The sequence below is a fragment of the Stenella coeruleoalba genome (assembly GCF_951394435.1).
Source record: "Stenella coeruleoalba genome assembly, contig: scaffold_41, whole genome shotgun sequence".
Classification (NCBI taxonomy): domain Eukaryota; kingdom Metazoa; phylum Chordata; class Mammalia; order Artiodactyla; family Delphinidae; genus Stenella; species Stenella coeruleoalba.
Genome location: NW_027646196.1, coordinates 2,872,985 through 3,017,163, shown reverse-complemented (window position 1 = coordinate 3,017,163; position 144,179 = coordinate 2,872,985). Strand labels below are relative to the sequence as shown.

Sequence of the window (144,179 nt, the reverse complement as noted above, 5' to 3'; positions counted from 1 at the left end):
ACCTCTCCAATCCTATCACTGCTGCGTTTATGCCCCTGTTCACATGCTTGATTCTCTTTTGGAGACATAGCAATCCATAGGTTTTAAGATACTTACTAGTCAGGTACATTCTTAGGCGTTTAATATGGGGTGTTGAGTCCATTTCGTTGAGCAAGGAGTAGCTCTTCTCTATTCCATATTTGGCTTAAGGAACTTTATCTGTGCTCATTTCGATCTCTGGTTTTATGCAGCACCCCAACTCACCTTTCCCCTTAAGCAAGCATAAGTTGGTTTTCTAAATTTGAGACCCTGTTCTGTTGTGTAATTCAGTTCCTGTGTAGCCAAGTTAACAGTCCATGTATTACTGATATCTTATGATGTTTCTTTTTCTGTGTGACTTATTTCAGTTAGAATCACCATACCCGAATCCACTCATTGTGCTGCTAAGGGCCTGATGACATAGATTTCATTGCTGAGTGATATTGCTTTGTAAGTAAATACCACAACTTCTTTATCCATTTTTCACTTTCTGCGATGTTGAACTTGTACTGTAAACGAGGTTCTTGTAAACAGAGCTGTACCAAACTTTGGGGTGGCTGTGTCTTTTTGATTTTAATTTCCCTAAGCTATAGGACCATAAGTGGAAGTGCCCTAGGCTCTGTTGCTTTGTTTTTTAGATGTTTCAGGAAACACCATACACTTCTCCCGAGTGTCTGTTGGCAATTTACATCCCGCCCATCAGCATAACAAGGCTCCCAGTTCTCCATGGCCTGTCCTGCCTTTCTGGATTTTACACTTTTTTCAGATGGCCCTTTTGACCGGGGGGAAGTGAGACTTCATTGTAGTGCAGATTTCCTTTGCAAGCTTGCTTGGTTTGCCAAAAAGGGCGTATGCGTTTTTTCCTGAATAATTCAGGAAAAAACGCATACGCCCTTTTTGGCAAAGTGCATCGTTGTGGACGTTCTGCCTCTTTTCCTATGCTTTCAATGCAATTCCAGTCTACCTCCTGAAATCGGATTCCTGCAATTCTTCCCCGCTTTCAAGTCCTCTTGGCAGCCTTACTTCAGTATATTTTTGGACGATAGCTGTCATTTATAACTCTGCAGGTCTGTGAATTACAGTGCCCCTGAGCTCCTTTCTTCAACTCGCTTTCTTTTGAGCTGGCCGCAACACCGCAGGATGGCTTCAGGCCCTAATCTGGTTCCGGCATGGCACGCTGAGCCTTTGGTTAATTCCTCTTCCTGGTGGGAAATGAGAGTTAAATTTGCCCGTCCAGACACCTCCAGCTAGTCTCTCATTGGTTCTCCCTATTCCTGTTCATCTTCCGCAGAAATTGCAAACTGGGCCAAACAGGAGGTTAAAGGGACTGACTCTCCAAGTCGGGAGAGTGTTAGTAAAGCGTCTGGAATGTTGCACCCGAGTACCAGGGTACGAAAACTGAGACATATTTGAACACGTCTCCCGATCACATGGTGGATCATACTCTAGGTTCCACATGCATGTTTTAGCTGAAGGAAGAATACCTTAAACCTGGGTAGTTGAAACCCGTGGAATGGGTACCATGCAATATGACTTCAAAGGGTCTTCATTTGCTCACCGAACCTCTCCAATCCTATCACTGCTGCGTTTATGCCCCTGTACACATGCTTGATTCTCTTTCGGAGACATAGCAATCCATAGGTTTTAAGATACTTACTAGTCAGGTACATTCTTAGGCGTTTAATATGGGGTGTTGAGTCCATTTCGTTGAGCAAGGAGTAGCTCTTGTCTATTCCATATTTGGCTTAAGGAACTTTATCTGTGCTCATTTCAATCTCTGGTTTTATGCAGCACCCCAACTCACCTTTCCCCTTAAGCAAGCATAAGTTGGTTTTCAAAATTTGAGACCCTGTTCTGTTTTGGAATTCAGTTCCTGTGTAGCCAAGTTTACATTCCGTGTATTAGTGATATCTTATGATGTTTCTTTTTCTGTGTGACTTATTTCAGTTAGAATCATCGTACCTGAATCCACTCATTATGCTGCTATGGGCCTGTTGACATAGATTTCATTGCTGAGTGATACTGCATTGTACGTAAGTACCACAAGTTCTTTATCCATTTTTCACTTTCTGTGATATTGAACTTGTACGGTAAACGAGGTTCTTGTAAACAGAGGCGTCCCAAACTTTGGGGTGGCTGTGTCTTTTTGATTTTAATTTCCCTAAGCTATAGGACCATAAGTGGAAGTGCCCTAGGCTCTGTTGCTTTGTTTTTTAGATGTTTCAGGAAACACCATACACTTCTCCGGATTGTCTGTTGGCAATTTACATCCCGCCTATCAGCATAACAAGGCTCCCAGTTCTCCATGGCCTGTCCTGCCTTTCTGGATTTTACACTTTTTTCAGATGGCCCTTTTGACTGGGGGAAAGTGAGACTTCATTGTAGTGCAGATTTCCTTTGCAAGCTTGCTTGGTTGGCCAAAAAGTGCGTATGCGTTTTTTCCTGAATATATTCAGGAAAAAACGCATACGCCCTTTTTCGTCAAGTGCATCATTGTGGACATTCTGCCTCTTTTCCTATGCTTTCAATGCAATTCCAGTCTACCTCCTGAAATCGGTTTCCTGAAATTCTGCCCCGCTTTCAAGTCCTCTTGGCAGCCTTACTTCAGTGTATTTTTGGACGATAGCTGTCATTTATAACTCTGCAGGTTTGTGAGTTACAGTGCCCCTGAGCTCCTTTCTTCAACTCGCTTTCTTGTGACTTGGCCGCAACACCACAGGATGGCTTCAGGCCCTAATCTGGTTCCGGTACGGCACGCAGAGCCTTTGGTTATTTCCTCTTCCTGGTGGGAAATGAGAGTTAAATTTGCCCGTCCTGACACCTCCAGCTAGTCTCTCATTGGTTCTCCCTATTCCTGTTCATCTTCCGCAGAAATTGCAAACTGGGCCAAACAGGAGGTTAAAGGCGCTTACTCTCCAAGTCGGGAGAGTGTTAGTAAAGCGTCTAGAATGTTGCACCCGAGTACCAGGGGAGGAAAACTGAGACATGTTTGAACACGTCTCCCGTTCACACGGTTGATCATACTCTGGGTTCCACATGCAAGTTTTAGCTGAAGGAAGAATACCTTAAACCTGGGTAGTTGAAACCCGTGGAATGGGTACCATGCAATATGACTTCAAAGGGTCTTCATTTGCTCACCGAACTCTCCAGTCCTATCACTGCTGCGTTTATGCCCCTGTACACATGCTTGATTCTCTTTCGGAGACATAGCAATCCATAGGATTTAAGATACTTACTAGTCAGGTACATTCTTAGGCGTTTAATATGCGGTGTTGAGTCCATTTCGTTGAGCAAGGAGTAGCTCTTGTCTATTCCATATTTGGCTTAAGGAACTTTATCTGTGCTCATTTCAATCTCTGGTTTTATGCAGCACCCCAACTCACCTTTCCCCTTAAGCAAGCATAAGTTGGTTTTCTAAATTTGAGACCCTGTTCTGTTTTGGAATTCAGTTCCTGTGTAGCCAAGTTTACATTCCGTGTATTAGTGATATCTTATGATGTTTCTTTTTCTGTGTGACTTATTTCAGTTAGAATCATCGTACCTGAATCCACTCATTATGCTGCTAAGGGCCTGTTGACATAGATTTCATTGCTGAGTGATACTGCATTGTACGTAAGTACCACAAGTTCTTTATCCATTTTTCACTTTCTGTGGTATTGAACTTGTACGGTAAACGAGGTTCTTGTAAACAGAGGCGTCCCAAACTTTGGGGTGGCTGTGTCTTTTTGATTTTAATTTCCCTAAGCTATAGGACCATAAGTGGAAGTGCCCTAGGCTCTGTTGCTTTGTTTTTTAGATGTTTCAGGAAACACCATACACTTCTCCCGAGTGTCTGTTGGCAATTTACATCCCGCCCATCAGCATAACAAGGCTCCCAGTTCTCCATGGCCTGTCCTGCCTTTCTGGATTTTACACTTTTTTCAGATGGCCCTTTTGACCGGGGGAAAGTGAGACTTCATTGTAGTGCAGATTTCCTTTGCAAGCTTGCTTGGTTGGCCAAAAAGTGCGTATGCATTTTTTCCTGAATATATTCAGGAAAAAACACATACGCCCTTTATTTCAAGTGCATCATTGTGGACATTCTGCCTCTTTTCCTATGCTTTCAATGCAATTGCAGTCTACCTCCTGAAATCGGTTTCCTGAAATTCTGCCCCGCTTTCAAGTCCTCTTGGCAGCCTTACTTCAGTGTATTTTTGGACGATAGCTGTCATTTATAACTCTGCAGGTTTGTGAATTACAGTGCCCCTGAGCTCCTTTCTTCAACTCGCTTTCTTGTGACCTGGCCGCAACACCACAGGATGGCTTCAGGCCCTAATCTGGTTCCGGTACGGCACGCAGAGCCTTTTTTTATTTCCTCTTCCTGGTGGGAAATGAGAGTTAAATTTGCCCGTCCAGACACCTCCAGCTAGTCTCTCATTGGTTCTCGCTATTCCTGTTCATCTTCCGCAGAAATTGCAAACTGGGCCAAACAGGAGGTTAAAGGCGCTTACTCTCCAAGTCGGGAGAGTGTTAGTAAAGCGTCTAGAATGTTGCACCCGAGTACCAGGGGAGGAAAACTGAGACATGTTTGAACACGTCTCCCGTTCACACGGTTGATCATACTCTGGGTTCCACATGCAAGTTTTAGCTGAAGGAAGAATACCTTAAACCTGGGTAGTTGAAACCCGTGGAATGGGTACCATGCAATATGACTTCAAAGGGTCTTCATTTGCTCACCGAACTCTCCAATCCTATCACTGCTGCGTTTATGCCCCTGTACACATGCTTGATTCTCTTTCGGAGACATAGCAATCCATAGGATTTAAGATACTTACTAGTCAGATACATTCTTAGGCGTTTAATATGCGGTGTTGAGTCCATTTCGTTGAGCAAGGAGTAGCTCTTGTCTATTCCATATTTGGCTTAAGGAACTTTATCTGTGCTCATTTCAATCTCTGGTTGTATGCAGCACCCCAACTCACCTTTCCCCTTAAGCAAGCATAAGTTGGTTTTCTAAATTTGAGACCCTGTTCTGTTGTGGAATTCAGTTCCTGTGTAGCCAAGTTTACATTCCGTGTATTAGTGATATCTTATGATGTTTCTTTTTCTGTGTGACTTATTTCAGTTAGAATCATCGTACCTGAATCCACTCATTGTGCTGCTAGGGGCCTGATGACATAGATTTCATTGCTGAGTGATATTGCTTTGTAAGTAAATACCACAACTTCTTTATCCATTTTTCACTTTCTGCGATGTTGAACTTGTACTGTAAACGAGGTTCTTGTAAACAGAGGCGTCCCAAACTTTGGGGTGGCTGTGTCTTTTTGATTTTAATTTCCCTAAACTATAGGACCATAAGTGGAAGTGCCCTAGGCTCTGTTGCTTTGTTTTTTAGATGTTTCAGGAAACACCATACACTTCTCCCCAGTGTCTGTTGGTAATTTACATCCCGCCCATCAGCATAACAAGGCTCCCAGTTCTCCATGGCCTGTCCTGCCTTTCTGGATTTTACAATTTTATCAGATGGCCCTTTTGACCAGGGGAAAGTGAGACTTCATTGTAGTGCAGATTTCCTTTGCAAGTTTGCTTGGTTGGCCAAAAAGGGCGTATGCGTTTTTTCCTGAATATATTCAGGAAAAAACGCATACGCCCTTTTTGGCCAAGGGCATCAATGTGGACGTTCTGTCTCTTTTCCTATGCTTTCAATGCAATTCCAGTCTACCTCCTGAAATCGGTTTCCTACAATTCTGCCCCGCTTTCAAGTCCTCTTGGCAGCCTTACTTCAGTATATTTTTGGACGATAGCTGTCATTTATAACTCTGCAGGTTTGTGAATTACAGTGCCCCTGAGCTCCTTTCTTCAACTCGCTTTCTTGTGAGCTGGCCGCAACACCGCAGGATGGCTTCAGGCCCTAATCTGGTTCCGGAACTGCACGCTGAGCCTTTGGTTAATTCCTCTTCCTGGTGGGAAATGAGAGTTAAATTTGCCCGTCCAGACACCTCCAGCTAGTCTCTCTTTGGTTCTCCCTATTCCTGTTCATCTTCCGCAGAAATTGCAAACTGGGCCAAACAGGAGGTTAAAGGGACTGACTCTCCAAGTCGGGAGAGTGTTAGTAAAGCGTCTGGAACGTTGCACCCGAGTACCAGGGTACGAAAACTGAGACATATTTGAACACGTCTCCCGATCACATGGTGGATCATACTCTAGGTTCCACATGCATGTTTTAGCTGAAGGAAGAATACCTTAAACCTGGGTAGGTGAAACCCGTGGAATGGGTATCATGCATTATGACTTCAAAGGGTCTTCATTTGCTCACCGAACCTCTCCAATCCTATCACTGCTGCGTTTATGCCCCTGTACACATGCTTGATTTTCTTTCGGAGACATAGCAATCCATATGTTTTAAGATACTTACTAGTCAGGTACATTCTTAGGCGTTTAATATGGGGTGTTGAGTCCATTTCGTTGAGCAAGGAGTAGCTCTTGTCTATTCCATATTTGGCTTAAGGAACTTTATCTGTGCTCATTTCAATCTCAGGTTTTATGCAACACCCCAACTCTCCTTTCCCCTTAAGCAAGCATAAGTTGGTTTTCTAAATTTGAGACCCTGTTCTGTTTTGGAATTCAGTTCCCGTGTAGCCAAGTTTACATTCCGTGTATTAGTGATATCTTATGATGTTTCCTTTTCTGTGTGACTTATTTCAGTTAGAATCATCGTACCTGAATCCACTCATTATGCTGCTACGGGCCTGATGACATAGATTTCATTGCTGAGTGATATTGATTTGTAAGTAAGTACCACAACTTCTTTATCCATTTTTCACTTTCTGTGATGTTAAACTTGTACTGTAAACGAGGTTCTTGTAAACAGAGCCGTTCCAAACTTTGGGGTGGCTGTGTCTTTTTGATTTTAATTTCCCTAAGTTATAGGACCATAAGTGGAAGTGCCCTAGGCTCTGTTGCTTTGTTTTTTAGATATTTCAGGAAACACCATACACTTCTCCCGAGTGTCTGTTGGCAATTTACATCCCGCCCATCAGCATAACAAGGCTCCCAGTTCTCCATGGCCTGTCCTGCCTTTCTGGATTTTACACTTTTTTCAGATGGCCCTTTTGACCGGGGGGAAGTGAGACTTCATTGTAGTGCAGATTTCCTTTGCAAGCTTGCTTGGTTGGCCAAAAAGGGCGTATGCGTTTTTTCCTGAATATATTCAGGAAAAAACGCATACGCCCTTTTTCGGCAAGTGCATCACTGTGGACGTTCTGCCTCTTTTCCTATGCTTTCGATGCAATTCCAGTCTACCTCCTGAAATCGGTTTCCTGCAATTCTGCCCCGCTTTCAAGTCCTCTTGGCAGCCTTACTTCAGTGTATTTTTGGACGATAGCTGTCATTTATAACTCTGCAGGTTTGTGAATTACAGTGCCCCTGAGCTCCTTTCTTCAACTCGCTTTCTTGTGAGCTGGCCGCAACACCGCAGGATGGCTTCAGGCCCTAATCTGGTTCCGGCACGGCACGCTGAGCCTTTGGTTATTTCCTCTTCCCGGTGGGAAATGAGAGTTAAATTTGCCCGTCCAGACACCTCCAGCTAGTCTCTCATGGGTTCTCCCTATTCCTGTTCATCTTCCGCAGAAATTGCAAACTGGGCCAAACAGGAGGTTAAAGGGACTGACTCTCCAACACGGGAGAGTGTTAGTAAAGCGTCTGGAATGTTGCACCCGAGTACCAGGTACGAAAACTGAGACATATTTGAACATGTCTCCCGATCACATGGTTGATCATACTCTAGGTTCCACATGCATGTTTTAGCTGAAGGAAGAATACTTTAAACCTGGAGAGTTGAGACCCGTGTAATGGGTACCATGCAATATGACTTCAAAGGGTCTTCATTTGCTCACCGAACTCTCCAATCCTATCACTGCGGCGTTTATGCCCCTGTACACATGCTTGATTCTCTTTCGGAGACATAGCAATCTATAGGTTTTAAGATAGTTACTAGTCAGGTACATTCTTAGGCGTTTAATATGGGGTGTTGAGTCCATTTCGTTGAGCAAGGAGTAGCTCTTGTCTATTCCATATTTGGCTTAAGGAACTTTATCTGTGCTCATTTCAATCTCTGGTTTTATGCAGCACCCCAAATCACCTTTCCCCTTAAGCAAGCATAAGTTGGTTTTCTAAATTTGAGACCCTGTTCTGTTTTGGAATTCAGTTCCTGTGTAGCCAAGGTTACATTCCGTGTATTAGTGATATCTTATGATGTTTCTTTTTCTGTGTGACTTATTTCAGTTAGAATCATGGTACCTGAATCCACTCATTGTGCTGCTAGGGGCCTGATGACATAGATTTCATTGCTGAGTGATATTGCTTTGTAAGTAAATACCACAACTTCTTTATCCATTTTTCACTTTCTGCGATGTTGAACTTGTACTGTAAACGAGGTTCTTGTAAACAGAGGCGTTCCAAACTTTGGGGTGGCTGTGTCTTTTTGATTTTAATTTCCCTAAGCTATAGGACCATAAGTGGAAGTGCCCTAGGCTCTGTTGCTTTGTTTTTTAGATGTTTCAGGAAACACCATACACTTCTCCCAAGTGTCTGTTGGCAATTTACATCCCGCCCATCAGCATAACAAGGCTCCCAGTTCTCCATGGCCTTTCCTGCCTTTCTGGATTTTACACTTTTTTCAGATGGCCCTTTTGACCGGCGGGAAGTGAGACTTCATTGTAGTGCACATTTCCTTTGCAAGTTTGCTTGGTTGGCCAAAAAGGGCGTATGCGTTTTTTCCTGAATAAATTCAGGAAAAAACGCATACGCCCTTTTTGGCCAAGTGCATCATTGTGGACATTCTGCCTCTTTTCCTATGCTTTCAATGCAATTCCAGTCTACCTCCTGAAATCGGTTTCCTGCAATTCTGCCCCGCTTTCAAGTCCTCTTGGCAGCCTTACTTCAGTATATTTTTGGACGATAGCTGTCATTTATAACTCTGCAGGTTTGTGCATTACAGTGCCCCTGAGCTCCTTTCTTCAACTCTATTTCATGTGACCTGGCCGCACCACCGCAGGATGGCTTCAGGCCCTAATCTGGTTCCGGTACGGCACGCTGAGCCTTTGGTTATTTCCTCTTCCTGGTGGGAAATGAGAGTTAAATTTGCCCGTCCAGACACCTCCAGCTAGTCTCTCATTGGTTCTCCCTATTCCTGTTCATCTTCCGCAGAAATTGCAAACTGGGCCAAACAGGAGGTTAAAGGCGCTGACTCTCCAAGTGGGGAGAGTGTTAGTAAAGCATCTGGAATGTTGCACCCGAGTACCAGGGGATGAAAACTGAGACATATTTGAACACGTCTCCCTTTCACACGGTTGATCATACTCTGGGTTCCACATGCATGTTTTAGCTGAAGGAAGAATACCTTAAACCTGGAGAGTTGAGACCCGTGGAATGGGTACCATGCAATATGACTTCAAAGGGTCTTCATTTGCTCACCGAACCTCTCCAATCCTATCACTGCTGCGTTTATGCCCCTGTACACACGCTTGATTCTCTTTTGGAGACATAGCAATCCATAGGTTTTAAGATACTTACTAGTCAGGTACATTCTTAGGCGTTTAATATGGGGTGTTGAGTCCATTTCGTTGAGCAAGGAGTAGCTCTTGTCTGTTCCATATTTGGCTTAAGGAACTCTATCTGTGCTCATTTCAATCTCTGGTTTTATGCAGCTCCCCAACTCACCTTTCCCCTTAAGCAAGCATAAGTTGGTTTTCTAAATTTGAGACCCTGTTCTGTTTTGGAATTCAGTTCCTGTGTAGCCAAGTTTACATTCCGTGTATTAGTGATATCTTATGATGTTTCTTTTTCTGTGTGACTTATTTCAGTTAGAAACATCGTACCTGAATCCACTCATTATGCTGCTACGGGCCTGATGACATAGATTTCATTGCTGAGTGATACTGCATTGTACGTAAGTACCACAATTTCTTTATCCATTTTTCACTTTCTGTGATATTGAACTTGTACGGTAAACGATGTTCTTGTAAACAGAGGCGTCCCAAACTTTGGGGTGGCTGTGTCTTTTAGATTTTAGTTTCCCTAAGCTATAGGACCATAAGTGGAAGTGCCCTAGGCTCTGTTGCTTTGTTTTTTAGATGTTTCAGGAAACACCATACACTTTTCCCGAGTGTCTGTTGGCAATTTACATCCCGCCCATCAGCATAACAAGGCTCCCAGTTCTCCATGGCCTGTCCTGCCTTTCTGGATTTTACACTTTTTTCAGATGGCCCTTTTGACCAGGGGGAAGGGAGACTTCATTGTAGTGCAGATTTCCTTTGCAAGCTTGCTTGGTTGGCCAAAAAGGGCGTATGCGTTTTTTCCTGAATATATTCAGGAAAAACCGCATATGCCCTTTTTGGCCAAGTGCATCATTGTGGACGTTCTGCCTCTTTTCCTATGCTTTCAATGCAATTCCAGTCTACCTCCTGAAATCGGTTTCCTGCAATTCTGCCCCACTTTCAAGTCCTCTTGGCAGCCTTACTTCAGTATATTTTTGGACGATAGCTGTCATTTATAACTCTGCAGGTTTGTGAATTACAGTGCAACTGAGCTCCTTTCTTCAACTCGCTTTCCTGTGACCTGGCCGCAACACCGCAGGATGGCTTCAGGCCCTAATCTGGTTCTGGCACGGCATGCTGAGCCTTTGGTTATTTCCTCTTCCCGGTGGGAAATGAGAGTTAAATTTGCCCGTCCAGACACCTCCAGATAGTCTCTCATTGGTTCTCCCTATTCCTGTTCATCATCCGCAGAAATTGCAAACTGGGCCAAACAGGAGGTTAAAGGCGCTGACTCTCCAAGTGGGGAGAGTGTTAGTAAAGCGTCTGGAATGTTGCACCCGAGTACCAGGGGAGGAAAACTGAGACATGTTTGAACACGTCTCCCGATCACATGGTTGATCATACTCTAGGTTCCACATGCATCTTTTAGCTGAAGGAAGAATACCTTAAACCTGGGTAGTTGAAACCCGTGGAATGGGTACCATGCAATATGACTTCAAAGGGTCTTCATTTGCTCACCGAACCTCTCCAATCCTATCACTTCTGCGTTTATGCCCCTGTACACATGCTTGATTTTCCTTCGGAGACATAGCAATTCATAGGTTTTAAGATACTTACTAGTCAGGTACATTCTTAGGCGTTTAATATGCGGTGTTTAGTCCATTTCATTGAGCAAAGAGTAGCTCTTGTCTATTCCATATTTGGCTTAAGGAACTTTATCTGTGCTCATTTCGATCTCTGGTTTTATGCAGCACCCCAACTCACCTTTCCCCTTAAGCAAGCATAAGTTGGTTTTCTAAATTTGAGACCCTGTTCTGTTTTGGAATTCAGTTCCTGTGTAGCCAAGTTTACATTCCGTGTATTAGTGATATCTTATGATGTTTCTTTTTCTGTGTGACTTATTTCAGTTAGAATCATCGTACCTGAATCCACTCATTTTGCTGCTAATGGCCTGATGACATAGATTTCATTGCTGAGTGATATTGCTTTGTATGTAAATACCACAACTTCTTTATCCATTTTTCACTTTCTGCAATGTTGAAGTTGTACTGTAAACGAGGTTCTTGTAAACAGAGGCGTCCCAAAATTTGGGGTGTCTGTGTCTTTTTGATTTTAATTTCCCTAAGCTATAGGACCATAAGTGGAAGTGCCCTAGGCTCTGTTGCTTTGTTTTTTAGATGTTTCAGGAAACACCATACACTTCTCCCGAGTGTCTGTTGGCAATTTACATCCCGCCCATCAGCATAACAAGGCTCCCAGTTCTCCATGGCCTGTCCTGCCTTTCTGGATTTTACACTTTTTTCAGATGGCCCTTTTGACCAGGGGGAAGTGAGACTTCATTGTAGTGCAGATTTCCTTTGCAAGTTTGCTTGGTTGGCCAAAAAGGGCGTATGCGTTTTTTCCTGAATATATTCAGGAAAAAACGCATACGCCCTTTTTGCCAAGGGCATCATTGTGGACGTTCTGCCTCTTTTCCTATGCTTTCGATGCAATTCCAGTCTACCTCCTGAAATCGGTTTCCTGCAATTCTGCCCCGCTTTCAAGTCCTCTTGGCAGCCTTACTTCAGTATATTTTTGGACGATAGCTGTCATTTATAACTCTGTAGGTTTGTGAATTACAGTGCCCCTGAGCTCCTTTCTTCAAGTTGCTTTCTTGTGACCTGGCCGCAACACCGCAGGATGGCTTCAGGCCCTAATCTGGTTCCGGCACGGCACGCTGAGCCTTTGGTTAATTCCTCTTCCTTGTGGGAAATGAGAGTTAAATTTGCCCGTCCAGACACCTCCAGCTAGTCTCTCATTGGTTCTCGCTATTCCTGTTCATCTTCCGCAGAAATTGCAAACTGGGCCAAACAGGAGGTTAAAGGGACTGAGTCTCCAAGTCGGGAGAGTGTTAGTAAAGCGTCTGCAATGTTGCACCCGAGTACCAGGGTACGAAAACTGAGACATATTTGAACACGTCTCCAATCACATGGTTGATCATACTCTAGGTTCCACATGTATGTATTAGCTGAAGGAAGAATACCTTAAACCTGGGTAGTTGAAACCCGTGGAATGGGTACCATGCAATATGACTTCAAAGGGTCTTCATTTGCTCACCGAACCTCTCCAATCCTATCACTGCTGCGTTTATGCCCCTGTACACACGCTTGATTCTCTTTCGGAGACATAGCAATCCATAGGTTTTAAGATACTTACTAGTCAGGTACATTCTTAGGCGTTTAATATGGGGTGTTGAGTCCATTTCGTTGAGCAAGGAGTAGCTCTTGTCTATTCCATATTTGGCTTAAGGAACTTTATCTGTGCTCATTTCAATCTCTGGTTTTATGCAGCACCCCAACTCACCTTTCCCCTTAAGCAAGCATAAGTTGGTTTTCTAAATTTGAGACCCTGTTCTGTTTTGGAATTCAGTTCCTGTGTAGCCAAGTTTACATTCCGTGTATTAGTGATATCTTATGATGTTTCTTTTTCTGTGTGACTTATTTCAGTTAGAATCATCGTACCTGAATCCACTCATTATGCTGCTATGGACCTGTTGACATAGATTTCATTGCTGAGTGATACTGCATTGTACGTAAGTACCACAAGTTCTTTATCCATTTTTCACTTTCTGTGATATTGAACTTGTACGGTAAACGAGGTTCTTGTAAGCAGAGGCTTACCAAACTTTGGGGTGGCTGTGTCTTTTTGATTTTAATTTCCCTAAGCTATAGGACCATAAGTGGAAGTGCCCTAGGCTCTGTTGCTTTGTTTTTTAGATGTTTCAGGAAACACCATACACTTCTCCCGAGTGGCTGTTGGCAATTTACATCCTGCCCATCAGCATAACAAGGCTCCCAGTTCTCCATGGCCTGTCCTGCCTTTCTGGATTTTACACTTTTTTCAGATGGCCCTTTTGACCGGGGGGAAGTGAGACTTCATTGTAGTGCAGATTTCCTTTGCAAGCTTGCTTGGTTGGCCAAAAAGGGCGTATGCGTTTTTTCCTGAATATATTCAGGAAAAAACGCATACGTCCTCTTTGGCCAAGTGCATCATTGTGGATGTTCTGCCTCTTTTCCTATGCTTTCAATGCAATTCCAGTCTACCTCCTGAAATCGGTTTCCTGCAATTCTGCCCCGCTTTCAAGTCCTCTTGGCAGCCTTACTTCAGTATATTTTTGGACGATAGCTGTCATTTATAACTCTGCGGGTTTGTGAATTACAGTGCCCCTGAGCTCCTTTCTTCAACTCGCTTTCTTGTGACCAGGCCGCAACACCGCAGGATGGCTTCAGGCCCTAATCTGGTTCCGGCACGGCACGCTGAGCCTTTGGTTAATTCCTCTTCCTGGTGGGAAATGAGAGTTAAATTTGCCCGTCCAGACACCTCCAGATAGTCTATCATTGGTTCTCCCTATTCCTGTTCACCTTCCGCAGAAATTGCAAACTGGGCCAAACAGGAGGTTAAAGGGACTTACTCTCCAAGTCGGGAAAGTGTTAGTAAAGCGTCTGGAATGTTGCACCCGAGTACCAGGGTACGAAAACTGAGACATATTTGAACACGTCTCCCGATCACATGGTTGATCATACTCTAGGTTCCACATGCATGTTTTAGCTGAAGGAAGAATACCATAAAACTGGTTAGTTGAAACTCGTGGAATGGGTACCATGCAATATGACTTCAAGGGGTCTTCATTTGCTCACCGAACCTCTCCAATCCTATCACTGCTGTGTTTATGCCCCTGTACACATGCTTGATTCTCTTTCAGAGACATAGCAATCCATAGGTTTTAAGATACTTACTCGTCAGGTACATTCTTAGGCGTTTAATATGCGGTGTTGAGTCCATTTCGTTGAGCAAGGAGTAGCTCTTGTCTGTTCCATATTTGGCTTAAGGAACTTTATCTGTGCTCATTTCAATCTCTGGTTTTATGCAGCACCCCACCTCTCCTTTCCCCTTAAGCTGACATAAGTGTGTTTTCTAAATGTGAGACACTGTTCTGTTGTGTAATTCATTTCTTGTGCAGCCATATTTACCCTCCCTCTATAAGTGATATCTTATGATATGTTTCTTTTTCTGTTTGACTTATTTCAAGTAGTATTATCGGACCTAAATCCACTCTTTATCCTTCTACTAGCCTTATTACATTGATTTCATGGTGAAGAGATATTCCATTGTACATAAGTACCACATCTTCTTTATCCATTGTTCTCTTTCCTGGGATATTTAAGGTGTACTGAAGTTGAGGTTCTTGTAAACAGAGTAGCCCTAAACTGTGGTGTGCTTGTGTCTTGTTGATTTTTAGACTTCCCTAGATATACTCCCATGATTGGAAGTGTCCTATGCTCTGTAGCTCTGTTTTTTAGATGATTTAGGAACCACCATACACTTCTCCAGAGTGGCTCTTGGCAGTTCACACACTGCCCATCAGCGTATAAAGGCTCCCTGTTCTCCATGGCCTGTCCTGCATTTCTGGTTTTTACAATTTTTTAGGATGGCCCTTTTGACCGGTGGGAAGTGAGACTTCTTTGTTGTGCACATTTGCATTGCTTGCTTGCTTCGTTGCCCATAAAGTGCGTATGTGTTTTTTCCTGGATATAATCAGGAAAAAACGCATACGCCCTTTTGGGCCAACTGCATCATTGTCGAAATTCTGCCGCTTTTCATGTGCGTTAAAGACGAGTCCAATCTATCTCTTGAAATCTGTTTCTTGCAATTCTGTCTTGCATTCAGATCCTCTTCTTTGCCTTACCTCAACATATTTTTGGACGTTAGTTTTCATTTATAACTCTGCAGGTTTGTGAATTGCAGTGACCCTGAGCTCCATTTTTTAAGTTGTTCTTTTGTGAGCTGGCCTCAAAGCCGCAGGATTGCTTCAGGCCCTATTTTGGCTCTGGTGAGGCAGGCTGAGCCTTTCTTTAATTCTTATTCTTAATGGGAAATTAGAGTGATATGTGCCCGTCCAAACCCCTACAACTATTCTCTCATTGGTTCCCCCTCTTCCCGTTCATCCTCCTCACAATTTGCAAAATGTGTGAAACAGAAGTTGAAATGTGCTGATTCTCCAAGTGGGGAGATTCTAAGTAGCGTGGCTGGAATGGTGAACAGGAGCACCAGGAGAGGATAAATGAGGTGCATTTTAGACACATCTCCCGATCACATGGTGTACAGTCCTCTGGGTTTTCCATGCATGTTTTAGCTATAGGAAGATCCCTTGAACCTGCAGATTTGGGACCCATTGAATGGGTACCAGGTAGTATTACTTTAAAGGGTGTGCATTTCCTCACCCAACCTCACATTTCTCTTAGCGCAAACAGTTTCCAGCCTTATGTCTCATCCTGCTGTGGGTCTAGATGTGTTCAATCCATGTTGCATCACCGTCCCTGAGGAAAAGTTGTAAGAGGTTTTCTCTGTCTCTCTGTCGTTTATTTTTTTCAATTTATTACTATATTGGTTACAGCTGATTTTCAAAGCTCTGTTTCTTGCTGCTGTACATCCACTTGATTCACGTACAGAGAGACATCAATAAATTCTTTTTCAGATTCTTACCAGTCATATATATTCTTTTCCGGTGACTTGAGTGTGCTGAGTGCAGTTCTTTTAGCTACCGTGTAGGCCTTGTTGATTATCAGTTTGGTATTTGGAATGGTATCTTTGCTAATTTCAACCTCCTGGATGATGCCTCACCCCTCCCCACCTTTCCCGTTTAGCAGCCTTATGCGTGTTTTCTACATATTTGACTATGTTTTTGTTTTGTCATTTATTTCATGTGTAGCCATTTTGGATTCCACCTTTAAGTGATATCTTATGATATGTGTCTTTTTCTTTTTGAATTCTGTCACTTAGAATGATCATACGTAACTCCTCCGGAGTTGTTACAACTGGCCATATTTCATTGATTTCCAGGCTGAATAATATTCCACTCTACCTAAGTACCACATCTCTATCCATTTTTTCCCTCCAGAGACATTTAAGTTATATCCTAGTCGAGGATCTTTTAAACAGAGAGGGGGTAAACATTGGGGTGCCTGTGTCCTCTCGATTTTTGTTTTTCCCAAGATATACGCCCATGAGTGCAAGTGCCCTATGCTCTGTAGCTCATTTTTTAGATGCTTTAGTAAACACAATACACTTCTCCAGAATGGCCGTTGGCAATATACATTTCCACTATAAGTCTCACAGGGCTCCCTCTTCTCGTTGCCCTGTCCTGCATTTCTGTTGTTTACGCTTTATGAGGATGGCTCTTCTGACTGATGCGAAGTGATCTCTTTTGTAGTATTGACTTCCAGTGCCCACCTGTTTGGTTGGCTAAAAAAGTGTATGCCCTTTTCTTGAATATATACAGAAAAAAACGCATACACCCTTTTTGGCCAACTGCAGTGTTGGCAATGTTCAGCTCCTTTTCTTGTGCTTAATGGCGAGTCCTTTCTACCTCCTCAAATTCCTTTCCTGCCATTCTCCCTTGCTTACAAGTCCTTTTCTCTGACTTTCCTCAAGACATTTTTCAGTGATGGATATTTTCAACTCTGCAGTTTTGTGAATTTTACTGCCCCTGAGTTCCATTGTTCAACTTGTGTTTATGGGAACTGGCCACAAAGCAGCGGGATTTCCTCAAGCCCTATACTGTTTCCATGGGCAACCCTAGCCTTTGGTCAATTCGTCTTCCTGATTGGAAATTAGAGTGACATGTGCCTGTCTGAACACCTAGGACTTGTCTCTCATTGTTCCTCATCCTTCCGCTTCATCCTCTGGACAAATTCCAAACTGTACGCAACAGGATGTTGACAGTGCTGACATCTCCAAGTGGGGAGACTGTTAGTAAAGACGCTGGAGGGGTGAACCCGAGCACCAGGAGATGAGGAGATGAGATGCCTTTTCCAAACTCTTCCCGATCAGACGGTATACCATCCTCTGGGTGTGACAGACATGTTTTAGCAGTAGGAAGAGTCCCATTCATGTAAGGAGAACACCAGGACTTTTTCAAAATCAGTGTCTCCCCGAAACCCAAACTGGGGAAGTTTTTAAGCTACGGCTACACATATGTTCGTTAAGGGCCTTGGGAAGTAGGCAGAGTCCAAACTTTAGATGATTGAAGTCTTCAGGGTCAGAAGCACTCACCACCAGCTTCCCTTAGGTTACACTTTAACTGTCATTGATAGATGATGTCAATAAAAATATCTATTCTTTTTCAGATTATTTCCCCTTATAGGTTATTCCAAAATGTTGAGTGTAGTTCCCTGTGCTATACAGTAGTTCCTTGTTGATGATCTATTTTATACATAGCAGTGTGTATGTGTTAATCCCAAACTGTTAATTTATCCCTCCTCCCACCTTTCCCCTTTGGTAATAATAAATTATAAGATTTTATACTTCTCAGAAATGGGGGAGCTGAAAGAGAGGTATCATTTTCAATGGAAAAGCATTTAAAACAAGATTGAAGGTTTAACCAAGATTATTAGATGTACATCCTTGGAAAGAAATCACTTCATTTCTCTAATATTGACCTGACAAATAGGACAAACCTTTTCACTGAACTTGCTTATAATAAAGTGATGGAAATATCAAATGGAAGTGTTAGAAACATCTTATTTTACCCGAGCCTTATACACTGTTCTATGTTAACTACAGTTTGGCTCACACATCTGTTCATTGAGGTTACAATAGTCTCAATTTCTGTTACTGATCCTCCAGAGTGGACCCCAACAAGTGTCCCCCTGCCCAGTGTCATTGGGGCCAACAGATCGAGACTGAGTTTGGTTCACAAGCAAAGGAAACTTTATATTTTGATCAGAGAATGGAGAGGTGAGAGCATGCACTACCCCGTGGGCTGTGGGCTGGGCTGCTGTGTAGAGATCCTGTCAGAGTCAGTGGGAGGGAGGGGGCGGAGCTCTCGAGGGCCGGGTTGGCTGTAGCTCAGGCTCTATATCGTGGAGTCTGCACTGGGCCCCAGGAGCTGAGGTGTCGACCCAGCCATTCTGCACTAGGAAATCTGGTCTGAAGTGCCGGGTGTGGAACCTCTGCATGCGGGACCCTAGGAGCACGTGAAATTAGACAAAGCACAAAGGATAAAAAAGGTTAGACTTGACTTTATTGCCCAGATTCTATTTTTATCTCCCAGGGATTTTTAATGGGCTTTGCTGGGGACAAACCCCTCCTCTGCCTTCTGTCCCGTTCCTCATTCTTGGAGTGCTGAGGGTGCAGACCCTTCTTCTGTAACTGCTGAGTGCTGAGTTGGGAGCCCTCATACCCTGGGGCGAGGGTCAGAGCTTCTCCCCAGCAGCCTCCCGGTGACGTTGATTGTCCCCAGGACCCCTGCCTCCCTGCTCGTCCACCTGAGCACCAGCATTGGAAGTGTTATAGATTCTAATGACCTTTAAGGGTCCAGGAAAGAGATGTGCAGAGACGCTGTGGGGGCCGGTTTCACCCCGCCCCACATTTGTTCGGCCACCTTAGGCTGACCGTTTCTGCCAGCCTAGATGCTCTGACCAGTAGTCTGCACTTTCTTCAATTAGGCCCCTGAATTAACGTACAAACAGCACCAGGTGTCAGAGCCCTGCCCGCTCAACTCCCAGACAGTCCAGGGTCAGTGGTGATCAAGGACCATGATGGCCACTGAGTCAACAGCCTTTTGAAGTAAACAGGAGTCCAGCCGGTCTTATTGGCCACCATCATCATGGTGTCTGTAGGCTTTTCTATGGTGACAGTGTGATATACGGTTCCCCCGCCAAGATTATTAGCTCCCCTCTGGGTGCAGTAAGTCCTGCAAGCAGTAGTCTACTCTTTTGGGACACACTCTTGTTGTTTTATGAGAGAAACTCCAGGTCAAGTGATGTTCACACGAGTCGTCATGGTGCCCTGTTGCCCCCGGTTATCTCTCTGGATGTTGGAGTTGGAGGGCCTCCTCACTCGAGGTCGGTGTGCCCACGGAGCGAACCCTGCAACTTCAGGGCATGGTTGGTGGTTAGGATCACCACGTGGGGTCCTTTTCCCTTAAGAGGGAGGTGGCCTTTTGGGCTGCTGATTTCCAGGTTTTTAGATACCGCCAGTATATTGGTCAGATGTGGCAGTGGGCCAAGCCCCTTGGTGACCGTAGTTTATCCTACCTGGATGGCATTCTTGCATTGTTCCATTTCAAGTGGTCCCAGTTTTTGCACTAATTCTCCAATGGCGATTCACCTTTCACCGGGAATGTAAAGGTCAAAGGGTTTAGCTAAATTAGGGAGTTCCAGGGCAAGGGTCTGAATTGACTGCTCTTTCCATTCTTGAAAGGCCACTTCTGGATTCTATTCAAAAGGATCATCATCTTTTCCTTTCAGTGTTTCATATAGAGGCCCAGCTAGTAGACTGTAGTTAGGGATCCAGAAGCAGCAAACCCTGGCCTCCCCAGGAACCCCTAAGCTGTCTTCTAGTTTTAGAAAGGGGTAAGGCTGAAAATGGTTTCTTCCCTTTCCTGGGATGGGCTTCTCTGACCTTCTGTGAGAATGAAGCCCAGGCAGGTCACTGCAGTCTGTGATATTTGAGCTTTTTCTTGGACAACTTCTATCCTTTATTGGCTTGGTAGTTCAGAGGCCTCCTTAGTAGGGCTGGCGATCAGAATGTCGTCTGCATATTGAAGGAGGGTTTCCTTTTCCAGAGGTAGAACTTTTAGGTCTTTAGCTAAGCTTTCCCCAAAGATGGTGTGGGAATTTTTGCACCCTTGGGGCCGAACGGCCCGGAAGTATTGTTTTAGTTGTATGTTGAGTCCTGCCACTCACAAGCCAAAATTTCTTGTGACTCTGGGACTAATGGAATACAAAAGAAGGCATCATTGAAGACTAATACAGAATACCATGTCCTGGTGGTTGGTAGAATGACCAGCAGGGTGTAGGAATTAGGAGCAACTGGAGGTATATCCTCGGTGGCTTCACTGACTGTCCTGACATCCTTTACCAGGTCCCCAGCAGCCCATGGGGCTCTCGTGGTCAGACCAATCCCAGAATATGGAGCTCACCTGGGCAGGTACCCCACCCCCACCCCAGCCCACGGGGCTCTCGTGGTCAGGCCCCTCCCAGGATACAGAGCTACCCTTGCAGGTACCGTGGCAGGGCTGGGCACACAGGAACCGTGCACATAGCCCTCATTGCAGAGCACCCCCAGCTCACCTGTCGCTCAGAGCTGACACAGAGCACCTCAGAGCAGGACTTGAACTAACAAACAGCAGCTGCGACAGGTCTGTGACCCTGGGCATCACTCCGTGAGGCCTCCCTCCACCTGGTCTTCCAGAGACTTCCACTGCACTCGGGGCACCAGGCCTCTGTCTCCAACCACCACCCACCCCTCCTCTCCCTGACTCCTGGGTTCCTCTCATTAGGAGAGGGTTTTCTTGAAGTTGTCTCCCACTCATGGGCCAGATAAAATGATTAGAAAACAAGCCAAAGCTGCAGCCCCTTGTCTATCCTGACTCTCAGGAGCCCACACCTGTTCCTTGGACCTGGCCGGTTCAGCAAGTTCCAATTTCTGCAACTGTGAGCCCCTGAGGGGTGATGATTGGCTGACCTGGGCAGCCTTACCGTGCCGGCCAGCCCTCCCCAGGTGTGCCTGGGTTGAGATCAATATAAATACCACTCCAGGCAGCAAGAGCCCCTGCAGCCGTGCCTGACGCCATTTTCTCTGCCCTGTCAGCAGTCTCGGGGCTGGGCTGGTGGGAGGGAGTGAGAGGCCACGGCTTTGTGGGTGGCCCAGTGTGAGTGGGGCTCTGCTGGACTTTCTGCAGCAGTTGCCAGGCTGCCACCTGCTAAAGAAGAGGATGTGTCACCCATACCTGCTGCTGGAATTTCTCCCTGGGCAGAGGTGAGGAAGGAAAAAAGCAGTGGGGGCAGGGACAGGACGGGTATCTCAGGCAGGGAAATGGAAATCTTCCAGAAGAGCACCCAGGGCCAGGACCATCCTGGCTGGCCTGCAGGCACCAAGTCGGCCGGCATGCTGTCACTCGTGTGGCTCTATGGCCCTTCCTCTAGGCTTTCAAGTCCTTGTATATATTCAGGTGTTTTACCTGGGATGGGTGGGAATAGTTCAGCAGCAACTGGCCTGGGGCTCAGCTCACGTTTACTCACAGATGCCTCGGCACGGTGCCCCAGCTTTGCAATGAGGACGCTTGTTGCGTGGGGGCTGCTGGCTGAATGGGAGACGATTCCCCACCACTGACCAACTTCAGGATTGTTTACAACTGGAGCAAGTGCCCTGATACGGTTTTCCTCTGTGTAACTGGTGGGTTCTGTGTTTTTTTTCTCTTTTTCGTTTTTGGTTCAAGGTAGATTTTATTCCTCTTTTTTGTATTTACAGATATAAGCATGGAAATAATTTATTCATATAAATACATGTATGTGCAGGGAATAATTGTTTTTTCTGTTTTATTTTTTAAATTTTATTTCTTTTTAATTTTGAATTTTATTTTATATTTTTATACAGCAGGTTCTTATTGGTTATCTATTTTATACATATAAATGTATACATGCCAATCCCAGTCTCTCAACTCCTCCCACCACCACCCCCCCAACAGCTTTCCCCCCTTGTTGTCCATACGTTTGTTCTCTACATCTGTTGCTCTATTTATGCCTTGCAAAATGGTTAATCTGTACAGTTTTTCTAGGTTCCACATATATGCATGAATATACAAGATTTGTTTTTCTCTTTCTGACTTACTTCACTCTGTATGACAGTCTCTAGATCCATCGACGTCTCTACAAATGACCCAATTTCATTCCTTTTCATGGCTTAGTAATATTCCATTTTATATATGTACCACAGCTTTATGCATTCGTCTGTCTGTGGGCATTTAGGTTGCTTCCATTACCTCGATATTGTAAATAGTGATGCAATGAACATTGCGGTGAATGACTCTTTTTGATTTATGGTTTTGTCTGGGTATATGTCCAGTACTGGCATTGCTGTATCATATGGTAATTCTATTGTTAGTTTCTTAAGATATTCCATATTGTTCTCCATAATGACTGTATCAATTTATATTCCCAACAATAGTGGAAGAGGGTTCCTTTTCTACACACCCTTTCAAGCATTTTTTGTTTGTAGAATTTCTATGATGCCTATTCTACCAGGTGTGAGGTGATACCTCATTGTTGAATCCATTTCGTTGAGCAAGGGGTAGGTCTTGTCTATTACATATTTGGCTTATGGAACGGTATCTGTGCTAATTTCAAACTCTGGTTTTATGCAGCACCCCAACTCACCTTCCCCCTTAAGCAGGCATAAGTTGGTTTTCTAAACTTGAGACCCCGTTCTGTTTTGTAATTCAGTTCATGTGTAGCCAAGTTCACATTCCGTGTATTAGTGATACCTTATGATGTTTCTTTTTCTGTGTGACTTATTTCACTTAGAATCATCGTGCCTCAATCCACTCATTATGCTGCTACGGGCCTGGTGACATAGATTTCACTGCTGAGTGGTATTCTGTTGTACATAAGTACCGCAACTTCTTTATCCATTATTTGCTCTCTGGGATATTTAACTTGTGCCGTAGAAGAGATTTCTGTAAAAAGAGCCGTCCCAAATTTTGGGGTGGTTGTGTCTTTTTGATTTTAATTTCCCTAAGCTATAGGACCATAAGTGGAAGTGCCCTAGGCTCTGTTGCTTTGTTTTTTAGATGTTTCAGGAAACACCATACACTTCTCCCAAGTGTCTGTTGGAAATTTACATCCCGCCCATCAGCATAACAAGGCTCCCAGTTCTCCATGGCCTGTCCTGCCTTTCTGGATTTTACACTTTTTTCAGATGGCCCTTTTGACCGGGGGTAAGTGAGACTTCATTGTAGTGCAGATTTCCTTTGCAAGTTTGCTTGGTTGTCCAAAAAGGGCGTATGCGTTTTTTCCTGAATATATTCAGGAAAAAACGCATACGCCCTTTTTGGCCAAGTGCATCATTGTGGACGTTCTGCCTCTTTTCCTATGCTTTCAATGCAATTCCAGTCTACCTCCTGAAATCGGTTTCCTGCAATTCTGCCCCGCTTTCAAGTCCTCTTGGCAGCCTTACTTCAGTCTATTTTTGGACGATAGCTGTCATTTATAACTCTGCAGGTTTGTGAATTACAGTGCCCCTGAGCTCCTTTCTTCAACTCGCTTTCTTGTGACCTGGCCGCAACACCGCAGGATGGCTTCAGGCCCTAATCTGGTTCCGGCACGGCACGCTGAGCCTTTGGTTATTTCCTCTTCCTGGTGGGAAATGAGAGTTAAATTTGCCCGTCCAGACACCTCCAGCTAGTCTCTCATTGGTTCTCGCTATTCCTGTTCATCTTCCGCAGAAATTGCAAACTGGGTCAAACAGGAGGTTAAAGGCGCTGACTCTCCAAGTGGGGAGAGTGTTACTAAAGCGTCTGGAATGTTGCACCCGAGTACCAGGGGAGGAAAAGTGAGACATATTTGAACACGTCTCCCGTTCACATGGTTGATCATACTCTGGGTTCCACATGCATGTTTTAGCTGAAGGAAGAATACCTTAAACCAGGAGATTTGAGACCCGTGGAATGGGTACCATGCAATATGACTTCAAAGGGTCTTCATTTGCTCACCGAACCTCTCCAATCCTATCACTGCTGCGTTTATGCCCCTGTACACATGCTTGATTCTCTTTCAGAGACATAGCAATCCCTAGGTTTTAAGATACTTACTAGTCAGGTACATTCTTAGGCGTTTAATATGGGGTGTTGAGTCCATTTCGTTGAGCAAGGAGTAGCTCTGGTCTATTCCATATTTGGCTTAAGGAACTTTATCTGTGCTCATTTCAATCTCTGGTTTTATGCAGCACCCCAACTCACCTTTCCCCTTAAGCAAGCATAAGTTGGTTTTCTAAATTTGAGACCCTGTTCTGTTCTGTAATTCAGTTCCTGTGTAGCCAAGTTTACATTCCGTGTATTAGTGATATCTTATGATGTTTCTTTTTCTGTGTGACTTATTTCAGTTAGAATCATCGTACCTGAATCCACTCATTGTGCTGCTAAGGGCCTGATGATATAGATTTCATTGCTGAGTGATATTGCTTTCTAAGTAAATACCACAACTTCTTTATCCATTTTTCACTTTCTGCAATGTTGAACTTGTACTGTAAACGAGGTTCTTGTAAAGAGAGGAGTCCCAAACTTTGGGGTGACTGTGTCTTTTTGATTTTAATTTCCCTAAGCTATAGGGCCAAAAGTGGAAGTGCCCTACGCTCTGTTGCTTTGTTTTTTAGATGTTTCAGGAAACACCATACACTTCTCCCGAGTGTCTGTTGGCAATTTACAACCCGCCCATCAGCATAACAAGGCTCCCAGTTCTCCATGGCCTGTCCTGCCTTTCTGGATTTTACACTTTTTTCAGATGGCCCTTTTGACCGGGGGGAAGTGAGACTTCATTGTAGTGCAGATTTCCTTTGCAAGCTTGCTTGGTTGGCCAAAAAGGGCGTATGCGTTTTTTCCTGAATATATTCAGGAAAAAACGCATACGCCCTTTTTGGCCAAGTGCATCATTGTGGACGTTCTGCCTCTTTTCCTATGCTTTCAATGCAATTCCAGTCTACCTCCTGAAATCGGTTTCCTGCAATTCTGCCCCGCTTTCAAGTCCTCTTGGCAGCCTTACTTCAGTCTATTTTTGGACGATAGCTGTCATTTATAACTCTGCAGGTTTGTGAATTACAGTGCCCCTGAGCTCCTTTCTTCAACTCGCTTTCTTGTGACCTGGCCGCAACACCGCAGGATGGCTTCAGGCCCTAATCTGGTTCCGGCACGGCACGCTGAGCCTTTGGTTATTTCCTCTTCCTGGTGGGAAATGAGAGTTAAATTTGCCCGTCCAGACACCTCCAGCTAGTCTCTCATTGGTTCTCGCTATTCCTGTTCATCTTCCGCAGAAATTGCAAACTGGGCCAAACAGGAGGTTAAAGGGACTGAGTCTCCAAGTCGGGAGAGTGTTAGTAAAGCGTCTGCAATGTTGCACCCGAGTACCAGGGTACGAAAACTGAGACATATTTGAACACGTCTCCCGATCACACGGTTGATCATACTCTAGGTTCCACATGCATGTTTTAGCTGAAGGAAGAATACCTTAAACCTGGGTAGTTGAAACCCGTGGAATGGGTACCATGCAATATGACTTCAAAGGGTCTTCATTTGCTCACCGAACCTCTCCAATCCTATCACTGCTGCGTTTATGCCCCTGTACACATGCTTGATTCTCTTTCGGAGACATAGCAATCCATAGGTTTTAAGATACTTACTAGTCAGGTAAATACTTAGACGTTTAATATGCGGTGTTGAGTCCATTTCGTTGAGCAAGGAGTAGCTCTTGTCTATTCCATATTTGGTTTAAGGAACTTTATCTGTGCTCATTTCGATCTCTGGTTCTATGCAGAACCCCAACTCACCTTTACCCTTAAGCAAGCATAAGTTGGTTTTCTAAATTTGAGACCCTGTTCTGTTCTGTAATTCAGTTCCTGTGTAGCCAAGATTACATTCCGTGTATTACTGATATCTTATGATGTTTCTTTTTCTGTGTGACTTATTTCAGTTAGAATCATCATACCTGAATCCACTCATTGTTCTCCTAAGGGCCTGATGACATAGATTTCATTGCTGAGTGATACTGCATTGTACGTGAGTACCACAACTTCTTTATCCATTTTTCACTTTCTGCGATATTGAACTTGTACGGTAAACGAGGTTCTTGTAAACAGAGGCGTCCCAAACTTTGGGGTGGCTGTGTCTTTTTGATTTTAATTTCCCTAAGCTATAGGACCATAAGTGGAAGTGCCCTAGGCTCTGTTGCTTTGTTTTTTAGATGTTTCAGGAAACACCATACACTTCTCCCGAGTGTCTGTTGGCAATTTACATCCCGCCCATCAGCATAACAAGGCTCCCAGTTCTCCATGGCCTGTCCTGCCTTTCTGGATTTTACACTTTTTTCAGATGGCCCTTTTGACCGGGGGGAAGTGAGACTTCATTGTAGTGCAGATTTCCTTTGCAAGCTTGCTTGGTTGGCCAAAAAGGGCGTATGCGTTTTTTCCTGAATATATTCAGGAAAAAACGCATACGTCCTCTTTGGCCAAGTGCATCATTGTGGATGTTCTGCCTCTTTTCCTATGCTTTCAATGCAATTCCAGTCTACCTCCTGAAATCGGTTTCCTGCAATTCTGCCCCGCTTTCAAGTCCTCTTGGCAGCCTTACTTCAGTCTATTTTTGGACGATAGCTGTCATTTATAACTCTGCAGGTTTGTGAATTACAGTGCCCCTGAGCTCCTTTCTTCAACTCGCTTTCTTGTGACCTGGCCGCAACACCGCAGGATGGCTTCAGGCCCTAATCTGGTTCCGGCACGGCACGCTGAGCCTTTGGTTATTTCCTCTTCCTGGTGGGAAATGAGAGTTAAATTTGCCCGTCCAGACACCTCCAGCTAGTCTCTCATTGGTTCTCGCTATTCCTGTTCATCTTCCGCAGAAATTGCAAACTGGGCCAAACAGGAGGTTAAAGGCGCTGACTCTCCAAGTGGGGAGAGTGTTACTAAAGCGTCTGGAATGTTGCACCCGAGTACCAGGGGAGGAAAAGTGAGACATATTTGAACACGTCTCCCGTTCACATGGTTGATCATACTCTGGGTTCCACATGCATGTTTTAGCTGAAGGAAGAATACCTTAAACCTGGGTAGTTGAAACCCGTGGAATGGGTACCATGCAATATGACTTCAAAGGGTCTTCATTTGCTCACCGAACCTCTCCAATCCTATCACTGCTGCGTTTATGCCCCTGTACACATGCTTGATTCTCTTTCGGAGACATAGCAATCCATAGGTTTTAAGATACTTACTAGTCAGGTACATTCTTAGGCGTTTAATATGGGGTGTTGAGTCCATTTCGTTGAGCAAGGAGTAGCTCTGGTCTATTCCATATTTGACTTAAGGAACTTTATCTGTGCTCATTTCAATCTCTGGTTTTATGCAGCACCCCAACTCACCTTTCTCCTTAAGCAAGCATAAGTTGGTTTTCTAAATTTGAGACCCTTTCTGTTCTGTAATTCAGTTCCTGTGTAGCCAAGTTTACATTCTGTGTATTACTGATATCTTATGATGTTTCTTTTTCTGTGTGACTTATTTCAGTTAGAATCATCATACCTGAATCCACTCATTGTGCTGCCAAGGGCCTCATGACATAGATTTCATTGCTGAGTGACATTGCTTTGTACGTAAATACCACAACTTCTTCATCCATGTTTCACTTTCTGCGATGTTGAACTTGTACTGTAAACGAGGTTCTTGTAAACAGAGGCGTCCCAAACTTTGGGGTGGCTGTGTCTTTTTGATTTTAATTTCCCTAAGCTATAGGACCATAAGTGGAAGTGCCCTAGGCTCTGTTGCTTTGTTTTTTAGATGTTTCAGGAAACACCATACACTTCTCCTGAGTGTCTGTTGGCAATTTACATACCACCCATCAGTATAACAAGGCTCCCAGTTCTCCATGGCCTGTCCTGCCTTTCTGGATTTTACAATTTTTTCAGATGGCCCTTTTGACCGGAGGGAAGTGAGACTTCATTGTAGTGCAGATTTCCTTTGCAAGCTTGCTTGGTTGGCCAAAAAGGGCGTATGCGTTTTTTCCTGAATATATTCAGGAAAAAACGCATACGCCCTTTTTGGCCAAGTGCATCATTGTGGACGTTCTGCCTCTTTTCCTATGCTTTCAATGCAATTCCAGTCTACCTCCTGAAATCGGTTTCCTGCAATTCTGCCCCGCTTTCAAGTCCTCTTGGCAGCCTTACTTCAGTCTATTTTTGGACGATAGCTGTCATTTATAACTCTGCAGGTTTGTGAATTACAAGGCCCCTGAGCTCCTTTCTTCAACTCGCTTTCTTTTGAGCTGGCCACAGCACCGCAGGATGGCTTCAGGCCCTAATCTGGTTCCGGCACGGCACGCTGAGCCTTTGGTTAATTCCTCTTCCTGGTGGGAAATGAGAGTTAAATTTGCCCGTCCAGACACCTCCAGCTAGTCTCTCATTGGTTCTCGCTATTCCTGTTCATCTTCCGCAGAAATTGCAAACTGGGCCAAACAGGAGGTTAAAGGGACTGACTCTCCAAGTCGGGAGAGTGTTAGTAAAGCATCTGGAATGTTGCACCCAAGTACCAGGGTACGAAAACTGAGACATATTTGAACACGTCTCCCGATCACATGGTTGATCATACTCTAGGTTCCACATGCATGTTTTAGCTGAAGGAAGAATACCTTAAACCTGGGTAGTTGAAACCCGTGGAATGGGTACCATGCAATATGACTTCAAAGGGTCTTCATTTGCTCACCGAACCTCTCCAATCCTATCACTGCTGCGTTTATGCCCCTGTACACATGCTTGATTCTCTTTCGGAGACATAGCAATCCATAGGTTTTAAGATACTTACTAGTCAGGTACATTCTTAGGCGTTTAATATGCGGTGTTGAGTCCATTTCATTGAGCAAGGAGTAGCTCTTGTCTATTCCATATTTGGCTTAAGGAGCTTTATCTGTGCTCATTTCAATCTCTGGCTTTATGCAGCACCCCAACTCACCTTTCCCCTTAAGCAAGCATAAGATGGTTTTCCAAATTTGAGACCCTGTTCTGTTCTGTAATTCAGTTCCTGTGTAGCCAAGTTTACATTCCGTGTATTACTGATATCTTATGATGTTTCTTTTTCTGTGTGACTTATTTCAGTTAGAATCATCGTACCTGAATCCACACATTGTGCTTCTACGGGACTGATGACATAGATTTCATTGCTGAGTGATACTGCATTGTACGTAAGTACCACACGTTCTTTATCCATTTTTCACTTTCTGTGATATTGAACTTGTACGGTAAACGAGATTCTTGTAAACAGAGGCATCCCAAACTTTGGGGTGGCTGTGTCTCTTTGATTTTAATTTCCTTAAGCTATAGGACCATAAGTGGAAGTGCCCTAGGCTCTGTTGCTTTGTTTTTTAGATGTTTCAGGAAACACCATACACTTCTCCCGAGTGTCTGTTGGCAATTTACATCCCGCCCATCAGCATAACAAGGCTCCCAGTTCTCCATGGCCTGTCCTGCCTTTCTGGATTTTACACTTTTCTCAGATGGCCCTTTTGACCGCCGGGAAGTGAGACTTCATTGTACTGCAGATTTCCTTTGCAAGCTTGCTTGGTTGGCCAAAAAGTGCGTATGCGTTTTTTCCTGAATATATTCAGGAAAAAATGCGTACGCACTTTTTGGCCAAGTGCATCATTGTGGACGTTCTGCCTCTTTTCCTATGCTTTCAATGCAATTCCAGTCTACCTCCTGAAATCGGTTTCCTGCAATTCTGCCCCACTTTCAAGTCCTCTTAGCAGCTTTACTTCAGTATATTTTTGGACGATAGCTGTCATTTATAACTCTGCAGGTTTGTGAATTACAGTGCCCCTGAGCTCCTTTCTTCAACTCGCTTTCTTGTGACCTGGCCGCAACACCGCAGGATGGCTTCAGGCCCTAATCTGGTTCCGGCACGGCACGCTGAGCCTTTGGTTATTTCCTCTTCCTGGTGGGAAATGAGAGTTAAATTTGCCCGGCCAGACACCTCCAGCTAGTCTCTCATTGGTTCTCCTTATTGCTGTTCATCTTCCGCAGAAATTGCAAACTGGGCCAAACAGGAGGTTAAAGACGCTGACTCTCCAAGTGGGGAGAGTGTTAGTAAAGCGTCTGGAATGTTGCACCCGAGTACCAGGGGACGAAAACTGAGACATATTTGAACACATCTCCCGTTCACACGGTTGATCATACTCTGGGTTCCACATGCATGTTTTAGCTGAAGGAAGAATACCTTATACCTGGGTAGTTGAAACCCGTGGAATGGGTACCATGCAATATGACTTCAAAGGGTCTTCATTTGCTCACCGAACCTCTCCAATCCTATCACTGCTGCGTTTATGCCCCTGTACACACGCTTGATTCTCTTTTGGAGACATAGCAATCCATAGGTTTTAAGATACTTACTAGTCAGGTACATTGTTAGGCGTTTAATATGGGGTGTTGAGTCCATTTCGTTGAGCAAGGAGTAGCTCTTGTCTATTCCATATTTGGCTTAAGGAACTTTATCTGTGCTCATTTCAATCTCTGGTTTTATGCAGCACCCCAACTCACCTTTCTCCTTAAGCAAGCATAAGTTGGTTTTCTAAATTTGAGACCCTGTTCTGTTTTGGAATTCAGTTCCTGTGTAGCCAAGTTTACATTCCGTGTATTAGTGATATCTTATGATGTTTCTTTTTCTGTGTGACTTATTTCAGTTAGAATCATCGTACCTGAATCCACTCATTATGCTGCTACGGGCCTGATGACATAGATTTCATTGCTGAGTGATACTGCATTGTACGTAAGTACCACAAGTTCTTTATCCATTTTTCACTTTCTGTGATATTGAACTTGTACGGTAAACGAGGTTCTTGTAAACAGAGGCGTCCCAAACTTTGGGGTGGCTGTGTCTTTTTGATTTTAATTTCCCTAAGCTATAGGACCATAAGTGGAAGTGCCCTAGGCTCTGTTGCTTTGTTTTTTAGATGTTTCAGGAAACACCATACACTTCTCCCGAGTGTCTGTTGGCAATTTACATCCCGCCCATCAGCATAACAAGGCTCCCAGTTCTCCATGGCCTGTCCTGCCTTTCTGGATTTTACACTTTGTTCAGATGGCCCTTTTGACAGGGGGGAAGTGAGACTTCATTGTAGTGCAGATTTCCTTTGCAAGCTTGCTTGGTTGGCCAAAAAGGGCGTATGCGTTTTTTCCTGAATATATTCAGGAAAAAACGCATACGCCCTTTTTGGCCAAGTGCATCATTGTGGACGTTCTGCCTCTTTTCCTATGCTTTCAATGCAATTCCAGTCTACCTCCTGAAATCGGTTTCCTGCAATTCTGCCCCGCTTTCAAGTCCTCTTGGCAGCCTTACTTCAGTCTATTTTTGGACGATAGCTGTCATTTATAACTCTGCAGGTTTGTGAATTACAAGGCCCCTGAGCTCCTTTCTTCAACTCGCTTTCTTTTGAGCTGGCCACAACACCGCAGGATGGCTTCAGGCCCTAATCTTGTTCCGGCACGGCACGCTGAGCCTTTGGTTAATTCCTCTTCCTGGTGGGAAATGAGAGTTAAATTTGCCCGTCCAGACACCTCCAGCTAGTCTCTCATTGGTTCTCGCTATTCCTGTTCATCTTCCGCAGAAATTGCAAACTGGGCCAAACAGGAGGTTAAAGGGACTGACTCTCCAAGTCGGGAGAGTGTTAGTAAAGCTTCTGGAATGTTGCACCCAAGTACCAGGGTACGAAAACTGAGACATATTTGAACACGTCTCCCGATCACATGGTTGATCATACTCTAGGTTCCACATGCATGTTTTAGCTGAAGGAAGAATACCTTAAACCTGGGTAGTTGAAACCCGTGGAATGGGTACCATGCAATATGACTTCAAAGGGTCTTCATTTGCTCACCGAACCTCTCCAATCCTATCACTGCTGCGTTTATGCCCCTGTACACATGCTTGATTCTCTTTCGGAAATATAGCAATCCATAGGTTTTAAGATACTTACTAGTCAGGTACATTCTTAGGCGTTTAATATGCGGTGTTGAGTCCATTTCATTGAGCAAGGAGTAGCTCTTGTCTATTCCATATTTGGCTTAAGGAACTTTATCTGTGCTCATTTCAATCTCTGGCTTTATGCAGCACCCCAACTCACCTTTCCCCTTAAGCAAGCATAAGATGGTTTTGCAAATTTGAGACCCTGTTCTGTTCTGTAATTCTGTTCCTTTGTTGCCAAGTTTACATTCCGTGTATTACTGATATCTTATGATGTTTCTTTTTCTGTGTGACTTATTTCAGTTAGAATCATCATACCTGAATCCACTCATTGTGCTGCTAAGGGCCTGATGACATAGATTTCATTGCTGAGTGACATTGCTTTGTACGTAAATACCACAACTTCTTTATCCATGTTTCACTTTCTGCAATGTTGAACTTGTACTGTAAACGAGGTTATGTAAACAGAGGCGTCCCAAACTTTGGGGTGGCTGTGTCTTTTTGATTTTAATTTCCCTAAGCTATAGGACCATAAGTGGAAGTGCCCTAGGCTCTGTTGCTTTGTTTTTTAGATGTTTCAGGAAACACCATACACTTCTCCTGAGTGTCTGTTGGCAATTTACATACCGCCCATCAGTATAACAAGGCTCCCAGTTCTCCATGGCCTGTCCTGCCTTTCTGGATTTTACACTTTTTTCAGATGGCCCTTTTCACCGGGGGGAAGTGAGACTTCATTGTAGTGCAGATTTCCTTTGCAAGCTTGCTTGGTTGGCCAAAAAGTGCGTATGCGTTTTTTCCTGAATATATTCAGGAAAAAACGCATACGCCCTTTTTGGCCAAGTGCATCATTGTGGACGTTCTGCCTCTTTTCCTATGCTTTCAATGCAATTCCAGTATACCTCCTGAAATCGGTTTCCTGCAATTCTGCCCCACTTTCAAGTCCTCTTAGCAGCCTTACTTCAGTATATTTTTGGACGATAGCTGTCATTTATAACTCTGCAGGTTTGTGAATTACAGTGCCCCTGAGCTCCTTTCTTCAACTCGCTCTCTTTTGAGCTGGCCGCAACACAGCAGGATGGCGTCAGTCCCTAATCTGGTTCCGGCACGGCACGCTGAGCCTTTGGTTATTTCCTCTTCCTGGTGGGAAATGAGAGTTAAATTTGCCCGGCCAGACACCTCCAGCTAGTCTCTCATTGGTTCTCCCTATTCCTGTTAATCTTCCACAGAAATTGCAAACTGGGCCAAACAGGAGGTTAAAGACGCTGACTCTCCAAGTGGGGAGAGTGTTAGTAAAGCGTGTGGAATGTTGCACCCGAGTACCAGGGGAGGAAAACTGAGACATATTTGAACACATCTCCCGTTCACACGGTTGATCATACTCTGGGTTCCACATGCATGTTTTAGCTGAAGGAAGAATACCTTATACCTGGGTAGTTGAAACCCGTGGAATGGGTACCATGCAATATGACTTCAAAGGGTCTTCATTTGCTCACCGAACCTCTCCAATCCTATCACTGCTGCGTTTATGCCCCTGTACACACGCTTGATTCTCTTTTGGAGACATAGCAATCCATAGGTTTTAAGATACTTACTAGTCAGGTACATTCTTAGGCGTTTAATATGGGGTGTTGAGTCCATTTCGTTGAGCAAGGAGTAGCTCTTGTCTATTCCATATTTGGCTTAAGGAACTTTATCTGTGCTCATTTCAATCTCTGGTTTTATGCAGCACCCCAACTCACCTTTCTCCTTAAGCAAGCATAAGATGGTTTTCTAAATTTGAGACCCTGTTCTGTTTTGGAATTCAGTTCCTGTGTAGCCAAGTTTACATTCCGTGTATTAGTGATATCTTATGATGTTTCTTTTTCTGTGTGACTTATTTCAGTTAGAATCATCGTACCTGAATCCACTCATTATGCTGCTACGGGCCTGATGACATAGATTTCATTGCTGAGTGATACTGCATTGTACGTAAGTACCACAAGTTCTTTATCCATTTTTCACTTTCTGTGATATTGAACTTGTACGGTAAACGAGGTTCTTGTAAACAGAGGCGTCCCAAACTTTGGGGTGGCTGTGTCTTTTTGATTTTAATTTCCCTAAGCTATAGGACCATAAGTGGAAGTGCCCTAGGCTCTGTTGCTTTGTTTTTTAGATGTTTCAGGAAACACCATACACTTCTCCCGAGTGTCTGTTGGCAATTTACATCCCGCCCATCAGCATAACAAGGCTCCCAGTTCTCCATGTCCTGTCCTGCCTTTCTGGATTTTACACTTTGTTCAGATGGCCCTTTTGACAGGGGGGAAGTGAAACTTCATTGTAGTGCAGATTTCCTTTTCAAGTTTGCTTGGTTGGCCAAAAAGAGCGTATACGTTTTTTACTGAATACAGGAAATATATTCAGGAAAATATATTCAGGAAATATATTCAGGAATATATTCAGGAAATATATTCAGGAAAAAACGAATACGCCCTTTTTGGGCAAGTGCATCATTGTGGACGTTCTGCCTCTTTTCCTATGCTTTCTATGCAATTCCAGTCTACCTCCTGAAATCCGTTTCCTGCAATTCTGCCCCGCTCTCAAGTCCTCTTCGCAGCTTTACTTCAATATATTTTTGGACGATAGCTGTCATTTATAACTCTGCAGGTTTGTGAATTACAGTGCCCCTGAGCTCGTTTCTTCAACTCGCTTTCTTGTGAGCTGGCCGCAACACCGTAGGATTGCTTCAAGCCCTAATTTGGTTCCGGCACGGCACGTTGATCCTTTGGTTAATTCCTCTTCCTGGTGGAAAATGAGAGTTAAATTTGCCCGTCCAGACACCTCCAGCTAGTCTCTCATTGGTTCTCCCTATTCCTGTTCATCTTCCACAGAAATTGCAAACTGGACCAAACAGGAGGTTAAAGGCACTGACTCTCCAAGTGGGGAGAGTGTTATTAAAGCGTCTGCAATGTTGCACCCAAGTACCAGGGGACGAAAACTGACACATTTGAATACGTTTCCCGATCACACGGTGGATCATACTCTGGGTTCCACATGCATGTTTTAGCTGAAGGAAGAATACCTTCAACTTGGAGAGTTGAGACCCATTGAATGGGTACCATGCAGTATGAATTCAAAGGGTCTGCATTTGCTCACCGAACCTCCACAATCCTATCACTTCTGCGTTTATGCCCCTGTTCACACGCTTGATTCTCTTTTGGAGACATAGCAATCCATAGGTTTTAAGATACTTACTAGTCAGGTACATCCTTAGGCGTTTAATATGCGGTGTTGTGTCCATTTCGTTGAGCAAGGAGTAGCTCTTGTCTATTCCATATTGGGCTTAAGGAACTTTATCTGTGCTCATTTCAATCTCTGGTTTTATGAAGAACCCCAACTCACCTTTACCCTTAAGCAAACATAAGTTGGTTTTCTAAATTTGAGACCCTGTTCTGTTCTGTAATTCAGTTCCTGTGTAACCAAGTTTAAATTCCGTGTATTACAGATATTTTATGATGTTTCTTTTTCTGTGTGACTTACTTCAGTTAGAATCATCATACCTGAATCCACTCATTGTGCTGCTAAGGGCCTGATGACATAGATTTCATTGCTGAGTGATATTGCTTTGTAAGTAAATACCACAAGTTCTTTATCCATTTTTTACTTTCTGTGATTTTGAACTTGTACTGTAAACGAGGTTCTTGTAAACAGTGGCATCCCAAACTTTGGGGTGGCTGTGTCTTTTTGATTTTAATTTCCCTAAGCTATAGGACCATAAGAGGAAGTGCCCTAGGCTCTGTTGCTTTGTTTTTTAGATGTTTCAGGAAACACCATACACTTCTCCCAAGTGTCTGTTGGCAATTTACATCCCGCCCATCAGCATAACAAGGCTCCCAGTTCTCCATGGCCTGTCCTGCCTTTCTGGATTTTACACTTTTTTCAGAAGGCCCTTTTGACTGGGGGGAAGTGAGACTTCATTGTAGTGCAGATTTCCTTTGCAAGCTTGCTTGGTTGGCCAAAAAGGGCGTATGCGTTTTTTCCTGAATATATTCAGGAAAAAACGCATACGCCCTTTTTGGCCAAGTGCATCATTGTGGACGTTCTGCCTGTTTTCCTATGCTTTCAATGCAATTCCAGTCTACCTCCTGAAATCGGTTTCCTGCAATTCTGCCCCGCTTTCAAGTCCTCTTGGCAGCCTTACTTCAGTATATTTTTGGACGATAGCTGTCATTTATAACTCTGCAGGTTTGTGAATTACAGTGCCCCTGAGCTCCTTTCTTCAACTCGCTTTCTTGTCACCTGGCCGCAACAGCGCAGGATGGCTTCAGGCCCTAATCTGGTTCCGGCACGGCACGCTGTGCCTTTGGTTAATTCCTCTTCCTGGTGGGAAATGAGAGTTAAATTTGCCCGTCCAGACACCTCCAGCTAGTCTCTCATTGGTTCTCGCTATTCCTGTTCATCTTCCGCAGAAATTGCAAACTGGGCCAAACAGGAGGTTAAAGGGACTGACTCTCCAAGTCGGGAGAGTGTTAGTAAAGCATCTGGAATGTTGCACCCGAGTACCAGGGTACGAAAACTGAGACATATTTGAACACGTCTCCCGATCACATAGTTGATCATACTCTAGGTTCCACATGCATATTTTAGCTGAAGGAAGAATACCTTAAACCTGGGTAGTTGAAACCCTTGGAATGGGTACCATGCAATATGACTTCAAAGGGTCTTCATTTGCTCACCGAACCTCTCCAATCCTATCACTGCTGTGTTCATGCCCCTGTACACATGCTTGATTCTCTTTCGGAGACATAGCAATCCATAGGTTTTAAGATACTTACTAGTCAGGTACATTCTTAGGCGTTTAATATGCGGTGTTGAGTCCATTTCGTTGAGCAAGGAGTAGCTCTTGTCTATTCCATATTTGGCTTAAAGAACTTTATCTGTGCTCATTTCGATCTCTCGTTTTAAGCAGCACCCCAACTCACTTTTCCCCTTAAGCAAGCATAAGTTGGTTTTCTAAATTTGAGACCCTGTTCGGTTCTGTAATTCAGTTCCTGTGTAGCCAAGTTTACATTCCGTGTATTACTGATATCTTATGATGTTTCTTTTTCTGTGTGACTTATTTCAGTTAGAATCATCATACCTGAATCCACTCATTGTGCTGCTAAGGGCCTGATGACATAGATTTCATTGCTGAGTGATATTGCTTTTTAAGTAAATACCACAACTTCTTTACCCATCTTTCACTTTCTGCGATGTTGAACTTGTACTGTAAACGAGGTTCTTGTAAACAGAGGCGTCCCAAACTTTGGGGTGGCTGTGTCTTTTTGATTTTAATTTCCCTAAGCTATAGGACCATAAGGGGAAGTGCCCTAGGCTCTGTTGCTTTGTTTTTTAGATGTTTCAGGAAACACCATACACTTCTCCCAAGTGTCTGTTGGCAATTTACATCCCGCCCATCAGCATAACAAAGCTCCGAGTTCTCCATGGCCTGTCCTGCCTTTCTGGATTTTACACTTTTTTCAGATGGCCCTTTTGACCGGGGGGAAGTGAGACTTCATTGTAGTGCAGATTTCCTTTGCAAGCTTGCTTGGTTGGCCAAAAAGGGCGTATGCATTTTTTCCTGAGTATATTCAGGAAAAAACGCATACGCCCTTTTTGGCCAAGTGCATCATTGTGGACGTTCTGCCTCTTTTCCTATGCTTTCAATGCAATTCCAGTCTACCTCCTGAAATCGGTTTCCTGCAATTCTGCCCCGCTTTCAAGTCCTCTTGGCAGCCTTACTTCAGTATATTTTTGGACGATAGCTGTCATTTATAACTCTGCAGGTTTGTGAATTACAGTGCCCCTGAGCTCCTTTCTTCAACTCGCTTTCTTGTGAGCTGGCCGCAACACCGCAGGATGGCTTCAGGCCCTAATCTGGTTCCGGCACGGCACGCTGAGCCTTGGGTTATTTCCTCTTCCTGGTGGGAAATGAGAGTTATACTTGCCCGTCCAGACACCTCCAGCTAGTCTCTCATTGGTTCTCGCTATTCCTGTTCATCTTCCGCAGAAATTGCAAACTGGGCCAAACAGGAGGTTAAATACGCTGACTCTACAAGTGGGGAGAGTGTTAGTAAAGCATCTGGAATGTTGCACCCAAGTACCAGGGGAGGAAAACTGAGACATATTTGAACACATCTCCCATTCACACGGTTGATCATACTCTGGGTTCCACATGCATGTTTTAGCTGAAGGGAGAATACCTTAAACCTGGAGAGTTGAGACCCGTGTAATGGGTACCATGCAATATGACTTCAAAGGGTCTTCATTTGCTCACCGAACCTCTCCAATCCTATCACTGCTGCGTTTATGCCCCTGTACACATGCTTGATTCTCTTTCGGAGACATAGGAATCCATAGGTTTTAAGATACTTACTAGTCAGGTACATTCTTAGGCGTTTAATATGCGGTGTTGAGTCCATTTCATTCAGCAAGGAGTAGCTCTTGTCTATTCCGTATTTGGCTTAAGGAACTTTATCTGTGCTCATTTCAATCTCTGGTTTTATGCAGCATGCCAACTCACCTTTACCCTTAAGCAAACATAATGTGGTTTTCTAAATTTGAGACCCTGTTCTGTTCTGTAATTCAGTTCCTGTGTAGCCAAGTTTACATTCCGTGTATTACTGATATCTTATGATGTTTCTTTTTCTGTTTGACTTATTTCAGTTAGAATTATCGTACCTGAATGCTCTCATTATGCTGCTACGGGCCTGATGACATAGATTTCATTGCTGAGTGATACTGCATTGTACGTAAGTACCACAAGTTCTTTATCCATTTTTCACTTTCTGCCATATTGAACTTGTACGGTAAACGAGGTTGTTGTAAACAGAGGCGTCCCAAACTTTGGGGTGGCTGTGTCTTTTTGATTTTAATTTCCCTAAGCTACAGGACCATAAGTGGAAGTGCCCTAGGCTCTGTTGCTTTGTTTTTTAGATGTTTCAGGAAACACCATACACTTCTCCCGAGTGTCTGTTGGCAATTTACATCCCGCCCATCAGCATAACAAGGCTCCCAGTTCTCCATGGTCTGTCCTGCCTTTCTGGATTTTTTACTTTTTTCAGATGGCCCTTTTGACCGGGGGGGAAGTGAGACTTCATTGTAGTGCAGATTTCCTTTGCAGGCGTGCTTGGTTGGCCAAAAAGGGCGCATGCGTTTTTTCCTGAATATATTCAGGAAAAAACGCATATGCCCTTTTTGGCCAAGTGCATCATTGTGGACGTTCTGCCTCTTTTCCTATGCTTTCAATGCAATTCCAGTCTACCTCCTGAAATCGGTTTCCTGCAATTCTGCCCCGCTTTCAAGTCCTCTTGGCAGCCTTACTTCAGTATATTTTTGGACGATAGCTGTCATTTATAACTCTGCAGGTTTGTGAATTACAGTGCCCCTGAGCTCCTTTCTTCAACTCGCTTTCTTTTGAGCTGGCCACAACACCGCAGGATGGCTTCAGGCCCTAATCTGGTTCCAGCACGGCACGCTGAGCCTTTGGTTATTTCCTCTTCCTGGTGGGAAATGAGAGTTAAATTTGCCCGTCCAGACACCTCCAGCTAGTCTCTCATTGGTTCTCCCTATTCCTGTTCATCTTCCACAGAAATTGCAAACTGGGCCAAACAGGAGGTTAAAGGCGCTGACTCTCCAAGTGGGGAGAGTGTTAGTAAAGCGTCTGGAATGTTGCACCCGAGTACCAGGTACGAAAACTGAGACATATTTGAACACGTCTCCCGTTCACATGGTTGATCATACTCTGGGTTTCACATGCATGTTTTAGCTGAAGGAAGAATACCTTAAACCTGGAGAGTTGAGACCCGTGGAATGGGTACCATGCAATATGACTTCAAAGGGTCTTCATTTGCTCACCGAACCTCTCCAATCCTATCACTGCTGCGTTTACGACTCTGTACACACGCTTGATTCTCTTTTGGAGACATAGCAATCCATAGGTTTTAAGATACTTACTAGTCAGGTACATTCTTAGGCGTTTAATATGGTGTGTTTATTCCATTTCGTTGAGCAAGGAGTAGCTCTTGTCTATTCCATATTTGGCTTAAGGAACTTTATCTGTGCTCATTTCAATCTCTGGTTTTATGCAGCACCCCAACTCACCTTTCCCCTTAAGCAAGCATAAGTTGGTTTTCTAAATTTGAGACCCTGTTCTGTTTTGGAATTCAGGTCCTGTGTAGCCAAGTTTACATTCCGTGTATTAGTGATATCTTATGATGTTTCTTTTTCTGTGTGACTTATTTCAGTTAGAATCATCGTACCTGAATCCACTCATTATGCTGCTATGGGCCTGATGACATAGATTTCATTGCTGAGTGATACTGCATTGTACGTAAGTACCACAACTTCTTTATCCATTTTTCACTTTCTGTGATATTGAACTTGTACGGTAAACGAGGTTCTTGTAAACAGAGGCGTCCCAAACTTTGGGATGGCTGTGTCTTTTTGATTTTAATTTCCCTAAGCTATAGGACCATAAGTGGAAGTGCCCTAGGCTCTGTTGCTTTGTTTTTTAGATGTTTCAGGAAACACCATACACTTCTCCCGAGTGTCTGTTGGCAATTTACATCCCGCCCATCAGCATAACAAGGCTCCCAGTTCTCCATGGCCTGTCCTGCCTTTCTGGATTTTATACTTTTTTTCAGATGGCCCTTTTGACCGGGGGGAAGTGAGACTTCATTGTAGTGCAGATTTCCTTTGCAAGTTTGCTTGGTTGGCCAAAAAGGGCGTATGCGTTTTTTCCTGAATATATTCGGAAAAAACGCATACGCCCTTTTTGGCCAAGTGCATCATTGTGGACGTTCTGCCTCTTTTCCTATGCTTTCAATGCAATTCCAGTCTACCTCATGAAATCGGTTTCCTGCAATTCTGCCCCGCTTTCAAGTCCTCTTGGCAGCCTTACTTCAGTATATTTTTGGACGATAGCTGTCATTTATAACTCTGCAAGTTTGTGAATTACAGTGCCCCTGAGCTCCTTTCTTCAACTCGCTTTCTTGTGAGCTGGCCGCAACACCGCAGGATGGCTTCAGGCCCTAATCTGGTTCCGGCACGGCACGCTGAGCCTTGGGTTATTTCCTCTTCCTGGTGGGAAATGAGAGTTAAACTTGCCCGTCCAGACACCTCCAGCTAGTCTCTCATTGGTTCTCGCTATTCCTGTTCATCTTCCGCAGAAATTGCAAACTGGGCCAAACAGGAGGTTAAATACGCTGACTCTCCAAGTGGGGAGAGTGTTAGTAAAGCATCTGGAATGTTGCACCCAAGTACCAGGGGAGGAAAACTGAGACATATTTGAACACATCTCCCGTTCACACGGTTGATCATACTCTGGGTTCCACATGCATGTTTTAGCTGAAGGGAGAATACCTTAAACCTGGAGAGTTGAGACCCGTGTAATGGGTACCATGCAATATGACTTCAAAGGGTCTTCATTTGCTCACCGAACCTCTCCAATCCTATCACTGCTGCGTTTATGCCCCTGTACACATGCTTGATTCTCTTTCGGAGACATAGGAATCCATAGGTTTTAAGATACTTACTAGTCAGGTACATTCTTAGACGTTTAATATGCGGTGTTGAGTCCATTTCATTCAGCAAGGAGTAGCTCTTGTCTATTCCATATTTGGTTTAAGGAACTTTATCTGTGCTCATTTCAATCTCTGGTTTTATGCAGCACGCCAACTCACCTTTACCCTTAAGCAAACATAATGTGGTTTTCTAAATTTGAGACCCTGTTCTGTTCTGTAATTCAGTTCCTGTGTAGCCAAGTTTACATTCCGTGTATTACTGATATCTTATGATGTTTCTTTTTCTGTGTGACTTATTTCATTTAGAATCATCATACCTGAATCCACTCATTGTGCTGCTACGGGCCTGATGACATAGATTTCATTGCTGAGTGATATTGCTTTGTAAGTAAATACCACAACTTCTTTATCCATTTTTCACTTTCTGCGATGTTGAACTTGTACTGTAAACGAGGTTCTTGTAAACAGAGCCCTTCCAAACTTTGGGGTGGCTGTGTCTTTTTGATTTTAATTTCCGTAGGCTATAGGACCTTAAGTGGAAGTGCCCTAGGCTCTGTTGCTTTGTTTTTTAGATGTTTCAGGAAACACCATACACTTCTCCTGAGTGTCTGTTGGCAATTTACATCCCGCCCATCAGCATAACAAGGCTCCCAGTTCTCCATGGCCTGTCCTGCCTTTCTGGATTTTTTACTTTTTTCAGATGGCCCTTTTGACCGGGGGGAAGTGAGACTTCATTGTAGTGCAGATTTCCTTTGCAAGTTTGCTTGGTTGGCCAAAAAGGGCGTATGCGTTTTTTCCTGAATATATTCAGGAAAAAACGCATACGCCCTTTTTGGCCAAGTGCATCATTGTGGACGCTCTGCCTCTTTTCCTATGCTTTCAATGCAATTCCAGTCTACCTCCTGAAATCGGTTTCCTGCAATTCTGCCCCACTTTCAAGTCCGCTTGGCAGCCTTACTTCAGTATATTTTTGGACGATAGCTGTCATTTATAACTCTGCAGGTTTGTGAATTACAGTGCCCCTGAGCTCCTTTCTTCAACTCGCTTTCTTGTGACCTGGCCGCAACACCACAGGATGGCTTCAGGCCCAAATCTGGTTCTGGCATGGCACGCTGAGCCTTTGGTTATTTCCTCTTCCTGGTGGGAAATGAGAGTTAAATTTGCCCGTCCAGACACTTCCAGCTAGTCTCTCATTGGTTCTCGCTATTCCTGTTCATCTTCTGCAGAAATTGCAAACTGGGCCAAACAGGAGGTTAAGGGGACAGACTCTCCATGTCGGGAGAGTGTTAGTAAAGCGTCTGGAATGTTGCACCCGAGTACCAGGGTACGAAAACTGAGACATATTTGGACACGTCTCCCGATCACATGGTGATGATACTCTAGGTTCCACATGCATGTTTTAGCTGAAGGACGAATACCTTAAACCTGGGTAGTTGAAAACCGTGGAATGGGTACCATGCAATATGACTTCAAAGGGTCTTCATTTGCTCACCGAACCTCTCCAATCCTATCACTGCTGCGTTTACGCCCCTGTACACATGCTTGATTCTCTTTTGGAGACATAGCAATCCATAGGTTTTAAGATACTTACTAGTCAGGTACATTCTTAGGCATTTAATATGGGGTGTTGAGTCCATTTCATTGAGCAAGGAGTAGCTCTTGTCTGTTACATATTAGGCTTAAGGAACTTTATCTGTGTTCATTTCAATCTCTGGTTTTATGCAGCACCCCAACTCACCTTTACCCTTAAGCAAGCATAAGTTGGTTTTCTAAATTTGACACCCTGTTCTGTTTTGGAATTCAGTTCCTGTGTAGCCAAGTTTACATTCCGTGTATTAGTTATATCTTATGATGTTTCTTTTTCTGTGTGACTTATTTCAGTTAGAATCATCATACCTGAATCCACTCATTATGCTGCTACGGGCCTGATGACATAGATTTCATTGCTGAGTGATACTGCATTGTACGTAAGTACCACAACTTCTTTATCCATTTTTCACTTTCTGTGATATTGAACTTGTACGGTAAACGAGGTTCTTGTAAACAGAGGCGTCCCAAACTTTGGGGTGGCTGTGTCTTTTTGATTTTAATTTCCCTAAGCTATAGGACCATAAGTGGAAGTGCCCTAGGCTCTGTTGCTTTGTTTTTTAGATGTTTCAGGAAACACCATACACTTCTCCGGAGTGTCTGTTGGCAATTTACATCCCGCCCATCAGCATAACAAGGCTCCCAGTTTTCCATGGCCTGTCCTGCCTTTCTGGATTTTATACTTTTTTTCAGATGGCCCTTTTGACCGGGGGGAAGTGAGACTTCATTGTAGTGCAGATTTCCTTTGCAAGTTTGCTTGGTTGGCCAAAAAGGGCGTATGCGTTTTTTCCTGAATATATTCAGGAAAAAACGCATACGCCCTTTTTGGCCAAGTGCATCATTGTGGACGTTCTGCCTCTTTTCCTATGCTTTCAATGCAATTCCAGTCTACCTCCTGAAATCGGTTTCCTGCAATTCTGCCCCGCTTTCAAGTCCTCTTGGCAGCCTTACTTCAGTCTATTTTTGGACGATAGCTGTCATTAATAACTCTGCAGGTTTGTGAATTACAGTGCCCCTGAGCTCCTTTCTTCAACTCGCTTTCTTGTGAGCTGGCCGCAACACCGCAGGATGGCTTCAGGCCCTAATCTGGTTCCGGCACGGCACGCTGAGCCTTTGGTTATTTCCTCTTCCTGGTGGGAAATGAGAGTTAAATTCGCCCGTCTAGACACCTCCAGCTAGTCTCTCATAGGTTCTCGGTATTCCTGTTCATCTTCCGCAGAATTGCAAACTGGGCCAAACAGGAGGTTAAAGGGACTGACTCTCCAAGTGGGGAGACTGTTAGTAAAGTATCTGGAATGTTGCACCCGAGTACCAGGGGAGGAAAACTGAGACATATTTGAACACGTCTCCCATTCACACGGTTGATCATACTCTGGGTTCCACATGCATGTTTTAGCTGAAGGAAGAATACCTTAAACCTGGAGAGTTGAGACCCGTGGAATGGGTACCATGCAATATGACTTCAAAGGGTCTTCATTTGCTCACCAAACCTCTCCAATCCTATCACTGCTGCGTTTATGCCCCTGTACACATGCTTGATTCTCTTTCGGAGACATAGCTATCCATAGGTTTTAAGATACTTACTAGTCAGGTACATTCTTAGGCGTTTAATATGGGGTGTTGAGTCCATTTCGTTGAGCAAGGAGTAGCTCTTGTCTATTCCATATTTGGCTTAAGGAACTTTATCTGTGCTCATTTCAATCTCTGGTTTTATGCAGCACCCCAACTCGCCTTTCCCCTTAAGCAAGCATAAGTTGGTTTTCTAAATTTGAGACCCTGTTCTGTTTTGGAATTCAGTTCCTGTGTAGCCAAGTTTACATTCCGTGTATTAGTGATATCTTATGATGTTTCTTTTTCTGTGTGACTTATTTCAGTTAGAATCATCATACCTGAATCCATTCATTGTGCTGCTAAGGGCCTGATGACATAGATTTCATTGCTGAGTGATACTGCATTGTACGTAAGTACCACAAGTTCTTTATCCATTTTTCACTTTCTGTGATATTGAACTTGTACGGTAAACCAGGTTCTTGTAAACAGAGGCGTCCCAAACTTTGGGGTGGCTGTGTCTTTTTGATTTTAATTTCCCTAAGCTATAGGACCATAAGTGGAAGTGCCCTAGGCTCTGTTGCTTTGTTTTTTAGATGTTTCAGGAAACACCATACACTTCTCCGGAGTGTCTGTTGGCAATTTACATCCCGCCCATCAGCATAACAAGGCTCCCAGTTCTCCATGGCCTGTCCTGCCTTTCTGGATTTTACACTTTTTTCAGATGGCCCTTTTGACCGGGGGGAAGTGAGACTTCATTGTAGTGCAGATTTCCTTTGCAAGCTTGCTTGGTTGGCCGAAAAGGGCGTATGCGTTTTTTCCTGAATATATTCAGGAAAAAACGCATACGCCCTTTTAGGCCAAGTGCATCATTGTGGACGTTCTGCCTCTTTTCCTATGCTTTCAATGCAATTCCAGTCTACCTCCTGAAATCGGTTTCCTGCAATTCTGCCCCGCTTTCAAGTCCTCTTGGCAGCCTTACTTCAGTATATTTTTGGACGATAGCTGTCATTTATAATTCTGCAGGTTTGTGAATTACAGTGCCCCTGAGCTCCTTTCTTCAACTCGCTTTCTTGTGAGCTGGCCGCAACACCGCAGGATGGCTTCAGGCCCTAATCTGGTTCCGGCACGGCACGCTGAGCCTTTGGTTAATTCCTCTTCCTGGTGGGAAATGAGAGTTAAATTTGCCCGTCCAGACACCTCCAGCTAGTCTCTCATTGGTTCTCGCTATTCCTGTTCATCTTCTGCAGAAATTGCAAACTGGGCCAAACAGGAGGTTAAAGGCGCTGACTCTCAAAGTGGGGAGAGTGTTAGTAAAGCGTCTGGAATGTTGCACCCGAGTACCAGGGGAGGAAAACTGAGACATATTTGAACATGTCTCCCGTTCACACAGTTGATCATACTCTGAGTTCCACGTGCATGTTTTAGCTGAAGGAAGAATACCTTAAACCTGGAGAGTTGAGACCCGTGTAATGGGTACCGTGCAATATGACTTCAAAGGGTCTTCATTTGCTCACCGAACCTCTCCAATCCTATCACTGCTGCGTTTATGCCCCTGTACACATGCTTGATTCTCTTTTGGAGACATAGCAATCCATAGGTTTTAAGATACTTACTAGTCAGGTACATTCTTAGGCGTTTAATATGGGGTGTTGAGTCCATTTCGTTGAGCAAGGAGTAGCTCATGCCTATTCCATATTTGGCTTAAGGAACTTTATCTGTGCTCATTTCAATCTCTGGTTTTATGCATCACCCCAACTCACCTTTCCCTTTAAGCAAGCATAAGTTGGTTTTCTAAATTTGAGACCCTGTTCTGTTCTGTAATTCAGTTCCTGTGTAGCCAAGTTTACATTCCGTGTATTACTGATATCTTATGATGTGTCTTTTCCTGTGTGACTTATTTCAGTTAGAATCATCATACCTGAATCCACTCATTGTGCTGCTAAGGGCCTGATGACATAGATTTCATTGCTGAGTGATACTGCATTGTACGTAAGTACCACAAGTTCTTTATCCATTTTATACTTTCTGTGATACTGAACTTGTACGGTAAACGAGGTTCTTGTAAACAGAGGCGTCCCAAACTTTGGGGTGGCTGTGTCTTTTTGATTTTAATTTCCCTAAGCTATAGGACCATAAGTGGAAGTGCCCTAGGCTCTGTTGCTTTGTTTTTTAGATGTTTCAGGAAACACCATACACTTCTCCCGAGTGGTTGTTGGCAATTTACATCCCGCCCATCAGCATAACAAGGCTCCCAGTTCTCCATGGCCTGTCCTGCCTTTCTGGATTCTACACTTTTTTCAGATGGCCCTTTTGACCGGGGGGAAGTGAGACTTCATTGTAGTGCAGATTTCCTTTGCAAGCTTGCTTGGTTGGCCAAAAAGGGCGTATGCGTTTTTTCCTGAATATATTCAGGAAAAAACGCATACGCCCTTTTTGGCCAAGTGCATCATTGTGGACGTTCTGCCTCTTTTCCTATGCTTTCAATGCAATTCCAGTCTACCTCCTGAAATCGGTTTCCTGCAATTCTGCCCTGCTTTCAAGTCCTCTTGGCAGCCTTACTTCAGTATATTTTTGGACGATAGCTGTCATTTATAACTCTGCAGGTTTGTGAATTACAGTGCCCCTGAGCTCATTTCTTCAACTCGCTATCTTTTGAGCTGGCCGCAACACCGCAAGATGGCTTCAGGCCCTAAGCAGGTTCCAGCTCGGCACGCTGAGCCTTTGGTTAATTCCTCTTCCTGGTGGGAAATGAGAGTTAAATTTGCCCGTCCAGACACCTCCAGCTAGTCTCTCATTGGTTCTCGCTAATCCTGTTCATCTTCCGCAGAAATTGCAAACTGGGCCAAACAGGAGGTTAAAGGGACTGACTCTCCAAGTCGGGAGAGTGTTAGTAAAGCATCTGGAATGTTGCACTCGAGTACCAGGGTACGAAAACTGAGACATATTTGAACACGTCTCCCGATCACATGGTTGATCATACTCTAGGTTCCACATGCATGTTTTAGCTGAAGGAAGAATACCTTAAACCTGGGTAGTTGAAACCCGGGAATGGGTACCATGCAATATGACTTCAAAGGGTCTTCATTTGCTCACCGAACCTCTCCAATCCTATCACTGCTGCGTTTATGCCCCTGTACACATGCTTGATTCTCTTTTGGAGACATAGCAATCCATAGGTTTTAAGATACTTACTAGTCAGGTACATTCTTAGGCGTTTAATATGTGGTTTTGAGTCCATTTCGTTCAGCAAGGAGTAGCTCTTGTCTATTCCATATTTGGCTTAAGGAACTTTATCTGTGCTCATTTCAATCTCTGGTTTTATGCAGCACCCCAACTCACCTTTCCCCTTAAGTAAGCATAAGTTGGTTTTCTAAATTTGAGACCCTGTTCTGTTCTGTAATTCAGTTCCTGTGTAGCCAGGTTTACATTCCTTGTATTAGTGATATCTTATGATGTTTCTTTTTCTGTGTGACTTATTTCAGTTAGAATCATCGTACCTGAATCCACTCATTATGCTGCTATGGGCCTGATGACATAGATTTCATTGCTGAGTGATACTGCATTGTACGTAAGTACCAGAAGTTGTTTATCCATTTTTCACTTTCTGTGATATTGAACTTGTACGGTAAACGAGGTTCTTGTAAACAGAGGCATCCCAAACTTTGGGGTGGCTGTGTCTTTTTGATTTTAATTTCCCTAAGCTATAGGACCATAAGTGGAAGTGCCCTAGGCTCTGTTGCTTTGTTTTTTAGATGTTTCAGGAAACACCATACACTTCTTCCGAGTGGCTGTTGGCAATTTACATCCTGCCCATCAGCATAACAAGGCTCCCAGTTCTCCATGGCCTGTCCTGCCTTTCTGGATTTTACACTTTTTTCAGATGGCCCTTTTGACCGGGGGGAAGTGAGACTTCATTGTAGTGCAGATTTCCTTTGTAAGCTTGCTTGGTTGGCCAAAAAGGGCGTATGCGTTTTTTCCTGAATAAATTCAGGAAAAAACGCATACGCCCTTTTTGGCCAAGTGCATCATTGTGGACGTTCTGCCTCTTTTCCTATGCTTTCAATGCAATTCCAGTCTACCTCCTGAAATCGGTTTCCTGCAATTCTGCCCCGCTTTCAAGTCCTCTTGGCAGCCTTACTTCAGTATATTTTTGGACGATAGCTGTCATTTATAACTCTGCAGGTTTGTGAATTACAGTGCCCCTGAGCTCCTTTCTTCAACTCGCTTTCTTGTGAGCTGGCCGCAACACCGCAGTATGGCTTCTGGCCCTAATCTGGTTCCAGCACGGCACGCTGAGCCTTTGGTTATTTCCTCTTCCTGGTGGGAAATGAGAGTTAAATTTGCCGTCCAGACACCTCCAACTAGTCTCTCATTGGTTCTCGCTATTCCTGTTCATCTTCCGCAGAAATTGCAAACTGGGCCAAACAGGAGGTTAAAGGCGCTGACTCTCCAAGTGGGGAGAGTGTTAGTAAAGCGTCTGGAATGTTGCACCCGAGTACCAGGGGAGGAAAACTGAGACATATTTGAACACGTCTCCCATTCACACGGTTGATCATACTCTGGGTTCCACATGCATGTTTTAGCTGAAGGAAGAATACCTTAAACCTGGATAGTTGAGACCCGTGGAATGGGTATCATGCAATATGACTTCAAAGGGTCTTCATTTGCTCACCGAACCTCTCCAATCCTATCACTGCTGCGTTTATGCCCCTGTACACATGCTTGATTCTCTTTCGGAGACATAGCAATCCATAGGTTTTAAGATACTTACTAGTCAGGTACATTCTTAGGCGTTTAATATGGGGTGTTGAGTCCATTTCGTTGAGCAAGGAGTAGCTCATGTCTATTCCATATTTGGCTTAAGGAACTTTATCTGTGCTCATTTCAATCTCTGGTTTTATGCATCACCCCAACTCACCTTTCCCCTTAAGCAAGCATAAGTTGGTTTTCTAAATTTGAGACCCTGTTCTGTTCTGTAATTCAGTTCCTGTGTAGCCAAGTTTACATTCCGTGTATTACTGATATCTTATGATGTGTCTTTTCCTGTGTGACTTATTTCAGTTAGAATCATCATACCTGAATCCACTCATTGTGCTGCTAAGGGCCTGATGACATAGATTTCATTGCTGAGTGATATTGCATTGTACGTAAGTACCACAAGTTCTTTATCCATTTTATACTTTCTGTGATACTGAACTTGTACGGTAAACGAGGTTCTTGTAAACAGAGGCGTCCCAAACTTTGGGGTGGCTGTGTCTTTTTGATTTTAATTTCCCTAAGCTATAGGACCATAAGTGGAAGTGCCCTAGGCTCTGTTGCTTTGTTTTTTAGATGTTTCAGGAAACACCATACACTTCTCCCGAGTGTCTCTTGGCAATTTACATCCCGCCCATCAGCATAACAAGGCTCCCAGTTCTCCATGGCCTGTCCTGCCTTTCTGGATTTTACACTTTTTTCAGATGGCCCTTTTGACTGGGGGGAAGTGAGACTTCATTGTAGTGCAGATTTCCTTTGCAAGCTTGCTTGGTTGGCCAAAAAGGGCGTATGCGTTTTTTCCTGAATATATTCAGGAAAAAACGCATACGCCCTTTTTGGCCAAGTGCATCATTGTGGACGTTCTGCCTCTTTTCCTATGCTTTCAATGCAATTCCAGTCTACCTCCTGAAATCGGTTTCCTGCAATTCTGCCCCGCTTTCAAGTCCTCTTGGCAGCCTTACTTCAGTATATTTTTGGACGATAGCTGTCATTTATAACTCTGCAGGTTTGTGAATTACAGTGCCCCTGAGCTCCTTTCCTCAACTCGCTATCTTTTGAGCTGGCCGCAACACCGCAAGATGGCTTCAGGCCCTAAGCAGGTTCCAGCTCGGCACGCTGAGCCTTTGGTTAATTCCTCTTCCTGGTGGGAAATGAGAGTTAAATTTGCCCGTCCAGACACCTCCAGCTAGTCTCTCATTGGTTCTCGCTAATCCTGTTCATCTTCCGCAGAAATTGCAAACTGGGCCAAACAGGAGGTTAAAGGGACTGACTCTCCAAGTCGGGAGAGTGTTAGTAAAGCGTCTGGAATGTTGCACTCGAGTACCAGGGTACGAAAACTGAGACATATTTGAACACGTCTCCCGATCACATGGTTGATCATACTCTAGGTTCCACATGCATGTTTTAGCTGAAGGAAGAATACCTTAAACCTGGGTAGTTGAAACCCGGGAATGGGTACCATGCAATATGACTTCAAAGGGTCTTCATTTGCTCACCGAACCTCTCCAATCCTATCACTGCTGCGTTTATGCCCCTGTACACATGCTTGATTCTCTTTCGGAGACATAGCAATCCATAGGTTTTAAGATACTTACTAGTCAGGTACATTCTTAGGCGTTTAATATGTGGTTTTGAGTCCATTTCGTTCAGCAAGGAGTAGCTCTTGTCTATTCCATATTTGGCTTAAGGAACTTTATCTGTGCTCATTTCAATCTCTGGTTTTATGCAGCACCCCAACTCACCTTTCCCCTTAAGTAAGCATAAGTTGGTTTTCTAAATTTGAGACCCTGTTCTGTTCTGTAATTCAGTTCCTGTGTAGCCAGGTTTACATTCCTTGTATTAGTGATATCTTATGATGTTTCTTTTTCTGTGTGACTTATTTCAGTTAGAATCATCGTACCTGAATCCACTCATTATGCTGCTATGGGCCTGATGACATAGATTTCATTGCTGAGTGATACTGCATTGTACGTAAGTACCAGAAGTTGTTTATCCATTTTTCACTTTCTGTGATATTGAACTTGTACGGTAAACGAGGTTCTTGTAAACAGAGGCATCCCAAACTTTGGGGTGGCTGTGTCTTTTTGATTTTAATTTCCCTAAGCTATAGGACCATAAGTGGAAGTGCCCTAGGCTCTGTTGCTTTGTTTTTTAGATGTTTCAGGAAACACCATACACTTCTTCCGAGTGGCTGTTGGCAATTTACATCCTGCCCATCAGCATAACAAGGCTCCCAGTTCTCCATGGCCTGTCCTGCCTTTCTGGATTTTACACTTTTTTCAGATGGCCCTTTTGACCGGGGGGAAGTGAGACTTCATTGTAGTGCAGATTTCCTTTGTAAGCTTGCTTGGTTGGCCAAAAAGGGCGTATGCGTTTTTTCCTGAATAAATTCAGGAAAAAACGCATACGCCCTTTTTGGCCAAGTGCATCATTGTGGACGTTCTGCCTCTTTTCCTATGCTTTCAATGCAATTCCAGTCTACCTCCTGAAATCGGTTTCCTGCAATTCTGCCCCGCTTTCAAGTCCTCTTGGCAGCCTTACTTCAGTATATTTTTGGACGATAGCTGTCATTTATAACTCTGCAGGTTTGTGAATTACAGTGCCCCTGAGCTCCTTTCTTCAACTCGCTTTCTTGTGAGCTGGCCGCAACACCGCAGATTGCCTTCAGGCCCTAATCTGGTTCCGGCACGGCACGCTGAGCCTTTGGTTAATTCCTCTTCCTGGTGGGAAATGAGAGTTAAATTTGCCCGTCCAGACACCTCCAGCTAGTCTCTCATTGGTTCTCGCTATTCCTGTTCATCTTCCGCAGAAATTGCAAACTGGGCCAAAGAGGAGGTTAAAGGGACTGACTCTCCAAGTCCGGAGAGTGTTAGTAAAGTGTCTGGAATGTTGCACCCGAGTACCAGGGGAGGAAAACTGAGACATATTTGAACACGTCTACCGATCACATGGTTGATCATACTCTAGGTTCCACATGCATGATTTAGCTGAAGGAAGAATACCTTAAACCTGGGTAGTTGAAAATTGTGGAATGGGTACCATGCAATATTACTTCAAAGGGTCTTCATTTGCTCACCAAACCTCTCCAATCCTATCACTGCTGCGTTTATGCCTCTGTACACATGCTTGACTCTCTTTCGGAGACATAGCAATCCATAGGTTTTAAGATACTTACTAGTCAGGTACATTCTTAGGCGTTTAATATGCGGTGTTGAGTCCATTTCATTGAGCAAGGAGTAGCTCTTGTCTATTCCATATTTGGCTTAAGGATCTTTATCTGTGCTCATTTCAATCTCTTGTTTTATGCAGCACCCAAATTCACCTTTACCCTTAAGCAAGCATAAGTTGGTTTTCTAAATTTGAGACCCTGTTCTGTTCTGTAATTCAGTTCCTGTGTAGCCAAGTTTACATTCCGTGTATTAGTGATATCTTATGATGTTTCTTTTTCTGTGTGACTTATTTCATTTAGAATCATCATACCTGAATCCACTCATTGTGCTGCTAAGGGCCTGATGACATAGATTTCACTGCTGAGTGATATTGCTGTGTAAGTAAATACCACAACTTCTTTATCCATTTTTCACTTTCTGCGATGTTGAACTTGTACTGTAAACGAGGTTCTTGTAAACAGAGACGTTCCAAACTTTGGGGTGGCTGTGTCTTTTTGATTTTAATTTCCCTAAGCTATAGGACCATAAGTGGAAGTGCCCTAGGCTCTGTTGCTTTGTTTTTTAGATGTTTTAGGAAACACCATACACTTCTCCCGAGTTTCTGTTGGCAATTTACATCCCGCCCATCAGCATAACAAGGCTCCCAGTTCTCCATGGCCTTTCCTGCCTTTCTGGATTTTACACTTTTTTCAGATGGCCCTTTTGACCGGGGTGAAGTGAGACTTCATTGTAGGACAGATTTCCTTTGCAAGCTTGCTTGGTTGGCCAAAAAGGGCGTATGCGTTTTTTCCTGAATATATTCAGGAAAAAACGCATACACCCTTTTTGGCCAAGTGCATCATTGTGGACGTTCTGCCTCTTTTCCTATGCTTTCAATGCAATTCCAGTCTACCTCCTGAAATCGGTTTCCTGCAATTCTGCCCCGCTTTCAAGTCCTCTTGGCAGCCTTACTTCAGTATATTTTTGGACGATAGCTGTCATTTATAACTCTGCAGGTTTGTGAATTACAGTGCCCCTGAGTCCCTTTCTTCAACTCGCTTTATTTTGAGCTGGCCGCAACACTGCAGGATGGCTTCAGGCCCTAATCTGGTTCCGGCACGGCACGCTGAGCCTTTGGTTATTTCCTCTTCCTGGTGGGAAATGAGAGTTCAATTTGCCCGTCCAGACACCTCCAGCTAGTCTCTCATTGGTTCTCCCTATTCCTGTTCATCTTCCGCAGAAATTGCAAACTGGCACAAACAGGAGGTTAAAGGCACTGACTCTCCAAGTGGGGAGAGTGTTAGTAAAGCGTCTGGAATGTTGCACCCGAGTACCAGGGGAGGAAAACTGAGACATATTTGAACACGTCTCCCGTTCACATGGTTGATCATACTCTGGGTTCCACATGCATGTTTTAGCTGAAGGAAGAATACCTTAAACCTGGAGAGTTGAGACCCGTGTAATGGGTACCGTGCAATATGACTTCAAAGGGTCTTCATTTGCTCACCGAACCTCTCCAATCCTATCACTGCTGCGTTTATACCCCTGTACACATGCTTGATTCTCTTTCGGAGACATAGCAATCCATAGGTTATAAGATACTTACTAGTCAGGTACATTCTTAGGCGTTTAATATGCGGTGTTGAGTCCATTTCGTTGAGCAAGGAGTAGCTCTTGTCTATTTGGCTTAAGGAAATTTATCTGTGCTCTTTTCAATCTCTGGTTTTATGCAGCACCCCAACTCACCTTTCCCCTTAAGCAAGCATAAGTTGGTTTTCTAAATTTGAGACCCTGTTCTGTTTTGGAATTCAGTTCCTGTGTAGCCAAGTTTACATTCCGTGTATTAGTGATATCTTATGATGTTTCTTTTTCTGTGTGACTTATTTCAGTTAGAATCATCGTACCTGAATCCACTCATTATGCTGCTACGGGCCTGATGACATAGATTTCATTGCTGAGTGATACTGCATTGTACGTAAGTACCGCAAGTTCTTTATCCATTTTTCACTTTCTGTGATATTGAACTTGTACTGTCAACGAGGTTCTTGTAAACAGAGGCGTCCCAAATTTTGGGGTGGCTGTGTCTTTTTGATTTTAATTTCCCTAAGCTATAGGGCCATAAGTGGAAGTGCCCTAGGCCCTGTTGCTTTGTTTTTTAGATGTTTCAGGAAACACCATACACTTCTCCCGAGTGTCTGTTGGCAACTTACATCCCGCCCATCAGCATAACAAGGCTCCCAGTTCTCCATGGCCTGTCCTGCCTTTCTGGATTTTACACTTTTTTCAGATGGCCCTTTTGACCGGGGGGAAGTGAGACTTCATTGTAGTGCAGATTTCCTTTGCAAGCTTGCTTGGTTGGCCAAAAAGGGCGTATGCGTTTTTTCCTGAATATATTCAGGAAAAAACGCATACGCCCTTTTTGGCCAAGTGCATCATTGTGGACGTTCTGCCTCTTTTCCTATGCTTTCAATGCAATTCCAGTCTACCTCCTGAAACCGGTTTCCTGCAATTCTGCCCCGCTTTCAAGTCCTCTTGGCAGCCTTACTTCAGTCTATTTTTGGACGATAGCTGTCATTTATAACTCTGCAGGTTTGTGAATTACAGTGCCCCTGAGCTCCTTTCTTCAACTCGCTTTCTCGTGAGCTGGCCGCAACACTGCATGATGGCTTCAGGCCCTAATCTGGTTCCGGCACGGCACGCTGAGCCTTTGGTTAATTCCTCTTCCTGGTTGGAAATGAGAGTTAAATTTGCCCGTCCAGACACCTCCAGCTAGTCTCTCATTGGTTCTCGCTATTCCTGTTCATCTTCCGCAGAAATTGCAAACTGGGCCAAACAGGAGGTTAAAGGGACTGACTCTCCAAGTCGGGAGAGTGTTAGTAAAGCGTCTGGAATGTTGCACCCAAGTACCAGGGTACGAAAACTGAGACATATTTGAACAAGTCTCCGCATCACATGGTTGATCATACTCTAGGTTCCACATGCATGTTTTAGCTGAAGGAAGAATACCTTAAACCTGGAGAGTTGAGACCCGTGGAATGGGTACCATGCAATATGTCTTCAAAGGGTATTCATTTGCTCACCGAACCTCTCCAAATCTATCACTGCTGCGTTTATGCCCCTGTACACATGCTTGATTCTCTTTTGGAGACATAGCAATCCATAGGTTTTAAGATACTTACTAGTCAGGTACATACTTAGGCGTTTAATATGGGGTGTTGAGTCCATTTCGTTGAGCAAGGAGTAGCTCTTGTCTATTCCATATTTGGCTTAAGGAACTTTATCTGTGCTCATTTCAATCTCTGGTTTTATGCAGCACCCAAACTCACCTTTCCCCTTAAGCAAGCATAAGTTGGTTTTCTAAATTTGAGACCTTGTTCTGTTCTGTAATTCAGTTCCTGTGTAGCCAAGTTTACATTCCGTGTATTGCTGATATCTTATGATGTTTCTTTTTCTGTGTGACTTATTTCAGTTAGAATCATCATACCTGAATCCACTCATTGTGCTGCTAAGGGCCTGATGACATAGATTTCATTGCTGAGTGATACTGCTTGGTAAGTAAATACCACAACTTCTTTATCCATTTTTCACATTCTGCGATGTTGAACTTGTACTGTAAACGAGGTTCTTGTAAACAGAGGCGTCCCAAACTTTGGGGTGGCTGTGTCTTTTTGATTTTCATTTCCCTAAGCTATAGGACCATAAGTGGAAGTGCCCTAGGCTCTGTTGCTTTGTTTTTTGGATGTTTCAGGAAACACCATACACTTCTCCCGAGTGTCTGTTGGCAATTTACATCCCGCCCATCAGCATAACAAGGCTCCCAGTTCTCCATGGCCTGTCCTGCCTTTCTGGATTTTTTACTTTTTTCAGATGTCCCTTTTGACCCGGGGGAAGTTAGACTTCATTGTAGTGCAGATTTCCTTTGCAAGCTTGCTTGGTTGGCCAAAAAGGGCGTATGCGTTTTTTCCTGAATATATTCAGGAAAAAACGCATACGCCCTTTTTGGCCAAGTGCATCATTGTGGACGTTCTGCCTCTTTTCCTATGCTTTCAATGCAATTCCAGTCTACCTCCTGAAATCGGTTTCCTGCAATTCTGCCCCGCTTTCAAGTCCTCTTGGCAGCCTTACTTCAGTCTATTTTTGGACGATAGCTGTCATTTATAACTCTGCACGTTTGTGAATTACAGTGCCCCTGAGCCCCTTTCTTCAACTCGCTTTCTTTTGAGCTGGCCGCAACACCGCAGGATGGCTTCAGGCCCTAATCTGGTTCAGGCACGGCACGCTGAGCCTTTGGTTAATTCCTCTTCCTGGTGGGAAATGAGAGTTAAATTTGCCCGTCCAGACACCTCCAGCTAGTCTCTCATTGGTTCTCGCTATTCCTGTTCATCTTCCGCAGAAATTGCAAACTGGGCCAAACAGGAGGTTAAAGGGACTGACTCTCCAAGTCGGGAGAGTGTTAGTAAAGCGTCTGGAATGTTGCACCCGAGTACCAGGGTACGAAAACTGAGACATATTTGAACAAGTCTCCCGTTCACACGGTTGATCATACTCTAGGTTCCACATGCATGTTTTAGCTGAAGGAAGAGTACCTTAAACCTGGAGAGTTGAGACCCGTGTAATGGGTACCGTGCAATATGACTTCAAAGGGTCTTCATTTGCTCACCGAACCTCTCCAATCCTATCACTCCTGCGTTTATGCCCCTGTACACATGCTTGATTCTCTTTCGGAGACATAGCAATCCATAGGTTTTAAGATACTTACTAGTCAGGTACATTCTTAGGCGTTTAATATGCGGTGTTGAGTCCATTTCGTTGAGCAAGGAGTAGCTCTTGTCTATTCCATATTTGGCTTAAGGAACTTTATCTGTGCTCATTTCAATCTCTGGTTTTATGCAGCACCCCAACTCACCTTTCCCCTTAAGCAAGCATAAGTTGGTTTTCTAAATTTCAGACAGTGTTCTGTTCTGTAATTCAGTTCCTGTGTAGCCAAGTTTACATTCCGTGTATTACTGATATCTTATGATGTTTCTTTTTCTGTGTGACTTATTTCAGTTAGAATCATCATACCTGAATCCACTCATTGTGCTGCTAAGGGCCTGATGACATAGATTTCATTGCTGAGTGATATTGCTTTGTAAGTAAATACCACAACTTCTTTATCCATTTTTCACTTTCTGCGATGTTGAACTTGTACTGTAAACGAGGTTCTTGTAAACAGAGGCGTCCCAAACTTTGGGGTGGCTGTGTCTTTTTGATTTTAATTTCCCTAAGCTATAGGACCATAAGTGGAAGTGCCCTAGGCTCTGTTGCTTTGTTTTTTAGATGTTTCAGGAAACACCATACACTTCTCCTGAGTGTCTGTTGGCAATTTACATCCCGCCCATCAGCATAACAAGGCCCCCTGTTCTCCATGGCCTGTCCTGGCATATTGGATTTTACACTTTTTTCAGATGGCCCTTTTGACCGGGGGGAAGTGAGACTTCATTGTAGTGCAGATTTCCTTTGCAAGCTTGCTTGGTTGGCCAAAAAGGGCGTATGCGTTTTTTCCTGAATATATTCAGGAAAAAACGCATACGCCCTTTTTGGCCAAGTGCATCATTGTGGACGTTCTGCCTCTTTTCCTATGCTTTCAATGCAATTCCAGTCTACCTCCTGAAATCAGTTTCCTGCAATTCTGCCCTGCTTTCAAGTCCTCTTGGCAGCCTTACTTCAGTATATTTTTGGACGATAGCTGTCATTTATAACTCTGCAGGTTTCTGAATTACAGTGCCCCTGAGCTCCTTTCTTCAACTCGCTTTCTTTTGAGCTGGCTGCAACACCGCAGGATGGCTTCAGGCCCTAATCTGGTTCCGGTACGGCACGCTGAGCCTTTGGTTAATTCCTCTTCCTGGTGGGAAATGTGAGTTAAATTTGCCCGTCCAGACACCTCCAGCTAGTCTCTCATTGGTTCTCCCTATTCCTGTTCATCTTCCACAGAAATTGCAAACTGGGCCAAACAGGAGGTTAAAGGGACTGACTCTCCAAGTCGGGAGAGTGTTAGTAAAGCGTCTGGAATTTTGCACCCGAGTAGCAGGGTATGAAAACTGAGACATATTTGAACACATCTCCCGATCACATGGTTGATCATACTCTAGGTTCCACATGCATGTTTTAGCTGAAGGAAGAATACCTTAAACCTGGGTAGTGGAAACCCGTGGAATGGGTACCATGCAATATGACTTCAAAGGGTCTTCATTTGCTCACCGAACCTCTCCAATCCTATCACTGCTGCGTTTATGCCCCTGTACACATGCTTGATTCTCTTTCGGAGTCATAGCAATCCATAGGTTTTAAGATACTTACTAGTCAGGTACATTCTTAGGCGTTTTATATGGGGTGTTGTGTCCATTTCGTTGAGCAAGGAGTAGCTCTTGTCTATTCCATATTTGGCTTAAGGAACTTTATCTGTGCTCATTTCAATCTCTGGTTTTATGCAGCACCCCAACTCACCTTTCCCCTTAAGCAAGCATAAGTTGGTTTTCTAAATTTGAGACCCTGTTCTGTTTTGGAATTCAGTTCCTGTGTAGCCAAGTTTACATTCCGTGTATTAGTGATATCTTATGATGTTTCTTTTTCTGTGTGACTTATTTCAGTTAGAATCATCGTACCTGAATCCACTCATTATGCTGCTACGGGCCTGATGACATAGATTTCATTGCTGAGTGATACTGCATTGTACGTAAGTACCACAAGTTCTTTATCCATTTTTCACTTTCTGTGATATTGAACTTGTACAGTAAACGAGGTTCTTGTAACCAGAGGCGTCCCAAATTTTGGGGCGGCTGTGTCTTTTTGATTTTAATTTCCCTAAGCTATAGGGCCATAAGTGGAAGTGCCCTAGGCTCTGTTGCTTTGTTTTTTAGATGTTTCAGGAAACACCATACACTTCTCCCGAGTGTCTGTTTGCAACTTACATCCCGCCCATCAGCATAACAAGGCTCCCAGTTCTCCATGGCCTGTCCTGCCTTTCTGGATTTTACACTTTTCTCAGATGGCCCTTTTTGACCGGGGGAAAGTGAGACTTCATTGTAGTGCAGATTTCCTTTGCAAGCTTGCTTGGTTGGCCAAAAAGTGCGTTTGCGTTTTTTCCTGAATATATTCAGGAAAAAACGCATACGCCCTTTTTGGCCAAGTGCATCATTGTGGACGTTCTGCCTCTTTTCCTATGCTTTCAATGCAATTCCAGTCTACCTCCTGAAATCGGTTTCCTGCAATTCTGCCCCGATTTCAAGTCCTCTTGGCAGCCTTACTTCAGTATATTTTTGGACGATAGCTGTCATTTATAACTCTGCAGGTTTGTGAATTACAGTGCCCCTGAGCTCCTTTCTTCAACTCGCTTTCTTGTGAGCTGGCCGCAACACTGCAGGATGGCTTCAGGCCCTAATCTGGATCCGGCACGGCACGCTGAGCCTTTGGTTAATAACTCTTCCTGGTGGGAAATGTGAGTTAAATTTGCCCGTCCAGACACCTCCAGCTAGTCTCTCATTGGTTCTCGCTATTCCTGTTCATCTTCCGCAGAAATTGCAAACTGGGCCAAACAGGAGGTTAAAGGGACTGACTCTCCAAGTCGGGAGAGTGTTAGTAAAGCGTCTGGAATGTTGCACCCGAGTACCAGGGTACGAAAACTGAGACATATTTGAACACGTCTTCCGATCACATGGTTGATCATACTCTAGGTTCCACATGCATGTTTTAGCTGAAGGAAGAATACCTTAAACCTGGGTAGTTGAAACCGGTGGAATGGGTACCATGCAATATGACTTCAAAGGGTCTTCATTTGCTCACCGAACCTCTCCAATCCTATCACTGCTGCATTTACGCCCCTGTACACACGCTTGATTCTCTTTCGGAGACATAGCAATCCATAGGTTTTAAGATACTTACTAGTCAGGTACATTCTTAGGCGTTTTATATGGGGTGTTGAGTCCATTTCGTTGAGCAAGGAGTAGCTCTTGTCTATTCCATATTTGGCTTAAGGAACTTTATCTGTGCTCATTTCAATCTCTGGTTTTATGCAGCACCCCAACTCACCTTTCCCCTTAAGCAAGCATAAGTTGGTTTTCTAAATTTGAGACCCTGTTCTGTTTTGGAATTCAGTTCCTGTGTAGCCAAGTTTACATTCCGTGTATTAGTGATATCTTATGATGTTTCTTTTTCTGTGTGACTTATTTCAGTTAGAATCATCGTACCTGAATCCACTCATTATGCTGCTACGGGCCTGATGACATAGATTTCATTGCTGAGTGATACTGCATTGTACGTAAGTACCACAAGTTCTTTATCCATTTTTCACTTTCTGTGATATTGTACTTGTACGGTAAACGAGGTTCTTGTAAACAGAGGCGTCCCAAACTTTGGGGTGGCTGTGTCTTTTTGATTTTAATTTCCCTAAGCTATAGGACCATAAGTGGAAGTGCCCTAGGCTCTGTTGCTTTGTTTTTTAGATGTTTCAGGAAACACCATACACTTCTCCTGAGTGTCTGTTGGCAATTTACATCCCGCCCATCAGCATAACAAGGCTCCCAGTTCTCCATGGCCTGTCCTGCCTTTCTGGATTTTACACTTTTTTCAGATGGCCCTTTTGACCGGGGGAAAGTGAGACTTCATTGTAGTGGAGATTTCCTTTGCAAGCTTGCTTGGTTGGCCAAAAAGGGCGAATGCGTTTTTTCCTGAATATATTCAGGAAAAAACGCATACGCCCTTTTTGGCCAAGTGCATCATTGTGGACGTTCTGCCTCTTTTCCTATGCTTTCAATGCAATTCCAGTCTACCTCCTGAAATCGGTTTCCTGCAATTCTGCCCCGCTTTCAAGTCCTCTTGGCAGCCTTACTTCAGTATATTTTTGGACGATAGCTGTCATTTATAACTCTGCAGGTTTGTTACTTACAGTGCCCCTGGGCTCCTTTCTTCAACTCGCTTTCTTGTGACCTGGCCGCAACACCGCAGGACGGCTTCAGGCCCTAATCGGGTTCCGGCACACCACGCTGAGCCTTTGGTTAATTCCTCTTCCTGGTGGGAAATGAGAGTTAAATTTGCCCGTCCAGACAACTCCAGCTAGTCTCTCGTTGGTTCTTGCTATTCCTGTTCATCTTCTGCAGAAATTGCAAACTGGGCCAAACAGGAGTTTAAAGGGACTGACTCTCCAAGTGGGGAGAGTGTTAGTAAAGCGTCTGGAATGTTGCACCCGATTACCAGGGTACGAAAACTGAGACATATTTGAACACGTCTCCCGGTCACATGGTTGATCATAATCTAGGTTCCACATGCATGTTTTAGCTGAAGGAAGAATACCTTAATCCTGGGTTGTTGAAACCCGTGGAATGGGTACCATGCAATATGACTTCAAAGGGTCTTCATTTGCTCACCGAACCTCTCCAATCCTATCACTGCTGCGTTTATGCCCCTGTACACGTGCTTGATTCTCTTTCGGAGACATAGCAATCCATAGGTTTTAAGATACTTACTAGTCAGGTACATTCTTAGGCGTTTAATATGTGGTGTTGAGTCCATTTCGTTGAGCAAGGAGTAGCTCTTGTCTATTTGGCTTAAGGAAATTTATCTGTGCTCATTTCAATCTCTGGTTTTATGCAGCACCCCAACTCACTTTTACCCTTAAGCAAGCATAAGTTGGTTTTCTAAATTTGAGACCCTGTTCTGTTTGGAATTCAGTTCCTGTGTAGCCAAGTTTACATTCCGTGTATTAGTGATATCTTATGATGTTTCTTTTTCTGTGTGACTTATTTCAGTTAGAATCATCGTACCTGAATTCACTGATTATGCTGCTATGGGCCTGATGACATAGATTTCATTGCTGAGTGATACTGCATTGTACGTAAGTACCACAAGTTCTTTATCCATTTTTCACTTTCTGTGATATTGAACTTGTACGGTAAACGAGGTTCTTGTAAACAGAGGCGTCCCAAACTTTGGGGTGGCTGTGTCTTTTTGATTTTAATTTCCCTAAGCTATAGGACCATAAGTGGAAGTGCCCTAGGCTCTGTTGCTTTGTTTCTTAGATGTTTCAGGAAACAACATACACTTCTCCCGAGTGTCTGTTGGCAATTTACATCCCGCCCATCAGCATAACAAGGCTCCCAGTTCTCCATGGCCTGTCCTGCCTTTCTGGATTTTACACGTTTTTCAGATGGCCCTTTTGACCGGGGGGAAGTGAGACTTCATTGTAGTGCAGATTTCCTTTGCAAGTTTGCTTGGTTGGCCAAAAAGGGCGTATGCGTTTTTTCCTGAATATATTCAGGAAAAAACGCATACGCCCTTTTTGGCCAAGTGCATCATTGTGGACGTTCTGCCTCTTTTCCTATGCTTTCAATGCAATTCCAGTCTACCTCCTGAAATCGGTTTCCTGCAATTCTGCCCCGCTTTCAAGTCCTCTTGGCAGCCTTACTTCAGTATATTTTTGGACGATAGCTGTCATTTATAACTCTGCAGGTTTGTTACTTACAGTGCCCTTGGGCTCCTTTCTTCAACTCGCTTTCTTGTGACCTGGCCGCAACACCGCAGGATGGCTTCAGGCCCTAATCGGGTTCCGGCACACCACGCTGAGCCTTTGGTTAATTCCTCTTCCTGGTGGGAAATGAGAGTTAAATTTGCCCGTCCAGACAACTCCAGCTAGTCTCTCGTTGGTTCTTGCTATTCCTGTTCATCTTCTGCAGAAATTGCAAACTGGGCCAAACAGGAGTTTAAAGGGACTGACTCTCCAAGTGGGGAGAGTGTTAGTAAAGCGTCTGGAATGTTGCACCCGATTACCAGGGTACGAAAACTGAGACATATTTGAACACGTCTCCCGGTCACATGGTTGATCATAATCTAGGTTCCACATGCATGTTTTAGCTGAAGGAAGAATACCTTAATCCTGGGTTGTTGAAACCCGTGGAATGGGTACCATGCAATATGACTTCAAAGGGTCTTCATTTGCTCACCGAACCTCTCCAATCCTATCACTGCTGCGTTTATGCCCCTGTACACGTGCTTGATTCTCTTTCGGAGACATAGCAATCCATAGGTTTTAAGATACTTACTAGTCAGGTACATTCTTAGGCGTTTAATATGTGGTGTTGAGTCCATTTCGTTGAGCAAGGAGTAGCTCTTGTCTATTTGGCTTAAGGAAATTTATCTGTGCTCATTTCAATCTCTGGTTTTATGCAGCACCCCAACTCACTTTTACCCTTAAGCAAGCATAAGTTGGTTTTCTAAATTTGAGACCCTGTTCTGTTTGGAATTCAGTTCCTGTGTAGCCAAGTTTACATTCCGTGTATTAGTGATATCTTATGATGTTTCTTTTTCTGTGTGACTTATTTCAGTTAGAATCATCGTACCTGAATTCACTCATTATGCTGCTATGGGCCTGATGACATAGATTTCATTGCTGAGTGATACTGCATTGTACGTAAGTACCACAAGTTCTTTATCCATTTTTCACTTTCTGTGATATTGAACTTGTACGGTAAACGAGGTTCTTGTAAACAGAGGCGTCCCAAACTTTGGGGTGGCTGTGTCTTTTTGATTTTAATTTCCCTAAGCTATAGGACCATAAGTGGAAGTGCCCTAGGCTCTGTTGCTTTGTTTCTTAGATGTTTCAGGAAACAACATACACTTCTCCCGAGTGTCTGTTGGCAATTTACATCCCGCCCATCAGCATAACAAGGCTCCCAGTTCTCCATGGCCTGTCCTGCCTTTCTGGATTTTACACGTTTTTCAGATGGCCCTTTTGACCGGGGGGAAGTGAGACTTCATTGTAGTGCAGATTTCCTTTGCAAGTTTGCTTGGTTGGCCAAAAAGGGCGTATGCGTTTTTTCCTGAATATATTCAGGAAAAAACGCATACGCCCTTTTTGGCCAAGTGCATCATTGTGGACGTTCTGCCTCTTTTCCTATGCTTTCAATGCAATTCCAGTCTACCTCCTAAAATCGGTTTCCTGCAATTCTGCCCCGCTTTCAAGTCCTCTTGGCAGCCTTACTTCAGTATATTTTTGGACGATAGCTGTCATTTATAACTCTGCAGTTTTGTGAATTACAGTGCCCCTGAGCCCCTTTCTTCAACTCGCTTTCTTTTGAGCTGGCCGCAACACCGCAGGATGGCTTCAGGCCCTAATCTGGTTCCGGCACGGCACACTGAGCCTTTGGTTAATTCCTCTTCCTGGTGGGAAATGAGAGTTAAATTTGCCCGGCCAGACACCTCCAGCTAGTCTCTCATTGGTTCTCGCTATTCCTGTTCATCTTCCGCAGAAATTGCAAACTGGGCCAAACAGGAGGTTAAAGGGACTGACTCTCCAAGTCGGGAGAGTGTTAGTAAAGCGTCTGGAATTTTGCACCCGAGTAGCAGGGTATGAAAACTGAGACATATTTGAACACGTCTCCCGATCACATGGTTGATCATACTCTAGGTTCCACATGCATGTTTTAGCTGAAGGAAGAATACCTTAAAACTGGGTAGTGGAAACCCGTGGAATGGGAACCATGCAATATGACTTCAAAGGGTCTTCATTTGCTCACCGAACCTCTCCAATCCTATCACTGCTGCATTTACGCCCCTGTACACACGCTTGATTCTCTTTCGGAGACATAGCAATCCATAGGTTTTAAGATACTTACTAGTCAGGTACATTCTTAGGCGTTTTATATGGGGTGTTGAGTCCATTTCGTTGAGCAAGGAGTAGCTCTTGTCTATTCCATATTTGGCTTAAGGAACTTTATCTGTGCTCATTTCAATCTCTGGTTTTATGCAGCACCCCAACTCACCTTTCCCCTTAAGCAAGCATAAGTTGGTTTTCTAAATTTCAGACCCTGTTCTGTTTTGGAATTCAGTTCCTGTGTAGCCAAGTTTACATTCCGTGTATTAGTGATATCTTATGATGTTTCTTTTTCTGTGTGACTTATTTCAGTTAGAATCATCGTACCTGAATGCACTCATTATGCTGCCACGGGCCTGATGACATAGATTTCATTGCTGAGTGATACTGCATTGTACGTAAGTACCACAAGTTCTTTATCCATTTTTCACTTTCTGTGATGTTGAACTTGTACGGTAAACGAGGTTCTTGTAAACAGAGGCGTCCCAAACATTGGGGTGGCTGTGTCTTTTTGATTTTAGTTTCCCTAAGCTATAGGGCCATAAGTGGAAGTGCCCTAGGCTCTGTTGCTTTGTTTTTTAGATGTTTCAGGAAACACCATACACTTCTCCCCAGTTTCTGTTGGCAACTTACATCCCGCCCATCAGCATAACAAGGCTCCCAGTTCTCCATGGCCTGTCCTGCCTTTCTGGATTTTACACTTTTTCAGATGGCCCTTTTGATAGGGGGGAAGTGAGACTTCATTGTAGTGCAGATTTCCTTTGCAAGCTTGCTTGGTTTGCCAAAAAGGGCGTATGCGTTTTTTCCTGAATATATTCAGGAAAAAACGCATACGCCCTTTTTGGCCAAGTGCATCATTGTGGACGTTCTGCCTCTTTTCCTATGCTTTCAATGCAATTCCAGTCTACCTCCTGAAATCGGTTTCCTGCAATTCTGCCCCGCTTTCAAGTCCTCTTGGCAGCCTTACTTCAGTATATTTTTGGATGATAGCTGTCATTTATAACTCTGCAGGTTTGTGAATTACAGTGCCCCTGAGCCCCTTTCTTCAACTCGCTTTCTTTTGAGCTGGCCGCAACACCGCAGGATGGCTTCAGGCCCTAATCTGGTTCCGGCACGGCACGCTGAGCCTTTGGTTAATTCCTCTTCCTGGTGGGAAATGAGAGTTAAATTTGCCCGTCCAGACACCTCCAGCTAGTCTCTCATTGGTTCTCGCTATTCCTGTTCATCTTCCGCAGAAATTGCAAACTGGGCCAAACAGGAGGTTAAAGGGACTGACTGTCCAAGTCGGGAGAGTGTTAGTAAAGCGTCTGGAATGTTGCACCCGAGTACCACGGGAGGAAAACTGAGACATATTTGAACACGTCTCCCGTTCACACGGTTGATCATACTCTGGGTTCCACATGCATGTTTTAGCTGAAGGAAGAATACCTTAAACCTGGAGAGTTGAGACCCGTTTAAAGGGTACCGTGCAATATGACTTCAAAGCGTCTTCATTTGCTCACCGAACCTCTCCAATCCTATCACTGCTGCGTTTATGCCCCTGTACACATGCTTGATTCTCTTTCGGAGACATAGCAATCCATAGGTTTTAAGATACTTACTAGTCAGGTACATTCTTAGGCGTTTAATATGTGGTGTTGAGTCCATTTCGTTGAGCAAGGGGTAGCTCTTGTCTATTCCATATTTGGCTTAAGGAACTTTATCTGTGCTCATTTCAATCTCTGGTTTTATGCAGCACCCCAACTCACCTTTACCCTTAAGCAAGCATAAGTTGGTTTTCTATATTTGAGACCCTGTTCTGTTCTGTAATTCAGTTCCTGTGTAGCCAAGTTTACATTCCGTGTATTACTGATATCTTATGATGTTTCTTTTTCTGTGTGACTTATTTCAGTTAGAATCATCATACCTGAATCCACTCATTGTGCTGCTAAGGGCCTGATGACAGAGATTTCATTGCTGAGTGATATTGTTTTTTAAGTAAATACCACAACTTCTTTATCCATTTTTCACTTTCTGCGATGTTGAACTTGTACTGTCAACGAGGTTCTTGTAAACAGAGGCGTCCCAAACTTTGGGGTGGCTGTGTCTTTTTGATTTTAATTTCCCTAAGCTATAGGACCATAAGTGGAAGTGCCCTAGGCTCTGATGCTTTGTTTTTTAGATGTTTCAGGAAACACCATACACTTCTCCTGAGTGTCTGTTGGCAATTTACATCCCGCCCATCAGCATAACAAGGCTCCCAGTTCTCCATGGCCTGTCCTGCCTTTCTGGATTTTACACTTTTTTCAGATGTCCCTTTTGACCGGGGGGAAGTGAGACTTCATTGTAGTGCAGATTTCCTTTGCAAGTTTGCTTGGTTGGCCAAAAAGGGCGTATGCGTTTTTTCCTGAATATATTCAGGAAAAAACGCATACGCCCTTTTTGGCCAAGTGCATCATTGTGGACGTTCTGCCTCTTTTCCTATGCTTTCAATGCAATTCCAGTCTACCTCCTGAAATCGGTTTCCTGCAATTCTGCCCCGCTTTCAAGTCCTCTTGGCAGCCTTACTTCAGTATATTTTTGGACGATAGCTGTCATTTATAACTCTGCAGGTTTGTGAATTACAGTGCCCCTGAGCTCCTTTCTTCAACTCACTTTCTTGTGACTTGGCCGCTACACAGCATGATGCCTTCAGGCCCTAATCTGGTTCCTACACGGCACGCTGAGCCTTTGGTTATTTCCTCTTCCTGGTGGGAAATGAGAGTTAAATTTGCCCGTCCAGACACCTCCAGCTAGTCTCTCATTGGTTCTCCCTATTCCTGTTCATCTTCCGCAGAAATTGCAAACTGGGCCAAACAGGAGGTTAAAGGCGCTGACTCTCCAAGTGGGGAGAGTGTTAGTAAAGCGTCTGGAATGTTGCACCCGAGTACCACGGGAGGAAAACTGAGACATATTTGAACACGTCTCCCGTTCACACGGTTGATCATACTCTGGGTTCCACATGCATGTTTTAGCTGAAGGAAGAATACCTTAAACCTGGAGAGTTGAGACCCGTTTAAAGGGTACCGTGCAATATGAATTCAAAGCGTCTTCATTTGCTCACCGAATCTCTCCAATCCTATCACTGCTGCGTTTATGCCCCTGTACACATGCTTGATTCTCTTTCGGAGACATAGCAATCCATAGGTTTTAAGATACTTACTAGTCAGGTACATTCTTAGGCGTTTAATATGTGGTGTTGAGTCCATTTCGTTGAGCAAGGAGTAGCTCTTGTCTATTCCATATTTGGCTTAAGGAACTTTATCTGTGCTCATTTCAATCTCTGGTTTTATGCAGCACCCCAACTCACCTTTACCCTTAAGCAAGCATAAGTTGGTTTTCTAAATTTGAGACCCTGTTCTGTTCTGTAATTCAGTTCCTGTGTAGCCAAGTTTACATTCCGTGTATTACTGATATCTTATGATGTTTCTTTTTCTGTGTGACTTATTTCAGTTAGAATCATCATACCTGAATCCACTCATTGTGCTGCTAAGGGCCTGATGACATAGATTTCATTGCTGAGTGATATTGCTTTGTAAGTAAATACCACAAGTTCTTTATCCATTTTTCACTTTCTGCGATGTTGAACTTGTACTGTAAACGAGGTTCTTGTAAACAGAGGCTTCCCAAACTTTGGGAGGGCTGTGTCTTTTTGATTTTAATTTCCCTAAGCTATAGGACCATAAGTGGAAGTGCCCTAGGCTCTGTTGCTTTGTTTTTTAGATGTTTCAGGAAACACCATACACTTCTCCCGAGTGTCTGTTGGCAATTTACATCCCGCCCATCAGCATAACAAGGCTCCCAGTTCTCCATGGCCTGTCCTGCCTTTCTGGATTTTACGCTTTTTTCAGATGGCCCTTTGACCGGGGGGAAGTGAGACTTCATTGTAGTGCAGATTTCCTTTGCAAGCTTGCTTGGTTGGCCAAAAAGGGCGTATGCGTTTTTTCCTGAATATATTCAGGAAAAAACGCATATGCCCTTTTTGGCCAAGTGCATCATTGTGGATGTTCTGCCTCTTTTCCTATGCTTTCAATGCAATTCCAGTCTACCTCCTGAAATCGGTTTCCTGCAATTCTGCCCCGCTTTCAAGTCCTCTTGGCAGCCTTACTTCAGTATATTTTTGGACGATAGCTGTCATTTATAACTCTGCAGGTTTGTGAATTACAGTGCCCCTGAGCTTTCTTCAACTCGCTTTCTTGTGACCTGGCCGCAACACCGCAGGATGGCTTCAGGCCCTAATCTGGTTCCGGCACGGCACGCTGAGCCTTTGGTTATTTCCTCTTCCTGGTGGGAAATGAGAGTTAAATTTGCCCGTCCAGACACCTCCAGCTAGTCTCTCATTGGTTCTCCCTATTCCTGTTCATCTTCCGCAGAAATTGCAAACTGCGCCAAACAGGAGGTTAAAGGCACTGACTCTCCAAGTGGGGAGAGTATTAGTAAAGCGTCTGGAATGTTGCACCCGAGTACCATGGGACGAGAACGGAGACATATTTGAAGACGTCTCCCTATCAAACGGTTGATCATACTCTAGGTTCCACATGCATGTTTTAGCTGAAGGAAGAATCCCTTAAACCTGGAGAGTTGAGACCCGTGGAATGGGTACCATGCAATATGACTTCAAACTCTCTTCATTTGCTCACCAAACCTCTCCAATCCTATCACTGCTGTGTTTATGCCCCTGTACACACGCTTGTTTCTCTTTCAGAGACATAGCAATCCATAGGTTTTAAGATACTTACTAGTCAGGTACATTCTTAGGCGTTTAATATGCGGTGTTGAGTCCATTTCGTTGAGCAAGGAGTAGCTCTTGTCTATTCCATATTTGGTTTAAGGAACTTTATCTGTGCTCATTTCAATCTCTGGTTTTATGCAGCACCCCAACTCACCTTTACCCTTAAGCAAGCATAAGTTGGTTTTCTATATTTGAGACCCTGTTCTGTTCTGTAATTCAGTTCCTGTGTAGCCAAGTTTACATTCCGTGTATTACTGATATCTTATGATGTTTCTTTTTCTGTGTGACTTATTTCAGTTAGAATCATCATACCTGAATCCACTCATTGTGCTGCTAAGGGCCTGATGACATAGATTTCATTGCTGAGTGATATTGCTTTGTAAGTAAATACCACAACTTCTTTATCCATTTTTCACTTTCTGCGATGTTGAACTTGTACGGTAAACGAGGTTCTTGTAAACAGAGGCGTCCCAAACTTTGGGGTGGCTGTGTCTTTTTGATTTTAATTTCCCTAATCTATAGGACCATAAGTGGAAGTGCCCTAGGCTCTTTTGCTTTGTTTTTTAGATGTTTCAGGAAACACCATACACTTCTCCCGAGTGTCTGTTGGCAATTTACATCCCGCCCATCAGCATAACAAGGCTCCCAGTTCTCCATGGCCTGTCCTGCCTTTCTGGATTTTACGCTTTTTTCAGATGGCCCTTTGACCGGGGGGAAGTGAGACTTCATTTTAGTGCAGATTTCCTTTGCAAGCTTGCTTGGTTGGCCAAAAAGGGCGTATGCGTTTTTTCCTGAATATATTCAGGAAAAAACGCATACGCCCTTTTTGGCCAAGTGCATCATTGTGGACGTTCTGCCTCTTTTCCTATGCTTTCAATGCAATTCCAGTCTACCTCCTGAAATCGGTTTCCGGCAAATCTGCCCCGCTTTCAAGTCCTCTTGGCAGCCTTACTTCAGTATATTTTTGGACGATAGCTGTCATTTATAACTCTGCAGGTTTGTGAATTACAGTGCCCCTGAGCTCCTTTCTTCAACTCGCTTTCTTTTGAGCTGGCCGCAGCACCGCAGGATGGCTTCAGGCCCTAATCTGGTTCCGGCACGGCACGCTGAGCCTTTGGTTATTTCCTCTTCCTGGTGGGAAATGAGAGTTAAATTTTCCCGTCTAGACACCTCCAGGTACTCTCTCATTGGTTCTCGCTATTCCTGTTCATCTTCCGCAGAAATTGCAAACTGGGCCAAACAGGAGGTTAAAGGGACTGACTCTCCAAGTCGGGAGAGTGTTAGTAAAGCATCTGGAATGTTGCACCCGAGTACCAGGGTACGAAAACTGAGACATATTTGAACACGTCTTCCAATCACACGGTTGATCATACTCTAGGTTCCACATGCATGTTTTAGCTGAAGGAAGAATACCTTAAACCTGGGTAGTTGAAACCTGTGGAATGGGTACCATGCAATATGACTTCAAAGGGTCTTCATTTGCTCACCGAACCTCTCCAACCCTATCACTGCTGCGTTTATGCCCCTGTACACACGCTTGATTCTCTTTCGGAGACATAGCAATCCATAGGTTTTAAGATACTTACTAGTCAGGTACATTCTTAGGCGTTTAATATGGGGTGTTGAGACCATTTCGTTGAGCAAGGAGTAGCTCTTGTCTATTCCATATTTGGCTTAAGGATGTTTATCTGTGCTCATTTCAATCTCTGGTTTTATGCAGCACCCCAACTCACCTTTACCCTTAAGCAAGCATAAGTTGGTTTTCTAAATTTGAGACCCTGTTCTGTTTTGGAATTCAGTTCCTGTGTAGCCAAGATTACATTCCGTGTATTACTGATATCTTATGATGTTTCTTTTTCTGTGTGACTTATTTCAGTTAGAATCATCGTACCTGAATCCACTCATTATGCTGCTACGGGCCTGATGACATAGATTTCATTGCTGAGTGATACTGCATTGTACGTAAGTACCACAAGTTCTTTATCCATTTTTCACTTTCTGTGATATTGAACTTGTACGGTAAACGAGGTTCTTGTAAACAGAGCCGTTCTAAACTTTGGGGTGGCTGTGTCTTTTTGATTTTAATTTCCCTAAGCTAATGGACCATAAGTGGAAGTGCCCTAGGCTCTGTTGCTTTGTTTTTTAGATGTTTCAGGAAACACCATACACTTCTCCCGAGTGTCTGTTGGCAATTTACATCCCGCCCATCAGCATAACAAGGCTCCCAGTTCTCCATGGCCTGTCCTGCCTTTCTGGATTTTACACTTTTTTCAGATGTCCCTTTTGACCGGGGGGAAGTGAGACTTCATTGTAGTGCAGATTTCCTTTGCAATTTTGCTTGGTTGGCCAAAAAGGGCGTATGCGTTTTTTCCTGAATATATTCAGGAAAAAACGCATACGCCCTTTTTGGCCAAGTGCATCATTGTGGACGTTCTGCCTCTTTTCCTATGCTTTCAATGCAATTCCAGTCTACCTCCTGAAATCGGTTTCCTGCAATTCTGCCCCGCTTTCAAGTCCTCTTGGCAGCCTTACTTCAGTATATTTTTGGACGAAAGCTGTCATTTATAACTCTGCAGGTTTGTGAATTACAGTGCCCCTGAGCTCCTTTCTTCAAATCGCTTTCTTGGAAAGTGGTCGCAACACCGCAGGATGGCATCAGGCCCTAATCTGGTTCCGGCACGGCACGCTGAGCCTTTGGTTAATTCCTCTTCCTGGTGGGAAATGAGAGTTAAATTTGCCCGTCCAGACACCTCCAGCTAGTCTCTCATTGGTTCTCGCTATTCCTGTTCATCTTCCGCAGAAATGGCAAACTGGGCCAAACAGGAGGTTAAAGGGACTGACTCTCCAAGTCGGGAGATTGTTAGTAAAGCGTCTGGAATGTTGCACCCAAGTACCAGGGTACGAAAACTGAGACATATTTGAACACGTCTCCGGATCACATGGTTGATCATACTCTGGGTTCCACATGCATGTTTTAGCTGAAGGAAGAATACCTTAAACCTGGAGAGTTGAGACCCGTGGAATGGGTACCATGCAATATGACGTCAAAGGGGTCTTCATTTGCTCACCGAATCTCTCCAATCCTATCACTGCTGCGTTTATTCCCCTTTACACATGCTTGATTCTCTTTCGGAGACATAGCAATCCATAGGTTTTAAGATACTTACTAGTCAGGTACATTCTTAGGCGTTTAATATGGGGTGTTGAGTCCATTTCGTTGAGCAAGGAGTAGCTCTTGTCTATTCCATATTTGGCTTAAGAAACTTTATCTGTGCTCATTTCAATCTCTGGTTTTATGCAGCACCCCAACTCACCTTTCCCCTTAAGCAAGCATAAGTTGGTTTTCTAAATTTGAGACCCTGTTCTCTTTTCGAATTCAGTTCCTGTGTAGCCAAGTTTACATTCCGTGTATTACTGATATCTTATGATGTTTCTTTTTCTGTGTGACTTATTTCAGTTAGAATCATCATACCTGAATCCACTCATTGTGCTGCTAAGGGCCTGATGACATAGATTTCATTGCTGAGTAATATTGCTTTGTAAGTAAATACCACAACTTCTTTATCCATTTTTCACTTTCTGTTATGTTGAACTTGTACTGTAAACGAGGGTCTTGTAAACAGAGCCGTTCCAAACTTTGGGGTGGCTGTGTCTTTTTGATTTTAATTTCCCTAAGCTATAGGACCATAAGTGGAAGTGCCCTAGGCTCTGTTGCTTTGTTTTTTAGATGTTTCAGGAAACACCATACACTTCTCCCGAGTGTCTGTTGGCAATTTACATCCCGCCCATCAGCATAACAAGGCTCCCAGTTCTCCATGGCCTGTCCTGCCTTTCTGGATTTTACACTTTTTTCAGATGGCCCTTTTGACAGGGGGGAAGTGAGACTTCATTGTAGTGCAGATTTCCTTTGCAAGCTTGCTTGGTTGTCCAAAAAGGGCGTATGCGTTTTTTCCTGAATATATTCAGGAAAAAACGCATACGCCCTTTTTGGCAAAGTGCATCATTGTGGACGTTCTGCCTCTTTTCCTATGCTTTCAATGCAATTCCAGTCTACCTCCTGAAATCGGTTTCCTGCAATTCTGCCCCGCTTTCAAGTCCTCTTGGCAGCCTTACTTCAGTATATTTTTGGACGATAGCTGTCATTTATAACTCTGCAGGTTTGTGAATTACAGTGCCCCTCAGCTCCTTTCTTCAACTCGCTTTCTTTTGAGCTGGCCGCAACACCGCAGGATGGCTTCAGGCCCTAATCTGGTTCCCGCACGGCACGCTGAGCCTTTGTTTATTTCCTCTTCCTGGTGGGGAATGAGAGTTAAATTTGCCCGTCCAGACACCTCCAGCTAGTCTCTCATTGGTTCTCGCTATTCCTGTTCATCTTCCGCAGAAATTGCAAACTGGGCCAAACAGGAGGTTAAAGGCGCTGACTCTCCAAGTGGGGAGAGTGTTAGTAAAGCGTCTGGAATGTTGCACCCGAGTACCACGGGAGGAAAACTGAGACATATTTGAACACGTCTCCCGTTCACATGGTTGATCATATTCTGGCTTCCACATGCATGTTTTAGCTGAAGGAAGAATACCTTAAAGCTTGGTAGTTGAAACCCGTGGAATGGGTACCATGTAATATGACTTCAAAGGGTCTTCATTTGCTCACCGAACCTCTCCAATCCTATCACTGCTGCGTTTATGCCCCTGTACACATGCTTGATTCTCTTTCGGAGACATAGCAATCCATAGGTTTTAAGATACTTACTAATCAGGTACATTCTTAGGCGTTTAATATGGGGTGTTGAGTCCATTTCGTTGAGCAAGGAGTAGCTCTTGTCTATTCCATATTTGGCTTAAGGAACTTTATCTGTGCTCATTTCAATCTCTGGTTTTATGCAGCACCCCAACTCACCTTTCCCCTTAAGCAAGCATAAGTTGGTTTTCTAAATTTGAGACCCTGTTCTGTTCTGTAATTCAGTTCCTGTGTAGCCAAGTTTACATTCCGTGTATTAGTGATATCTTATGATGTTTCTTTTTCTGTGTGACTTATTTCAGTTAGAATCATCGTACCTGAATCCACTCATTATGCTGCTATGGGCCTGATGACATAGATTTCATTGCTGAGTGATACTGCATTGTAGGTAAGTACCACAAGTTCTTTATCCATTTTTCACTTTCTGTGATATTGAACTTGTACGGTAAACGAGGTTCTTGTAAACAGAGGCGTCCCAATCTTTGTGGTGGCTGTGTCTTTTGGATTTTAATTTCCCTAAGCTATAGGACCATAAGTGGAAGTGCCCTAGGCTCTGTTGCTTTGTTTTTTAGATGTTTCAGGAAACACCATACACTTCTCCCCAGTGTCTGTTGGCAATTTACATCCCGCCCATCAGCATAACAAGGCTCCCAGTTCTCCATGGCCTGTCCTGCCTTTCTGGATTTTACACTTTTTTCAGATGGCCCTTTTGACCGGGGGGACGTGAGACTTCATTGTAGTGCAGATTTCCTTTGCAAGATTGCTTGGTTGGCCAAGAAGGGCATATGCGTTTTTTCCTGAATATATTCAGGAAAAAACGCATATGCCCTTTTTGGCCAAGTGCATCATTGTGGACGTTCTGCCTCTTTTCCTATGCTTTCAATGCAATTCCAGTCTACCTCCTGAAATCGGTTTCCTGCAATTCTGCCCCGCTTTCATGTCCTCTTGGCAGCCTTACTTCAGTATATTTTTGGACGATAGCTGTCATTTATAACTCTGCAGGTTTGTGAATTACAGTGCCCCTCAGCTCCTTTCTTCAACTCGCTTTCTTGTGAGCTGGCCGCAACACCGCAGGATGGCTTCAGGCCCTAATCTGGTTCCGGCACGGCACGCTGAGCCTTTGGTTATTTCCTCTTCCTGGTGGGAAATGAGAGTTAAATTTGCCCGTCCAGACACCTCCAGCTAGTCTCTCATTGGTTCTCGCTATTCCTGTTCATCTTCCGCAGAAATTGCAACCTGGGCCAAACAGGAGGTTAAAGGGACTGACTCTCCAAGTCGGGAGAGTGTTAGTAAAGCGTCTGGAATGTTGCACCCGAGTACCAGGGTACGAAAACTGAGACATATTTGAACACATCTCCCGATCACATGGTTGATCATACTCTAGGTTCCACATGCATGTTTCAGCTGAAGGAAGAATACCGTAACCTGGGTAGTTGAAACCCGTGGAATGGGTACCATGCAATATGACTTCAAAGGGTCTTCATTTGCTCACCGAACCTCTCCAATCCTATCACTGCTGCGTTTATGCCCCTGTACACATGCTTGATTCTCTTTCGGAGACATAGCAATCCATAGGTTTTAAGATACTTACTAGTCAGGTACATTCTTAGGCGTTTAATATGCGGTGTTGCGTCCATTTTGTTGAGCAAGGAGTAGCTCTTGTCTATTCCATATTTGGCTTAAGGAACTTTATCTGTGCTCATTTCGATCTCTGGTTTTAGCAACACCCAAACTCACCTTTACCCTTAAGCAAGCATAAGTTGGTTTTCTAAATTTGAGACCCTGTTCTGTTCTGTAATTCAGTTCCTGTGTAGCCAAGTTTACATTCCGTGTATTAGTGATATCTTATGATGTTTCTTTTTCTGTGTGACTTATTTTAGTTAGAATCATCATACCTGAATCCACTCATTGTGCTGCTAAGGGCCTGATGACATAGATTTCATTGCTGAGTGATATTGCTTTGTAAGTAAATACCACAACTTCTTTATCCATTTTTCACTTTCTGTGATATTGAACTTGTACTGTAAACGAGGTTCTTGTAGACAGAGGCGTCCCAAACTTTGGGGTGGCTGTGTCTTTTTGATTTTAATTTCCCTAAGCTATAGGACCATAAGTGGAAGTGCCCTAGGCTCTGTTACTTTGTTTTTTAGATGTTGCAGGAAACACCATACACTTCTCCCGAGTGTCTGTTGGCAATTTACATCCCGCCCATCAGCATAACCAGGCTCCCAGTTCTCCATGGCCTGTCCTGCCTTTCTGGATTTTACAATTTTTTCAGATGGCCCTTTTGACCGGGGGGAAGTGAGACTTCATTGTAGTGCAGATTTCCTTTGCAAGCTTGCTTGGTTGGCCAAAAATTGCGTATGCATTTTTTCCTGAATATATTCAGGAAAAAACGCATACGTCTTTTTTCGCCAAGTGCATCATTGTGGACGTTCTGCCTCTTTTCCTATGCTTTCAATGCAATTCCAGTCTACCTCCTGAAATCGGTTTCCTGCAATTCTGCCCCGCTTTCAAGTCCTCTTGGCAGCCTTACTTCAGTATATTTTTGGACGATAGCTGTCATTTATAACTCTGCAGGTTTGTGAATTACAGTGCCGCTGAGCTCCTTTCTTCAACTCGCTTTCTTTTCAGCTGGCCGCAACACCGCAGGATGGCTTCAGGCCCTAATCTGTTTCTGGCACGGCACGCTGAGCCTTTGGTTATTTCCTCTTCCTGGTGGGAAATGAGAGTTAAATTTGCCCGTCCAGACACCTCCAGCTAGTCTCTCATTGGTTCTCCCTATTCCTGTTCATCTTCCGCAGAAATTGCAAACTGCGCCAAACAGGAGGTTAAAGGCACTGACTCTCCAAGTGGGGAGAGTATTAGTAAAGCGTCTGGAATGTTGCACCCGAGTACCATGGGACGAGAACGGAGACATATTTGAAGACGTCTCCCTATCAAACGGTTGATCATACTCTAGGTTCCACATGCATGTTTTAGCTGAAGGAAGAATCCCTTAAACCTGGAGAGTTGAGACCCGTGGAATGGGTACCATGCAATATGACTTCAAACTCTCTTCATTTGCTCACCAAACCTCTCCAATCCTATCACTGCTGTGTTTATGCCCCTGTACACACGCTTGTTTCTCTTTCAGAGACATAGCAATCCATAGGTTTTAAGATACTTACTAGTCAGGTACATTCTTAGGCGTTTAATATGCGGTGTTGAGTCCATTTCGTTGAGCAAGGAGTAGCTCTTGTCTATTCCATATTTGGTTTAAGGAACTTTATCTGTGCTCATTTCAATCTCTGGTTTTATGCAGCACCCCAACTCACCTTTACCCTTAAGCAAGCATAAGTTGGTTTTCTATATTTGAGACCCTGTTCTGTTCTGTAATTCAGTTCCTGTGTAGCCAAGTTTACATTCCGTGTATTACTGATATCTTATGATGTTTCTTTTTCTGTGTGACTTATTTCAGTTAGAATCATCATACCTGAATCCACTCATTGTGCTGCTAAGGGCCTGATGACATAGATTTCATTGCTGAGTGATATTGCTTTGTAAGTAAATACCACAACTTCTTTATCCATTTTTCACTTTCTGCGATGTTGAACTTGTACGGTAAACGAGGTTCTTGTAAACAGAGGCGTCCCAAACTTTGGGGTGGCTGTGTCTTTTTGATTTTAATTTCCCTAATCTATAGGACCATAAGTGGAAGTGCCCTAGGCTCTTTTGCTTTGTTTTTTAGATGTTTCAGGAAACACCATACACTTCTCCCGAGTGTCTGTTGGCAATTTACATCCCGCCCATCAGCATAACAAGGCTCCCAGTTCTCCATGGCCTGTCCTGCCTTTCTGGATTTTACGCTTTTTTCAGATGGCCCTTTGACCGGGGGGAAGTGAGACTTCATTGTAGTGCAGATTTCCTTTGCAAGCTTGCTTGGTTGGCCAAAAAGGGCGTATGCGTTTTTTCCTGAATATATTCAGGAAAAAACGCATACGCCCTTTTTGGCCAAGTGCATCATTGTGGACGTTCTGCCTCTTTTCCTATGCTTTCAATGCAATTCCAGTCTACCTCCTGAAATCGGTTTCCGGCAAATCTGCCCCGCTTTCAAGTCCTCTTGGCAGCCTTACTTCAGTATATTTTTGGACGATAGCTGTCATTTATAACTCTGCAGGTTTGTGAATTACAGTGCCCCTGAGCTCCTTTCTTCAACTCGCTTTCTTGTGACCTGGCCGCAACACCGCAGGATGGCTTCAGGCCCTAATCTGGTTCCGGCACGGCACGCTGAGCCTTTGGTTATTTCCTCTTCCTGGTGGGAAATGAGAGTTAAATTTTCCCGTCCAGACACCTCCAGCTACTCTCTCATTGGTTCTCGCTATTCCTGTTCATCTTCCGCAGAAATTGCAAACTGGGCCAAACAGGAGGTTAAAGGGACTGACTCTCCAAGTCGGGAGAGTGTTAGTAAAGCATCTGGAATGTTGCACCCGAGTACCAGGGTACGAAAACTGAGACATATTTGAACACGTCTTCCAATCACACGGTTGATCATACTCTAGGTTCCACATGCATGTTTTAGCTGAAGGAAGAATACCTTAAACCTGGGTAGTTGAAACCTGTGGAATGGGTACCATGCAATATGACTTCAAAGGGTCTTCATTTGCTCACCGAACCTCTCCAACCCTATCACTGCTGCGTTTATGCCCCTGTACACACGCTTGATTCTCTTTCGGAGACATAGCAATCCATAGGTTTTAAGATACTTACTAGTCAGGTACATTCTTAGGCGTTTAATATGGGGTGTTGAGACCATTTCGTTGAGCAAGGAGTAGCTCTTGTCTATTCCATATTTGGCTTAAGGATGTTTATCTGTGCTCATTTCAATCTCTGGTTTTATGCAGCACCCCAACTCACCTTTACCCTTAAGCAAGCATAAGTTGGTTTTCTAAATTTGAGACCCTGTTCTGTTTTGGAATTCAGTTCCTGTGTAGCCAAGTTTACATTCCGTGTATTACTGATATCTTATGATGTTTCTTTTTCTGTGTGACTTATTTCAGTTAGAATCATCGTACCTGAATCCACTCATTATGCTGCTACGGGCCTGATGACATAGATTTCATTGCTGAGTGATACTGCATTGTACGTAAGTACCACAAGTTCTTTATCCATTTTTCACTTTCTGTGATATTGAACTTGTACGGTAAACGAGGTTCTTGTAAACAGAGCCGTTCCAAACTTTGGGGTGGCTGTGTCTTTTTGATTTTAATTTCCCTAAGCTAATGGACCATAAGTGGAAGTGCCCTAGGCTCTGTTGCTTTGTTTTTTAGATGTTTCAGGAAACACCATACACTTCTCCCGAGTGTCTGTTGGCAATTTACATCCCGCCCATCAGCATAACAAGGCTCCCAGTTCTCCATGGCCTGTCCTGCCTTTCTGGATTTTACACTTTTTTCAGATGTCCCTTTTGACCGGGGGGAAGTGAGACTTCATTGTAGTGCAGATTTCCTTTGCAATTTTGCTTGGTTGGCCAAAAAGGGCGTATGCGTTTTTTCCTGAATATATTCAGGAAAAAACGCATACGCCCTTTTTGGCCAAGTGCATCATTGTGGACGTTCTGCCTCTTTTCCTATGCTTTCAATGCAATTCCAGTCTACCTCCTGAAATCGGTTTCCTGCAATTCTGCCCCGCTTTCAAGTCCTCTTGGCAGCCTTACTTCAGTATATTTTTGGACGAAAGCTGTCATTTATAACTCTGCAGGTTTGTGAATTACAGTGCCCCTGAGCTCCTTTCTTCAAATCGCTTTCTTGGAAAGTGGTCGCAACACCGCAGGATGGCATCAGGCCCTAATCTGGTTCCGGCACGGCACGCTGAGCCTTTGGTTAATTCCTCTTCCTGGTGGGAAATGAGAGTTAAATTTGCCCGTCCAGACACCTCCAGCTAGTCTCTCATTGGTTCTCGCTATTCCTGTTCATCTTCCGCAGAAATGGCAAACTGGGCCAAACAGGAGGTTAAAGGGACTGACTCTCCAAGTCGGGAGATTGTTAGTAAAGCGTCTGGAATGTTGCACCCAAGTACCAGGGTACGAAAACTGAGACATATTTGAACACGTCTCCGGATCACATGGTTGATCATACTCTGGGTTCCACATGCATGTTTTAGCTGAAGGAAGAATACCTTAAACCTGGAGAGTTGAGACCCGTGGAATGGGTACCATGCAATATGACGTCAAAGGGGTCTTCATTTGCTCACCGAATCTCTCCAATCCTATCACTGCTGCGTTTATTCCCCTTTACACATGCTTGATTCTCTTTCGGAGACATAGCAATCCATAGGTTTTAAGATACTTACTAGTCAGGTACATTCTTAGGCGTTTAATATGGGGTGTTGAGTCCATTTCGTTGAGCAAGGAGTAGCTCTTGTCTATTCCATATTTGGCTTAAGAAACTTTATCTGTGCTCATTTCAATCTCTGGTTTTATGCAGCACCCCAACTCACCTTTCCCCTTAAGCAAGCATAAGTTGGTTTTCTAAATTTGAGACCCTGTTCTCTTTTCGAATTCAGTTCCTGTGTAGCCAAGTTTACATTCCGTGTATTACTGATATCTTATGATGTTTCTTTTTCTGTGTGACTTATTTCAGTTAGAATCATCATACCTGAATCCACTCATTGTGCTGCTAAGGGCCTGATGACATAGATTTCATTGCTGAGTAATATTGCTTTGTAAGTAAATACCACAACTTCTTTATCCATTTTTCACTTTCTGTTATGTTGAACTTGTACTGTAAACGAGGGTCTTGTAAACAGAGCCGTTCCAAACTTTGGGGTTGCTGTGTCTTTTTGATTTTAATTTCCCTAAGCTATAGGACCATAAGTGGAAGTGCCCTAGGCTCTGTTGCTTTGTTTTTTAGATGTTTCAGGAAACACCATACACTTCTCCCGAGTGTCTGTTGGCAATTTACATCCCGCCCATCAGCATAACAAGGCTCCCAGTTCTCCATGGCCTGTCCTGCCTTTCTGGATTTTACACTTTTTTCAGATGGCCCTTTTGACAGGGGGGAAGTGAGACTTCATTGTAGTGCAGATTTCCTTTGCAAGCTTGCTTGGTTGGCCAAAAAGGGCGTATGCGTTTTTTCCTGAATATATTCAGGAAAAAACGCATACGCCCTTTTTGGCAAAGTGCATCATTGTGGACGTTCTGCCTCTTTTCCTATGCTTTCAATGCAATTCCAGTCTACCTCCTGAAATCGGTTTCCTGCAATTCTGCCCCGCTTTCAAGTCCTCTTGGCAGCCTTACTTCAGTATATTTTTGGACGATAGCTGTCATTTATAACTCTGCAGGTTTGTGAATTACAGTGCCCCTCAGCTCCTTTCTTCAACTCGCTTTCTTTTGAGCTGGCCGCAACACCGCAGGATGGCTTCAGGCCCTAATCTGGTTCCCGCACGGCACGCTGAGCCTTTGGTTATTTCCTCTTCCTGGTGGGGAATGAGAGTTAAATTTGCCCGTCCAGACACCTCCAGCTAGTCTCTCATTGGTTCTCGCTATTCCTGTTCATCTTCCGCAGAAATTGCAAACTGGGCCAAACAGGAGGTTAAAGGCGCTGACTCTCCAAGTGGGGAGAGTGTTAGTAAAGCGTCTGGAATGTTGCACCCGAGTACCACGGGAGGAAAACTGAGACATATTTGAACACGTCTCCCGTTCACATGGTTGATCATATTCTGGCTTCCACATGCATGTTTTAGCTGAAGGAAGAATACCTTAAAGCTGGGTAGTTGAAACCCGTGGAATGGGTACCATGTAATATGACTTCAAAGGGTCTTCATTTGCTCACCGAACCTCTCCAATCCTATCACTGCTGCGTTTATGCCCCTGTACACATGCTTGATTCTCTTTCGGAGACATAGCAATCCATAGGTTTTAAGATACTTACTAATCAGGTACATTCTTAGGCGTTTAATATGGGGTGTTGAGTCCATTTCGTTGAGCAAGGAGTAGCTCTTGTCTATTCCATATTTGGCTTAAGGAACTTTATCTGTGCTCATTTCAATCTCTGGTTTTATGCAGCACCCCAACTCACCTTTCCCCTTAAGCAAGCATAAGTTGGTTTTCTAAATTTGAGACCCTGTTCTGTTCTGTAATTCAGTTCCTGTGTAGCCAAGTTTACATTCCGTGTATTAGTGATATCTTATGATGTTTCTTTTTCTGTGTGACTTATTTCAGTTAGAATCATCGTACCTGAATCCACTCATTATGCTGCTATGGGCCTGATGACATAGATTTCATTGCTGAGTGATACTGCATTGTAGGTAAGTACCACAAGTTCTTTATCCATTTTTCACTTTCTGTGATATTGAACTTGTACGGTAAACGAGGTTCTTGTAAACAGAGGCGTCCCAATCTTTGTGGTGGCTGTGTCTTTTGGATTTTAATTTCCCTAAGCTATAGGACCATAAGTGGAAGTGCCCTAGGCTCTGTTGCTTTGTTTTTTAGATGTTTCAGGAAACACCATACACTTCTCCCCAGTGTCTGTTGGCAATTTACATCCCGCCCATCAGCATAACAAGGCTCCCAGTTCTCCATGGCCTGTCCTGCCTTTCTGGATTTTACACTTTTTTCAGATGGCCCTTTTGACCGGGGGGACGTGAGACTTCATTGTAGTGCAGATTTCCTTTGCAAGATTGCTTGGTTGGCCAAGAAGGGCATATGCGTTTTTTCCTGAATATATTCAGGAAAAAACGCATATGCCCTTTTTGGCCAAGTGCATCATTGTGGACGTTCTGCCTCTTTTCCTATGCTTTCAATGCAATTCCAGTCTACCTCCTGAAATCGGTTTCCTGCAATTCTGCCCCGCTTTCATGTCCTCTTGGCAGCCTTACTTCAGTATATTTTTGGACGATAGCTGTCATTTATAACTCTGCAGGTTTGTGAATTACAGTGCCCCTGAGCTCCTTTCTTCAACTCGCTTTCTTGTGACCTGGCCGCAACACCGCAGGATGGCTTCAGGCCCTAATCTGGTTCCGGCACGGCACGCTGAGCCTTTGGTTATTTCCTCTTCCTGGTGGGAAATGAGAGTTAAATTTGCCCGTCCAGACACCTCCAGCTAGTCTCTCATTGGTTCTCGCTATTCCTGTTCATCTTCCGCAGAAATTGCAACCTGGGCCAAACAGGAGGTTAAAGGGACTGACTCTCCAAGTCGGGAGAGTGTTAGTAAAGCGTCTGGAATGTTGCACCCGAGTACCAGGGGAGGAAAACTGAGACATATTTGAACACATCTCCCGATCACATGGTTGATCATACTCTAGGTTCCACATGCATGTTTCAGCTGAAGGAAGAATACCGTAACCTGGGTAGTTGAAACCCGTGGAATGGGTACCATGCAATATGACTTCAAAGGGTCTTCATTTGCTCACCGAACCTCTCCAATCCTATCACTGCTGCGTTTATGCCCCTGTACACATGCTTGATTCTCTTTCGGAGACATAGCAATCCATAGGTTTTAAGATACTTACTAGTCAGGTACATTCTTAGGCGTTTAATATGCGGTGTTGCGTCCATTTTGTTGAGCAAGGAGTAGCTCTTGTCTATTCCATATTTGGCTTAAGGAACTTTATCTGTGCTCATTTTGATCTCTGGTTTTAGCAACACCCAAACTCACCTTTACCCTTAAGCAAGCATAAGTTGGTTTTCTAAATTTGAGACCCTGTTCTGTTCTGTAATTCAGTTCCTGTGTAGCCAAGTTTACATTCCGTGTATTAGTGATATCTTATGATGTTTCTTTTTCTGTGTGACTTATTTTAGTTAGAATCATCATACCTGAATCCACTCATTGTGCTGCTAAGGGCCTGATGACATAGATTTCATTGCTGAGTGATATTGCTTTGTAAGTAAATACCACAACTTCTTTATCCATTTTTCACTTTCTGTGATATTGAACTTGTACTGTAAACGAGGTTCTTGTAGACAGAGGCGTCCCAAACTTTGGGGTGGCTGTGTCTTTTTGATTTTAATTTCCCTAAGCTATAGGACCATAAGTGGAAGTGCCCTAGGCTCTGTTACTTTGTTTTTTAGATGTTGCAGGAAACACCATACACTTCTCCCGAGTGTCTGTTGGCAATTTACATCCCGCCCATCAGCATAACCAGGCTCCCAGTTCTCCATGGCCTGTCCTGCCTTTCTGGATTTTACAATTTTTTCAGATGGCCCTTTTGACCGGGGGGAAGTGAGACTTCATTGTAGTGCAGATTTCCTTTGCAAGCTTGCTTGGTTGGCCAAAAATTGCGTATGCATTTTTTCCTGAATATATTCAGGAAAAAACGCATACGTCTTTTTTCGCCAAGTGCATCATTGTGGACGTTCTGCCTCTTTTCCTATGCTTTCAATGCAATTCCAGTCTACCTCCTGAAATCGGTTTCCTGCAATTCTGCCCCGCTTTCAAGTCCTCTTGGCAGCCTTACTTCAGTATATTTTTGGACGATAGCTGTCATTTATAACTCTGCAGGTTTGTGAATTACAGTGCCGCTGAGCTCCTTTCTTCAACTCGCTTTCTTTTCAGCTGGCCGCAACACCGCAGGATGGCTTCAGGCCCTAATCTGTTTCTGGCACGGCACGCTGAGCCTTTGGTTATTTCCTCTTCCTGGTGGGAAATGAGAGTTAAATTTGCCCGTCCAGACACCTCCAGCTAGTCTCTCATTGGTTCTCCCTATTCCTGTTCATCTTCCGCAGAATTTGCAAACTGGGCCAAACAGGAGGTTAAAGGCGCTGACTCTCCACATGGGGAGAGTATTAGTAAAGCGTCTGGAATGTTGCACCCGAGTACCAGGGGAGGAAAACTGAGACATATTTGAACACGTCTCCCGGTCACATGGTTGATCATACTCTAGGTTCCACATGCATGTTTTAGCTGAAGGAAGAATACCTTAAACCTGGGTAGTTGAAACCGGTGGAATGGGTACAATGCAATATGACTTCAAAGGGTCTTCATTTGCTCACCGAACCTCTCCAATCCTATCACTGCTGCGTTTATGCCCCTGTACACATGCTTGATTCTCTTTCAGAGACATAGCAATCCATAGGTTTTAAGATACTTACTAGTCAGGTACATTCTTAGGCGTTTAATATGCGGTGTTGAGTCCATTTCATTGAGCAAGGAGTAGCTCTTGTCTATTCCATATTTGGCTTAAGGAACTTTATCTGTGCTCATTTCAATCTCTGGTTTTATGCAGCACCCCAACTCACCTTTACGCTTAAGCAAGCATAAGTTGGTTTTCTAAATTTGAGACCCTGTTCTGTTCTGCAAATCAGTTCCTGTGTAGCCAAGTTTACATTCCGTGTATTACTGATATCTTATGATGTTTCTTTTTCTGTGTGACTTATTTCAGTTAGAATCATCATACCTGAATCCACTCATTGTGCTGCTAAGGGCCTGATGACATAGATTTCATTGCTGAGTGATATTGCTTTGTAAGTAAATACCACAACTTCTTTATCCATTTTTCCCTTTCTGCGATGTTGAACTTGTACTGTAAACGAGGTTCTTGTAAACAGAGACGTCTCAAACATTGGGGTGGCTGTGTCTTTTTCATTTTAATTTCCCTAAGCTATAGGACCATAAGTGGAAGTGCCCTAGGCTCTGTTGCTTTGTTTTTTAGATGTTTCAGGAAACACCATACACTTCTCCCGAGTGTCTGTTGGAAATTTACATCCCGCCCATCAGCATAACAAGGCTCCCAGTTCTCCATGGCCTGTCCTGCCTTTCTGGATTTTACACTTTTTTCAGATGGCCATTTTGACCGGGGGGAAGTGAGACTTCATTGTAGTGCAGATTTCCTTTGCATGCTTGCTTGGTTGGCCAAAAAGTGCGTATGCGTTTTTTCCTGAATATATTCAGGAAAAAACGCATACGCCCTTTTTGGCCAAGTGCATCATTGTGGACGTTCTGCCTCTTCCTATGCTTTCAATGCAATTCCAGTCTACCTCCGGAAATCGGTTTCCTGCAATTCTGCCCCGCTTTCAAGTCCTCTTGGCAGCCTTACTTCAGTATATTTTTGGACGATAGCTGTCATTTATAACTCTGCAGGTTTCTGAATTACAGTGCCCCTGAGCTCCTTTCTTCAACTCGCTTTCTTGTGACCTGGCCGCAACACCGCAGGATGGCTTCAGGCCCTAATCTGGTTCCGGCACGGCACGCTGAGCCTTTGGTTATTTCCTCTTCCTGGTGGGAAATGAGAGTTAAATTTGCCCGTCCAGACACCTCCAGCTAGTCTCTCATTGGTTCTCGCTATTCCTGTTCATCTTCCGCAGAAATTGCAAACTGGGTCAAACAGGAGGTTAAAGGCGCTGACTCTCCAAGTGGGGAGAGTGTTACTAAAGCGTCTGGAATGTTGCACCCGAGTACCAGGGTACGAAAACTGAGACATATTTGAACACGTCTCCCGATCACATGGTTGATCATACTCTAGGTTCCACATGCATGTTTTAGCTGAAGGAAGAATACCTTAAACCTGGAGAGTTGAGACCCGTGGAATGGGTACCATGCAATATGACTTCAAAGGGTCTTCATTTGCTCACCGAACCTCTCCAATCCTATCACTGCTGCGTTTATGCCCGTGTACACACGCTTGATTCTCTTTTCGAGGCATAGCAATCCATAGGTTTTAAGATACTTACTAGTCAGGTACATTCTTAGGCTTTTAATATGGGGTGTTGAGTCCATTTCGTTGAGCAAGGAGTAGCTCTTGTCTATTCCATATTTGGCTTAAGGAATTTTATCTGTGCTCATTTCAATCTCTGGTTTCATGCAGCACCCCAACTCACCTTTCCCCTTAAGCAAGCATAAGTTGGTTTTCTAAATTTGAGACCCTGATCTGTTTTGGAATTCAGTTCCTGTGTAGCCAAGTTTACATTCCGTGTATTAGTGATATCTTATGATGTTTCTTTTTCTGTGTGACTTATTTCAGTTAGAATCATCGTACCTGAATCCACTCATTATGCTGCTACGGGTCCGATGACATAGATTGCATTGCTGAGTGATACTGCATTGTACGTAAGTACCACAAGTTCTTTATCCATTTTTCACTTTCTGTGATATTGAACTTGTACGGTAAACGAGGTTCTTGTAAACAGAGGCGTCCCAAACATTGGGGTGGCTGTGTCTTTTTTATTTTAATTTCCCTAAGCTATAGGACCATAAGTGGAATTGCCCTAGGCTCTGTTGCTTTGTTTTTTAGATGTTTCAGGAAACACCATACACTTCTCCGGAGTGGCTGTTGGCAATTTACATCCCGCCCATCAGCATAACAAGGCTCCCAGTTCTCCATGGCCTGTCCTGCCTTTCTGGATTTTACACTTTTTTCAGATGGCCCTTTTGACCGGGGGGACGTGAGACTTCATTGTAGTGCAGATTTCCTTTGCAAGCTTGCTTGGTTGGCCAAAAATAGCGTATGCGTTTTTTCCTGAATATATTCAGGAAAAAACGCATACGCCCTTTTTGGCCAACTGCATCATTGTGGACGTTCTGCCTCTTTTCCTATGCTTTCAATGCAATTCCAGTCTACCTCCTGAAATTGGTTTCCTGCAATTCTGCCCCGCTTTCAAGTCCTCTTGGCAGCCTTACTTCAGTATATTTTTGGACGATAGCTGTCATTTATAACTCTGCAGGTTTGTGAATTACAGTGCCCCTGAGCTCCCTTCTTCAACTCGCTATCTTTTGAGCTGGCCGCAACACCGCAGGATGGCTTCAGGCCCTAATCTGGTTCCGGCATGGCACGCTGAGCCTTTGGTTATTTCCTCTTCCTGGTGGGAAATGAGAGTTAAATTTGCCCGTCCAGACATCTCTAGCTAGTCTCTCATTGGTTCTCGCTATTCCTGTTCATCTTCCGCAGAAATTGCAAACTGGGCCAAACAGGAGGTTAAAGGCGCTGACTCTCCAAGTCGGGAGAGTGTTAGTAAAGCGTCTGGAATGTTCCACCCGAGTACCAGGGTACGAAAACTGAGACATATTTGAACACGTCTCCCGATCACATGGTTGATCATACTCTAGGTTCCACATGCATGTTTTAGCTGAAGGAAGAATACCTTAAACCTGGGTAGTGGAAACCCGTGGAATGGGTACCATGCAATATGACTTCAAAGGGTCTTCATTTGCTCACCGAACCTCTCCAATCCTATCACTGCTGCGTTTATGCCCCTGTACACATGCTTGATTCTCTTTCGGAGACATAGCAATGCATAGGTTTTAAGATGCTTACTTGTCAGGTACATTCTTAGGCGTTTAATATGGGGTGTTGAGTCCATTTCGTTGAGCAAGGAGTAGCTCTTGTCTATTCCATATTTGGCTTAAGGAACTTTATCTGTGCTCATTTCAATCTCTGGTTTTATGCAGCACCCCAACTCACCTTTCCCCTTAAGCAAGCATAAGTTGGTTTTCTAAATTTCAGACACTGTTCTGTTTTGGAATTCTGTTCCTCTGTAACCAAGTTTACATTCCGGGTATTTGTGATATCTTATGATGTTTCTTTTTCTGTGTGACTTATTTCAGTTAGAATCATCGTACCTGAATCCACTCATTATGCTGCTACGGGCCTGATGACATAGATTTCATTGCTGAGTGATACTGCATTGTATGTAAGTACCACAAGTTCTTTATCCATTTTTCACTTTCTGTGATATTGAACTTGTACGGGAAACGAGGTTCTTGTAAACAGAGGCGTCCCAAACTTTGGGGTGGCTGTGTCTTTTTGATTTTAATTTCCCTAAGCTATAGGACCATAAGTGGAAGTGCCCTAGGCTCTGTTGCTTTGTTTTTTAGATGTTTCAGGAAACACCATACACTTCTCCTGAGTGTCTGTTGGCAATTTACATCCTGCCCATCAGCATAACAAGGCTCCCAGTTCCTCATGGCTTGTCCTGCCTTTCTGGATTTTACACTTTTTTCAGATGGCCCTTTTGACCGGGGGGAAGTGAGACTTCATTGTAGTGCAGATTTCCTTTGCAAGTTTGCTTAGTTGGCCAAGTGAATCATTCTGGACGTTCTGCCTCTTTTCCTATGCTTTCAATGCAATTCCAGTCTACCTCCTGAAATCGGTTTCCTGCAATTCTGCCCCGCTTTCAAGTCCTCTTGACAGCCTTACTTCACTATATTTTTGGACGATAGCTGTCATTTATAACTCTGCAGGTTTGTGAATTACAGTGCCCCTGAGCTCCTTTCTTCAACTCGCTTTCTCGTGACCTGGCAGCAACACAGCAGGATGGCTTCAGGCCCTAATCTGGTTCCGGCACGGCACGCTGAGCCTTTGGTTAATTCCTCTTCCTGGTGGGAAATGAGAGTTAAATTTGCCCGTCCAGACACCTCCAGCTAGTCTCTCATGGTTCTCGCTATTCCTGTTCATCTTGCGCAGAAATTGCAAACTGGGGCAAACAGGAGGTTAAAGGGACTGACTCTCCAAGTCAGGAGAGTGTTAGTAAAGCGTCTGGAATGTCGCACCCGAGTACCAGGGTATGAAAACTGAGACATATTTGAACACGTCTCCCGATCACATGGTTGATCATACTCTAGGTTCCACATGCATGTTTTAGCTGAAGGAAGAATACCTTAAACCTGGGTAGTTGAAACCCGTGGAACGGGTACCATGCAATATGACTTCAAAGGGTCTTCATTTGCTCACCGAACCTCTCCAATCCTATCACTGCTGCGTTTATGCCCCTGTACACATGCTTGATTCTCTTTCGGAGACATAGCAATGCATAGGTTTTAAGATACTTACTAGTCAGGTACATTCTTAGGCGTTTAATATGGGGTGTTGAGTCCATTTCGTTGAGCAAGGAGTAGCTCTTGTCTATTCCATATTTGGCTTAAGGAACTTTATCTGTGCTCATTTCAATCTCTGGCTTTATGCAGCACCCCAACTCACCTTTCCCCTTAAGCAAGCATAAGTTGGTTTTCTAAATTTGAGACCCTGTTCTGTTTTGGAATTCAGTTACTGTGTAGCCAAGTTTACATTCCGTGTATTAGTGATATCTTATGATGTTTCATTTTCTGTGTGACTTACTTCAGTTAGAATCATCATACCTGAATCCACTCATTATGCTGCTTCGGGCCTGATGACATAGATTTCATTGCTGAGTGATACTGCATTGTACGTAAGTACCACAAGTTCTTTATCCATTTTTCACTTTCTGTGATATTGAACTTGTACGGTAAACGAGGTTCTTGTAAACAGAGGCGTCCCAAACTTTGGGGTGGCTGTGTCTTTTTGATTTTAATTTCCCTAAGCTATAGGACCATAAGTGGAAGTGCCCTAGGCTCTGTTGCTTTGTTTTTTAGATGTTTCAGGAAACACCATACACTTCTCCCAAGTGTCTGTTGGCAATTTACGTCCCGCCCATCAGCATAACAAGGCTCCCAGTTCTCCATGGCCTGTCCTGCCTTTCTGGATTTTACACTTTTTTCAGATGGCCCTTTTGACCAGGGGGAAGTGAGACTTCATTGTAGTGCAGATTTCCTTTGCAAGCTTGCTTGGTTGGCCAAAAGTGGCGTATACGTTTTTTCCTGAATATATTCAGGAAAAAACGCATACGCCCTTTTTGGCCAAGTGCATCATTGTGGACGTTCTGCCTCTTTTCCTATGCTTTCAATGCAATTCCAGTCTACCTCCTGAAATCGGTTTCCTGCAATTCTGCCCCGCTTTCAAGTCCTCTTGGCAGCCTTACTTCAGTATATTTTTGGACGATAGCTGTCATTTATAACTCTGCAGGTTTGTAAATTACAGTGCCCCTGAGCTCCTTTCTTCAACTCGCTTTCTTTTGAGCTGGCCGCAACACCGCAGGATGGCTTCAGGCCCTAATCTGGTTCCGGCACGGCACGCTGAGCCTTTGGTTATTTCCTCTTCCTGGTGGGAAATGAGAGTTAAATTTGCCCGTCCAGACACCTCCAGCTAGTCTCTCATTGGTTCTCCCTATTCGTGTTCATCTTCCACAGAAATTGCAAACTGGGCCAAACAGGAGGTTAAAGGCGCTGACTCTCCAAGTGGGGAGAGTGTTAGTAAAGCGTCTGGAATGTTGCACCCGAGTACCAGGGTACGAAAACTGAGACATATCTGAACACGTCTCCCGTTCACATGGTTGATCATACTCTGCGTTCCACATGCATGTTTTAGCTGAAGGAAGAATACCTTAAACCTGGAGAGTTGAGACCCGTGGAATGGGTACCATGCAATATGACTTCAAAGGGTCTTCATTTGCTCACCAAACCTCTCCAATCCTATCACTGCTGCGTTTATGCCCCTGTACACACACTTGATTCTCTTTTGGAGACATAGCAATCCATAGGTTTTAAGATACTTACTAGTCAGGTACATACTTAGGCATTTAATATGGGGTGTTGAGTCCATTTCGTTGAGCAAGGAGTAGCTCTTGTCTATTCCATATTTGGCTTAAGGAACTTTATCTGTGCTCATTTCAATCTCTGGTTTTATGCAGCACCCCAACTCACCTTTCCCCTTAAGCAAGCAGAAGTTGGTTTTCTAAATTTGAGACCCTGTTCTGTTTTGGAATTCAGTTCCTGTGTAGCCAAGTTTACATTCCATGTATTAGTGATATCTTATGATGTTTCTTTTTCTGTGTGACTTATTTCAGTTAGAATCCTCATACTTGAATCCACTCATTATGCTGCTACGGGCCTGATGACATAGATTTCATTGCTGAGTGATACTGCATTGTACGTAAGTACCACAAGTTCTTTATCCATTTTTCACTTTCTGTGATATTGAACTTGTACGGTAAACGAGGTTCTTGTATACAGAGGCGTCCCAAACTTTGGGGTGGCTGTGTCTTTTTGATTTTAATTTCCCTAAGCTATAGGACCATAAGTGGAAGTGCCCTAGGCTCTGTTGCTTTGTTTTTTAGATGTTTCAGGAAACACCATACACTTCTCCCGAGTGTCTGTTGGCAATTTACATCCCGCCCATCAGCATAGCAAGGCTCCCAGTTCTCCATGGCCTGTCCTGCCTTTCTGGATTTTACACTTTTTTCACATGGCCCTTTTGACCGGGGGGAAGTGAGACTTCATTGTAGTGCAGATTTCCTTTGCAAGCTTGCTTGGTTGGCCAAAAAGGGCGTATGCGTTTTTTCCTGAATATATTCAGGAAAAAACGCATAAGCCCTTTTTGGCCAAGTGCATCATTGTGGATGTTCTGCCTCTTTTCCTATGCTTTCAATGCAATTCCAGTCTACCTCCTGAAATCGGTTTCCTGCAATTCTGCCCCACTTTGAAGTCCTCTTGGCAGCCTTACTTTAGTATATTTTTGGACGATAGCTGTCATTTATAACTCTGCAGGATTGTGAATTACAGTGCCCCTGAGCTCCTTTCTTCAACTCGCTTTCTTTTGAGCTGGACGCAACACCGCAGGATAGCTTCAGGCCCTAATCTGGTTCCGGCACGGCACGCTGAGCCTTTGGTTAATTCCTCTTCCTGGTGGGAAATGAGAGTTAAATTTGCCCGTCCAGACACCTCCAGCTAGTCTCTCATTGGTCCTCGCTATTCCTGTTCATTTTCCGCAGAAATTGCAAACTGGGCCAAACAGGAGGTTAAAGGGACTGACTCTCCAAGTCGGGAGAGTGTTAGTAAAGCGTCTGGAATGTTGCACCCGAGTACCAGGGTACGAAAACTGAGACATATTTGAACACGTCTCCCGATCACATGGTTGATCATACTCTAGGTTCCACATGCATGTTTTAGCTGAAGGAAGAATACTTTAAACCTGGGTAGTTGAAACCCGTGGAATGGGTACCATGCAATATGACTTCAAAGGGTCTTCATTTGCTCACCGAACCTCTCCAATCCTATCACTGCTGCGTTTATGCCCCTGTACACACACTTGATTCTCTTTCGGAGACATAGCAATCCATAGGTTTTAAGATACTTACTAGTCAGGTACATTCTTAGGCGTTTAATATGCGGTGTTGAGTCCATTTCGTTGAGCAAGGAGTAGCTCTTGTCTATTCCATATTTGGCTTAAGGAACTTTATCTGTGCTCATTTCAATCTCTGGTTTTATGCAGCACCCCAACTCACCTTTACCCTTAAGCAAGCATAAGTTGCTTTTCGAAATTTGAGACCCTGTTCTGTTCTGTAATTCAGTTCCTGTGTAGCCAAGTTTACATTCCATGTATTACTGTTATCTTATGATGTTTCTTTTTCTGTGTGACTTATTTCAGTTAGAATCATCATACCTGAATCCACTCATTGTGCTGCTAAGGGCCTGATGACATAGATTTCATTGCTGAGTGATATTGCTTTGTAAGTAAATACCACAACTTCTTTATCTTTTTTTCACTTTCTGCGATGTTGAACTTGTACTGTAAACGAGGTTCTTGTAAACAGAGGCGTCCCAAACTTTGGGGTGGCTGTGTCTTTTTGATTTTAATTTCCCTAAGCTATAGGACCATAAGTGGAAGTGCCCTAGGCTCTGTTGCTTTGTTTTTTAGATGTTTCAGGAAACACCATACACTTCTCCCGAGTGTCTGTTGGCAATTTACATCCCGCCCATCAGCATAACAAGGCTCCCAGTTCTCCATGGCCTGTCCTGCCTTTCTGGATTTTACACTTTTTTCAGATGGCCCTTTTGACCGGGGGGAAGTGAGACTTCATTGTACTGCAGATTTCCTTTGCAAGCTTGCTTGGTTGGCCAAAAAGGGCGTATGCGTTTTTTCCTGAATATATTCAGGGAAAAACGCATACGCCCTTTTTGGCCAAGTGCATCATTGTGGACGTTCTGCCTCTTTTCCTATGCTTTCAATGCAATTCCAGTCTACCTCCTGAAATCGGTTTCCTGCAATTCTGCCCCGCTTTCAAGTCCTCTTGGCAGCCTTACTTCAGTATATTTTTGGACGATAGCTGTCATTTATAACTCTGCAGGTTTGTGAATTACAGTGCCCCTGAGCTCCTTTCTTCAACTCGCTTTCTTGTGAGCTGGCCGCAACACCGCAGGATGGCTTCAGACCCTAATCTGGTTCCGGCACGGCACGCTGAGCCTTTGGTTATTTCCTCTTCCTGGTGGGAAATGAGAGTTAAATTTGCCCGTCCAGACACCTCCAGCTAGTCTCTCATTGGTTCTCGCTATTCCTGTTCATCTTCCGCAGAAATTGCAAACTGGGCCAAACAGGAGGTTAAAGGGACTGACTCTCCAAGTCGGGAGAGTGTTAGTAAAGCGTCTGGAATGTTGCACCCGAGTACCAGGGTACGAAAACTGAGACATATCTGAACACGTCTCCCGATCACATGGTTGATCATACTCTAGGTTCCACATGCATGTTTTAGCTGAAGGAAGAATACCTTAAACCTGGGTAGTTGAAACCCGTGGAATGGGTACCATGCAATATGACTTCAAAGGGTCTTCATTTGCTCACCGAAACTCTCCAATCCTATCACTGCTGCGTTTATGCCCCTGTACACACGCTTGATTCGCTCTCTGAGACAGCAATCCATAGGTTTTCAGATACTTACTAGTCAGGTACATTCTTAAGCGTTTAATATGGGGTGTTGAGTCCATTTCGTTGAGCAAGGAGTAGCTCTTGTCTGTTACATATTAGGCTTAAGGATATTTATCTGTGCTCATTTCAATCTCTGGTTTTATGCAGCACCCCAAGTCACATTTCCCCTTAAGCAAGCATAAGTTGGTTTTCTAAATTTGAGACCCTGTTCTGTTTTGGAATTCAGTTACTGTGTAGCCAAGTTTACATTCCGTGTATTAGTGATATCTTATGATGTTTCTTTTTCTGTGTGACTTACTTCAGTTAGAATCATCATACCTGAATCCACTCATTATGCTGCTACGGGTCTGATGACATAGATTTCATTGCTGAGTGATACTGCATTGTACGTAAGTACCACAAGTTCTTTATCCATTTTTCACTTTCTGTGATATTGAACTTGTACGGGAAACGAGGTTCTTGTAAACAGAGGCGTCCCAAACTTTGGGGTGGCTGTGTCTTTTTGATTTTAATTTCCCTAAGCTATAGGACCATAAGTGGAAGTGCCCTAGGCTCTGTTGCTTTGTTTTTTAGATGTTTCAGGAAACACCATACACTTCTCCCGAGTGTCTGTTGGCTATTTACATCCCACCCATCAGCATAGCAAGGCTCCCAGTTCTCCATGGCCTGTCCTGCCTTTCTGGATTTTACACTTTTTTCAGATGGCCCTTTTGACCAGGGGCAAGTGAGACTTCATTGTAGTGCAGATTTCCTTTGCAAGCTTGCTTGGTTGGCCAAAAAGGGCGTATACGTTTTTTCCTGAATATATTCTGGAAAAAACGCATACGCCCTTTTTGGCCAAGTGCATCATTGTGGACGTTCTGCCTCTTTTCCTATGCTTTCAATGCAATTCCAGTCTACCTCCTGAAATCGGTTTCCTGCAATTCTGCCCCGCTTTCAAGTCCTCTTGGCAATCTTACTTCAGTATATTTTTGGACGATAGCTGTCATTTATAACTCTGCAGGTTTGTGAATTACAGTGCCCCTGAGCTCCTTTCTTCAACTCGTTTTCTTTTGAGCTGGCTGCAACACCGCAGGATGGCTTCAGGCCCTAATCTGGTTCCGGCACGGCACACTGAGCGTTTGGTTATTTCCTCTTCCTGGTGGGAAATGAGAGTTAAATTTGCCCGTCCAGACACCTCCAGCTAGTCTCTCATTGGTCCTCGCAATTCTTGTTCATCTTCCGCAGAAATTGCAAACTGGGCCAAGCAGGAGGTTAAAGGGACTGACTCTCCAAGTGGGGAGAGTGTTAGTAAAGCGTCTGGAATGTTCCACCCGAGTACCAGGGTACGAAAACTGAGACATATTTGAACACGTCTCCCGATCACATGGTTGATCATACTCTAGGTTCCACATGCATGTTTTAGCTGAAGGAAGAATACCTTAAACCTGGGTAGTGGAAACCCGTGGAATGGGTACCATGCAATATGACTTCAAAGGGTCTTCATTTGCTCACCGAACCTCTCCAATCCTATCACTGCTGCGTTTATGCCCCTGTACACATGCTTGATTCTCTTTCGGAGACATAGCAATGCATAGGTTTTAAGATACTTACTTGTCAGGTACATTCTTAGGCGTTTAATATGGGGTGTTGAGTCCATTTCGTTGAGCAAGGAGTAGCTCTTGTCTATTCCATATTTGGCTTAAGGAACTTTATCTGTGCTCATTTCAATCTCTGGTTTTATGCAGCACCCCAACTCACCTTTCCCCTTAAGCAAGCATAAGTTGGTTTTCTAAATTTCAGACACTGTTCTGTTTTGGAATTCAGTTCCTCTGTAACCAAGTTTACATTCCGGGTATTTGTGATATCTTATGATGTTTCTTTTTCTGTGTGACTTATTTCAGTTAGAATCATCGTACCTGAATCCACTCATTATGCTGCTACGGGCCTGATGACATAGATTTCATTGCTGAGTGATACTGCATTGTATGTAAGTACCACAAGTTCTTTATCCATTTTTCACTTTCTGTGATATTGAACTTGTACGGGAAACGAGGTTCTTGTAAACAGAGGCGTCCCAAACTTTGGGGTGGCTGTGTCTTTTTGATTTTAATTTCCCTAAGCTATAGGACCATAAGTGGAAGTGCCCTAGGCTCTGTTGCTTTGTTTTTTAGATGTTTCAGGAAACACCATACACTTCTCCTGAGTGTCTGTTGGCAATTTACATCCTGCCCATCAGCATAACAAGGCTCCCAGTTCCTCATGGCTTGTCCTGCCTTTCTGGATTTTACACTTTTTTCAGATGGCCCTTTTGACCGGGGGGAAGTGAGACTTCATTGTAGTGCAGATTTCCTTTGCAAGTTTGCTTAGTTGGCCAAGTGCATCATTCTGGACGTTCTGCCTCTTTTCCTATGCTTTCAATGCAATTCCAGTCTACCTCCTGAAATCGGTTTCCTGCAATTCTGCCCCGCTTTCAAGTCCTCTTGACAGCCTTACTTCACTATATTTTTGGACGATAGCTGTCATTTATAACTCTGCAGGTTTGTGAATTACAGTGCCCCTGAGCTCCTTTCTTCAACTCGCTTTCTCGTGACCTGGCAGCAACACAGCAGGATGGCTTCAGGCCCTAATCTGGTTCCGGCACGGCACGCTGAGCCTTTGGTTAATTCCTCTTCCTGGTGGGAAATGAGAGTTAAATTTGCCCGTCCAGACACCTCCAGCTAGTCTCTCATGGTTCTCGCTATTCCGGTTCATCTTGCGCAGAAATTGCAAACTGGGGCAAACAGGAGGTTAAAGGGACTGACTCTCCAAGTCAGGAGAGTGTTAGTAAAGCGTCTGGAATGTCGCACCCGAGTACCAGGGTATGAAAACTGAGACATATTTGAACACGTCTCCCGATCACATGGTTGATCATACTCTAGGTTCCACATGCATGTTTTAGCTGAAGGAAGAATACCTTAAACCTGGGTAGTTGAAACCCGTGGAATGGGTACCATGCAATATGACTTCAAAGGGTCTTCATTTGCTCACCGAACCTCTCCAATCCTATCACTGCTGCGTTTATGCCCCTGTACACATGCTTGATTCTCTTTCGGAGACATAGCAATGCATAGGTTTTAACATACTTACTAGTCAGGTACATTCTTAGGCGTTTAATATGGGGTGTTGAGTCCATTTCGTTGAGCAAGGAGTAGCTCTTGTCTATTCCATATTTGGCTTAAGGAACTTTATCTGTGCTCATTTCAATCTCTGGCTTTATGCAGCACCCCAACTCACCTTTCCCCTTAAGCAAGCATAAGTTGGTTTTCTAAATTTGAGACCCTGTTCTGTTTTGGAATTCAGTTACTGTGTAGCCAAGTTTACATTCCGTGTATTAGTGATATCTTATGATGTTTCATTTTCTGTGTGACTTACTTCAGTTAGAATCATCATACCTGAATCCACTCATTATGCTGCTTCGGGCCTGATGACATAGATTTCATTGCTGAGTGATACTGCATTGTACGTAAGTACCACAAGTTCTTTATCCATTTTTCACTTTCTGTGATATTGAACTTGTACGGTAAACGAGGTTCTTGTAAACAGAGGCGTCCCAAACTTTGGGGTGGCTGTGTCTTTTTGATTTTAATTTCCCTAAGCTATAGGACCATAAGTGGAAGTGCCCTAGGCTCTGTTGCTTTGTTTTTTAGATGTTTCAGGAAACACCATACACTTCTCCCAAGTGTCTGTTGGCAATTTACGTCCCGCCCATCAGCATAACAAGGCTCCCAGTTCTCCATGGCCTGTCCTGCCTTTCTGGATTTTACACTTTTTTCAGATGGCCCTTTTGACAAGGGGGAAGTGAGACTTCATTGTAGTGCAGATTTCCTTTGCAAGCTTGCTTGGTTGGCCAAAAGTGGCGTATACGTTTTTTCCTGAATATATTCAGGAAAAAACGCATACGCCCTTTTTGGCCAAGTGCATCATTGTGGACGTTCTGCCTCTTTTCCTATGCTTTCAATGCAATTCCAGTCTACCTCCTGAAATCGGTTTCCTGCAATTCTGCCCCGCTTTCAAGTCCTCTTGGCAGCCTTACTTCAGTATATTTTTGGACGATAGCTGTCATTTATAACTCTGCAGGTTTGTGCATTACAGTGCGCCTGAGCTCCTTACTTCAACTCGCTTTCTTTTGAGCTGGCCGCAACACCGCAGGATGGCTTCAGGCCCTAATCTGGTTCCGGCACGGCACGCTGAGCCTTTGGTTATTTCCTCTTCCTGGTGGGAAATGAGAGTTAAATTTGCCCGTCCAGACACCTCCAGCTAGTCTCTCATTGGTTCTCCCTATTCGTGTTCATCTTCCACAGAAATTGCAAACTGAGCCAAACAGGAGGTTAAAGGCGCTGACTCTCCAAGTGGGGAGAGTGTTAGTAAAGCGTCTGGAATGTTGCACCCGAGTACCAGGGTACGAAAACTGAGACATATCTGAACACGTCTCCCGTTCACATGGTTGATCATACTCTGCGTTCCACATGCATGTTTTAGCTGAAGGAAGAATACCTTAAACCTGGAGAGTTGAGACCCGTGGAATGGGTACCATGCAATATGACTTCAAAGGGTCTTCATTTGCTCACCAAACCTCTCCAATCCTATCACTGCTGCGTTTATGCCCCTGTACACACACTTGATTCTCTTTTGGAGACATAGCAATCCATAGGTTTTAAGATACTTACTAGTCAGGTACATACTTAGGCATTTAATATGGGGTGTTGAGTCCATTTCGTTGAGCAAGGAGTAGCTCTTGTCTATTCCATATTTGGCTTAAGGAACTTTATCTGTGCTCATTTCAATCTCTGGTTTTATGCAGCACCCCAACTCACCTTTCCCCTTAAGCAAGCAGAAGTTGGTTTTCTAAATTTGAGACCCTGTTCTGTTCTGTAATTCAGTTCCTGTGTAGCCAAGTTTACATTCCGTGTATTACTGATATCTTATGATATGACTTTTTCTGTGTGACTTATTTCAGTTAGAATCATCATACCTGAATCCACTCATTGTGCTGCTAAGGGCCTGATGACATAGATTTCATTGCTGAGTGATACTGCATTGTACGTAAGTACCACAAGTTCTTTATCCATTTTTCACTTTCTGCGATGTTGAACTTGTACTGTAAACGAGGTTCTTGTATACAGAGGCGTCCCAAACTTTGGGGTGGCTGTGTCTTTTTGATTTTAATTTCCCTAAGCTATAGGACCATAAGTGGAAGTGCCCTAGGCTCTGTTGCTTTGTTTTTTAGATGTTTCAGGAAACACCATACACTTCTCCCGAGTGTCTGTTGGCAATTTACATCCCGCCCATCAGCATAGCAAGGCTCCCAGTTCTCCATGGCCTGTCCTGCCTTTCTGGATTTTACACTTTTTTCACATGGCCCTTTTGACCGGGGGGAAGTGAGACTTCATTGTAGTGCAGATTTCCTTTGCAAGCTTGCTTGGTTGGCCAAAAAGGGCGTATGCGTTTTTTCCTGAATATATTCAGGAAAAAACGCATACGCCCTTTTTGGCCAAGTGCATCATTGTGGACGTTCTGCCTCTTTTCCTATGCTTTCAATGCAATTCCAGTCTACCTCCTGAAATCGGTTTCCTGCAATTCTGCCCCGCTTTCAAGTCCTCTTGGCAGCCTTACTTCAGTATATTTTTGGACGATAGCTGTCATTTATAACTCTGCAGGTTTGTGAATTACAGTGCCCCTGAGCTCCTTTCTTCAACTCGCTTTCTTGTGAGCTGGCCGCAACACCGCAGGATGGCTTCAGGCCCTAATCTGGTTCCGGCACGGCACGCTGAGCCTTTGGTTATTTCCTCTTCCTAGTGGGAAATGAGAGTTAAATTTGCCCGTCCAGACACCTCCAGCTAGTCTCTCATTGGTTCTCCCTATTCCTGTTCCTCTTCCGCAGAAATTGCAAACTGGGCCAAACAGGAGGTTAAAGGCGCTGACTCTCCAAGTGGGGAGAGTGTTAGGAAAGCGTCTGGAATGTTGCACCCGAGTACCAGGGTACGAAAACTGAGACATATTTGAACACGTCATCCGTTCACACGGTTGATCATACTCTGGGTTCCACGTGCATGTTTTAGCTGAAGGAAGAATACCTTAAACCTGGAGAGTTGAGACCCGTGGAATGGGTACCATGCAATATGACTTCAAAGGGTCTTCATTTGCTCACCGAACCTCTCCAATCCTATCACTGCTGCGTTTATGCCCCTGTACACACGCTTGATTCTCTTTTGGAGACATAGCAATCCATAGGTTTTAAGATACTTACTAGTCAGGTACATTCTTAGGCGTTTAATATGGGGTGTTGAGTCCATTTCGTTGAGCAAGGAGTAGCTCTTGTCTATTCCATATTTGGCTTAAGGAACTTTATCTGTGCTCATTTCAATCTCTGGTTTTATGCAGCACCCCAACTCACCTTTCCCCTTAAGCAAGCATAAGTTGGTTTTCTAAATTTGAGACCCTGTTCTGTTCTGTAATTCAGTTCCTGTGTAGCCAAGTTTACATTCCGTGTATTACTGATATCTTATGATATGACTTTTTCTGTGTGACTTATTTCAGTTAGAATCATCATACCTGAATCCACTCATTGTGCTGCTAAGGGCCTGATGACATAGATTTCATTGCTGAGTGATACTGCATTGTACGTAAGTACCACAAGTTCTTTATCCATTTTTTACTTTCTGTGATACTGAACTTGTACGGTAAATGAGGTTCTTGTAAACAGAGGCGTCCCAAACTTTGGGGTGGCTGTGTCTTTTTGATTTTAATTTCCCTAAGCTATAGGACCATAAGTGGAAGTGCCCTAGGCTTTGTTGCTTTGTTTTTTAGATGTTTCAGGAAACACCATACACTTCTACCCAGTGTCTGTTGGCAATTTACATCCCGCCCATCAGCATAACAAGGCTCCCAGTTCTCCATGGCCTGTCCTGCCTTTCTGGATTTTACACTTTTTTCAGATGGCCCGTTTGACCAGGGGGAAGTGCGACTTCATTGTAGTGCAGATTTCCTTTGCAAGCTTGCTTGGTTGGCCAAAAAGGGCTTTGCGTTTTTTCCTGAATACATTCAGGAAAAAAACGCATACGCCCTTTTTAGCCAAGTGCATCATTGTGGACGTTCTGCCTCTTTTCCTATACTTTCAATGCAATTCCAGTCTACCTCCTGAAATCGGTTTCCTGCAATTCTGCCCCACTTTCAAGTCCTCTTGGCAGCCTTACTTCAGTATATTTTTGGACGATAGCTGTCATTTATAACTCCGCAGGTTTGTGAATTACAGTGCCCCTGAGCTCCTTTCTTCAACTCGCTTTCTTGTGAGCTGGCCGCAACACCGCCGGATGGCTTCAAGCCCTAATCTTGTTCCGGCACGGCACGCTGTGCCTTTGGTTAATTCCTCTTCCTGGTGGGAAATGAGAGTTAAATTTGCCCGTCCAGACACCTCCAGCTAGTATCTCATTGGTTCTCGCTATTCCTGTTCATCTTCCGCAGAAATTGCAAACTGGGCCAAACAGGAGGTTAAAGGCGCTGACTCTCCAAGTGGGGAGAGTGTTAGTAAAGCGTCTGGAATGTTGCACCCGAGTACCAGGGGACGAAAACTGAGACATATTTGAACACGTCTCCCGTTCACACGGTTGATCATACTCTAGGTTCCACATGCATGTTTTAGCTGAAGGAAGAATACCTTAAACCTGGGTAGTTGAAACCCGTGGAATGTGTACCATGCAATATGACTTCAAAGGGTCTTCATTTGCTCACCGAACCTCTCCAATCCTATCACTGCTGCGTTTATGCCCCTGTACACACACTTGATTCTCTTTCGGAGACATAGCAATCCATAGGTTTTAAGATACTTACTAGTCAGGTACATTCTTAGGCGTTTAATATGGGGTGTTGAGTCCATTTCGTTGAGCAAGGAGTAGCTCTTGTCTATTCCATATTTGGCTTAAGGAACTTTATCTGTGCTCATTTCAATCTCTGGTTTTATGCAGCACCCCAACTCACCTTTCCCCTTAAGCAAGCATAAGTTGGTTTTCTAAATTTGAGACCCTTTTCTATTTTGGAATTCAGTTCCTGTGTAGCCAAGTTTACATTCCGTGTATTAGTGATATCTTATGATGTTTCTTTTCTGTGTGACTTATTTCAGTTAGAATCATCGTACCTGAATCCACTCATTATGCTGCTACGGGCCTGATGACATAGATTTCATTGCTGATTGATACTGCATTGTACGTAAGTACCACAAGTTCTTTATCCATTTTTCACTTTCTGTGATATTGAACTTGTACGGTAAACGAGGTTCTTGTAAACAGAGGTGTCCCAAACTTTGGGGTGGCTGTGTCTTTTTGATTTTAATTTCCCTAAGCTATAGGACCATAAGTGGAAGTGCCCTAGGCTCCATTGCTTTGTTTTTTAGATGTTTCAGGAAACACCATACACTTCTCCCGAGTGTCTGTTGGCAATTTACATCCCGCCCATCAGCAAAACAAGGCTCCCAGTTCTCCATGGCCTGTCCTGCCTTTCTGGATTTTACACTTTTTTCACATGGCCCTTTTGACCGGGGGGAAGTGAGACTTCATTGTAGTGCAGATTTCCTTTGCAAGCTTGCTTGGTTGGCCAAAAAGGACGTATGCGTTTTTTCCTGAATATATTCAGGAAAAAATGCATACGCCCTTTTTGGCCAAGTGCATCATTGAGGACGTTCTGCCTCTTTTCCTATGCTTTCAATGCAATTCCAGTCTACCTCCTGAAATCGGTTTCCTGCAATTCTGCCCCGCTTTCAAGTCCTCTTGGCAGCCTTACTTCAGTATATTTTTGGACGATAGCTGTCATTTATAACTCTGCAGGTTTGTGAATTACAGTGCCCCTGAGCTCCTTTCTTCAACTCGCTTTCTTGTGAGCTGGCCGCAACACCGCAGGATGGCTTCAGACCCTAATCTGGTTCTGGCACGGCACGCTGAGCCTTTGGTTATTTCCTCTTCCTGGTGGGAAATGAGAGTTAAATTTGCCCGTCCAGACACCTCCAGCTAGTCTCTCATTGGTTCTCGCTATTCCTGTTCATCTTCCGCAGAAATTGCAAACTGGGCCAAACAGGAGGTTAAAGGGACTGACTCTCCAAGTCGGGAGAGTGTTAGTAAAGCGTCTGCAATGTTGCACCCGAGTACCAGGGTACGAAAACTGAGACATATCTGAACACGTCTCCCGATCACATGGTTGATCATACTCTAGGTTCCACATGCATGTTTTAGCTGAAGGAAGAATACCTTAAACCTGGGTAGTTGAAACCCGTGGAATGGGTACCATGCAATATGACTTCAAAGGGTCTTCATTTGCTCACCGAAACTCTCCAATCCTATCACTGCTGCGTTTATGCCCCTGTACACACGCTTGATTCGCTCTCTGAGACAGCAATCCATAGGTTTTCAGATACTTACTAGTCAGGTACATTCTTAAGCGTTTAATATGGGGTGTTGAGTCCATTTCGTTGAGCAAGGAGTAGCTCTTGTCTGTTACATATTAGGCTTAAGGAAATTTATCTGTGCTCATTTCAATCTCTGGTTTTATGCAGCACCCCAAGTCACATTTCCCCTTAAGCAAGCATAAGTTGGTTTTCTAAATTTGAGACCCTGTTCTGTTTTGGAATTCAGTTACTGTGTAGCCAAGTTTACATTCCGTGTATTAGTGATATCTTATGATGTTTCTTTTTCTGTGTGACTTACTTCAGTTAGAATCATCATACCTGAATCCACTCATTATGCTGCTACGGGTCTGATGACATAGATTTCATTGCTGAGTGATACTGCATTGTACGTAAGTACCACAAGTTCTTTATCCATTTTTCACTTTCTGTGATATTGAACTTGTACGGGAAACGAGGTTCTTGTAAACAGAGGCGTCCCAAACTTTGGGGTGGCTGTGTCTTTTTGATTTTAATTTCCCTAAGCTATAGGACCATAAGTGGAAGTGCCCTAGGCTCTGTTGCTTTGTTTTTTAGATGTTTCAGGAAACACCATACACTTCTCCCGAGTGTCTGTTGGCTATTTACATCCCACCCATCAGCATAGCAAGGCTCCCAGTTCTCCATGGCCTGTCCTGCCTTTCTGGATTTTACACTTTTTTCAGATGGCCCTTTTGACCAGGGGCAAGTGAGACTTCATTGTAGTGCAGATTTCCTTTGCAAGCTTGCTTGGTTGGCCAAAAAGGGCGTATACGTTTTTTCCTGAATATATTCTGGAAAAAACGCATACGCCCTTTTTGGCCAAGTGCATCATTGTGGACGTTCTGCCTCTTTTCCTATGCTTTCAATGCAATTCCAGTCTACCTCCTGAAATCGGTTTCCTGCAATTCTGCCCCGCTTTCAAGTCCTCTTGGCAATCTTACTTCAGTATATTTTTGGACGATAGCTGTCATTTATAACTCTGCAGGTTTGTGAATTACAGTGCCCCTGAGCTCCTTTCTTCAACTCGTTTTCTTTTGAGCTGGCTGCAACACCGCAGGATGGCTTCAGGCCCTAATCTGGTTCCGGCACGGCACACTGAGCGTTTGGTTATTTCCTCTTCCTGGTGGGAAATGAGAGTTAAATTTGCCCGTCCAGACACCTCCAGCTAGTCTCTCATTGGTCCTCGCAATTCTTGTTCATCTTCCGCAGAAATTGCAAACTGGGCCAAGCAGGAGGTTAAAGGGACTGACTCTCCAAGTGGGGAGAGTGTTAGTAAAGCGTCTGGAATGTTCCACCCGAGTACCAGGGTAGGAAAACTGAGACATATTTGAACACGTCTCCCGATCACATGGTTGATCATACTCTAGGTTCCACATGCATGTTTTAGCTGAAGGAAGAATACCTTAAACCTGGGTAGTGGAAACCCGTGGAATGTGTACCATGCAATATGACTTCAAAGGGTCTTCATTTGCTCACCGAACCTCTCCAATCCTATCACTGCTGCGTTTATGCCCCTGTACACATGCTTGATTCTCTTTCGGAGACATAGCAATGCATAGGTTTTAAGATACTTACTTGTCAGGTACATTCTTAGGCGTTTAATATGGGGTGTTGAGTCCATTTCGTTGAGCAAGGAGTAGCTCTTGTCTATTCCATATTTGGCTTAAGGAACTTTATCTGTGCTCATTTCAATCTCTGGTTTTATGCAGCACCCCAACTCACCTTTCCCCTTAAGCAAGCATAAGTTGGTTTTCTAAATTTCAGACACTGTTCTGTTTTGGAATTCAGTTCCTCTGTAACCAAGTTTACATTCCGGGTATTTGTGATATCTTATGATGTTTCTTTTTCTGTGTGACTTATTTCAGTTAGAATCATCGTACCTGAATCCACTCATTATGCTGCTACGGGCCTGATGACATAGATTTCATTGCTGAGTGATACTGCATTGTATGTAAGTACCACAAGTTCTTTATCCATTTTTCACTTTCTGTGATATTGAACTTGTACGGGAAACGAGGTTCTTGTAAACAGAGGCGTCCCAAACTTTGGGGTGGCTGTGTCTTTTTGATTTTAATTTCCCTAAGCTATAGGACCATAAGTGGAAGTGCCCTAGGCTCTGTTGCTTTGTTTTTTAGATGTTTCAGGAAACACCATACACTTCTCCTGAGTGTCTGTTGGCAATTTACATCCTGCCCATCAGCATAACAAGGCTCCCAGTTCCTCATGGCTTGTCCTGCCTTTCTGGATTTTACACTTTTTTCAGATGGCCCTTTTGACCGGGGGGAAGTGAGACTTCATTGTAGTGCAGATTTCCTTTGCAAGTTTGCTTAGTTGGCCAAGTGCATCATTCTGGACGTTCTGCCTCTTTTCCTATGCTTTCAATGCAATTCCAGTCTACCTCCTGAAATCGGTTTCCTGCAATTCTGCCCCGCTTTCAAGTCCTCTTGACAGCCTTACTTCACTATATTTTTGGACGATAGCTGTCATTTATAACTCTGCAGGTTTGTGAATTACAGTGCCCCTGAGCTCCTTTCTTCAACTCGCTTTCTCGTGACCTGGCAGCAACACAGCAGGATGGCTTCAGGCCCTAATCTGGTTCTGGCACGGCACGCTGAGCCTTTGGTTAATTCCTCTTCCTGGTGGGAAATGAGAGTTAAATTTGCCCGTCCAGACACCTCCAGCTAGTCTCTCATGGTTCTCGCTATTCCTGTTCATCTTGCGCAGAAATTGCAAACTGGGGCAAACAGGAGGTTAAAGGGACTGACTCTCCAAGTCAGGAGAGTGTTAGTAAAGCGTCTGGAATGTCGCACCCGAGTACCAGGGTATGAAAACTGAGACATATTTGAACACGTCTCCCGATCACATGGTTGATCATACTCTAGGTTCCACATGCATGTTTTAGCTGAAGGAAGAATACCTTAAACCTGGGTAGTTGAAACCCGTGGAATGGGTACCATGCAATATGACTTCAAAGGGTCTTCATTTGCTCACCGAAACTCTCCAATCCTATCACTGCTGCGTTTATGCCCCTGTACACATGCTTGATTCTCTTTCGGAGACATAGCAATGCATAGGTTTTAAGATACTTACTAGTCAGGTACATTCTTAGGCGTTTAATATGGGGTGTTGAGTCCATTTCGTTGAGCAAGGAGTAGCTCTTGTCTATTCCATATTTGGCTTAAGGAACTTTATCTGTGCTCATTTCAATCTCTGGCTTTATGCAGCACCCCAACTCACCTTTCCCCTTAAGCAAGCATAAGTTGGTTTTCTAAATTTGAGACCCTGTTCTGTTTTGGAATTCAGTTACTGTGTAGCCAAGTTTACATTCCGTGTATTAGTGATATCTTATGATATTTCATTTTCTGTGTGACTTACTTCAGTTAGAATCATCATACCTGAATCCACTCATTATGCTGCTTCGGGCCTGATGACATAGATTTCATTGCTGAGTGATACTGCATTGTACGTAAGTACCACAAGTTCTTTATCCATTTTTCACTTTCTGTGATATTGAACTTGTACGGTAAACGAGGTTCTTGTAAACAGAGGCGTCCCAAACTTTGGGGTGGCTGTGTCTTTTTGATTTTAATTTCCCTAAGCTATAGGACCATAAGTGGAAGTGCCCTAGGCTCTGTTGCTTTGTTTTTTAGATGTTTCAGGAAACACCATACACTTCTCCCAAGTGTCTGTTGGCAATTTACGTCCCGCCCATCAGCATAACAAGGCTCCCAGTTCTCCATGGCCTGTCCTGCCTTTCTGGATTTTACACTTTTTTCAGATGGCCCTTTTGACCAGGGGGAAGTGAGACTTCATTGTAGTGCAGATTTCCTTTGCAAGCTTGCTTGGTTGGCCAAAAGTGGCGTATACGTTTTTTCCTGAATATATTCAGGAAAAAACGCATACGCCCTTTTTGGCCAAGTGCATCATTGTGGACGTTCTGCCTCTTTTCCTATGCTTTCAATGCAATTCCAGTCTACCTCCTGAAATCGGTTTCCTGCAATTCTGCCCCGCTTTCAAGTCCTCTTGGCAGCCTTACTTCAGTATATTTTTGGACGATAGCTGTCATTTATAACTCTGCAGGTTTGTGCATTACAGTGCGCCTGAGCTCCTTTCTTCAACTCGCTTTCTTTTGAGCTGGCCGCAACACCGCAGGATGGCTTCAGGCCCTAATCTGGTTCCGGCACGGCACGCTGAGCGTTTGGTTATTTCCTCTTCCTGGTGGGAAATGAGAGTTAAATTTGCCCGTCCAGACACCTCCAGCTAGTCTCTCATTGGTTCTCCCTATTCGTGTTCATCTTCCACAGAAATTGCAAACTGAGCCAAACAGGAGGTTAAAGGCGCTGACTCTCCAAGTGGGGAGAGTGTTAGTAAAGCGTCTGGAATGTTGCACCCGAGTACCAGGGTACGAAAACTGAGACATATCTGAACACGTCTCCCGTTCACATGGTTGATCATACTCTGCGTTCCACATGCATGTTTTAGCTGAAGGAAGAATACCTTAAACCTGGAGAGTTGAGACCCGTGGAATGGGTACCATGCAATATGACTTCAAAGGGTCTTCATTTGCTCACCAAACCTCTCCAATCCTATCACTGCTGCGTTTATGCCCCTGTACACACACTTGATTCTCTTTTGGAGACATAGCAATCCATAGGTTTTAAGATACTTACTAGTCAGGTACATACTTAGGCATTTAATATGGGGTGTTGAGTCCATTTCGTTGAGCAAGGAGTAGCTCTTGTCTATTCCATATTTGGCTTAAGGAACTTTATCTGTGCTCATTTCAATCTCTGGTTTTATGCAGCACCCCAACTCACCTTTCCCCTTAAGCAAGCAGAAGTTGGTTTTCTAAATTTGAGACCCTGTTCTGTTCTGTAATTCAGTTCCTGTGTAGCCAAGTTTACATTCCGTGTATTACTGATATCTTATGATATGACTTTTTCTGTGTGACTTATTTCAGTTAGAATCATCATACCTGAATCCACTCATTGTGCTGCTAAGGGCCTGATGACATAGATTTCATTGCTGAGTGATACTGCATTGTACGTAAGTACCACAAGTTCTTTATCCATTTTTCACTTTCTGCGATGTTGAACTTGTACTGTAAACGAGGTTCTTGTATACAGAGGCGTCCCAAACTTTGGGGTGGCTGTGTCTTTTTGATTTTAATTTCCCTAAGCTATAGGACCATAAGTGGAAGTGCCCTAGGCTCTGTTGCTTTGTTTTTTAGATGTTTCAGGAAACACCATACACTTCTCCCGAGTGTCTGTTGGCAATTTACATCCCGCCCATCAGCATAGCAAGGCTCCCAGTTCTCCATGGCCTGTCCTGCCTTTCTGGATTTTACACTTTTTTCACATGGCCCTTTTGACCGGGGGGAAGTGAGACTTCATTGTAGTGCAGATTTCCTTTCCAAGCTTGCTTGGTTGGCCAAAAAGGGCGTATGCGTTTTTTCCTGAATATATTCAGGAAAAAACGCATACGCCCTTTTTGGCCAAGTGCATCATTGTGGACGTTCTGCCTCTTTTCCTATGCTTTCAATGCAATTCCAGTCTACCTCCTGAAATCGGTTTCCTGCAATTCTGCCCCGCTTTCAAGTCCTCTTGGCAGCCTTACTTCAGTCTATTTTTGGACGATAGCTGTCATTTATAACTCCGCAGGTTTGTGAATTACAGTGCCCCTGAGCTCCTTTCTTCAACTCGCTTTCTTGTGAGCTGGCCGCAACACCGCCGGATGGCTTCAAGCCCTAATCTTGTTCCGGCACGGCACGCTGTGCCTTTGGTTAATTCCTCTTCCTGGTGGGAAATGAGAGTTAAATTTGCCCGTCCAGACACCTCCAGCTAGTATCTCATTGGTTCTCGCTATTCCTGTTCATCTTCCGCAGAAATTGCAAACTGGGCCAAACAGGAGGTTAAAGGCGCTGACTCTCCAAGTGGGGAGAGTGTTACTAAAGCGTCTGGAATGTTGCACCCGAGTACCAGGGGACGAAAACTGAGACATATTTGAACACGTCTCCCGTTCACACGGTTGATCATACTCTAGGTTCCACATGCATGTTTTAGCTGAAGGAAGAATACCTTAAACCTGGGTAGTTGAAACCCGTGGAATGTGTACCATGCAATATGACTTCAAAGGGTCTTCATTTGCTCACCGAACCTCTCCAATCCTATCACTGCTGCGTTTATGCCCCTGTACACATGCTTGATTCTCTTTCGGAGACATAGCAATGCATAGGTTTTAACATACTTACTAGTCAGGTACATTCTTAGGCGTTTAATATGGGGTGTTGAGTCCATTTCGTTGAGCAAGGAGTAGCTCTTGTCTATTCCATATTTGGCTTAAGGAACTTTATCTGTGCTCATTTCAATCTCTGGCTTTATGCAGCACCCCAACTCACCTTTCCCCTTAAGCAAGCATAAGTTGGTTTTCTAAATTTGAGACCCTGTTCTGTTTTGGAATTCAGTTACTGTGTAGCCAAGTTTACATTCCGTGTATTAGTGATATCTTATGATGTTTCATTTTCTGTGTGACTTACTTCAGTTAGAATCATCATACCTGAATCCACTCATTATGCTGCTTCGGGCCTGATGACATAGATTTCATTGCTGAGTGATACTGCATTGTACGTAAGTACCACAAGTTCTTTATCCATTTTTCACTTTCTGTGATATTGAACTTGTACGGTAAACGAGGTTCTTGTAAACAGAGGCGTCCCAAACTTTGGGGTGGCTGTGTCTTTTTGATTTTAATTTCCCTAAGCTATAGGACCATAAGTGGAAGTGCCCTAGGCTCTGTTGCTTTGTTTTTTAGATGTTTCAGGAAACACCATACACTTCTCCCAAGTGTCTGTTGGCAATTTACGTCCCGCCCATCAGCATAACAAGGCTCCCAGTTCTCCATGGCCTGTCCTGCCTTTCTGGATTTTACACTTTTTTCAGATGGCCCTTTTGACCAGGGGGAAGTGAGACTTCATTGTAGTGCAGATTTCCTTTGCAATCTTGCTTGGTTGGCCAAAAGTGGCGTATACGTTTTTTCCTGAATATATTCAGGAAAAAACGCATACGCCCTTTTTGGCCAAGTGCATCATTGTGGACGTTCTGCCTCTTTTCCTATGCTTTCAATGCAATTCCAGTCTACCTCCTGAAATCGGTTTCCTGCAATTCTGCCCCGCTTTCAAGTCCTCTTGGCAGCCTTACTTCAGTATATTTTTGGACGATAGCTGTCATTTATAACTCTGCAGGTTTGTGCATTACAGTGCGCCTGAGCTCCTTTCTTCAACTCGCTTTCTTTTGAGCTGGCCGCAACACCGCAGGATGGCTTCAGGCCCTAATCTGGTTCCGGCACGGCACGCTGAGCGTTTGGTTATTTCCTCTTCCTGGTGGGAAATGAGAGTTAAATTTGCCCGTCCAGACACCTCCAGCTAGTCTCTCATTGGTTCTCCCTATTCGTGTTCATCTTCCACAGAAATTGCAAACTGAGCCAAACAGGAGGTTAAAGGCGCTGACTCTCCAAGTGGGGAGAGTGTTAGTAAAGCGTCTGGAATGTTGCACCCGAGTACCAGGGTACGAAAACTGAGACATATCTGAACACGTCTCCCGTTCACATGGTTGATCATACTCTGCGTTCCACATGCATGTTTTAGCTGAAGGAAGAATACCTTAAACCTGGAGAGTTGAGACCCGTGGAATGGGTACCATGCAATATGACTTCAAAGGGTCTTCATTTGCTCACCAAACCTCTCCAATCCTATCACTGCTGCGTTTATGCCCCTGTACACACACTTGATTCTCTTTTGGAGACATAGCAATCCATAGGTTTTAAGATACTTACTAGTCAGGTACATACTTAGGCATTTAATATGGGGTGTTGAGTCCATTTCGTTGAGCAAGGAGTAGCTCTTGTCTATTCCATATTTGGCTTAAGGAACTTTATCTGTGCTCATTTCAATCTCTGGTTTTATGCAGCACCCCAACTCACCTTTCCCCTTAAGCAAGCAGAAGTTGGTTTTCTAAATTTGAGACCCTGTTCTGTTCTGTAATTCAGTTCCTGTGTAGCCAAGTTTACATTCCGTGTATTACTGATATCTTATGATATGACTTTTTCTGTGTGACTTATTTCAGTTAGAATCATCATACCTGAATCCACTCATTGTGCTGCTAAGGGCCTGATGACATAGATTTCATTGCTGAGTGATACTGCATTGTACGTAAGTACCACAAGTTCTTTATCCATTTTTCACTTTCTGCGATGTTGAACTTGTACTGTAAACGAGGTTCTTGTATACAGAGGCGTCCCAAACTTTGGGGTGGCTGTGTCTTTTTGATTTTAATTTCCCTAAGCTATAGGACCATAAGTGGAAGTGCCCTAGGCTCTGTTGCTTTGTTTTTTAGATGTTTCAGGAAACACCATACACTTCTCCCGAGTGTCTGTTGGCAATTTACATCCCGCCCATCAGCATAGCAAGGCTCCCAGTTCTCCATGGCCTGTCCTGCCTTTCTGGATTTTACACTTTTTTCACATGGCCCTTTTGACCGGGGGGAAGTGAGACTTCATTGTAGTGCAGATTTCCTTTGCAAGCTTGCTTGGTTGGCCAAAAAGGACGTATGCGTTTTTTCCTGAATATATTCAGGAAAAAACGCATACGCCCTTTTTGGCCAAGTGCATCATTGAGGACGTTCTGCCTCTTTTCCTATGCTTTCAATGCAATTCCAGTCTACCTCCTGAAATCGGTTTCCTGCAATTCTGCCCCGCTTTCAAGTCCTCTTGGCAGCTTTACTTCAGTATATTTTTGGACGATAGCTGTCATGTATAACTCTGCAGGTTTGTGAATTACAGTGCCCCTGAGTTCCTTTCTTCAACTCTCTTTCTTGTGAGCTGGCCGCAACACCGCAGGATGGCTTCAGGCCTTAATTGGTTCCGGCACGGCACGCTGAGCCTTTGTTTAATTCCTCTTCCTGGTGGGAAATGAGAGTTAAATTTGCCCGTCCAGACACCTCCAGCTAGTCTCTCATTGGTTCTCGAATTCCTGTTCATCTTCCGCAGAAATTGCAAACTGGGCCAAACAGGAGGTTAAAGGGACTGACTCTCCAAGTCGGGAGAGTGTTAGTAAAGCGTCTGGAATGTTACACCCGAGTACCAGGGTACGAAAACTGAGACATATTTGAACACGTCTCCCGATCACATGGTTGATCATACTCTAGGTTCCACATGCATGTTTTAGCTGAAGGAAGAATACCTTAAACCTGGGTAGTTGAAACCCGTGGAATGTGTACCATGCAATATGACTTCAAAGGGTCTTCATTTGCTCACCGAACCTCTCCAATCCTATCACTGCTGCGTTTATGCCCCTGTACACACACTTGATTCTCTTTCGGAGACATAGCAATCCATAGGTTTTAAGATACTTACTAGTCAGGTACATTCTTAGGCGTTTAATATGGGGTGTTGAGTCCATTTCGTTGAGCAAGGAGTAGCTCTGTCTATTCCATATTTGGCTTAAGGAACTTTATCTGTGCTCATTTCAATCTCTGGTTTTATGCAGCACCCCAACTCACCTTTCCCCTTAAGCAAGCATAAGTTGGTTTTCTAAATTTGAGACCCTGTTCTGTTTTGGAATTCAGTTCCTGTGTAGCCAAGTTTACATTCCGTGTATTAGTGATATCTTATGATGTTTCTTTTCTGTGTGACTTATTTCAGTTAGAATCATCGTACCTGAATCCACTCATTATGCTGCTACGGGCCTGATGACATAGATTTCATTGCTGATTGATACTGCATTGTACGTAAGTACCACAAGTTCTTTATCCATTTTTCACTTTCTGTGATATTGAACTTGTACGGTAAACGAGGTTCTTGTAAACAGAGGTGTCCCAAACTTTGGGGTGGCTGTGTCTTTTTGATTTTAATTTCCCTAAGCTATAGGACCATAAGTGGAAGTGCCCTAGGCTCTGTTGCTTTGTTTTTTAGATGTTTCAGGAAACACCATACACTTCTCCCGAGTGTCTGTTGGCAATTTACATCCCGCCCATCAGCATAACAAGGCTCCCAGTTCTCCATGGCCTGTCCTGCCTTTCTGGAGTTTACACTTTTTTCACATGGCCTTTTTGACCGGGGGGAAGTGAGACTTCATTGTAGTGCAGATTTCCTTTGCAAGCTTGCTTGGTTGGCCAAAAAGGACGTATGCGTTTTTTCCTGAATATATTCAGGAAAAAACGCATACGCCCTTTTTGGCCAAGTGCATCATTGAGGACGTTCTGCCTCTTTTCCTATGCTTTCAATGCAATTCCAGTCTACCTCCTGAAATCGGTTTCCTGCAATTCTGCCCCGCTTTCAAGTCCTCTTGGCAGCTTTACTTCAGTATATTTTTGGACGATAGCTGTCATTTATAACTCTGCAGGTTTGTGAATTAAGTGCCCCAGAGCTCCTTTCTTCAACTCGCTTTCTTGTGACCTGGCCGCAACACTGCAGGATGGCTTCAGGCCATAATCTGGTTCCGGCACGGCACGCTGAGCCTTTGGTTAATTCCTCTTCCTGGTGGGAAATGAGAGTTAAATTTGCCCGTCCAGACACCTCCAGCTAGTCTCTCATTGGTTCTCGAATTCCTGTTCATCTTCCGCAGAAATTGCAAACTGGGACAAACAGGAGGTTAAAGGGACTGACTCTCCAAGTCGGGAGAGTGTTAGTAAAGCGTCTGGAATGTTCCACCCGAGTACCAGGGTACGAAAACTGAGACATATTTGAACACGTCTCCCGATCACATGGTTGATCATACTCTAGGTTCCACATGCATGTTTTAGCTGAAGGAAGAATACCTTAAACCTGGGTAGTTGAAACCCGTGGAATGGGTACCATGCAATATGACTACACAGGGTCTTCATTTGCTCACCGAACCTCTCCAATCCTATCACTGCTGCGTTTATGCCCCTGTACACATGCTTGATTCTCTTTCAGAGACATAGCAATCCATAGGTTTTAAGATACTTACTAGTCAGGTACATTCTTAGGCGTTTAATATGTGGTGTTGAGTCCATTTCGTTGAGCAAGGAGTAGCTCTTGACTATTCCATATTTGGCTTAAGGAACTTTATCTGTGCTCATTTCAATCTCTGGTTTTATGCAGCACCCCAACTCACCTTTCCCCTTAAGCAAGCGTAGTTGGTTTTCTAAATTTGAGACACTGTTCTGTTCTGTAATTCAGTTCCTGTGTAGCCAAGTTTACATTCCGTGTATTAGTGATATCTTATGATGTTTCTTTTTCTGTGTGACTTATTTCAGTTAGAATCATCATACCTGAATCCACTCATTGTGCTGCTAAGGGCCTGATGACATAGATTTCATTGCTGAGTGATATTGCTTTGTAAGTAAATACCACAACTTCTTTATCCATTTTTCACTTTCTGCGATGTTGAACTTGTACTGTAAACGAGGTTCTTGTAAACAGAGGCGTCCCAAACTTTGGGGTGGCTGTGTCTTTTTGATTTTAATTTCCCTAAGCTATAGGACCATAAGTGGAAGTGCCCTAGGCTCTGTTGCTTTGTTTTTTAGATGTTTCAGAAACACCATACACTTCTCCCGAGTGTCTGTTGGCAATTTACATCCCGCCCATCAGCATAACAAGGCTCCCAGTTCTCCATGGCCTGTCCTGCCTTTCTGGATTTTACACTTTTTTCAGATGGCCCTTTTGACCGGGGGAAGTGAGACTTCATTGTAGTGCAGATTTCCTTTGCAAGCTTGCTTGGTTGGCCAAAAAGGGCGTATGCGTTTTTTCCTGAATATATTCAGGAAAAAACGCATACGCCCTTTTTGGCCAAGTGCATCATTGTGGACATTCTGCCTCTTTTCCTATGCTTTCAATGCAATTCCAGTCTACCTCCTGAAATCGGTTTCCTGCAATTCTGCCCCGCTTTCAAGTCCTCTTGGCAGCCTTACTTCAGTGTATTTTTGGACGATAGCTGTCATTTATAACTCTGCAGGTTTGTGAATTACAGTGCCCCTGAGCTCCTTTCTTCAACTCTCTTTCTTGTGAGCTGGCCGCAACACCGCAGGATGGCTTCAGGCCGTAATTGGTTCCGGCACGGCACGCTGAGCCTTTGTTTAATTCCTCTTCCTGGTGGGAAATGAGAGTTAAATTTGCCCGTCCAGACACCTCCAGCTAGTCTCTCATTGGTTCTCAAATTCCTGTTCATCTTCCGCAGAAATTGCAAACTGGGCCAAACAGGAGGTTAAAGGGACTGACTCTCCAAGTGGGGAGAGTGTTAGTAAAGCGTCTGGAATGTTGCACCCGAGTACCAGGGGACGAAAACTGAGACATATTTGAACACGTCTCCCGTTCACACGGTTGATCATACTCTAGGTTCCACATGCATGTTTTAGCTGAAGGAAGAATACCTTAAACCTGGGTAGTTGAAACCCGTGGAATGTGTACCATGCAATATGACTTCAAAGGGTCTTCATTTGCTCACCGAACCTCTCCAATCCTATCACTGCTGCGTTTATGCCCCTGTACACACACTTGATTCTCTTTCGGAGACATAGCAATCCATAGGTTTTAAGATACTTACTAGTCAGGTACATTCTTAGGCGTTTAATATGGGGTGTTGAGTCCATTTCGTTGAGCAAGGAGTAGCTCTTGTCTATTCCATATTTGGCTTAAGGAACTTTATCTGTGCTCATTTCAATCTCTGGTTTTATGCAGCACCCCAACTCACCTTTCCCCTTAAGCAAGCATAAGTTGGTTTTCTAAATTTGAGACCCTTTTCTATTTTGGAATTCAGTTCCTGTGTAGCCAAGGTTACATTCCGTGTATTAGTGATATCTTATGATGTTTCTTTTCTGTGTGACTTATTTCAGTTAGAATCATCGTACCTGAATCCACTCATTATGCTGCTACGGGCCTGATGACATAGATTTCATTGCTGATTGATACTGCATTGTACGTAAGTACCACAAGTTCTTTATCCATTTTTCACTTTCTGTGATATTGAACTTGTACGGTAAACGAGGTTGTTGTAAACAGAGGTGTCCCAAACTTTGGGGTGGCTGTGTCTTTTTGATTTTAATTTCCCTAAGCTATAGGACCATAAGTGGAAGTGCCCTAGGCTCCGTTGCTTTGTTTTTTAGATGTTTCAGGAAACACCATACACTTCTCCCGAGTGTCTGTTGGCAATTTACATCCCGCCCATCAGCATAACAAGGCTCCCAGTTCTCCATGGCCTGTCCTGCCTTTCTGGATTTTACACTTTTTTCACATGGCCCTTTTGACCGGGGGGAAGTGAGACTTCATTGTAGTGCAGATTTCCTTTGCAAGCTTGCTTGGTTGGCCAAAAAGGACGTATGCGTTTTTTCCTGAATATATTCAGGAAAAAACGCATACGCCCTTTTTGGCCAAGTGCATCATTGAGGACGTTCTGCCTCTTTTCCTATGCTTTCAATGCAATTCCAGTCTACCTCCTGAAATCGGTTTCCTGCAATTCTGCCCCGCTTTCAAGTCCTCTTGGCAGCTTTACTTCAGTATATTTTTGGACGATAGCTGTCATGTATAACTCTGCAGGTTTGTGAATTACAGTGCCCCTGAGTTCCTTTCTTCAACTCTCTTTCTTGTGAGCTGGCCGCAACACCGCAGGATGGCTTCAGGCCTTAATTGGTTCCGGCACGGCACGCTGAGCCTTTGTTTAATTCCTCTTCCTGGTGGGAAATGAGAGTTAAATTTGCCCGTCCAGACACCTCCAGCTAGTCTCTCATTGGTTCTCGAATTCCTGTTCATCTTCCGCAGAAATTGCAAACTGGGCCAAACAGGAGGTTAAAGGGACTGACTCTCCAAGTCGGGAGAGTGTTAGTAAAGCGTCTGGAATGTTCCACCCGAGTACCAGGGTACGAAAACTGAGACATATTTGAACACGTCTCCCGATCACATGGTTGATCATACTCTAGGTTCCACATGCATGTTTTAGCTGAAGGAAGAATACCTTAAACCTGGGTAGTTGAAACCCGTGGAATGGGTACCATGCAATATGACTACACAGGGTCTTCATTTGCTCACCGAACCTCTCCAATCCTATCACTGCTGCGTTTATGCCCCTGTACACATGCTTGATTCTCTTTCAGAGACATAGCAATCCATAGGTTTTAAGATACTTACTAGTCAGGTACATTCTTAGGCGTTTAATATGTGGTGTTGAGTCCATTTCGTTGAGCAAGGAGTAGCTCTTGACTATTCCATATTTGGCTTAAGGAACTTTATCTGTGCTCATTTCAATCTCTGGTTTTATGCAGCACCCCAACTCACCTTTCCCCTTAAGCAAGCGTAGTTGGTTTTCTAAATTTGAGACACTGTTCTGTTCTGTAATTCAGTTCCTGTGTAGCCAAGTTTACATTCCGTGTATTAGTGATATCTTATGATGTTTCTTTTCTGTGTGACTTATTTCAGTTAGAATCATCGTACCTGAACCCACTCATTATGCTGCTACGGGCCTGATGACATAGATTTCATTGCTGATTGATACTGCATTGTACGTAAGTACCACAAGTTCTTTACCATTTTTCACTTTCTGTGATATTGAACTTGTACGGTAAACGAGGATCTTGTAAACAGAGGCGTCCCAAACTTTGGGGTGGCTGTGTCTTTTTTATTTTAATTTCCCTAAGCTATAGGACCATAAGTGGAAGTGCCCTAGGCTCTGTTGCTTTGTTTCTTAGATGTTTCAGGAAACACCATACACTTCTCCCCAGTGGCTGTTGGCAATTAACATCCCGCCCATCAGCATAACAAGGCTCCCAGTTCTCCATGGCCTGTCCTGCCTTTCTGGATTTTACACTTTTTTCAGATGGCCCTTTTGACCGGGGGGAAGGGAGACTTCATTGTAGTGCAGATTTCCTTTGCAAGCTTGCTTGGTTGGCCAAAAAGGGCGTATGCGTTTTTTCCTGAATATATTCAGGAAAAAACGCATACGCGCTTTTTGGCCAAGTGCATCATTGTGGACGTTCTGCCTCTTTTCCTATGCTTTCAATGCAATTCCAGTCTACCTCCTGAAATCGGTTTCCTGCAATTCTGCCCCGCTTTCAAGTCCTCTTGGCAGCCTTACTTCAGTATATTTTTGGACGATAGCTGTCATTTATAACTCTGCAGGTTTGTGAATTACAGCGCCCCTGAGCTCCTTTCTTCAACTCGCTTTCTTGTGAGCTGGCCGCAACACCGCAGGATGGCTTCAGGCCCTAATCTGGTTCCGGCACGGCACACTGAGCCTTTGGTTAATTCCTCTTCCTGGTGGGAAATGAGAGTTAAATTTGCCGTCCAGACACCTCCAGCTAGTCTCTCATTGGTTCTCGCTATTCCTGTTCATCTTCCGCAGAAATTGCAAACTGGGCCAAACAGGAGGTTAAAGGGACTGACTCTCCAATTTGGGAGAGTGTTAGTAAAGCGTCTGGAATTTTGCACCCGAGTACCAGGGTACGAAAACTGAGACATATTTGAACACGTCTCCCGATCACATCGTTGATCATACTCTGGGTTCCACATGCATGTTTCAGCTGAAGGAAGAATACCTTAAACCTGGAGAGTTGAGACCCGTGGAATGGGTACCATGCAATATGACTTCAAAGGGTCTTCATTTGCTCACCGAACCTCTCCAATCCTATCACTGCTGCGTTTATGCCCCTGTACACATGCTTAATTCTCTTTCGGAGACATAGCAATCCATAGGTTTTAAGATACTTACTAGTCAGGTACATTCTTAGGCGTTTAATATGTGGTGTTGAGTCCATTTTGTTGAGCAAGGAGTAGCTCTTGACTATTCCATATTTGGCTTAAGGAACTTTATCTGTGCTCATTTCAATCTCTGGTTTTATGCAGCACCCCAACTCACCTTTACCCTTAAGCAAGCGTAGTTGGTTTTCTAAATTTGAGACACTGTTCTGTTCTGTAATTCAGTTCCTGTGTAGCCAAGTTTACATTCCGTGTATTAGTGATATCTTATGATGTTTCTTTTTCTGTGTGACTTATTTCAGTTAGAATCATCATACCTGAATCCACTCATTGTGCTGCTAAGGGCCTGATGACATAGATTTCATTACTGAGTGATATTGCTTTGTAAGTAAATACCACAACTTCTTTATCCATTTTTCACTTTCTGTGATGTTGAACTTGTACTGTAAACGAGGTTCTTGTAAACAGAGCCGTTCCAAACATTGGGGTGGCTGTCTTTTTGATTTTAATTTCCCTAAGCTATAGGACCATAAGTGGAAGTGCCCTAGGCTCTGTTGCTTTGTTTTTTAGATGTTTCAGGAAACACCATACACTTCTCCCGAGTGTCTGTTGGCAATTTACATCCCGCCCATCAGCATAACAAGGCTCCCAGTTCTCCATGGCCTGTCCTGCCTTTCTGGATTTTACACTTTTTTCAGATGGCCCTTTTGACCGGGGGGAAGTGAGACTTCATTGTAGTGCAGATTTCCTTTGCAAGCTTGCTTGGTTGGCCAAAAAGGGCGTATGCGTTTTTTCCTGAATATATTCAGGAAAAAACGCATACGCCCTTTTTGGCCAAGTGCATCATTGTGGACGTTCTGCCTCTTTTCCTATGCTTTCAATGCAATTCCAGTCTACCTCCTGAAATCGGTTTCCTGCAATTCTGCCCCGCTTTCAAGTCCTCTTGGCAGCCTTACTTCAGTATATTTTTGGACGATAGCTGTCATTTATAACTCTGCAGGTTTGTGAATTACAGTGCCCCTGAGCTCCTTTCTTCAACTCGCTTTCTTGTGAGCTGGCCGCAACACCGCAGGATGGCTTCAGGCCCTAATCTGGTTCCGGCACGGCACGCTGAGCCTTTGGTTAATTCCTCTTCCTGGTGGGAAATGAGAGTTAAATTTGCCCGTCCAGACACCTCCAGCTAGTCTCTCATTGGTTCTCGCTATTCCTGTTCATCTTCCGCAGAAATTGCAAACTGGGCCAAACAGGAGGTTAAAGGGACTGACTCTCCAAGTCGGGAGAGTGTTAGTAAAGCGTCTGGAATGTTGCACCCGAGTACCAGGGTACGAAAACTGAGACATATTTGAACACGTCTCCCGATCACATGGTTGATCATACTCTGTGTTCCACATGCATGTTTCAGCTGAAGGTAGAATACCTTAAACCTGGAGAGTTGAGACCCGTGGAATGGGTACCATGCAATATGACTTCAAAGGGTCTTCATTTGCTCACCGAACCTCTCCAATCCTATCACTGCTGCGTTTATGCCCCTGTACACATGCTTGATTCTCTTTCAGAGACATAGCAATCCATAGGTTTTAAGATACTTACTAGTCAGGTACATTCTTAGGCGTTTAATATGGGGTGTTGAGTCCATTTCGTTGAGCAAGGAGTAGCTTTTGTCAATTCCATATTTGGCTTAAGGAAATTTATCTGTGCTCATTTCAATCTCTGGTTTTATGCAGCACCCCAACTCACCTTTCCCCTTAAGCAAGCATAAGTTGGTTTTCTAAATTTGAGACCCTGTTCTGTTCTGTAATTCAGTTCCTGTGTAGCCAAGTTTATATTCCGTGTATTAGTGATATCTTATGATGTTTCTTTTTCTGTGTGACTTATTTCAGTTAGAATCATCATACCTGAATCCACTCATTGTGCTGCTAACGGCCTGATGACATAGATTTCATTGCTGAGTGATATTGCTTTGTAAGTAAATACCACAACTTCTTTATCCATTTTTCACTTTCTGCGATGTTGAACTTGTATTGTAAACGAGGTTCTTGTAAAGAGAGCCGTCCCAAACTTTGGGGTGGCTGTGTCTTTTTGATTTTAATTTCCCTAAGCTATAGGACCATAAGTGGAAGTGCCCTAGGCTCTGTTGCTTTGTTTTTTAGATGTTTCAGGAAACACCATACACTTCTCCCCAGTGGCTGTTGGCAATTTACATCCCGCCCATCAGCATAACAAGGCTCCCAGTTCTCCATGGCCTGTCCTGCCTTTCTGGATTTTACACTTTTTTCAGATGGCCCTTTTGACCGGGGGGAAGTGAGACTTCATTGTAGTGCAGATTTCCTTTGCAAGCTTGCTTGGTTGGCCAAAAAGCACGTATGCGTTTTTTCCTGAATATATTCAGTAAAAAACGCATACGCCCTTTATGGCCAAGTGCATCATTGAGGACGTTTTGCCTCTTTTCCTATGCTTTCAATGCAATTCCAGTCTACCTCCTGAAATCGGTTTCCTGCAATTCTGCCCCGCTTTCAAGTCCTCTTGGCAGCCTTACTTCAGTATATTTTTGGACGATAGCTGTCATTTATAACTCTGCAGGTTTGTGAATTACAGTGCCCCTGAGCTCCTTTCTTCAACTCGCTTTCTTGTGAGCTGGCCGAAACACCGCAGGATGGCTTCAGGCCCTAATCTGGTTCCGGCACGGCACGCTGAGCCTTTGGTTAATTCCTCTTCCTGGTGGGAACTGAGAGTGAAATTTGCCCGTCCAGACACCTCCAGCTAGTCTCTCATTGGTTCTCCCTATTCATGTTCATCTTCCGCAGAAATTGCAAACTGGGCCAAACAGGAGGTTAAAGGTTCTGACTCTCCAAGTGGGGAGAGTGTTAGTAAATCATCTGGAATGTTGCACCCGAGTACCAGGGTACGAAAACTGAGACATATCTGAGCACGTCTCCCGATCACATGGTTGATCATACTCTAGGTTCCACATGCATGTTTTAGCTGAAGGAAGAATACCTGAAACCTGGGTAGTTGAAACCCGTGGAATGGGTACCATGCAATATGACTTCAAAGGGTCTTCATTTGCTCACCAAACCTCTCCAATCCTATCACTGCTGCGTTTATGCCCCTGTACACATGCTTGATTCTCTTTCAGAGACATAGCAATCCATAGGTTTTAAGATACTTACTAGTCAGGTACATCCTTAGGCGTTTAATATGCGGTGTTGAGTCCATTTCGTTGAGCAAGGAGTAGCTCTTGTCTATTCCATATTTGGCTTAAGGAACTTTATCTGTGCTCATTTCAATCTCTGGTTTTATGCAGCACCCCAACTCACCTTTCCCCTTAAGCAAGCAGAAGTTGGTTTTCTAAATTTGAGACCCTGTTCTGTTTTCGAATTCAGTTCCTGTGTAGCCAAGTTTACATTCCGTGTATTTGTGATATCTTATGATGTTTCTTTTTCTGTGTGACTTATTTCAGTTAGAATCACCGTAACTGAATCCACTCATTATGCTGCTACGGGCCTGATGACATAGATTTCATTGCTGAGTGATACTGCATTGTACGTAAGTACCACAAGTTCTTTATCCATTTTTCACTTTCTGTGATATTGAACTTGTACGGTAAACGAGGTTGTTGTAAACAGAGGCGTCCCAAACTTTGGGGTGGCTGTGTCTTTTTGATTTTAATTTCCCTAAGCTATAGGACCATAAGTGGAAGTGCCCTAGGCTCTGTTGCTTTGTTTTTTAGATGTTTCAGGAAACACCATACACTTATCCCAAGTGTCTGTTGGCAATTGACGTCCCGCCCATCAGCATAACAAGGCTCCCAGTTCTCCATGGCCTGTCCTGCCTTTCTGGATTTTACACTTTTTTCAGATGGCCTTTTTGACGGGGGGGAAGTGAGACTTCATTGTAGTGCAGATTTCCTTTGCAAGTTTGCTTGGTTGGCCAAGTGCATCATTGTGGACGTTCTGCCTCTTTTCCTATGCTTTCAATGCAATTCCAGTCTACCTCCTGAAATCGGTTTCCTGCAATTCTGCCCCGCTTTCAAGTCCTCTTGGCAGCCTTATTTCAGTATATTTTTGGACGATAGCTGTCATTTATAACTCTGCAGGTTTGTGAATTACAGTGCCCCTGAGCTCGTTTCTTCAACTCGCTTTCTTGTGAGCTGGCCGAAACACCGCAGGATGGCTTCAGGCCCTAATCTGGTTCCGGCACGGCACGCTGAGCCTTTGGTTATTTCCTCTTCCTGGTGGGAAATGAGAGTTAAATTTGCCCGTCCAGACACCTCCAGCTAGTCTCTCATTGGTTCTCGCTATTCCTGTTCATCTTCCGCAGAAATTGCAAACTGGGCCAAACAGGAGGTTAAAGGGACTGACTCTCCAAGTCAGGAGAGTGTTAGTAAAGCGTCTGGAATGTTGCACCCGAGCACCAGGGTATGAAAACTGAGACATATCTGAACACGTCTCCCGATTACATGGTTGATCATACTCTAGGTTCCACATGCATGTTTTAGCTGAAGGAAGAATACCTTAAACCTGGGTAGTTGAAACCCGTGGAATGGGTACCATGCAATATGACTTCAAAGGGTCTTCATTTGCTCACCGAACCTCTCCAATCCTATCACTGCTGTGTTTATGCCCCTGTCCACATGCTTGATTCTCTTTCAGAGACATAGCAATCCATAGGTTTTAAGATACTTACTAGTCAGGTACATCCTTAGGCGTTTAATATGCCGTGTTGAGTCCATTTCGTTGAGCGAGGTGTAGCTCTTGTCTATTCCATATTTGGCGTAAGGAAAATTATCTGTTCTCATTTCAATCTCTGGTTTTATGCAGCACCCCAACTCACCTTTCCCCTTAAGCAAGCATAAGTTGGTTTTCTAAATTTGAGACCCTGTTCTGTTTTGGAATTCAGTTCCTGTGTAGCCAAGTTTACATTCCGTGTATTTGTGATATCTCATGATGTTTCTTTTTCTGTGTGACTTATTTCAGTTAGAATCATCATACCTGAATCCACTCATTATGCTGCTACGGGCCTGATGACATAGATTTCATTGCTGAGTGATACTGCATTGTACGTAAGTACCGCAAGTTCTTTATCCATTTTTCACTTTCTGTGATATTGAACTTGTACGGTAAACGAGGTTCTTGTAAACAGAGGCGTCCCAAACTTTGGGGTGGCTGTGTCTTTTTGATTTTAATTTCCCTAAGCTATAGGACCATAAGTGGAAGTGCCCTAGGCTCCGTAACTTTGTTTTGTAGATGATTCAGGAAACACCATACACTTCTCCCAAGTGTCTGTTGGCAATTTACTTCCCGCCCATCAGCATAACAAGGCTCCCAGTTCTCCATGGCCTGTCCTGCCTTTATGGATTTTACACTTTTTTCAAATGGCCTTTATGACGGGGGGGAAGTGAGACTTCATTGTAGTGCAGATTTCCTTTGCAAGTTTGCTTGGTTGGCCAAGTGCATCATTGTGGACGTTCTGCCTCTTTTCCTATGCTTTCAATGCAATTGCAGTCTACCTCCTGAAATCGGTTTCCTGCAATTCTGCCCCGCTTTCAAGTCCTCTTGGCAGCCTTACTTCAGTATATTTTTGGACGATAGCTGTCATTTATAACTCTGCAGGTTTGTGAATTACAGTGCCCCTGAGCTCTTTTCTTCAACTCGCTTTCTTTTGACCTGGCCGCAACACCGCACGATGACTTCAGGCCCTAATCTTGTTCCCGCACGGCACGCTGAGCCTTTGGTTAATTCCTCTTCCTGGTGGGAAATGAGAGTTAAATTTGCCCGTCCAGACACCTCCAGCTAGTCTCTCATTGATTCTCGCTATTCCTGTTCATCTTCCGCAGAAATTGCAAACTGGGCCAAACAGGAGGTTAAAGGTTCTGACTCTCCAAGTGGGGAGAGTGTTAGTAAATCGTCTGGAATGTTGCACCCGAGTACCAGGGTACGAAAACTGAGACATATCTGAACACGTCTCCCGATCACATGGTTGATCATACTCTAGGTTCCACATGCATGTTTTAGCTGAAGGAAGAATACCTGAAACCTGGGTAGTTGAAACCCGTGGAATGGGTACCATGCAATATGACTTCAAAGGGTCTTCATTTGCTCACCAAACCTCTCCAATCCTATCACTGCTGCGTTTATGCCCCTGTACACATGCTTGATTCTCTTTCAGAGACATAGCAATCCATAGGTTTTAAGATACTTACTAGTCAGGTACATCCTTAGGCGTTTAATATGCGGTGTTGAGTCCATTTCGTTGAGCAAGGAGTAGCTCTTGTCTATTCCATATTTGGCTTAAGGAACTTTATCTGTGCTCATTTCAATCTCTGGTTTTATGCAGCACCCCAACTCACCTTTCCCCTTAAGCAAGCAGAAGTTGGTTTTCTAAATTTGAGACCCTGTTCTGTTTTCGAATTCAGTTCCTGTATAGCCAAGTTTACATTCCGTGTATTTGTGATATCTTATGATGTTTCTTTTTCTGTGTGACTTATTTCAGTTAGAATCCCCGTAACTGAATCCACTCATTATGCTGCTACGGGCCTGATGACATAGATTTCATTGCTGAGTGATACTGCATTGTACGTAAGTACCACAAGTTCTTTATCCATTTTTCACTTTCTGTGATATTGAACTTGTACGGTAAACGAGGTTGTTGTAAACAGAGGCGTCCCAAACTTTGGGGTGGCTGTGTCTTTTTGATTTTAATTTCCCTAAGCTATAGGACCATAAGTGGAAGTGCCCTAGGCTCTGTTGCTTTGTTTTTTAGATGTTTCAGGAAACACCATACACTTATCCCAAGTGTCTGTTGGCAATTGACGTCCCGCCCATCAGCATAACAAGGCTCCCAGTTCTCCATGGCCTGTCCTGCCTTTCTGGATTTTACACTTTTTTCAGATGGCCTTTTTGACGGGGGGGAAGTGAGACTTCATTGTAGTGCAGATTTCCTTTGCAAGTTTGCTTGGTTGGCCAAGTGCATCATTGTGGACGTTCTGCCTCTTTTCCTATGCTTTCAATGCAATTCCAGTCTACCTCCTGAAATCGGTTTCCTGCAATTCTGCCCCGCTTTCAAGTCCTCTTGGCAGCCTTATTTCAGTATATTTTTGGACGATAGCTGTCATTTATAACTCTGCAGGTTTGTGAATTACAGTGCCCCTGAGCTCGTTTCTTCAACTCGCTTTCTTGTGAGCTGGCCGAAACACCGCAGGATGGCTTCAGGCCCTAATCTGGTTCCGGCACGGCACGCTGAGCCTTTGGTTATTTCCTCTTCCTGGTGGGAAATGAGAGTTAAATTTGCCCGTCCAGACACCTCCAGCTAGTCTCTCATTGGTTCTCGCTATTCCTGTTCATCTTCCGCAGAAATTGCAAACTGGGCCAAACAGGAGGTTAAAGGGACTGACTCTCCAAGTCCGGAGAGTGTTAGTAAAGCGTCTGGAATGTTGCACCCGAGCACCAGGGTATGAAAACTGAGACATATCTGAACACGTCTCCCGATCACATGGTTGATCATACTCTAGGTTCCACATGCATGTTTTAGCTGAAGGAAGAATACCTTAAACCTGGGTAGTTGAAACCCGTGGAATGGGTACCATGCAATATGACTTCAAAGGGTCTTCATTTGCTCACCGAACCTCTCCAATCCTATCACTGCTGTGTTTATGCCCCTGTCCACATGCTTGATTCTCTTTCAGAGACATAGCAATCCATAGGTTTTAAGATACTTACTAGTCAGGTACATCCTTAGGCGTTTAATATGCCGTGTTGAGTCCATTTCGTTGAGCAAGGTGTAGCTCTTGTCTATTCCATATTTGGCGTAAGGAAAATTATCTGTTCTCATTTCAATCTCTGGTTTTATGCAGCACCCCAACTTACCTTTCCCCTTAAGCAAGCATAAGTTGGTTTTCTAAATTTGAGACCCTGTTCTGTTTTGGAATTCAGTTCCTGTGTAGCCAAGTTTACATTCCGTGTATTTGTGATATCTCATGATGTTTCTTTTTCTGTGTGACTTATTTCAGTTACAATCATCATACCTGAATCCACTCATTATGCTGCTACGGGCCTGATGACATAGATTTCATTGCTGAGTGATACTGCATTGTACGTAAGTACCGCAAGTTCTTTATCCATTTTTCACTTTCTGTGATATTGAACTTGTACGGTAAACGAGGTTCTTGTAAACAGAGGCGTCCCAAACTTTGGGGTGGCTGTGTCTTTTTGATTTTAATTTCCCTAAGCTATAGGACCATAAGTGGAAGTGCCCTAGGCTCCGTAGCTTTGTTTTGTAGATGATTCATGAAACACCATACACTTCTCCCAAGTGTCTGTTGGCAATTTACATCCCGCCCATCAGCATAACAAGGCTCCCAGTTCTCCATGGCCTGTCCTGCCTTTTTGGATTTTACACTTTTTTCAAATGGCCTTTATGACGGGGGGGAAGTGAGACTTCATTGTAGTGCAGATTTCCTTTGCAAGTTTGCTTGGTTGGCCAAGTGCATCATTGTGGACGTTCTGCCTCTTTTCCTATGCTTTCAATGCAATTGCAGTCTACCTCCTGAAATCGGTTTCCTGCAATTCTGCCCTGCTTTCAAGTCCTCTTGGCAGCCTTACTTCAGTATATTTTTGGACGACAGCTGTCATTTATAACTCTGCAGGTTTGTGAATTACAGTGCCCCTGAGCTCTTTTCTTCAACTCGCTTTCTTTTGACCTGGCCGCAACACCGCACGATGACTTCAGGCCCTAATCTTGTTCCCGCATGGCACGCTGAGCCTTTGGTTAATTCCTCTTCCTGGTGGGAAATGAGAGTTAAATTTGCCCGTCCAGACACCTCCAGCTAGTCTCTCATTGATTCTCGCTATTCCTGTTCATCTTCCGCAGAAATTGCAAACTGGGCCAAACAGGAGGTTAAAGGGACTGACTCTCCAAGTCCGGAGAGTGTTAGTAAAGCGTCTGGAATGTTGCACCCGAGTACCAGGGTACAAAAACTGAGACATATCTGAACACGTCTCCCGATCACATGGTTGATCATACTCTAGGTTCCACATGCATGTTTTAGCTGAAGGAAGAATACCTTAAACCTGGAGAGTTGAAACCCGTGGAATGGGTACCATGCAATATGACTTCAAAGGGTCTTCATTTGCTCACTGAACCTCTCCAATCCTATCACTGCTGTGTTTATGCCCCTGTACACATGCTTGATTCTCTTTCAGAGACATAGCAATCCATAGGTTTTAAGATACTTACTAGTCAGGTACATTCTTAGGCGTTTAATATGTGGTGTTGAGTCCATTTCGTTGAGCAAGGAGTAGCTCTTGACTATTCCATATTTGGCTTAAGGAACTTTATCTGTGCCCATTTCAATCTCTGATTTTATGCAGCACCCCATCTCACCTTTACCCTTGAGCAAGCATAGATGGTTTTCTAAATTTGAGACACTGTTCTGTTCTGTAATTCAGTTCCTGTGTAGCCAAGTTTACATTCCGTGTATTACTGATATCTTATGATGTTTCTTTTTCTGTGTGACTTATTTCAGTTAGAATCATCATACCTGAATCCACTCATTGTGCTGCTAAGGGACTGATGACATAGATTTCATTGCTGAGTGATATTGCTTTGTAAGTAAATACCACAACTTCTTTATCCATTTTTCACTTTCTGCGATGTTGAACTTGTACTGTAAACGAGGTTCTTGTAAACAGAGGCATCCCAAACTTTGGGGTGGCTGTGTCTTGTTGATTTTAATTTCCCTAAGCTATAGGACCATAAGTGGAAGTGCCCTAGGCTCTGTTGCTTTGTTTTTTAGATGTTTCAGGAAACACCATACACTTCTCCCGAGTGTCTGTTAGCAATTTACTTCCCGCCCATCAACATAACAAGGCTCCCAGTTCTCCATGGCCTGTCCTGCCTTTCTGGATTTTACACTTTTTTCAGATGGCCCTTTTGACCGGGGGGAAGTGAGACTTCATTGTAGTGCAGATTTCCTTTGCAAGCTTGCTTGGTTGGCCAAAAAGGGCGTATGCGTTTTTTCCTGAATATATTCAGGAAAAAACGCATACGCCCTTTTTGGCCAAGTGCATCATTGTGGACGTTCTGCCTCTTTTCCTATGCTTTCAATGCAATTCCAGTCTACCTCCTGAAATCGGTTTCCTGCAATTCTGCCCCGCTTTCAAGTCCTCTTGGCAGCCTTACTTCAGTATATTCTTGGACGATAGCTGTCATTTATAACTCTGCAGGTTTGTGAATTACAGTGCCCCTGAACTCCTTTCTTCAACTCGCTTTCTTGTGAGCTGGCCGCAACACTGCAGGATTGCTTGAGGCCCTAATCTGGTTCCGGCACGGCACGCTAAGCCTTTGGTTAATTCCTCTTCCTGGTGGGAAATGAGAGTTCAATTTGCCCGTCCAGACACCTCCAGCTAGTCTCTCATTGGTTCTCCATATTCCTGTTCATCTTCCGCAGAAATTGCAAACTGGGCCAAACAGGAGGTTAAAGGCACTGACTCTCCAAGTGGGGAGAGTGTTAGTAAAGCGTCTGGAATGTTGCACCCGAGTACCAGGGGACAAAAACTGAGACATATTTGAACACGTCTCCTGATCACACTTTTGATCATACTCTGGGTTCCACATGCATGTTTTAGCTGAAGGAAGAATCCCTTAAACCTGGAGAGTAGAGACCCGTGGAATGGGTACCATGCAATATGACTTCAAAGGGTCTTCATTTGCTCACCGAACCTCCCCAATGGTATCACTGCTGCGTTTATGCCCCTGTACACACGCTTGATTCTCTTTCAGAGACATAGCGATCTATAGGTTTTCAGATACTTACTAGTCAGATACATTCTTAGACATTTAATATGGGGTGTTGTGTCCATTTCGTTGAGCAAGGAGTAGCTCTTGTCTATTCCATATTTGGCTTAAGGAACTTTATCTGTGCTCATTTCAATCTCTGCTTTTATGCAGCACCCCAACTCACCTTTCCCCTTAAGCAAGCATAAGTTGGTTTTCTAAATTTGAGACACTGTTCTGTTTTGTAATTCAGTTCCTGTGTAGCCAAGTTTACATTCCGTGTATTAGTGATATCTTACAATGTTTCTGTTTTTGTGTGACTTATTTCAGTTAGAATCATCATACCTGAATCCACTCATTATGCTGCTATGGGCCTGATGACATAGATTTCATTGCTGAGGGTTATTGCATTGTACATAAGTACCACAACTACTTTATCCATTTTTCACTTTCTGCGATATTGAACTTGTACCGTAAACGAGGTTCTTGTAAACAGAGACGTCCCAAACTTTGGGGTGGCTGTGTCTTTTTGATTTTCATTTCCCTAAGCTATAGGACCGTAAGTGGAAGTGCCCTAGGCTCTGTTGCTTTGTTTTTTAGATATTTCAGGAAACACCGTACACTTCTCCCAAGTGGCTGTTGGCAATTTACATCCCGCCCATCAGCATAACAAGGCTCCCAGTTTTCCATGGCCTGTCCTGCCTTTCTGGATTTTACACGTTTTTCAGATGGCCCTTTTGACCGGGGGGAAGTGAGACTTCATTGTAGTGCAGATTTCCTTTGCAAGCTTGCTTGGTTGGCCAAAAAGGGCGTATGCGTTTTTTCCTGAATATATTCAGGAAAAAACGCATACGCCCTTTTTGGCCAAGTGCATCATTGTGGACGTTCTGCCTCTTTTCCTATGCTTTCACTGCAATTCCAGTCTACCTCCTGAAATCGGTTTCCTGCAATTCTGCCCCGCTTTCAAGTCCTCTTGGCAGCCTTACTTCAGTATATTTTTGGATGATAGCTGTCATTTATAACTCTGCAGGTTTGTAAATTACAGTGCCCCTGAGCTCCTTTCTTCAACTCGCTTTCTTTTGAGCTGGCCGCAACACCGCAGGATGGCTTCAGGCCCTAATATGGATCCGGCACGGCACGCTGAGCCTTTGGTTATTTCCTCTTCCTGTTGGGAATGAGAGTGAAATTTGCCCGTCCAGACACCTCCAGCTAGTCTCTCATTGGTTTTCCCTATTCCTGTTCATCTCCCGCAGAAATTGCAAACTGGGCCAAACAGGAGGTTAAAGGCGCTGACTCGCCAAGTGGGGAGAGTGTTAGTAAAGCGTCTGGAATGTTGCACCCGAGTACCTGGGGAGGAAAACTGAGACATATTTGAACACGTCTCCCATTCGCACGGTTGATCATACTCTGGGTTCCACATGCATGTTTTAGCTGAAGGAAGAATACCTTAAACCTGGAGAGTGGAGACCCATGGAATGGGTACCATGCAATATGACTTCAAAGGGTCTGCATTTGCTCACCGAACCTCTCCAATCCTATCACTGCTACGTTTATGCCCCTGTACACATGCTTGATTCTCTTTTGGAGACATAGCAATCCATAGGTTTTAAGATACTTACTAGTCAGGTACATTCTGAGGCGTTTAATATGGGGTGTTGAGTCCATTTCGTTGAGCAAGGAGTAGCTCTTGTCTATTCCATATTTGGCTTAAGGAACTTTATCTGTGCTCATTTCAATCTCTGGTTTTATGCAGCACCCCAACTCACCTTTCCCCTTAAGCAAGCATAAGTTGGTTTTCTAAATTTGAGACCCTGTTCTGTTTTGGAATTCAGTTCCTGTGTAGCCAAGTTTACATTCGGTGTATTAGTGATATCTTATGATGTTTCTTTTTCTGTGTGACTTATTTCAGTTAGAATCATCATACCTGAATCCACTCATTATGCTGCTACGGGCCTGATGACATAGATTTCATTGCTGAGTGATACTGCATTGTACGTAAGTACCACAAGTTCTTTATCCATTTTTCACTTTCTGTGATATTGAACTTGTATGGTAAACGAGGTTCTCGTAAACAGAGGCCTCCCAAACTTTGGGGTGGCTGTGTCTTTTTGATTTTAATTTCCCTAAGCTATAGGACCATAAGTGGAAGTGCCCTAGGCTCTGTTGCTTTGTTTTTTAGATGTTTCAGGAAACACCATACACTTCTCCCGAGTGTCTGCTGGCCATTTACATCCCGCCCATCAGCATAACAATGCTCCCAGTTCTCCATGGCCTGTCCTGCCTTTCTGGATTTTACACTTTTTTCATATGGCCCTTTTGACCGGGGGGAAGTGAGACTTCATTGTAGTGCAGATTTCCTGTGCAAGTTTGCTTGTTTGGACAAAGAGGGCGTATGCGTTTTTTCCTGAATATATTCAGGAAAAAACGCATACGCCCTTTTTGGCCAAGTGCATCATTGTGGACGTTCTGCCTCTTTTCCTATGCTTTCAATGCAATTCCAGTCTACCTCCTAAAATCGGTTTCCTGCAATTCTGCCCCGCTTTCAAGTCCCCTTGGCAGACTTACTTCAGTATATTTTTGGACGATAGCTGTCATTTATAACTCTGCAGGTTTGTGAATTACAGTGCCCCTGAGCTCCTTTCTTCAACTCGCTTTCTTGTGAGCTGGCCGCAACACCGCAGGATGGCTTCAGGCCCTAATCTGGTTCCGGCACGGCATGCTGAGCCTTTGGTTATTTCCTCTTCCTGGTGGGAAATGAGAGTTAAATTTGCCCGTCCAGACACCTCCAGCTAGTCTCTCATTGGTTCTCGCTATTCCTGTTCATCTTCCGCAGAAATTGCAAACTGGGCCAAACAGGAGGTTAAAGGTGCTGACTCTCCAAGTCGGGAGAGTGTTAGTAAAGCGTCTGGAATGTTGCACCCGAGTACCAGGGTACGAAAACTGAGACATATTTGAACACGTCTCCCGATCACATGGTTGATCATACTCTAGGTTCCACATGCATGTTTTAGCTGAAGGAAGAATACCTTAAACCTGGGTAGTTGAAACCCGTTTAATGGGTACCATGCAATATGACTTCAAAGGGTCTTCATTTCCTCACCGACCCTCTCCAATCCTATCACTGCTACGTTTATGCCCCTGTACACACGCTTGATTCTGTTTTGGAGACATAGCAATCCATAGGTTTTAAGATACTTACTAGTCAGGTACATTCTTAGGCGTTTAATATGCGGTGTTGAGTCCATTTTGTTGAGCAAGGAGTAGCTCTTGTCTATTCCATATTTGGCTTAAGGAACTTTATCTGTGCTCATTTCGATCTCTGGTTTTATGCAGCACCCCAACTCACCTTTACCCTTAAGCAAGCATAAGTTGGTTTTCTACTTTTGAGACCCTGTTCTGTTCTGTAATTCAGTTCCTGTGTAGCCAAGTTTACATTCTGTGTATTACTGATATCTTATGATGTTTCTTTTTCTGTGTGACTTATTTCAGTTAGAATCATCACACCTGAATCCACTCATTGTGCTGCTAAGGTCCTGATGACATAGATTTCATTGCTGAGTGATATTGCTTTGTAAGTAAATACCACAACTTCTTTATCCATTTTTCACTTTCTGCGATGTTGAACTTGTACTGTAAACGAGATTCTTGTAAACAGAGGCGTCCCAAACTTTGGGGTGGCTGTGTCTTTTTGATTTTAATTTCCCTAAGCTATAGGACCATAAGTGGAAGTGCCCTAGGCTCTGTTGCTTTGTTTTTTAGATGTTTCAGGAAACACCATACACTTCTCCCGAGTGTCTGTTGGCAATTTACATCCCACCCATCAGCATAACAAGGCTCCCAGTTCTCCATGGCCTGTCCTGCCTTTCTGGATTTTACACTTTTTTCAGATGGCCCTTTTGACCGGGGGGAAGTGAGACTTCATTGTAGTGCAGATTTCCTTTGCAAGCTTGCTTGGTTGGCCAAAAAGGGCGTATACGTTTTTTCCTGAATATATTCAGGAAAAAACGCATACGCCCTTTTTGGCCAAGTGCATCATTGTGGACGTTCTGCCTCTTTTCCTATGCTTTCAATGCAATTCCAGTCTACCTCCTGAAATCGGTTTCCTGCAATTCTGCCCCGCTTTCAAGTCCTCTTGGCAGCCTTACTTCAGTATATTTTTGGATGATAGCTGTCATTTATAACTCTGCAGGTTTGTAAATTACAGTGCCCCTGAGCTCCTTTCTTCAACTCGCTTTCTTTTGAGCTGGCCGCAACACCGCAGGATGGCTTCAGGCCCTAATATGGTTCCGGCACGGCACGCTGAGCCTTTGGTTATTTCCTCTTCCTGGTGGGAAATGAGAGTTAAATTTGCCCGTCCAGACACCTCCAGCTAGTCTCTCATTGGTTCTCGCTATTCCTGTTCATCTTCCGCAGAAATTGCAATCTGGGCCAAACAGGAGGTTAAAGGCGCTGATTCGCCAAGTGGGGAGAGTGTTAGTAAAGCGTCTGGAATGTTGCACCCGAGTACCTGGGGAGGAAAACTGAGACATATTTGAACACGTCTCCCATTCGCACGGTTGATCATACTCTGGGTTCCACATGCATGTTGTAGCTGAAGGAAGAATACCTTAAACCTGGAGAGTGGAGACCCATGGAATGAGTACCATGCAATATGACTTCAAAGGGTCTGCATTTGCTCACCGAACCTCTCCAATCCTATCACTGCTACGTTTATGCCCCTGTACACATGCTTGATTCTCTTTTGGAGACATAGCAATCCATAGGTTTTAAGATACTTACTAGTCAGGTACATTCTGAGGCGTTTAATATGGGGTGTTGAGTCCATTTTGTTGAGCAAGGAGTAGCTCTTGTCTATTCCATATTTGGCTTAAGGAACTTTATCTGTGCTCATTTCAATCTCTGGTTTTATGCAGCACCCCAACTCACCTTTCCCCTTAAGCAAGCATAAGTTGGTTTTCTAAATTTGAGACCCTGTTCTGTTTTGGAATTCAGTTCCTGTGTAGCCAAGTTTACATTCCGTGTATTAGTGATATCTTATGATGTTTCTTTTTCTGTGTGACTTATTTCAGTTAGAATCATCATACCTGAATCCACTCATTATGCTGCTACGGGCTTGATGACATAGATTTCATTGCTGAGTGATACTGCATTGTACGTAAGTACCACAAGTTCTTTATCCATTTTTCACTTTCTGTGATATTGAACTTGTATGGTAAACGAGGTTCTCGTAAACAGAGGCGTCCCAAACTTTGGGGTGGCTGTGTCTTTTTGATTTTAATTTCCCTAAGCTATAGGACCATAAGTGGAAGTGCCCTAGGCTCTGTTGCTTTGTTTTTTAGATGTTTCAGGAAACACCATACACTTCTCCCGAGTGTCTGTTGGCAATTTACATCCCGCCCATCAGCATAACAAGGCTCCCAGTTCTCCATGGCCTGTCCTGCCTTTCTGGATTTTACACTTTTTTCACATGGCCCTTTTGACCGGGGGGAAGTGAGACTTCATTGTAGTGCAGATTTCCTTTGCAAGCTTGCTTGGTTGGCCAAAAAGGGCGTATGCGTTTTTTCCTGAATATATTCAGGAAAAAACGCATACGCCCTTTTTGGCCAAGTGCATCATTGTGGACGTTCTGCCTCTTTTCCTATGCTTTCAATGCAATTCCAGTCTACCTCCTGAAATCGGTTTCCTGCAATTCTGCCCCGCTTTCAAGTCCTCTTGGCAGCCTTACTTCAGTATATTTTTGGACGATATCTGTCATTTATAACTCTGCAGGTTGTGAATTACAGTGCCCCTGAGCTCCTTTCTTCAACTCGCTTTCTTTTGACTGGCCGCAAAACCGCAGGTTGGCTTCAGGCCCTAATCTGGTTCTGGCACGGCACGCTGAGCCTTTGGTTATTTCATCTTCCTGGTGGGAAATGAGAGTTAAATTTGCCCGTCCAGACACCTCCAGCTAGTCTCTCATTGGTTCTCGCTATTCCTCTTCATCTTCCGCAGAAATTGCAAACTGGGCCAAACAGGAGGTTAAAGGCGCTGACTCTCCAAGTCGGGAGAGTGTTAGTAAAGCGTCTGGAATGTTGCACCCGAGTACCAGGGTACGAAAACTGAGACATATTTGAACACGTCTCCCGATCACATGGTTGATCATACTCTAGGTTCCACATGCATGTTTTAGCTGAAGGAAGAATACCTTAAACCTGGGTAGTTGAAACCCGTGGAATGGGTACCATGCAATATGACTTCAAAGGGTCTTCATTTCCTCACCGACCCTCTCCAATCCTATCACTGCTGTGTTTATGCCCCTGTACACATGCTTGATTCTCTTTCGGAGACATAGCAATCCATAGGTTTTAAGATACTTACTAGTCAGGTACATTCTTAGGCGTTTAATATGCGGTGTTGAGTCCATTTCGTTGAGCAAGGAGTAGCTCTTGTCTATTCCATATTTGGCTTAAGGAACTTTATCTGTGCTCATTTCGATCTCTGGTTTTATGCAGCACCCCAACTCACCTTTACCCTTAAGCAAGCATAAGTTGGTTTTCTAAATTTGAGACCCTGTTCTGTTCTGTAATTCAGTACCTGTGTAGCCAAGTTTACATTCTGTGTATTACTGATATCTTATGATGTTTCTTTTTCTGTGTGACTTATTTCAGTTAGAATCATCATACCTGAATCCACTCATTGTGCTGCTAAGGTCCTGATGACATAGATTTCATTGCTGAGTGATATTGCTTTGTAAGTAAATACCACAACTTCTTTATCCATTTTTCACTTTCTGCGATGTTGAACTTGTACTGTAAACGAGGTTCTTGTAAACAGAGGCGTCCCAAACTTTGGGGTGGCTGTGTCTTTTTGATTTTAATTTCCCTAAGCTATAGCACCATAAGTGGAAGTGCCCTAGGCTCTGTTGCTTTGTTTTTTAGATTTTTCAGGAAACACCATTCACTTCTCCCGAGTGTCTGTTGGCAATTTACATCCCACCCATCAGCATAACAAGGCTCCCAGTTCTCCATGGCCTGTCCTGCCTTTCTGGATTTTACACTTTTTTCAGATGGCCCTTTTGACCGGGGGGAAGTGAGAGTTCATTGTAGTGCCGATTTCCTTTGCAAGCTTGCTTGGTTGCCGAAAAGGGCGTATGCGTTTTTTCCTGAATATATTCAGGAAAAAACGCATACGCCCTTTTTGGCCAAGTGCATCATTGTGGACGTTCTGCCTCTTTTCCTATGCTTTCAATGCAATTCCAGTCTACCTCCTGAAATCGGTTTCCTGCAATTCTGCCTCGCTTTCAAATCCTCTTGGCAGCCTTACTTCAGTATATTTTTGGATGATAGCTGTCATTTATAACTCTGCAGGTTTGTAAATTACAGTGCCCCTGAGCTCCTTTCTTCAACTCGCTTTCTTTTGAGCTGGCCGCAACACCGCAGGATGGCTTCAGGCCCTTATATGGTTCCGGCACGGCACGCTGAGCTTTGGTTATTTCCTCTTCCTGGTGGGAAATGAGAGTTAAATTTGCCCATCCAGACACCTCCAGCTAGTCTCTCATTGGTTCTCCCTATTCCTGTTCATCTTCCGCAGAAATTGCAAACTGGGCCAAACAGGAGGTTAAAGGCGCTGACTCTCCAAGTGGGGAGAGTGTTAGTAAAGCGTCTGGAATGTTGTACCCGAGTACCTGGAGAGGAAAACTGAGACATATTTGAACACATCTCCCGATCACATGGTTGATCATACTCTAGGTTCCACATGCATGTTTTAGCTGAAGGAAGAATACCTTAAACCTGGGTAGTTGAAACCCGTGGAATGGGTACCATGCAATATGACTTCAAAGGGTCTTCATTTGCTCACCGAACCTCTCCAATCCTATCACTGCTGCGTTTATGCCCCTGTACACATGCTTGATTCTCTTTTGGAGACATAGCAATCCATAGGTTTTAAGATACTTACTATTCAGGTACATTCTGAGGCGTTTAATATGGGGTGTTGAGTCCATTTCGTTGAGCAAGGAGTAGCTCTTGTCTATTCCATATTTGGCTTAAGGAACTTTATCTGTGCTCATTTCAATCTCTGGTTTTATGCAGCACCCCAACTCACCTTTACCCTTAAGCAAGCATAAGTTGGTTTTCTAAATTTGAGACCCTGTTCTGTTTTGGAATTCAGTTTCTGTGTAGCCAAGTTTACATTCCGTGTGTTAGTGATATCTTATGATGTTTCTTTTTCTGTGTGACTTATTTCAGTTAGAATCATCATACCTGAATCCACTCATTATGCTGCTAAGGGCCTGATGACATAGATTTCATTGCTGAGTGATACTGCATTGTACGTAAGTACCACAAGTTCTTTATCCATTTTTTACTTTCTGTGATATTGAACTTGTATGGTAAACGAGGTTCTTGTAAACAGAGGTGTCCCAAATTTTGGGGTGGCTGTGTCTTTTTTATTTTAATTTCCCTAAGCTATAGGACCATAAGTGGAAGTGCCCTAGGCTCTGTTGCTTTGTTTTTTAGATGTTTCAGGAAACACCATACACTACTCCCCAGTGGCTGTTGGCAATTTACATCCCGCCCTTCAGCATAACAAGGCTCCCAGTTCTCCATGGCCTGTCCTGCCTTTCTGGATTTTACACTTTTTTCAGATGGCCCTTTTGACTGGGGGGAAGTGAGACTTCATTGTAGTGCAGATTTCCTTTGCAAGATTGAATATATTCAGGAAAAAACGCATACGCCCTTTTTGGCCAAGTGCATCATTGTGGACGCTCTGCCCCTTTTCCAATACTTTCAATGCAATTCCAGTCTACCTCCTGAAATCGGATTCCTGCAATTCTGCCCCGCTTTCAAGTCCTCTTGGCAGACTTACTTCAGTATATTTTTGGATGGTAGCTGTCATTTATAACTCTGCAGGTTTGTGAATTACAGTGCCCCTGAGATCCTTTCTTCAACTCGCTTTCTTGTGACCTGGCCGCAACACCGCAGGATTGCTTCAGGCCCTAATCTGGTTCCAGAACGGCACGCTGAGCCTTTGGTTAATTCCTCTTCCTGGTGGGAAATGAGAGTTAAATTTGCCCGTCCAGACACCTGCAGCTAGTCTCTCATTGGTTCTCGCTATTCCTGTTCATCTTCCGCAGAAATTGCAAACTGGGCCAAACAGGAGGTTAAAGGCACTGACTCTCCAAGTTGGGAGAGTGTTAGGAAGGCGTCTGGAATGTTGCACCCGAGTACCAGGGTATGAAAACTGAGACATATTTGAACACGTCTCTCAATCACATGGTTGATCATACTCTAGGTTCCACATGCATGTTTTAGCTGAAGGAAGAATAACTTAAACCTGGGTAGTTGAAACCAGTGGAATGGGTACCATGCAATATGACTTCAAAGGGTCTTCATTTGCTCACCGAACCTCTCCAATCCTATCACTGCTGCGTTTATGCCCCTGTACACATGCTTGATTCTCTTTCGGAGACATAGCAATCCATAGGTTTTAAGATACTTACTAGTCAGGTACATTCTTAGGCGTTTAATATGCGGTGTTGAGTCCATTTCGTTGAGCAAGGAGTAGCTCTTGTCTATTCCATATTTGGCTTAAGGAACTTTATCTGTGCTCATTTCAATCTCTGGTTTTATGCAGCACCCCAACTCACCTTTCCCCTTAAGCAAGCATAAGTTGGTTTTCTAAATTTGAGACCATGTTCTCTTCTGTAATTCAGTTCCTCTGTAGCCAAGTTTATATTCCGTGTATTACTGATATCTTATGATGTTTCTTTTTCTGTGTGACTTATTTCAGTTAGAATCATCATACCTGAATCCACTCATTGTGTTGCTAAGGGCCTGATGACATAGATTTCATTGCTGAGTGATACTGCATTGTACGTAAGTACCACAAGTGTTTTATCCATTTTTCACTTTCTGCGATGTTGAACTTGTACTGTAAACGAGGTTCTTGTAAACAGAGCCGTTCCAAACTTTGGGGTGGCTGTGTCTTTTTGATTTTAATTTCCCTAAGCTATAGGACCATAAGTGGAAGTGCCCTAGGCTCTGTTGCTTTGTTTTTTAGATGTTTCAGGAAACACCATACACTTCTCCCAAGTGTCTGTTGGCAATTTACATCCCGCCCATCAGCATAACAAGGCTCCCAGTTCTCCATGGCTTGTCCTGCCTTTCTGGATTTTACACTTTTTTCAGATGGCCCTTTTGATCGGGGGGAAGTGAGAATTCATTGTAGTGCAGTTTTCCTTTGCAAGCTTGCTTGGTTGGCCAAAAAGGGCGTATGCGTTTTTTCCTGAATATATTCAGGAAAAAACGCATACGCCCTTTTTGGCCAAGTGCATCATTGTGGACGTTCTGCCTCTTTTCCTATGCTTTCAATGCAATTCCAGTCTACCTTCTGAAATCGGTTTCCTGCAATTCTGCCCCGCTTTCAAGTCCTCTTGGCAGCCTTACTTCAGTATATTTTTGGACGATAGCTGTCATTTATAACTCTGCAGGTTTGTGAATTACAGTGCCCCTGAGCTCCTTTCTTCAACTCGCTTTCTTTTGAGCTGGCCGCAACTCCGCAGGTTGGCTTCAGGCCCTAATCTGGTTCCGGCATGGCACGCTGAGCCTTTGGGTATTTCCTCCTCCTGGTGGGAAATGAGAGTTAAATTTGCCCGTCTAGACACCTCCAAATAGTCTCTCATTGGTAATCCCTATTCCTGTTCATCTTCCACAGAAATTGCAAACTGGGCCAAACAGGAGGTTAAAGGCGCTGACTCTCCAAGTGGGGAGAGTGTTAGTAAAGCGTCTGGAATGTTGCACCCGAGTACCAGGGGAGGAAAACTGAGACATATTTAAAAACGTCTCCCGTTCACACGGTTGATCATACTCTGGGTTCCACATGCATGTTTTAGCTGAAGGAAGAATACCTTAAACCTGGAGAGTTGAGACCCGTGGAATGGGTACCATGCAATATGACTTCAAAGGGTCTTCATTTGCTCACCGAACCTCTCCAATCCTATCACTGCTGCGTTTATGCCCCTGTACACATGCTTCATTCTCTTTCGGAGACATAGCAATCCATAGGTTTTAAGATACTTACTAGTCAGGTACATTCTTAGGCGTTTAATATGCGGTGTTGAGTCTATTTCATTGAGCAAGGAGTAGCTCTTGTCTATTCCATATTTGGCTTAAGGAACTTTATCTGTGCTCATTTCAATCTCTGGTTTTATGCAGCACCTCAACTCACCTTTCCCCTTAAGCAAGCATAAGTTGGTTTTCTGAATTTGAGACCCTGTTCTGTTCTCTAATTCAGTTCCTGTGTAGCCAAGTTTACATCCCGTGTATTACTGATATCTTATGATGTTTCTTTTTCTGTGTGACTTATTTCAGTTAGAATCATCGTACCTGAATCCACTCATTATGCTGCTACAGGCCTGATGACATAGATTTCATTGCTGAGTGATACTGCATTCTACGTAAGTACCACAAGTTCTTTATCCATTTTTCACTTTCTGTGATATTGAACTTGTATGGTTAACGAGGTTCTTGTAAACAGAGGCGTCCCAAACTTTGGGGTGGCTGTGCCTTTTTGATTTTAATTTCCCTAAGCTATAGGACCATAAGTGGAAGTGCCCTAGGCTCTGTTGCTTTGTTTTTTAGATGTTTCAGGAAACACCATACACTTCTCCCGAGTATCTGTTGGCAATTTACATCCCGCCCATCAGCATAACAAGGCTCCCAGTTCTCCATGGCCTGTCCTGCCTTTCTGGATTTTACACTTTTTTCAGATGGTCCTTTTGACCCGGGGGAAGTGAGACTTCAATGTAGTGCAGGTTTCCTCTGCAAGCTTGCTTGGTTGGCCAAAAAGGGCGTATGCGTTTTTTCCTGAATATATTCAGGAAAAAACGCATACGCCCTTTTTGGCCAATTGCATCATTGTGGACGTTCTGCCTCTTTTCCTATGCTTTCAATGCAATTCCTGTCTACCTCCTGAAATCGGTTTCCTGCAATTCTGCCCCGCTTTCAAGTCCTCTTGGCAGCCTTACTTCAGTATATTTTTGGACGATAGCTGTCATTTATAACTCTGCAGGTTTGTGCATTACAGTGCCCCTGAGCTCCTTTCTTCAACTCGCTTTCTTTTGAGCTGGCCGCAACAACACAGGATGGCTTCAGGCCCTAATCTGGTTCCGGCACGGCACGCTGAGCCTTTGGTTATTTGCTCTTCCTGGTGGGAAATGAGAGTTAAATTTGCCCGTCCAGACACCTCCAGCTAGTCTCTCATTGGTTCTCCCTATTCCTGTTCATCTTCCGCAGAAATTGCAAACTGAGCCAAACAAGAGGTTAAAGGGACTGACTCTCCAAGTCGGGAGAGTGTTAGTAAAGCGTCTGGAATGTTGCACCCGAGTACCAGGGTACGAAAACTGAGACATATTTGAACACGTCTCCTGATCACATGGTTGATCATACTCTAGGTTCCACATGCATGTTTTAGCTGAAGGAAGAATACCTTAAACCTGGGTAGTTGAAACTCGTGGAATGGGTAGCATGCAATACGACTTCAAAGGGTCTTCATTTGCTCACCGAACCTCTCCAATCCTATCACTGCTGTGTTTATGCCCCTGTACACATGCTTGATTCTCTTTCGGAGACATAGCAATCCATAGGTTTTAAGATACTTACTAGTCAGGTACATTCTTAGGCGTTTAATATGCGGTGTTGAGTCCATTTCGTTGAGCAAGGAGTAGCTCTTGTCTATTCCATATTTGGCTTAAGGAACTTTATCTGTGCTCATTTCAATCTCTGGTTTTATGCAGCACCCCAACTCACCTTTCCCCTTAAGCAAGCATAAGTTGGTTTTCTAAATTTGAGACCCTGTTCTGTTTTGGAATTCAGTTCCTGTGTAGCCAAGTTTACATTCCGTGTATTACTGATATCTTATGATGTTTCTTTTCCTGTGTGACTTATTTCAGTTAGAATCATCGTACCTGAATCCACTCATTATGCTGCTACGGGTCTGATGACAAAGATTTCATTGCTGAGTGATACTGCATTGTACGTAAGTACCACAAGTTCTTTATCCATTTTCACTTTCTGTGATACTGAACTTGTACGGT

At 43.8% G+C, this 144,179-nt stretch overlaps 2 long non-coding RNA genes across 4 annotated transcripts; both read left to right on the top strand.

Moving 5' to 3' along the window:
• Positions 1-37,109: 37,109 nt before the first annotated feature.
• On the top strand, positions 37,110-139,377 carry LOC307181264. Of its 3 annotated transcripts, none has more exons than XR_013826258.1 (3): positions 37,110-37,238; positions 41,897-41,974; positions 139,333-139,377. It is a non-coding gene; the product is annotated as an uncharacterized lncRNA (long non-coding RNA). The 3 variants fall into 3 exon arrangements; XR_013826259.1 differs by lacking the exon at positions 139,333-139,377 and adding an exon at positions 45,052-45,089; XR_013826260.1 differs by lacking the exon at positions 139,333-139,377 and adding an exon at positions 43,472-43,521.
• LOC307181265 lies at positions 51,369-75,118 on the top strand. Its single transcript, XR_013826261.1, has 3 exons — positions 51,369-51,454; positions 65,567-65,652; positions 75,042-75,118. It is a non-coding gene; the product is annotated as an uncharacterized lncRNA (long non-coding RNA).
• Positions 139,378-144,179: the final 4,802 nt, after the last annotated feature.